Here is a 144,179-nt window from a genome sequence, read left to right as displayed (position 1 = left end):
GATCAGAGTCTGGCCTTGAGCGCCATAAAAATTTTGGTCTTGGCTTTTCAATTTTAAAGACTGCTAGCCACTTACTTTTTGATGAAGGCATTTGTGCAGTGTGTCACGCACATTGCTTCCCCTGTATGCTCCTCAGTAAGTCCATGTAACCTCCAGCTTGGTTCTGTCTGCCCTCCAGAAACCCCTTTCAAACCTATTAGGGCTATTCCAATGGCTGACCTCTCTCACAAGATGACTTTTTTCTTGTTGACTCTGCAAGGCGAGTCTCTGAAATACCTGCTTTGTACTGTAAAGGGCCTTCCTTAGTGTTGCAAAGGGATAAGGTTCTCTGGCATCCTAAGGCCTTCGTTCTTTCTAAGGTGGTCAAGGACACCTCTTGTGCTGCTCCAAAACATTCAGTGGAAATTTCTCAACTGTCTGGATGTGGTTCACAGTTTTCGTGTTTACCTCTCAGCTATTGCCGCCTTCTGGCAGTCAGATTGCCTCCTTGTCTTTCCCAAGGTATTATGCCGGGGGCTTCCTGTTTCTCATTCCATTCTTGCTAGTTGGATTTCATAGATTATGATGCTGGCATATAGTCTGAAGCATAAAGTTTATCTCTTTCCTGTAATAGCTCACTCCACTAGACCTGTTAGTGTTTAGTGGGCTTTTAAGCATCAGACATCTGTTTTCCAAATTTGCAAGGCCACCACCTTGTCATCTGTTTTACTTTGTTTTACCTCTGCTTATGCTAAGTCTGGGCATAAAGTACTTCAAGCTGCACTCTAAGCTCTGAGTTCCTTTTATTTACTGTTTTTTGGGCCCTGTTGTTTGCTATGTTGCTTACCCTTCAGTTGGACTGCATGGAGATGTCCCAGGGTCTAAGACCTAGAGAGCCTGTTGTTCTGTACTGTACGATTTAAGAAAATAGAATTTTTGGCTTGCTTGCAAAATCCTTCTCCTGGGTTACATTGCATGTCACAGTCCCCCTGCTCTCTCTTCTTATGATCTCACTACTGCTACAAAACCTGAGGCTTACTGGGAGAGGGAGGGGGTTATATGGGGCATGTCCCTGTAGCTTTTTCCTTTTTTGCCAGTGTTCCCTCAACTGAGGGTAGCATGTACCCAGGGCCTAAAATTTAAAGTCTGTATCATGTTTTGCACTCCGAGAATAAGCTTTTACAAATTTAAAAATCCTATTTTTCTTGTCCATTTGTAGGACACAGGATGTAGATGTTCCCTGACATATGGGACTTTCAGGCCTTGTTCACACCAAGCGCGTTCCAGGAGCAGAGCAGTTACAGACCGGAGCAAAACTGCGTCCAATGGTATTTTTAGCTCCAGTTCACATCGCAGCGTTCCATTCCAGAGCAGGTAAAAAAACTGCAGCAGGCCCTATTTTACCTGCTCTGGAACGCACTGAAAGCCCATTTTAAACTAAAAAAAAACGTCCGGGAATGCATCAAAAACGCGACACAACCCCCTGCACTGCGTGTGCAGAAACTCATGCAGATCTGGTCTGCATTTGGTGTGAACAAGGCCTCAAAAGCAGCCCTGAGGGATCAGCAAAAATAAGGTAGAGTAACTAGTCAGGAGTTGGCTTGGCTTAATGTTTTGTTTGCCAGTGTCCAATAATGTTTACAAATAGGAAATTACTCTTTTTATTATGATCTGTTCATTTAATAGACTCTTTAACAAGATCTACAGGTTCATAACCAATTTTAGGTCTCCTCCAGTCCTTCCATTGGTTGTTGTTCCATAAACATTTTTTTTAGACACTTTCTCTGCCATGGCCTTTTTTTTTTTGCACACCTGAGATAATCCACATTTTATGAAAAATTATACCTTGTAGAATACAATGGTGGCAGTTGCAAATGTTTATGTTGCACAATATTGACGTAACTCTTTATCAAACCCTGACATTTTGTGAAAAATACAAAGTTAATTTTAGTGCCCCAAAACACAATTAAAATACCCATTTTCTTTTCTAAAATATTAAAGATGAGGTTACAACAAATTGATACTTAACATGCCCAGGTTAAAAACTGCGTGCGCCTGTGAAATGGCGACTTAATTCAGTACCCCAAAATGTCCATAGACGCTTTAAGGCCCCGTTCACACTGAGCGATTTTATCGCGCGATTTTTGCAGCGATATCGCTCATATTTCCACGCGATTATCGCTCTATGTAGCTTCTCCAATCCATTTCAATGGAGCTGTTCACATCTCAGTATCGCTCAATATCGCTTGTAGCTCATCACTGGTAGCTTGTCGCTCCTACATGACCCTTTTTTCGAGCGATATTGCTCCTGATTGCATACAGCCCAATAGGAAAAAGTTGCGCGACAAGTCGCTGAATATCGCTCGTCGCGCAATATCGCTCAAAATCGCACGATTTTCATGTCGCTCGGTGTGAATGGGGCCTAAAAATACTTTTTACATTTTATTTATTTTTTAAAGCTTGTTTTCTTTTTTTTTTATTTTAATTGCTATTGCATAGGGGGCCTACAAGCCCCCCATATGATGGCATATTGGCAGTGACCGGTCCTCTTTAAGGTGATGCTGGGGGTCCAAAAGACCCCTAGTGTCAACGTTCCACTTTAAATAAGCTATTAAAGTGCAGATTGTACTTCAGTAGCTTATTGCTCAGCTTTAGTAGCCGAGCAATGACTGCTCAGGGACCGGAATTGATGCACTCCGTGTCGCTCCTGGTCCCATAGGAGGAGAAAGGCGATCGGCCTGTCCAAGATGGGCAGATCGTACGTTTTTTTTTTTTAAATTACCTTACAACCATCGCAAGACTAAAGTCTTGCGACGGTTGTAAGGTGTGTGCCCAGCATTACAAAGGTAAACAGTCTGTTTACAGGGCTCTGCTGCTACTGACATACTCGGTACATCCGTGGTCACGAAAGGGTTTATAAAACTGTTTATTCCACAGATATTACTGTTCATCTCAGTCTTTCATAGTATATAAAAGAACATTTGTTATCTTGTTACCATTGTCATGAGTTCCTTAATTTAATTTTCACTTTTTTTCCATTTTAGTCAGCATTTTAACCATCTTTACAGTAATTTACTGCCTAATATACCTAATAATAAAATTTGTGGTGCAGCTGGACTATATGGATAATGATATAATACAGTTCTAATTTGCCATCTTTCCTTGCAAAATAACGCCTTGACAATTCTATTGATTTAATACAATGTGCTGTGTTCTAGGTTTTCAGAGAACAGTTGCCATTGCAGATTCCAACTACAACTGGTTTTATGGTCCGGAGAGTCAGCTGGTATTTTTGGATACATTTGTTATGAGAAATGGAAGTGGGAATTGGTTGGCAGAACAAATCCAAGCCAACAGAGTGCAAGAAGGACCGGGGACACCAGCCAAAGGACAGCGTTGGTGCACTTTGCACACGGAGTTTCTTTGGTAAGCATATGGGTCACAGGAGCTTATACATTTTATTGAATAGGGCACTAAAAAAAATCCCAGGAGATGTGTATACTGTATGGATTTATATTATGCCCATGTACAGCTTAAAAGCACAGGGGGCTTGCGTTTACCTTTTTTTTTTTTTATTTTCTCCTCTGCTTTATTCATGAAGCTTTTAAAGCACTTGCTGTGTGCATGATCATGAGCTTACTTTCTAATAAAACAATCCTAGCTCTCACCTTTTTTCTTTTGCCTCTGCAGTGATATCTAAGCAACCGAATATTCGCTGAATGGTTATAGATGACGATTTAGCCCTCATTTACACTGAGCGTTTTGTAGCATTTTTTTTTTCCTGCTAAAAACAAATGCCCCCAAAAATTCCCATAAATTTCTGTGGCCATGTTCACATCTGAGTGTCGTGTTGCTTGTGGCAAAACACCCGTTACTTGAAAGTACATGAGCTCCTTTTTGGCAGATTCTGCACTTCTTGGCCCCATAGACTTCAATGAAAACTCTCAAAAACGTGAATTTTGCTGCAATCTGCTCATTAAAATGTGCAAGTTTTATGTATGCATGTAAAAATATGCAAAAACATGCTGAAAAAATGCATATGTCATGTCGCTCAGGTGTGAATGCAGGCTAAAGGTTTAGTTTTCATGAAAGACAACTTAAAGCAGAGCTCAGTTGTAATGTAGATCTGAAATATTAGATGCGTTTAGAAATTAACCTCTAAGAATATTTGTTCAAAACAAACCCAAAGGCCTCATGTTAATCAGTCAGCCGATATACATAATTGATCCATGAAGTCCTTCACACAGGGGTATCGGGAGATGAGGCTCCTCTCAGCAGGAATGTGTTGTATCCTACACCAGGACAAAGGTAGACTCCTCGTCACCAGCAGTTTGGCCTCGGGTATCTGATTTGCTAACACTCCTGGTACGCTAGAACAGCCTTGTGCTCAGAGTATTCAGAGTTTTTTTTTTTACTCCAGTTGGACTCGAGGCTGGAGGGCCTCATTGGAAAGAGACTAGAAGATTAGGACTGCTGGGACTGGAAATCCAGGACATCTAGTTCTGGATGTGTGTGTCCATAATTGGAAACTACTGGGACTTGCAGTGCCTTACTGGCTGTGAACTGTTGTCCAGACACCAAGCTCCCCATTTTTGCCCTGCTAGCTTGCCTGGTGGTCCTTGGCTGCGGCCAGGGCATGCAGGATCCTCAGACCCTCCGTTCCTGATTCTGCTCGAACACTGAAGAGGCTCCACAGACCAGCTCTACAGACCACCTCCTGCCTTACCATCCGTGTGGATCCCTCTTCTGTGGCGTGACCTGAGGCCTTAAAAGAGAGCTATGGGTAAGTGTTTTTTCTCCATAGTTCTCTTTAGGGTCACGGGAGGACATATACTAGCGTCCTCCCAAGACCCAAAGCTCAGTATATCGCGAGCTATTGCCCGCGATATACTGTGAGCGCTGCAGCAGGGACGAATCCCGACCATTACAGTCGCGATCCACCCAGCTGTGTGAGTGATGGCTGGCTCTGCCTATCTAGAGGCGCTGCCTATCTCCTCAGCGCTGGAGGATCGGGGGTGGGGGGAATCCCTGCGGGCAGTGGTGACTGACGGGTCACCGCTCACTGCAGGGAGATTATCGAGAAGTTTTTGCATGTTTCTGCTCACTTCCTGATCGATGTCACAGGTCCACTCTAACTATGAGGATGAATGGAAATCACTCGCCTAATAGTTCAACTTTTAGGTGTGAGCCATGAACCCCTTTTGTTGTACTATGCTTTTAACCCTTTGCTGTGCCCAGAGTTGCTGCCCTGTGTCCCTTGACTCTCCCTGTACTGTGCCCTGTTGCTGTTAACCCTTAGGTGTGCCTGGATTGCTGCCCTGTGTCCCGGGACTTTCCCTGTGCTGTGCCTTGTTGCCATTAACCTTGTGGTCGGATTCCTGTCCTGTGCCCCTGGACTCTGCCCGTTCTCTTCCTTACTGTTTTAGCCCTTTGTTTTGTCCAGATTGCTAGTACACTTGCCATATCCTAATGTTGAGCACCCCTTATAAAGAATCCCCTGGTAAAGCATCCTAAAAACCACTCTTGGTCTCTGTGTGTGCTCTGTGTCTCTGGTGAGTAACTTTTTTTTTTTCTTCTTTTTGTTTTTTTAGTCCTTGGACAGAAAAAAGCAGTTAACACCTGTAGTGTGGGGACTGTTTTGTTTTTGTGCATCTGAAGTGTTAGAAAGTACTGTGTACTGTGTCCACAATGGGGAAAATTCTCTAAACTTCCTTTCCTTAGAGACACAACATAAAGTGGAGATCTCCCAAAAATAAGGGGAGATTACACGAGTGTCTTCATTAGAAGATATCCCTTCTATTTTTGTTCCAATGACCATAACCTATTGGATTTTCCTTCACTTTATTTTTAAGTGACGGTGATGACTAGGGCAGACAACAGCATAAACACAGATTCTAACACCTCCATATGCTACCCAAATCTAGAAAAAAAAAAGTTCGGGATGAAGTTCCACTTTATATACTTTTTAGGTTTGATTCCTATTTTTATTTTAATGGTACTTTTAGCTGTTTGAGGGAATATTATTGAGTAATAAAAAAACCTTAAACCAGTAGCAACCAAAAGTGTAAAATATATAATGCAAATAATTGACTGATTTGGCCGCTAGTATTTAAATGTAGTAAAGTGTCTGTTCTTTTTATCTTCAGGTATGATGCATCCCTGCCACCTACACCCCCACCAGACTTTGGAACTCCAGGTTTGCATGTTTTTGAAGACTGGGGAGTAGTGACCTATGGGAGTTCTTTACCTGCAGAGATCAACAGGCCATTTCTGTCCTTCAAATCAGGAAAACTTGGAGGACGTGCAATATTTGACATTGTACATCAAAACAAATACCAAGAGTGGGTGAAAGGATGGAGGAATTTCAATGCTGGCCATGAGCATCCAGACCAGAATTCATTTACGTTTGCTCCTAATGGTTTTCCATTTATAACCGAGGCTTTATATGGACCAAAATATACTTTTTTCAATAACGTCCTTATGTTTTCACCATCGGTGTCGGAAAGCTGCTTTGCGCCATGGGAAGGACAGGTGACTGAGGACTGTACTTCAAAGTGGCTAAAATACAAGCAAGGGGAGGCAGCTGACTCTCATGGAAGGGTAGTGGCAGCAATGGAGAAAAATGGAGTTGTTTTTATCAGGGGTGAAGGTGTTTCAGCCTACAGCCCTAAACTGAAATTAAAAAGTGTTCAAAGAAATCTTGTTTTACTCCACCCACAGCTGTTGCTACTTGTTGACCATATACATCTGGATCATAGTAGCACAGTAGATGCAACAACTACTTTTTTCCACAATGTAGACTTGCCTTTTGAGGAAACCTCTATTGACGGTGTCCATGGGGCAATACTTAGGCACAGGGAAAATATTTATAAAATGTACTGGATGGATGACACCGGCTTGAGTGAGAAAGCTGTCATCTCATCAATAAACTACCCCCCGGGTTACCCATATAATGGAACAAATTATGTGAATGTCACAACCCATCTCAGGAAACCAATCACACGATCAATCTATCTTTTCATTGGACCTTCTATTGATGTTGAAAGCTTTAGTGTTCATGGAGATTATCAGCAAGTGGATGTGTTCCTTGCAACTAGTGACCATGCGTATGCTGTCTACCTCTTTACAGGTGAAACGCCAAGCCAGTCAGTCTATGCTAAAATAGTTGCAGACAGGCAAAAGATTGTATTTGATAAAACCTCAGCCATCAAAAGTTTTTCTCCCCCGGAGGTGAAGGATTATGTCACAGTCGTGGAGCAAAACCTTCAGCACTTCAAACCTGTTTTTCAACAAATGGAAAAAGAGATCTTGTCACATGTAAAAAATACTGCCAGTTTTAGGAAGACTGCTGAAAGAATACTTAGGTTTTCAGGTAAAAGGAATACAGAAGAGGCAATTGAAACGCTTTTTGACGTTTCTCAACAGCAGAAGCAACAGGGCAAGATCACAAGAACAAAAAAGGGAACCAAAAACTATAAATTTCTCAATGGTGTTCCAGATATATTTTCCCAAATTGAGGTAAATGAAAAACAGACTCGGCTAAAAGCTATGGCACTGGCTCAGAGTGAAATTCCAGTCAATGAGGATGAAGAAATGAAAGATCTTTTGGACTTTGTGGATAAACCATCAGTTAGACAAAAGTCTAGCCCGTACAGCAGATATGGTTCTCACCATATGTTGACTACACATAATGGGGCTGTAGCCATATCTGCTTCCTATACTAGATTATTTTTAATCTTAAACATTGCCATTTTTATAGTTCTGTTAGCATTACAGTTATCCCGATTTCTAAGGACTAAGAATATGCATAGAAAAAGATGTTTGTATGCCATACTCTCTATTGACTGTTGCATTTTAGTTTGGTTGTACTCCTCATGTTATCAATCACAGTGTTAAAGCCAGCCATACTCTGCGCAGTCCTTAACCTATGTCAATACTAAAGTTGTCTGCTGCCATGTGAAAATAGAATGTTCTGATCTACGTATGCCTAACTGGCTCATTTATTTTTGTATGTTTCATAAAGGGAAAAGCACTATTAATATAAAGACTTTGTACATTTATTACAATTTTGAGACTGGAAATAATTAACAGAGGAATAAAGGTTTTTTGTTTGAACTTGTCTTCATGTGCACATCTGCATTAGAATGACAGAAACTATGTAGTAACGCTGTGCCAATAATTTACAGGTTCACACTGTCATTGCCTTAGATCTACAGCATGACCAAAAACAGCCATGGTCAATCTTAATCTGTAAGGAGAGGGTGTTCATACACTGTATTTAAACAAATTAATGTAGACGTTTAGAGCCTGCCATTTTAAACTAGAAGTCAGCAGGTGCTTTTATGCAGCCAGGGAATATGTTTTTACATTGGTTGCCTGACTCGTGAGATATGAATATAACCTGTATCAGTTTTGTTTTAAAGTGACACTAAACTCAGGGTACTTGAATGCATTTTTAAGATATAAATCCTATTAACAAAAATGTATCTTATTTGTGTATTACTCGGCTATAGATCCGCAAATCATCTCTGAATTGGTGCTGATACTGTCCTTCCTTCTGGAGGGTGGCTACTTTTGTTCCCTATGGTCCCTGTGTGTGTTGTAAAGTAGCCATTAATCCCGTGATGGATTTCAATCTTACGTTTTTAGTTTACTAATTTGTATTGAAATTATAGTCTATCACGGGAGCATGGCATATTCTCTCTTTAATGCTATGCACTTCTATTTATTTTTCTGTAAGAAAAGGCCTTGTATTCTCAACAATATGTCTTTATGTCCACTATTGCACTAACTCAAATATTTTTGCTGCGTGTATGCAGATGCTTGCTCCAAACTAACAGTCTGGGCCAATATTAAAGAGTTTTCTTGGGCTGCTGGCCCTAAGCTGAGATCCTTCATCCAGACATTTATCAGAGTTGAACCTGTAGTCAATGACACATAATGGGACTTATATACATGCACCTCATTCAGGCCTGGGATAATAGCATCTGTCACAGGGATGTCTTCCAGAACCAATTTCCTGTGCTGTTCTGAGAATGAATGCCAAAAGCAAGTAAGGTACCTGACGCTGGAAGATGTGAAAAGGTGTCACAATAAATCATGTCCCATAAGAACTCTAACCTTGCCCTGTTTTTCCCTCATTTGCCCAATTTGTCCCGCATATGGTTGCATTTTCCTCATCCGTATAGGCCAGGTTCACACCATTTTCCAGACCAGATCCGGAATGTGGTGTATTGTGGTTATGTGTTTTTGACACGTTCCAGTTTTGTTTGGGTTTTTTTTTGGGGGGGGGCACTATGCTTATAATGCCCTGAGGTCAATTCCTTCTGTTTCTTAGCACTTCTTGCGTATGGAAAGGTACCAGAAAATTGGGAAATGTTTTCCAGTGAAGTCTTTTCAACGCTATAATGTTTTGTGTATATAGCACTCCATGCTTCTTGTGGTTGTTCTGGTGAAATGAAAGTGGCCGCTCCTGACTATTGTGTTTTTAATGTGCTTTCATCTTTTCAGCCCTTTCCCCAAGTGACCTTATGTTTTTGGTTTGTTTTTTGAGGGGTTTTTTAAGCTCCCTTAAGTTGTTGCTACCTGACCTTGAGCGTCTGATAAATTATATGGCCAACAATTTTTGCTAGGGATGCACAGATACCAAGTACCATACTTGTTGCAAGTACAACTACTGATTTCAGCTCCAAGACTAGAATAGTGATACATTTTTGTTTAGTGTCATGTGACTGTTTTAATACAGCCTAATGATTTCAGGTACAGTGGAGAAGCACCAGGGCCCAGTCGAACCTGCAACCCCTGCGCCTCTGGTAGTTCTCATGACAATGCCAAGTACCTGAACTGGTATCTGCATCAATAATTTTTGTGAGCAGAGTAACCTGTCGACTAATAACTCTACAGTCGCCATGCAATATTTGTCATGGTATTCTGGTAGCCAGAAAACACACAACCATAATCTCATATGTGGCTGCTTGGAAATGTTCAGCTGCTCACGGCGTGACACCATGAGCTAAAAGCTGCATGTAGATAACACAGTCATGCGTAATAGATCACTGTCCATAGACAGGCAATTTTACAAAGCAAATGTTTTGTCACCTGCAGTTAGAAGCGTATTGATGGTTTGGGTGCCAGTGGATGCATCTAAATATGGTATATTATATTGGAAGATTTCTTTGGGTTCCAATAAAATTATACCCATGAAATAAAGGCAAAGTGCAAAAAAATTTTTTAACTAATGACCCCCCGCCCTCCTTTTTATTGAGAACTATAAAAACCTTATAAACATATTCAGTAAACATTAACAGAATAAAAAAACCATGAAATACAAATGGAAATTTTACATATTATAATAGGACCCCTCCTGATGTGGTGTGGTAGAGTGGGCTCTCCCTCCACTCGGTAATTGTCGGAGGCCTCCGGCACTGATACCCCTTTACAACAATACCCATATCAGCCAAGCATTCTGCCTGCAGATTCTTGGGCACCTGCTCAATGATTGGCACCATAGCATTGGCCGTGGTGCGTGGATAACTTTTGAGTTCTGCAAATTTGCTCTTAAAAAAAGCACACTGCCTCCCAAAAGTTTGTCCAGGTTTTTGTTCCACCTTGGTGTGCTCCTTTGCTGTCTGGGAGCTGGTGATGGCCTTCCTGATTTTGGCCTGGAAGAGGACAGGCCGGGCTCCTCAACTGTGAGTAAGGCTTCCTCCAAACTGGTCCCCTGTGTGTCCCCGGGTTCCTCACATGCTACAGTTGGAATCTTCTGTCGTTCCCCTTCCTCCTGCTCACATGCAGTTGATCCAACACTTTCCTCCACCATATCAGTGGATGTGTCCTCCACCGCTGGACTGTCAGATGGGCCTGCATCTGGAGCCCCTGACACAGCCACCGGAAGCACACTTCTTGGTGGCCCCTGATTGTCCCAGTTACTGAATTGTTCTTTTCATTAGGAAAAGTATCATTAGCGGAAAAATTATGATAAAAGATGACCAATATCATGCCACCTTACTAGGCCAACTTCCGTAACTCGACAACAGGCCTCAGAAATGACAAGATGCCGAAGTGCGTGTGTTGCCTCCCTTGGCTCCCCGCTCCACTCCTCTGCTCCTTTTAGCTGACATTGCAATTCTTTCGGGTAACAGTCCTTTAGACTGCTCTGTATTATCTTTTTTAAATGTTCAACTGTAAAAAAAAAAAAAGCAAACATCAATGCATTTATCATCTATTTCTTGCAGGTTCCTGGCTACAGGTCATATGCATCCATGCATCTTGAATTTTGAGTTGGAAGATTGACCACCTATTACATTATACAGTCTGCATGTAAGGCAATTTTGATGTAACCTGCACCATGTGGTCATGCCAGCTCCAACAGAGGAAAGGTGGCTGGATATTGCTAAACTATTTTGGAAAAGATGTAATTTTCTAAACTGCATAAAAGTGCCCATACACTGCACGGTTCTCATATGAGAATCGCGGGAAATCCCGCGATCGTACGAGAATCGTGCAGTGTATGGAAGGCGTGTGACCATTTCTAATGTACGGTTGCATGACTTTTGTATATCGAGCACGTTGGAAAACCAGCCGAGAATCGTACGATGATCGAGAGATCACTGCCGTACGATGATCGAGAGATCACTGCCAAATGGGCCGGTGTATGGGCACCTTTTTATAATGCCCCCAATGAGCGGAAGTAAATATTTAAATTATAAAAAAATATTTCTCATTAGTCCTGCTGGCAGTGGCAGATGCGGATTATTGCTTCACTTGCGTGGACATTGGTTCACATGGAAGCAATAGTGATTCTGCCATGTTTAAGAATTCTATATTGGGTCAGCTATTACAGACCAACAGACTCAATCTTGGGATAGACCATGGGCATGAACCACTGACCCTGCCTATCCTTTTGTTTGTAGGTGACAAAGCTTTTGGGACAGGGAGACCTATAACGCGGCTCTACTCATGGCGGAGCCTAAACCACAACCCTTGCATGTTTACCTAGATTGTCACGTGCATGTAAAATGGTGGAGTGCACATTTGGGATACTGGCTAATAAATGGCGAGTATTGCACACAGTCATGCAGTTAACCCCCTGAAAATGCAACAAATATTAAGGCTACATGTGTTCTGCACAACTATGTCAGGGAGAGTGATGGGTACAACTTTGAGGACTCCTCACAACATTACCTAGAGCGGGCACAATGCAGTGTTGGTAAGGGAAGCATGAATGCTCTTAACATGAGAGATGACCTGGACGAATATTTTCTGACCCCCCTGCTGGTGAGAAGCACAGCTTAAAAAAATTATTTGCTTGTTCTTCTGCTTTTTCTTGTTTACATGATTGTAAAAAGTCAATCACATTTGATGTGGTAATGTAGTTAGCAAAATGTTCATATGCTAATTGTCGTTAGGGATTCATCTGCACATCAATACAGCGCTTGAACCAAACAAAATATCCGTTGGTGATCAATATGACGGCACGGATGGCATCGTGCAACAATCCAAGTAAAGATAGTAGTCGCCAGCACTCACTTGTACTGTGCAAAAAGGATAGCACTTTTATTGATACGTCACATACTTCTTGACGCATGTGATGTATCAATAAAAGTGCTTTCCTTTTTGCACATTACAAGTGATTGCTGGTGACTACTATCTTTATATGCTGATTGTCTCACATGCCAAATAAAAACCTGATTTTTTTTTTTTTTTTTGGCTCTGCATCCTTCATTTTATCTTTTGGTATGTTAATGAAAATGTCTACTTAAGGGGGTGGGGGAGGGAATTAACTAAAATAAATTTAGCATGTAGAGATGTAGTCATGAAAATAATCAACTCAATTGACAGAGCGAATAAGTTTATTATTGTGGCAAACTTCTCCACACTATGTAATCCTGTTTGGAAAAATATCCCTTCTCCCCCTCCTGCAGCTACAACAACCTGTTTTGTGTGCTCCATGTAGAACAGTGTGGTTGTGCACAGGCAAAAGCAGCACACTTAATTGGCAAATGGAGAGGGGGGAATTCTGCAATCTGAGAAGTACTGCATCCATATACAAGTGGCAGGGCAAAAAATAGCAGAATACACGCTGGACAAACTCAAAGTAATGTACAGATCTCATACACTCACCGGAGCCTGCCTGCTTTTCTGCACTGCTCATCATGGTATAATCTAGATGACCTGTGCAGCAATGCTTTCCATTTATTCATTTTGCGGCCATTATTTTTATATTGCCCATGTTTAGGGTCATAGAGTTCAGGGCGATGCTCTAGAAGCTCCACAAAATATTCAGTATCCACTTCATCCATCTTTATTCCTCTCTCGTGAATAATTTCCTCTCCACAACACAAGGAAGTCCAATGGTGATATCAAAGCAGGCCAAAGGTGTCTTTCTTTCCATTTGGTTGCGTTCTGGTGTGTTTTTGATGCATGTATGCATGTTCTGGTGCGTTTCAGACCAGAGAAAATGATACATGCAGTATTCTGGTCTGGTATAGACTGTGCTGGTGTGAACAAGAACAATCTGTTCTGGTCTGGACGTGGTGTAAACAAGCCATAATAACAAGAACAGTCTAGGGATGTACAAGACCAATTCTTTAGTGCCATAACCTGCACAAAACCTATTTTCTGGAAAAAGAACATTGGCTCTAATTATCTATTTTCTCTTATTGACATTGCAATTAATGTCACGATCACACAAAATGCTTTCATATCCAGATTTTGGCCTTTATTTGGTGGAGCTGCTACAAGAAGGACTCCTAGTAGGTTAATGATAGAGGTGAGCTGGATGGATTCCAGGCTTGAGTTCATCCAAACCCGGAAGGAAGCTGTTAGTGCAGGCCCAATCAACTGAAGCTGGCAAATTCCGTCCCTGCAATAAACAAAGGGGAAAGATGCTAGTGACATCATTGGCCTTATATTACTGTAACGCTATTGGTAACCAGCTTTGCCACAGATGGCCTCTCCGTTAGCCAACAGGTACATCACGAATGTCACAGACCCACTTGGTGATAAATGCTCCAGGCACAATCCTCAGGGTGAAGTTCTTTTCCCGTGGTGTTGAATAATGGGAGCCAAAAAGAACATAAACAGCGCTCTCGGATGGGGGAGGCTAACTGACAAACATGTGTGCAGCCCTGGAAACAGGAGGAGAACCTGTGGATGCAGATTGACAAAGGAACATGGAGGGTGCAACAGCAAACACAACAATAAAGCACTAGCTAGTTGGACTGCAATATATATAAAGAACAGGGGATCAATGTGATGGTAAAGAATCACTGGCGAAAAATCAATGTGATATCACTTACATGTGGATCCAGGGATCAGAAGATGGACGGCCTGTGTGGAGGATTGGGACCCTCGTGGTGTCTGTCTGGGTCTAATTAGTATGTTGACTGAGGAGGTTCATCCATCGAAAAGGAATGAGGTGAACGGAGAGAGGTGACTCTGTCCCTGATGCCGCTGAGAGGATGTGGGCTCTGGGCAGTGTGGGGGAGAACCAGGAGGGACAAAACGATATCGAGTGCAGCCCGGGCTGCTGTGACCGCAGCTGTGGATGTAGGTGCTCGGTCTTGGCCAGGTCAGCTGTGGGCAGTGTGCGGGAGACGGTACGCAACGGAAGCTGACAGGCGCCGGGTAGTCGGATCAGTGAGGGGATGGGGGTACTTTGGGTGAATGGAGGTGCATTGGGTAGAGAAGAGCGACGCGTTTTGAGGCATTCACCTCTTTTCAAGCTCAAAAGGAATGATCATTCCTTTTGAGCTTGAGAAAGAGGTGAATACCTCGAAACGCATCGCTCTTCTCTACCCAATGAACAAGATTTATTCACCTCTTTCTCAAGCTCAACAGGAATGATCATTCCTGTTGAGCTTGAGAAGAGGTGAATAGAGGTGAATGATCATTCCTGTGAATAGAGGTGAATGATCATTGCTTCCTTCACGGCCCAGTAGCACTCTACCTCAGCCAGCAGCTTAGGGACACTTCACATAACAGGAGATCCCCACATCTTCCCATACCCCTAGGCCTCCAGGCCTGGGGCTTAAATTGCATCCTCTCATGAAGCTGTCCCTTGCTTAGCGCACAATAAAATTTAATTAGCAACTAAATCCTAAGTTTACATTTTGCTGCCTGCCAGATCTCACTGTCTGCCGCAGAATGTAAACAATGGTGAGAAATAGCCAGCCTGCTATTTACTATTCAAATTGCAATAGCCAGTAGAATGCTGGCTATTGTGCTCGGCCTCTGAGCAGAGGAGCGGACCTGAGAGAGAACATTCTTTCTCAGGTCCACTCCTCTGCTCAGTAGGAGGGGTTTTAATAGCCAGCCTGCTATTACAATTTGAAATAGCAAATTGCAGGCTGGCTATTGAAACCACACCCACCAAGCAGAGAATCGGACCGGAGCAAGGTCTCTCTCTGGGCCGCTGCTCTGCTTAGTGGGTGGGGTTTCAATAGCCAGCCTGCAATTGGCTATTTCAAATTGCAATAGCAGGCTGGCTATTGTTCCCGCCCGCTGAGCAGAGGAGCAGACCTGAAAGAGAACTTTCTTTCTCAAGGCTGCTCCTCTGCTAGTGGGCAGGGCTTCACTAGCCAACCTGCTATTGCCATAGCAGGCTGGCTATTGCTCCAGGTTGCCTCTATTCACCGGTTGGCTTTGGAAGCTAGCCGGTAGATGAATTGGGCTGTGGAGTGCCGTGGGGATGGCTGCTTGAGAGTTACTATTAATTCTCAAGTAACCGGAAACTACAGTTATCCGGCACCCACCGATCCCCATGGGTGCTGGATAACTTGGAGTTTACTATATAAAATATATTAAGGTTTTATTAAACTGAATAAAACTGGGGTGGACAGCCCTAAAAAATGATTGTTTTGTGCATACATAGTTTTTTAAAAAGGTTTTGGATATGCTACAACCAATAGATTGTCTAGAACCCCATGTCTAAATCTATATATGCTTTTTGTAAAAAGAAATTGCTTCTGCAGGACTGACTTGAAGAACAGTTGTAGAAATTTAACTAAGCGGTGGACCGAAATTCAATCTAAAAAAAGACAGTTCTGAGTATAAAATCTATAAGAAATGTGTCCCAAAAACATTTTCATACCAATCATTTGATATTTATATTTCTAAAGATACTTAAAAGATATATACATAGTAACCCAGCATGTAAGGATATAGCAGGAAAATGAAAAAAAAAGAGAGGACCGTCCCCTCAGATGACAGCCGGTGGTAACTTCCTAGGTTAGGGCTAGACAGACCCATGGCAGGGGCAAGTAGAAGGACATAGTGACCAAAGGTCCAATACCTAAAGGGGCCACTATTACACAACAGGAGGCACCTCTACAGGGTTTGCTTTCTAATTGGAAGGGTTTCACTCAGGCAGCACCTATTGTACCTAAGAAATCACTAATAGGTCCTGCCTAAAAGCCTGGCTATTAACCCTGGCAAAAGTAGGGTTCAGGTGGGGGGGTGGGTATGGTTCAACAGCCTTCAGGTGGGGGGTGGAAAGAGGGAACTGGAGGAAGTAGCTCCTGCTCTCAGAGGGGATTGCTTCTAATTAACAAAGAGAGTGCAAGTACCATTTTCTCAGTTTAGAATAGTACATAAACTTGTACATGGAGTAGGGGGGTCAGAAATATGCCTTTTTTTTATGAAGAGGATTTGCCGAAGTACCTGTGGCAAACAGTATCGTGCCACAGGTACACCAATGATACTTTTATGGTCTGGTCAGGATCTTTGCATATTCTTGAGGACTATATATACAATTTGAATCTATTTAACTTACAATTTACTATGGTAAATCATATGAATGTTCTATCATTTTTGGATCTATCCGTTCTAAAGCAACAAAACTGTGATTGGAGCTAAATTGTACAGAAAACTCACAGCAGTTAACACTATGGTATATGCAGATCGTTCATATCCTAGACAATTTGTGGAATCTCAGCAAGTCAATATTTACGTATTGGACACAATTGCACAAATGTTAATGATTTTGAAAGGGAAGCTTTTGAAGTGGTTATTGAAACACATTTATAGTAGAAAACAAAATAGCTTAAGGGCCTGTACACACCAGGAAGCCATGCTAAACATGCAGCTGCTTGTGTGCACTGACAGACACAGTGCTGATATACGGATCCCTTTTTTTCCCTAGAACTTTATTGAAACATCATGAAAAATTCTATCTGCATAGTACAGTGTCATAAGGTTGTACCACATTGCACCATGCTTGGCTGCGTAAAAAAAAAAAAAAATGTACAATATTTTTCTTTCAAAGCACACCCACCATAATGTGGAGGTGTGAACTGTGCCCATTTAAGGCAAATTGCCTTGTCTGTGCTAAAAATAGCCCTAGCGACATATAGTGATGTGTTGCTTTATCAAGGAGACATCTCGCTATAGAGCCAAAATATTCATTTGATTACACAATACAATAATCAAGCAACAAAAATAAGGCAAACCCTACATAAACACTGACATATTCTTAAGGCCTGGTTCACACCTGGGCATTTTACAGCGCGTTCCTACACGCTGTTAAACGCTCAACATGTGAAAACCAATAATTGCATATGGGCATGGTTCACACCTGGGCGTTTTACAGCGCATAAGAGCGCGCTGAAAAACGCCCTATGCCCAGAACAGGAGAAGTACAGGAGCTTCTTTAGGGCGTTTTTCCGCGCGTTTCCATTGGTATTCCCGAGTCTAGATCGGGGTTAACAAAGCGGTAACCCCGAGCCACACTCGGGAATACAGCGTACAGGTCTTACCTTGTCCGCGATCCCCACTGTATCCTTCGGCGGCTGCCGACTTCCGTCCCTTGCGAGCGGCCGTGTCGCAGGGGGGCGGAACCGGCGGGATGTTTGAAAGTGAAAATATTTTTTTTTGTTAAATATAGAAAATAAGGAAAAAAACAACAACAAAAATCATACCGCCAGTGAAACGCGCGTTTCACTGAACGGAAAAACGTGCTAAAAAAACGCAAAAAAAAAAAACGAGCTGAAAAATAAGCAGAAAAAATACGCTCAGGTGTGAACCCAGCCTTAAGGTGATCAAATTATTCAACATTTTATTGATAACAATCCTAGTATAACTTTTAGAAGAAATACATCTTTATGGAACATGTTAGTTCTTAGTCATTTGAAGGCCACAAAAGAGGTAATCTGTGCATATTACGGCCTTATAACTTCAGAGTCCACAAACTTTTATTGTGAAAAACGATCTAAAAATATGAAGACAAAACGGTTTCAAACACCTGCAAAAAACCCTCTTCATCAGGGCTTAAACAAAAAAAAGTGGAGGTTCTTACTGGACTCCTGTCTACAAGCTCCTGAGAGATATTTTCAGTTCTCTACCCAGAGCAACTCAAAGCAAAAATGTATATGTTGTAAGGCTAATGTTGTCCACAGCTGTCTAAATGCCTGAACAGTGACTTCATCTGTATGGATGCAGTCGCTGTTTGGCTTACAATTTTCCACCCGGCTGCTGTGATTTTTTTTAAATCGAGGTTTGTTAAGCCGGGTGGTGCTAACAGGGCCACCCACAGTTCAAATTTTGACCCGTTTAGCAGAGATGCTCTACAATTTTAGCCTTCTATAGCCAGCTTTAGTCTGTTATGTCTATTTATGGCCCTTGTCCTTGTTGGTCTCGGCCATAATTATTTCTCCTGAGGCTAGATTTAGGGATTTCTGTTAATAGTTTTGTCTTTGTCTCTGTCTTTGTTGTATGGTAGTTTTAAGTTGGTCTTGTCCCCCTGTTTTAGATTTGTTTTATAAGGGGTTGCTCCCTTTTTTTGCAGCAGTGGGTGGAGGGCCTGTAGTATTTGCGCAGACATGTGCAGGTGAGGAGTGATTCCAGCAGCTTTTTGTCATATGCCAGCATGTGCACATGTGTTCCACGCTGAAGTTCTTGCATGGTTTTGGTGCGAAAAGCAGGTTCCGCCAGCTAGGGTTTTGTTTTTCTGATGGAGTGGATGCTGCAGGAAAGTTAAAGAGGGAGGGAAAATGGCAGGTGGACAGAACCCCCTGCTCAAGGAAGCAGCCAGACCAGTGGACCATCAGGCTGGGATATTTTGCCCTGTTGTATGGGCTCTCACACCAGTAGGACCCAAGGTTTCATATTCAAAAGGGGGGGGTTCTGGAATGCCCACTTTTAATGGCCCTCGGGCCAGTTTCTCTTAACCATCTGTCCTTTACGTCTCTCTCCTCTTTCACACACACGCCAGCCAGCCACCTGGTAGGTCCCTACTATTTATTTTAGATTTAAGTTGAGACCATTGCTTAGTTAAAGAGTAATTCCACTTTTGTTGAGAAAAATGTTCTACATTACAAAGATTTTAACAAGCTGTGTTGCAGTTTGTTACCTGTTTCTATTCTGAAGAAAAAGCAGTTTGTTCCAACGTGTCCTCTCCAAACTGATTCCTGAAGGGGAGGGTCTACATTTATTATAATCAGCTGGTGGGCTTCCTGTGTTGAATTGGGAAAGGTGGTGTCGGCATCCCTTTAGGAGTAATTAACCCATAGGGAATACCTCGCCAAAAATGAAATTTCTATTGCAAGGGATGCCAAAAAGTATACTTGTACCTTAGTGTAGACTTGTGGGAAAATCAGTCAGCCAATCACAGAAGCAGGAAGGGACATTTACTATATCCTCCTGTGACCCAAAACAGCATATAGTGGGCTACGGCTGCCAGAAATGATCACAACAATATTAGCAGGATCCACCCACCACCTGGTTCACAGCTGGTTCTGCCTCCCCTGTCTGTCCCTGCTGGAGGAACGGAGAGGGGAGGGGGAATCCCTGTGGGGAGCGATGACTGTCAGTCTCTACAGAGAGAAGATCAGGAACTGAGCGATCAGCGGTTCCTGATCTATAGAGCCGACGCCTGACAACTACCTCTCACACCTCTTGAACCATACCAGGCCATATGCCCTTAACATTGGAACAGCACTGGCAAAATCTCCCCTGCTTGCAAGGTTTCTTGTCCTGAGTCCAGCTTGTTCATCCTTCTTCCAAATTGCAGACAGTCAGGGGTAGGCAACCTTGGCAAATCTCATTGTGCTTCTGCCTCTGGGAGTCATGCCTGTGGCTTGCAATGCCTTATGGGATTTGTAGTTTCAGCACAGCTGGAGAGCCAAGGTTGCCTACCCCTGGTTTAGGTCAAACTAATGTTCAACCCAAACCTGAAGCTCTTCCCTACTGACAAACCTACACATTACAGTAACCCATATGACACACTAAAACAATCAATATTTAAACATTATAAATTGTATGTGACAGTTTAAAAAAATACCACCGACAAACAAGTAATGTTGGTGGCAGGGGAAACAATAAAACCTCATTATTAGTGTAATGTGCAAACCCCCTCCTTATATATATATAATATACAGTACATGTGGGTATGGAGAAGCATGTTACTTTCCTTCTCATGTCACAACCCTAGCACTGTCACAGGGCAGTAGGGAAACCTTAGCTTGGTGTAGGTTCTGGAGCTTACATAGCGATTATTTTACGAATTTCTGACAGTTGAATAGATCAGCAGGGGAGAGAAAGCAAGGTATTTAAAGACAACCATTACTGCTGCTTTGCTCTGCATGGGCAGAACACAGGTGCACTTAAAACAACTCTGGTGAGCCCTGAGTAGAGGAATTCTTTTTAGGAAGGAGTACCTCTTTACTAGGAAGAGAGATATCGTGTGTGTTGGAAACCTGGGTGGACAAACACTAGAAGCTACTGTTAAACCAGAAATAAGATGACAGTGTGAGACTGGAGCAAGCAGTTCCACTTTGGAGTCCTGGGCTAGGACAGAGTTTGTGGTGGATTGGGCCATTGGGTTTGAGTTAAATACTTGCTAATAATGTTTAACGATAAAACGGGGAAGGATAGGTATATGCACAATATCTCCAATATAATTAATGTAAATGGGGGTCCCCTAACTAATAGAAGTTTTTAGAAAAATAAGTTTTCCCCAGGGAGAGGGGATCCCACCATTCGTTACACAATCTACGTGACAATTAAATGGTGAAAAGGTATAAATATATTTATTCAATAAAAATCTATAATGTTAGACTCTACGTACACAGAAAATCAGAAAAATATATTAATCAGACAGACAGATAATTGTATATACACAACAGACAGATAAATATATGTACAAAAATTGATGACTGCATACCGCCTATGAACCGGTAAGTAAATGGGTGGGTTAATAAGAAAATTCTTTGTCAATTAGGAGACATGCCGCTTAGAAAGCCAGGTGTGTTCATATATTTTTTTATAAAAAAGACAAAACGCTGTCCATGAAGTAAATTCCAATATATGCGGGATTTCCCGATAATTGCCCTAGTTTGAACTAAAGGGCACAAAGGTATCGGGATTGTAGCCACGGAGGAAGCGTATCATGTGGACACAGCACCCATGGGAATCATGGAAATGGGATAACACAGTTAATATGAGAAAGGGTATTTTGATATATATATATATATAACTCACAGTCCCGGGATATCCTTGTTTTGATGTTTCCAAAGTAGGTTTCGAAGTCGGTTCATAGGCGGTATGCAGTCATCAATTTTTGTACATATATTTATCTGTCTGTTGTGTATATACAATTATCTGTCTGTCTGATTAATATATTTTTCTGATTTTCTGTGTACGTAGAGTCTAACATTATAGATTTTTATTGAATAAATATATTTATACCTTTTCACCATTTAATTGTCACGTAGATTGTGTAACGAATGGTGGGATCCCCTCTCCCTGGGGAAAACTTCTTTTTCTAAAAACTTGCTAATAATGAGTGTCCTATGGCATTGCTATTCACATCACTTTGCTTCCTTGTGTGGATTTGTTCTGTAATTGGCAGGCTTCCCTATCATTCCAAGCACTCCCCTGCTCTAGAATACAGGTTTCCCACCATCAGCAGCAAGTAAATTGGTGAAGTACATGGGCACTTCCATACAAAAATCTGATCATGAAGGAGTAGGCTTCCATTTCATGTGTAGTGAATTTGAATGAAGAGTAGTGGAGGCTGATATTAGGTAGAGACTTTCAAAGTTTAGCATCAGTTACAGAGTTCAAAGCCTATCTCCAGGAAAAAGTAAACTACCCTTCCAATGGGGCTACTCCTGCACTGCAAGATTTAACTGCTTGTGTATGTCAAGGGGTATCGTGCAAAGGACTTTTACTTACCTGATCCCCGTTCTCCCAGCAGTCGGTGCTCATTTCTCTCCCCTACACTTTGGCTTGTGGATTGTCCCTCCGCATCCTTATGTAAAATGGAGAGCTGTGGGCCCTGCATTAGACATGATGATGTAAAAAGGGCAGAGGGGGAAGAGACTGCAGCCACAGGCTTTGGAGCCTGCGGGAGCAGGGATTAGGTAAGGAAAAAGGCCTCACACTTTTCCCCTAGACATAAATGATCAGTTAACCTTTTGAATGCGGGAGTAGCCCCACTGCAAGGATCCAGAGTCTAGTCTCGGGGGTGTTTAGTGTTATCAGTGATTAATGGCCCTAAGTTTATTGCTCTCACTGCGACGTTTGCGGCGATATGTAACATGTGCGGCACAATAGGCGCAATCATCGTTTTCGCACGTTAGGCGCATCCGACGCATGTATGTGGGGGGCGGGGACCTAAAAAAATTGTTTTCTTCTTTAATTTTTTTTATGCTTTTTTTTTAATGATTCTTTAATTTTTTGTATAACTTTTTTTTTTTACACACAACTTTATTGCTATTACATGGGGGGCTAAGAAGCCCCCTATGTGATAGCCAATTTACATGACAGGTCCTCTTTATGGAGACATCAGGGGTCTCCAAGACCCCTAATGTCACCTAGGGACCCCCAGAGAAGCTGATGAAGCAGAGATCGGCTTCATCAGCTTCTGTAGCTGGAGAGTGACACTGAATGCAGGAAGTGATGTAATATACATCACTTTCTGCATTCGGGGACTGAGAAGATCAAAGGGAGACCGTATACTGATCTCCCTTTGATCTTCTGTCACAGAGCCGTGTCGGCAGTGACAGCGGCGGCTAATACAAGCAATCGGGCGTCTCTAGAGACGCCCGATCGCTTGAATGTAAAGCTCCCGACCGGCCGTGTAATTACAACGTCTGGCCGGGAAGCAGCTTGCCGGGATTTTTCAAGCCCTGCCTCTGATCCTCGCACACGGCCGGGACATACAGCTGTCAAGCCTTCACAGAGTTAACTGCGGTTCAGTGTAAAAAAACGGTATATTACTTGTAGTGTGCCGGTTTTTTACACTGAACCGCAGTTAACTCTGTGACAGCTTGATAGCTGTATGTCCCAAGCCCTTTCTATTATTTAAACAGAGAGTGACATTCTGAAGTCTCAGACTGCAATGTAGCATCCACTAAAGTGTAGGAATGTGGGGAAAGAACTGCAGTTTAACCTCCTGATGATTGATGATCTAATGACAGATGGAAGAATATTCAAGGAACAGCAGATGAGGGGCATGAAGCACAAATCCACAGAATGAATAAAAACAAAGGAAGGAGATCCTTGCACTGAAGGTCCTCAGGTTCAGCTCTCTCTCTAGCAAGGAAAAAAATCACCAAATCTCATGATACTAGCAGTCAAAGCTAGCAGTGCTTTGGATGATCTTACACTGCAGATCTGCAGATATACAGCTATGTAGGTCAAGACACAAGAAGTGCAATGCTATTTTTACAATAGAATAGACAATAGGTAAATCTTTAAGGGTACTGCTAAGGCACAATTAACATATTTACCGTACATGTTTCCTATAAGATAGCAAATCTTCATTTTTTTTCAGTTTAGGTAAATTAAAAGAGGTTAAAGAGAAATCTGCTACATATCACATGCCCCAATATCACAGGCTGTGACCCATATTCAGAGAAACACGCAACTACTGCAAATGTAAAAGAAGCAATCAAGGAATGGGTAACTTTTCAGATGTTATGGGTGCCATATCTAATACCACTAGCAAGATAAAGCATTGTAAACAGTCTTCATTTTGAGTGTTTTTAGTAGAACAGGAAATATCTTGTGGTTCATGAAAACACTGTCCCCCAGTTGTGTTTCCTCTCACTTCTCCATTTTAAGGTGGTTAGTATTTTTTTTTTTTTTTAAGTCTGCCGAAGCATAAGTTCCAGAAAGAAACTTAAAACTGATCATACGGGGTGAACATCTAAGGAAGGGTAGAGTAATGGAGAATTTTAAAACTGTTCTTTCTTTGGCTGTGAAATACCAATCTTTTCTAAGTTACAGTGCTCTAAGCTTTCTGGCAGCTGTAGGTGAAAGCATCTTTTCTAGCATATTGTACAAATGTCCATGCAATAGCTGGAGCTACAGTTATGGCTTGGTTTTCCTTTTGGTCCCATCACTCATATTTTTTCTGCTTGGTGTAATGCTTAATAGTCAGCTGTGGAAACAAACCACAGGATGTTGCACCTCTCTTGAAAATCACTATTGGTACCGAAGAAGGCTACATTGCCTGTGGACACTTTTACAAGTAATGTTTGTGTCCAGTTTGCCTCCGCTGACTTGGATTGCCCTGGCCCTCCTGAAAACCAACTATTATGAGTGCATTGTGTCAGGGCTTCCTTGGAACTACATGAAGAAACGGTTTTGTGGGAATAATGTTGTGTGTGCAAACGAGTTGCTGTTATTTCCTTGTGCCTCCACTATCAAACTTAACCTTTCCAAAATGGAGGTAGAAGAGGTACAGGGTAACATACGAGCCGAGTCACAGGTGAGTTCTCTTTACTAATAAATATTCCTATTTAAAGCTTACAGTGCTATTTATCATCCGCACTATGGATTTCTACCAATTTTTGCTATAAATGCATAAACAAACAAAGTGAAAAGTGCACTGCGCATCCCAAAGATAAAGTGAAAAATTCAAATATATACAATATAATACATCTGTGAAATGTATATACAAAAACTATATATGTGCTCAATTATAATAATGCATGTTTCATATATCATATAATATACAATCTTCACATAAAAAAGTGCTCACTCCTCCATCACAGTGATCACAAGTGTTACCCCCAATGTGATATACTCATCAGTGTCCAAAATAGCAGTCTAAATATATGTCTCTCTAATCTTCCACATATACACGTGTTCCTTATATTATATGTATTCAGGTGCTCCCAAATGCAAAACCCACACAATTTGTCCGCACTCACCAGAGTCCAAAAGAACTTGCCTCTGTCAAAAGATGATCATAGATAGCAAGTTTCAATAAACCTGTGATCCTTTAGTATGATCTGTCGCCTCTCCTCCGTTCACCACTTATAGCCTCTTAATCATCTCACCCGATCTCCTTCACCAGATCTTAGAATATCTCCCGTTCTCCATACAGGCTGGGAAAAAACTTCAGCAGAGCCTCATAGTGCAGTATGATGAAAACTTTTTATTAAAACTAAGGGGTTTTTGACGAAGAAGCCGAAGGATATAGCCAAAGCTTCAGCTAATTCTAAGCCCCACTTCGGCCGCTGGAACCTTTCGGTTCAGCCGAACCGAAGGGCTGCTGTACGGGCTATTCGCAATAGACCGTACAGGAGCCGAACAGCTCAGCTGAGCTTTTTTTTAAAGTCTAGTGTGTTTCTTTACTTCATTCTTTTATGAAAGGGGTTACCCCGATGCACATAAGCCCTCCTGCCCACAGATTACCAAAACCAATGAGTCAGGACTTTTGGGGAAGAGGCCCTTGTCCCCATCGGGGGGGGGACCCTGGAAAAGCACCCTCCCAATGTCGAGGTCATGTGGTCTGGCATGGCAGGGAGGGGGAGTGGGGGGGGCGGTCCCCCCCCCCCTACTTTACTGCCCTGCCAGGCCTGTGTTCAGATTAAGGGTCTGGTTGGGAATTTTTTGGGAACCCACATTTACCCCTCTTTAAATTCCTAATAGACGTGAAGGGCCTGGTATGACTTTTGGAGGGAACCCTACACACATTTTATTTTTAACTCGGGGGTCCCTCCTAATTTTCCTACCAGACCTAAAGGGTCTGGTATAAATCGGGAGGGGACCCCACGCTGTTTTTTTTTCTTTTGTTTTCTTTTTTCTTTTGCTTGCTATCTCAGAGGTAACGAGCAGAATAACCGAGCCGAATGCCGCTCGGCAGCATTCGGCTATTCACTCACTGCCGTTTGACCCCTATGACAATAGGGGCAAACAGCAGCCAGAAGTTCGGCTCAGCCGATTTCAGATGTCGGATCGGCTGAGTCGAACCAGTTCTTCACTGAGCATGTTTGGCGGAACCGAAGGGTGCCGAAGCAAGCTGACGTATGGCTGGAATCAGTCGTACAGGACTGAAGTGAATAGCTTTCAGCTCACTTCGGCTCGGTTATTCACTCGGCTGCCTTCGGCAGCTTGGTGAATAAAACCCACTCCATAAAAACACTCACATTTAATAAAAGGAGTAACGATCCTGAATAATCTCTGCCGTTCACAGTCAATCTTTCTCTAGTCTCCGCTCCTCTCAGTGCGTGATTACGTTAGCATGTGCCCGCCTGTCATCGCGTTTCGTCAACAGGACTTCCTCTGTGGACGGCACACATGCTGAGGTCTTATTACACTTGTTCTTTTATCCCATCCTCTCATATACAAACCACAAGGCGCAATATGAAAAATAGCCACAGGGGGTCTCCATAAGTCCACTTGCTACCTGCTATCAGACTGCTCATATCACAGACAGAGAGCTACAGCTTATAATACACAATATAGTATTAACCATTGTAATTTTCTTCATTATCACGGCTATTTGAACATTCATTAGACAATCTTTAAAATTAATATGAAGATAATGAGGTAATATATAAATAAAGTAGATCTATATAATAAATTTAAATAAGATATATACAAGTATAAAAACCTACTAAATATCAATACTAGGAACAAAAGATATTCAGATATTCCTATGTTACCCATTACTTTGGAAACCGTTTCAATCAAACTCAATATTGAGTCCCTTAGGTATCAATGTATCGTATAAATCCACTTTATGTGAAGATTGTATATTATATGATATATGAAATATGGATTATTACATTTGAGCACGGTATATCGTTTTTGTAAATAAATGTCACTTGTATTATATTGTATATAATTTTTTTTTTCACTTTATCCTTGGTAAACGCAGTGCACTTTTTATTTTGATTGTTTGTTACAGTGCTAGTTAGTCTAATAGCTGAAGGAATCCTGTGCTGAGAGACCTGTGGGGGCTGTCATTGCTGACCTAGTTGCTCGGGAGTTCTGTTTCTTCTCTGACCCTAAGCTACTGACCTGGAACATTCATGCAGAGACTCCTAACTCAGGATCAATGTATAGGAGAGTAAGCTACCAGCACACCAAGGGTCCACTTTATTGACCCATCTTTATTCAACGTCAGATAAACATGGCATTAAATACAAATGCAGCATTTCCAGATCGTATGTGGTCCCTTCACCATGCAAAAAAATAGACTCACACTCTGCGTAAATTATTGGCGCTATATAAATACCTGTAATACATAAATAAATAAATCTTTTGCCTGATGAAGGGATCACATAAGGTCTGGAAATGTTGCATTTGTATGTGATGCCATGTTAATCTTATGTCGAATAAAGACAGATTGATAAAGTGGACCCCTGGTGTGCTGGTGGCTTACTCTTCTATACATTGATTCATGCAGCGCCATCTGCTGGCCATTTCAGCACCCACCGAAATAGTCAAAGTGGGATTACATAGTTACATAGATTCTGGTCTGGAGTGCAATGGCACATCTGCCTATTTTTGTCACCACTGGGTCACTTTTACTCAAAAAACACCCTGTAAAAGATAAGCTTCTACATATACCTTTCCAGGCCGTATTTGTTGAGATGAGACTGCTTTGCTTCTCCCCGGATACAACTTTTATTCCACACATCTGGTTGCGTAGAATACCTGCTCTCCTGCTGCCCACTGTGGTTTATACGTCACTACAAGACAAACAAGCCAATGGGAATAACCACAATACATGGCAGGGTAACAGGTGCTTAATCAATCCAATCAAACTGGTCAAATACCTGTTTAGGTTGGGGGAGAAGCCAAGTGGCGGTGTTCTATCAAAGTACAGAGCCCTATCTATTACGTGTGTGATTTGAGCTTCAGCTTTTGGGCTCTTTTAGAAGCAGGCCTTTTTTTAGCAAATAAATCTAGACCACCACCTGCTGTCAAGTAATAGAAAATATTAAATATTTACCTGACGAAAAATTAAAAATGTATTTTTTAATTTTTTTTTTAGTCCTCAGCACAATGAATAAAGAATATATGTAATAACATGTGTGTTTATAATATGTATAGTTTACATTCCTTTCTTACATATTTATAGTTAACATACTATGAAACAACCACAAAGTGGGAAGCAGATTTCAGTAAAATATGTATGCTCTCCTTCTCCTATTGGTGTAGCTGCAATTGGGTCTTGTTAAATATTAAATATAGGCTGTTTTTATTCTGGAATCTTTTTATGTGACAAAAGTTGTCAAAAAGTGACTATGCTATTTTGTTTTTCCTCTCTAATATGTATTTTGTTTCTGCTTTTGTATTCTGTTATTCATAGGTTATAGGTTGGACTTTGATTGCAAGTGTCTTGCTGACAGCAGCACTTTTTATATACATAAGTCGATGCTGCTCATCAATCAGCTACCTTCAACTGATGTTCTGGAAAACATACATAGAAAACGAGCAGAAGTTTTTTGATGAAAGTGCAAAAGAACATGCTGCAAAGCTTGCTGAAAGGAATGTGAAAAACTTCTTCACTCAAACCACACCTGCACCATTTCAAACCCCAAGCAGCAAAACATGGAGTAAAATCTCAAGAGCAACCACCTGGAATTTACATAAGAAACAATATTATTCACCATTACACAAGTTTGTAGAATCTAACAATGATAGTATCAGATCATCAAATTATTGTTTACCTCCAGCTGAGATAAATGTCGCATCTGCAACATCAATTGTCTAGAGCAGAGGTTCTAAAACGTGTGTTATGACACCGTGGTGATGAAATATTTTTAACGTTCCATTGTCCCGAGACCCCAGCAGCAATGTAGATAAGCAAAAACCCCACAAAATGAAGGGTTTAAGAGTAGCTCCTCAGATTAATTATATGGGATCCACCAGTACCTGGGAGCTGAAAAGTCTCAACAACCCTTCCGTCACATGTAATAATAATGCTTGGATCATAAAATAGGGGATCACTTTAAGCTTCATTCACCTAAAACATTGTCTTTGTGTTGTCAGCACCTAATTTACTCCTAAGACACCTAAGTGTCACCTAATGGGACTCAATCTGCTTAAACTCCGACTCGGAGCACGCTGGGTGACACCCGGAGCGGTTACCGGTTGTCACCCTCGCGCGGCGATCTTCTGATACCTGCCGACACCATCTTGGTGATGGACGCCGGCAGAGAGAGAAGAGACAGTCACCAGGCGGGATAAGGTATGCAGCCGGGTCCCCTCCTCTCTCCTCATACTGTCGGGCGTTCTGTCCATGACCGAGCACCCGACTTTTCAGAGGGGGGTGACAGCAAAATGTCAGTCATTTTGGTGTCACCCGGGTGCGGACCACACCCCCCTTGTGACGCCACTGCTCGGAATAATCCTTGAGTCTGAGCTCTCCTTTCAGCACCACATCCAATCACTATCCAAATCTTGCCGACTCAATTTCCGTAACATTTGCATAATTCGTCCCTTCTTAACAAATGATACAGCAAAGATTCTAATTCACTCCCTTGTAATATCTCGCCTTGACTACTCCCTCCTTGTTGGCCTACCACTAAGCAGGCTATCCCCCTTCAGTCCATTATGAACGCTGCTGCCAGACTCATCCACTTTACAAACTGATGAGTGTCGTTCACCCCTCTCTGCCAATCGATCCACTGACTCCCACCTCCCCAACATATACAATTAAAAATACTAACAATAACCTACAAAGCCTTCTACAACTCCGCTGCAATCTAAATCACAAACCGCATCTCAAAATATCACCCAAACCACCCCCTTCGCTTTTCCCAAGACCTCCAGCTCTCTTGTCACTTACTCGCCTCCAGGATTTTTCCAGAGTGTCTCCCATCCTCTGGAATTCCCTACCCCAATCTGTCCGCCTATCTCCTACTATGTCCACCTTTAGGTGTTCCTTGAAAACTCATCTCTTCAGGGAGGCCTATTCCACCTCGATATAACAGTACTTTCAGTTCTTCCATTAAATCATCCCAAACAGTTATAAACTTTTGTATCACTTGCCCCTCCTACTAGATTGTAAGCTCTCACGAGCAGGACCCTCCTACCTTCTGTACAGTACTGAAATTGTATTGTTAATTGTATTGTCTCCCCCAGTTTTGTAAAATGCTGCACAAACTGTATATAAATATATAAATCATGTATAATAATAATAATAAATGGGATTTTATACTATGTGAGTTGTTCTTATATATGCAACTAAGCTTGAAACTGTGTATGACCATTTGGAGGTAGAGTAAACAAAAGGCAATTTAGGTTCCATAAGAGGTAAAGGGCAAGTGTCTTGGTAAAAAAAAAAACATGTTGCTTTATTTCTAACTTTTGTTTTTGTAAAAAAAGACAACTAAAATATAAAAGTAAACCTTCAGTGCTGATTCAATACCAGCACACAATCAGCACTTTTAACAGAACATCAAACACCTGTTAGCAATTTTCCTTTAACATTCAATGCCTAATTAAAGGAAAGCTAAATTGGCATTTAATATAACTAATATGTTCTTGCTTTTTTTTTAATATGAAATAACAAATGTGTGTAAATGTAGCAGAACATTGTCTCTATTAAACCTTAACAACTATGTATCTAGTACATTAAGAGAATAACAAGAAACAATCTCTTGCAAAAAAAAAAACACATAGCTGACACCTGCCCTAAGGAACTATGGTGCCAATGGATAAAAGTCTCTTAGACTTAAGTTAATGGCAATAAATGACACCTACTGTAGTGAAATAAATAGGAATATGTCATAATGTGAGGCTGTAAGGCTCTTTTGAGCTTGACACATATTATGAGTTTTAGGAGCTATAGTGACCTCTTGTGTTTGTTTTGTAGTTGACTGATAGAAGAGCACAATTTGAAACTTCTGTTTTTTCATTGCAATAACCAACAGACTAGTCAATTTCTTCTTGTCACATTACACTTGGTTAAGGCATATTTTCATATTGTAGCACTTATTTGCTCCTCTTAATTTTTTTTACTTCATTTTGGAGCTCATACTCAATTTTCTTTTCTCACTTCTTCACAAATATATATTTGAATAGGGAAATTAATAATATAGTCACAGTAAAGGAAAAGGGGAGGAACTCTCTCCCTTTTTCTCCCCCCTCTTTTTCTTTTTTTGTGGATTGTGTTATGTTTGTGTTAATATTGTGTTGATTGTGTTTATTCTTTTATGTAATATAATATATGAAATGAATAGATATGTTAATAAAAAGTTGTTATATAAACAACAAAAAAACAAATACAATTGGACTAGGTCGGAAATGGGAAATGTATGTGTAAGTATGTGTAATGCTGGTGTAATGATCCCGATGGGAAATATTAACAACATCACCATAATAACAACCAGTGTTATTATTCTCACACATCATACTCAGAAGCAGGTGGAACACAACATACTTTCAGCAGCGCTCCAAGTAAAAGGTTCGCATTTGAAATGTACTTAAGACATACCGGTATCTGAGATTTATTTATCATATACTTCAACTGCATTACCAATAACTTTTATAAAGGAATAAAATCAATGCATGGCAAAAGTCACATAAAATGTAAAATAACACATCCATAAAGATCAGAATTCAAACAATGCATTTCAAATCCTTATATATTATCCTCATAAAATGCTTCACAAATGCATATCAGATAAAATGTAAAGACCTGTGTATACTAATCCTAAAAGCAACACTGCCATTAAAACAAAACAACAAAAAAATAGTAAGACATACCTGTAAAAGCAGACTGTGAATGCTTAACTTTACCACTCCTCATGCAACAGGTTACTGTGTGGAAATGTGCTCATCAAAAAGGGCCACAATTAGCGTTACATCTTAGTTTGAGAAGTTGGTTAAAGGCTATATCCAAAACCAGCAGTGTAACATAAACTCTGCCAGTGCAGAGAGATCCTCGGATCAACATTTCTTTCTCAGAAAGTAAATGTATACACAGAAGCAAAGAGTTTTCTGTTCTTTTCCTGAAAAGTTAGCAATCCAGGGAATGCAGGCTGCCTTGGAGCTCAGTCTCGACCTTCTTGGAGGTCAGCATGGTCAAATATGCTGTTCTCTACCTCGTCTCTCTCCATGACAGATAAGGAAGGAGCAGTTTCTTCTATCTATACTTACCTTTGATTGAACTATTACATGCTAAGATAGCTTAATGTGTGCTGTTTGTACATATTATGAATTACATTTTTTGTCACTTGTTTGTATTCACATTATTTTTTGTATTATGTTTCCCTTTTTGTAGCGGCTCTGCTTGGCCCCCTCTTTTGATAGGCACTGCGCCTTCCGTTCTAGGACTCCAACATCTCAGCAATATGCCAATATGGTTGTTTATGCTTTTCATCTACTTCTTATTTTCCAATGGGTCTCCTGCCCCATGCACCTGCACCGATCTTCAATCTTGGGGATGGTAGCCTTTGAGCTTGAGCTGCCTTACCTTGTGTATGGCGCAGGCTAGGACTTCAGAAGATCAGAAGTGGCATGCCTTGACATCACTTGCCCTTGCATGATGACTTCCAGTTGCATGGCGCACCAAAGGGCTGGCCCTGTGATTTTTATGCCATAAATACTGCTGGTTGCATGCTTTTATATTTAAAGTAATACACTTTAGTACATTTTACACTTGTCACCGGAAGTAGACATTTGCCGAAATAGCCTCTGCAATAATTTCCATGTAACATTATATGGTTTCTTCCCGCTTTTTTGTCTGTTCAGCAATTGCTGTTTATACTAGCCCAAATACCCCAGAATCGTTGGACTGGATATTTGATGCCCAAATAGCTTTTCTTACTGACACAGATATGAGGATGCCACCCAGAAGTAGTTTTGCACCTTGGCATCACCTGCAGGTAGTGCAAGGAGCTATCAGTGGCCATTAGAGTCTGGAGCCGCTGCGATAGTTGTGGCAACATTTTATTGGATATGCTGCCCAACAAACATCCACCAAGCATTTTCAGTGTGGATTGGTAAACTAGCTATACCTGTGTGGAGACTCCAGTATTCGCCAGACCCACTGCAGACAGAAATAGGATGCAGGATACTTACACTGGACTTGCTGAAACTGGGATCGGATGCAATAGAGGAGCCTTGACTGGAAAGCTGAGAATGCCTGGACCTGTAAACTCTGCAGGATCCAGAGCTCTACAGGGAAGTGAGCTCTTGGGGTTGTTAGCTACCACAGAGATATCCTGCTCTGACCATTCCTGGGGGAAACAGTGGAAGGAGACATGAAGGGGACTGTTGAAAGCCTGTACCACGTATACAGTACAGGACTGCCCTATGTTCCTCCATTGTATGGACTGAACTTTGCTTAAGTTAGGTGGCAGTCAGATGTAGGTCAAACTCTTTGCAAACAAAGTTTCAGCCTCTGGATTTTTGCTCTGCAAAGAATCCACAGATGAGACCCTCTGTATGTGAACCAACAGCTGCATTTTCCCTATAGAGAAAATGTTACAGTTGGTTGTGTGATGGTTGTTATGTTTTGGTTACAGCTACAATTCTAAAGGAGAACTTAGTTACATAACAACATATGGTATGTTCTTTCAGCTCTGTTGTAGGTCTCAGTGTAAAAATAACAGCACTTCAGTAACTGTCATAAAATGTTTGGACTTTATATCTGGGGCGCTATTTACTTTTTGCCACTAAGTGGAGATAAAGTTCAATGCAGGCATGGACTGTAATGTTATTAGAGTTCCATTGCCATAAAATGTGATGCAAAGTAATTACATGATGTGTCATTCCTGAGGGAGTGAGACTTCAAAGTTTAGGAATTATCTGCTGCTTATTTTTGTTTATATTTTTTAGGCAGATGAAGCAACTGGAAAGAATCTGCACTTCCAGAAACAATGCATTGCACTAGTCTGTGTACCTTTGTTTAATTACTGCTTATACGGTAGTTAGTCAATGGTAGGAAAACAGTTCCGGATGTGATGTTGCTCCTATTGTAAGAGTCATGTCATGGCTGATTTTGCCTGGTGACAACCTTCATTGCACTATGTAACTACCAATGATTGTGACCCTTATATTTCATGTGCAATTTCACATGTGAGATAAGCTACTAGAGGTGGGTAGCAGGGGACTTCAGGGAGACATCCTGTGAGTTCTTCAGTCGCTTTCCTCTTCTTTAGTGCCTAGAGGACAGTGCAGGGAAGCTACAGTGGATTAAATCTGTTTCTTCTATCGGCCTAAGAGGACTGAAGAGAGCTGACTGCTACATTCTAAGTCCCTCATCGAAGTTGTGCTACAGTGGTTGTCTCTCAGATTTCTACAGTCACATTACTTTGCCGCAATAAGGAACTGCTATATCTGCAGATACATGTTTATCCTAACAGGAGAGTGTAAAAGACTATTGCATTTCCAAGGAAAGGCTGTTCAGCTACATACATACAGAAAATTACTTTGCAGTCATGTCTGTTGGATAAAGTAAACTGTCTTGGAAGATACTTTTTTCAAGGCAAATAATCATAAGGGACCGCACATCTATTTTCTTGCATTGTGTGGTAACTTAAAGAAGTGAAAACTCCAGGATTTTTTTGTATTAACCCATGCAGTGGAGCTACACACTGCAAGGGTTAAGTGTTCATTTTAAAAAAGTTACTCGCCCGAAGCTCTGAGCCGCCTTCTTCGTAGAGCGGTCCTTCCAATATCACTCCCCCTCCTCTGCAGCGGTCTAAGGTATCGTAAATCATCACGTCTATAGGATGCTGAAGAAGATCCCAATGCTGCAGGGAAGGGGAGACAGGCTGGAAGGGAGCGCCGTGACAAATGGCCAGCTCGGAGCTTCAGGTGAGTATCATTTTGTTATTTTAGCACCTAGACAAAATGAGCACTTAAAAGGAGAACCATGAGGTGAGTGCTTTTCACTCACCTCATAGTTCTAGCCGACGTGTGACAATGAGACTGTCACAGGTCGGCTCAGTAGATCGGGAGGTGAGCGAACACATACTGGCTCTCTGCCGTGACAGGGGAGGGGCTGGATTCCCCTCTCCCCGCTCTGATCCGCCAGCGCTGACTGGCGGAACGGACGGGGGAGGGGGCGGGTACAGCTGGCTCTGCCTCTAGATAGGCAGAGCCAGCTGTCAGTCACACAGCTGGGCGGATCCCAGCACAAATGGCGGGATCCACTTCAGCTGCAGCGTCTCAGTATACCGCGAGCTACAGCTCGCGGTATACTGAGCCTAGGGTGACGAGAGGATGCTAGTTTGGGTCCTCCCGTTACTCTAAGGAGAACTATGGAGAAAAGCCTAAACCCCATAGTTCTCCTTTAACCCTTGCAGTGCGGGGGGTAGACCCACTGCAAGTGTTAAGAAAAAAAAAATCCTGGAGTTCTTCTTTAAAGAGACGGTACATTGGTTACTTTGGCAAGGAATTTGTTTACTGCACATTTGTTCAGGGCCCCAACACGGACCCGTTAACCCACAGTTTGGGGTTAGCTATTTAGGGTAAAATAAACTGCCACATCACATTTGTCAATGTTCTAATGCTGAAATATGTATAATCCGCGCTTTATAGATCGATATGGATACCTCAATTAAACAAATAAAATATCAAGAATAAATGAATGAATGAATACCTCTATATTATAGCTGCTGTACTAGGGACACTAGGGTCAGATAGTATGTAACTGGATGTGCATCCTGAGCGCTGCACATCCAGTTACATACAATGTTCTAATGCTGACTCTGTGATTCCACTTTTACCTTGAACTTTGTTTGAAATAGCATGCAGTCAATACTGAATAAAGTTATTCATTTTATTTACTATTGTCTGTCCCACTGTGTCATGGGATTCCGAGGGTGTCACCAGATTCAGGTAGAAGGTGTACAAGCATACTTATCAAAGCCAACGCCTACCGGTGTGCTACACACAGTTGATTTACTAAGGGCAAAAAGCCTGTTTACTTTGCAAGGCAATTTGCACTTTGCAGGGGAAGTTTATGCTTTGTTTAGTGAATGTGGGGAAGCTCTGCTTACTTCCATCATCCAATCATGTGCAAGCAAAATTAGAAAAATATTTTTTTCTAAAATGTTCCTTGCACACGATTGGGTATTCTTTGCAAAGTGAAATTCCGCCCAATTCACCAAGCTAAGAGAAGCTTCCCCTGCAAAGTGCAAATTCCCGGATAATGTGAACAGACAATTCTCCTTTAGTAAATCAACCCCACAGCTTTAAAATGAATGGCCACGTGAGGAAATCACATACTGTTCATCAACAAATATATATTTTACTTTAATACATTTATTCATTAAACCAACACTAAGGCAATTCATGTTTAACACCTATACAGTACACCAACATATTTTAATGTGCGTCCTTTTTTCTTCTTTTCTATACTTTTACTGTTCAACCAATAGATACACTTTTCCCATATATATAAGAAGTGGTGTTTATTCTGCAGTGACCCACTGTATGTAGTTTGCTCATTTATTTCTTCTAGATTTCTTATCATCATTCTTTCTCAGGAATGTGATTCCTATTTCAGTGACATCATCTCCTTTAAGTCTGTCTTGAACAAAATTGACCTCCGCTGGTAAATTAATCTGCAAAGAAACAACATACATGGTACAATATCATATATCTATAGAATAACTGCATGACAAGGGGAAAAAGAAGTAAGAAATTGTTTCAATAATAAAATAACGATTTTTGATAAGATGGTAATAAAAGAATTATCCTATCCCAGTCCTAGGATAACCCAGTCTTACTCCCAACTTATTTCATAGGAACATTAAAGCCAACTCTAGTCAAATCCTTTTAATAGTTTCTGTCAGGTTTCAAACGCCTACAACAGAATAGTATACAGGTTTTTTTTTTAGATCAGCTGATTCGCTTGTCAGATGCACATTTCATTAGCTTTTTTATTTTCTGGTAACATATTTGCACACACATGCCTTAGTGCACTGTATCTGAACAGATACAGTGGGGGTTGGGTTTCCTCCTGACAAACCTGCACCCAATTTAATCTTCTGCCCCATGTGCTCCAAGATAGATACAATGATAGTTTAGAGTTATGACCGCACTATAAGAGGTGCCTTGGCGCGGCTGTGCGGCTTTCACATTTTCTGCAGAAGACGTGTATCCAACACCTCTGTTGTTAACTTTAGTGTGAGACAAGTTTTTTTACATGCTAGCTTGTGAGTGTGCCAGGAAAACATTTTGCTGTTTTACTGTTTAAAGCCCATTCCGTGTGCACCTTGCTGTAAAGCTGGTGACGAATTGATGAGTGCGTTTTTCATCTGTTTTGCTTGTCTGATTTGGTGCAGTGATGTATAGGGGGTCTCAGCTGCCATTGGGATGTGCGGGATCCCTTGTGCGTCTCTGTGCCTTTAAGGGGGTTTGGGCTTCCTCCTGACAAACCTGCACCCAATTTCATCTTCTGCCCCATGTGCTCCAAGATGGAGACTCTCATAGTTTAGAGTTAGGACTGCACTATAAGAGGTGCCGTGGCGCGGCTGCGCGGCATTCACATTTTCTGCAGAAGACGTGTATCCAAACCTCTGTTTTTAACCTTAGTGTGAGACAAGTTTTTTTTACATGCTAGCTTGTGAGTGTGCCAGGAAAACTTTTTGCTGTTTTACTGTATCTGAACAGAAGGCACAAAAGCATTATTATTTGGGACTTCAAAACTCTCACTTTGCTTCTTTGTCTAAAGCTCAACTCTGAGGCTTGGACTAAAAATAGCCTTCCTACACACACATTGGTTCTGCATTGTGTGTGATCATGTAGGCGAGGTGGTGAAGAGGAGCGACTTTGGTGGACTGGCTGTCCAGCATGGGGGAAGCCTGTGGGACCATGACGTTAGGGATGCACTATTTTAAGACTCCCCTAGCCTAAACAAGCAGCATATACTGTATATACTTGGAGGGGGGCTACCAACATTTTTTCCACTTTAAAGAATCTATAACTATAAAACAACAGTTTTATATTAAGACTTACAGGGTTATTCACAAAAGGGTAAAGAGTATGGAAAAGGCAGGAGAAGTGAACAATCTAGGACAGCATAATTGATTTGGAAAGTGTGATGAATTGGAGAATTTTTCCAAATCAGCTACTTTGGCCTAGATTGTTGACTTCTCCTGCCTTCTCCAAACTCTTCACCTTTTTGTGAATAACCCTGATAATATTTAAGACTTATAAACCTAAATCAAACAACTTTATAACATTGACCCCAAACTATTACAGTATCCATTTAAATCGCAATATACAAATATAGCACAGGAGGGACAACAAAGTAATATCCTGACCCTTGGGACACAGGAGATTTTGTGTGTGACCTACAGGGATTCCAGCATCAGCCTTGTATTATAAAAATAATAATAATAGCAACACAACCTACCATTTCCAGAGCTCCTCTTAATACTCCAGAGAGGAGGTTGCAGTAGCTGAGTGATGGTCTACCTGATGGAAGCTCTTCCACAAAGTCTACAAGTGGATTTTTATCCAGTATGAGGGAGAATTCGTTTCCACCATCATTGCCACCAATCGTAGAAGGGGTGATCCCAAGGTACATTTTAAAGGCCACCTATAATTAGAAAAATTGTCAGTCAATTGAGCTACCCAATAACTTTTGAAATGGCAACATTGGGGCACCAGTAGGAAGCCAGAAAAGAGAAGAATTCTACACATCTAGAAATGTCAAATTCTTCTATTTTTTTTGCCTATAACGTAGCAATTAATATATAAAATAATTGCCCAAAGGGGACATTAGTAATCATACATGTCTCTATATTAGATTAACATTTAAAATTACACTATTAGCTATGGTGACAGAGTCTCTTTAATAATATGGCCCCAATAATGTCTATGAGAGCTCACTGGGCATGCACTGCCACTGCTGAAAAAGCTTTTAGCCCAGAGGAGATAAAACATTGAGGGGGTAAGGACTGACATATTTAGGTAAGTAATCGCCTTTGGGGCTTAAACTCAGTAGTCATTGTGAAGACTTCCTAGTGATGTTTCGCCTTGCTTTTCAATGTTGGATATGAGTAAAAAAAGGATCAACCAAGTGTCCTCATCAGAAACTGTGATCTAGGTGGCTTGTACACCGGTGTAATTTGTTCAGGATGTGCTCCGCGAATCCTATAATGTTACCACTCTTATCCCCATGCCTGCAAAATATCCATAAGGAATTAAATGGCTTAATTAGTAATAGATGACAATACCATCAACAAAATGACGGACAATATGCACCCACTGAAGAGGCTTTTGATAGATGCTTTAAAAACAGCTTTATTAGAAAGTGACATCAGATCCTTATTGAGGGAAACTTGACAAACTGGTTTGTTCCTTGAAATTTTGATGGTAACTCCGGCATATATTTGTGTGAGAAGACTGACTTTTGTCTGACTACATTCACGCCTCTAACATCTCCAACATGGATGTCTTGCAGAAACTTTTAAAGATATGTGCAGAAAAGAAATCTGCTATCGGTTATGGCTTCCTGACACTTGTAACAGCGGGAGGACAGCAGTTGTTTTCCCTGGTTGTGTTCCAGTGTCCCTGCAACGAGCACAATATGATGTATGGCTTTGTTTTTATCTTAGCTCCGGCTATTGTACTCACAATCACAAGTTTCTTCTTGAGTAGCAGGACTTGGAAATTTTTTACAGGTTGCTGTTTAAATCCAGTGAAGATGTTCCCTAAAGAGAATCGATGTAAAGGTCTTTACGTCTTTGTACAGCTGATACTACATGCTCTTATAGTTCCTGTCATGTGGATTTCTATAGCCTTGCTGCACGGATCTTTCTATGCATGTGCCATGAGCGGCTGGCAGAATCCGGACTATATCCAGTATCTGTGTAAGTACAAATCTGAACGTTGTCAGAGTCAGCTTTTCAAGGTGACCTGTAACAGAACAGCAATGCCTGGCAATGAAACTCTAGAAGTTGTTCTACTTCTACAAGCTCAATCGCAGGTATGTACAAGAAAATGCTAGGCCTCTATTAAAGTTGTGTTTATTTCTATTACAATTTTTTATTAACTGTTAAAATATTGTCGCTTGTACCTTCCATATCAAACACTGACATCACATCTACATTCAAACACATTTATCAGATTACATGAACTTTCATGACAATGGCAATATAAAGGACAATTTTCCATGAATTCCATGGTGTAAACTCTTTACAAATTTAACCCATGGTGTTAAAAATAATTCAGTAAGTTGTGACTTGCAGTGGAATAACTTTACGAGTCTGAATAGGGTACTTTTGCCTTGTTGCTTAGAAACTAACTAGAATGCAGTCTATTACTCCTATTCGTTCCAATAAAATAGTTGTTACATTGTCTAAAAGTGAAAAGGAAGAGACCGTAATCATGTACTCATGTCTACCAGGTGGAGCTGTGTGTGATTGTGGACTAATAGTCCACAAATGGCACATGGGTTTTTTTGCGCATTTTGTGAACGTGCGCAAAATCTCAGGATTTTGTGAACATTCACATGCTAACAAGTTTAAATGGGGGTTTAGCGTTTCATTGACAGGTGCATTTGACTTGCAGTTGACCTCGTTCTGATCTGCTTCTTACCTCCATCTAAGCGGCAAGCTACTTTTGCACTCCCACCGACTTGACTAGTGCAAAATCCCATCGACACAGGCCCTAGTGTTATTGTGGCCAGTATGATGGCAGTGTCACAAGCATATCACTTTTTTTCTGCATTCAGATTCTTTCCTAGTCCTCTCCCTCCTTCAACTTGCAGTGCATTAAATTCCATTTGTATTAATTCATAGAAAATACGAAAAATATGGGCCAGCTTATTCAAATATACAGCATCCCAAAATGTAAATTTTTAAAACATATAATAGACAAATTAGTAATTTATAATGGGGGATGCAAACTTTAAGCAGTTACATGTAATTTACTAATGATTATGTCTGAGGTCTAGAATACAGTAGCTGCCCTTATCTTTCAATGGCCTAAGGTAAGAGGTTTTTGAAATGCCATAGCTATGACATAGTGTTTAGAGGTTATATTGCATTACAGTCTGCTTTAAAAACGTCACTCCATAAGAAAATAATTCCAGGCAAAGCAAGAAAACACCCCGCTATTTTCCATTGTAATGAATGAATACTAACTGTCTTTTTATCAAAATCTATTAAGTCAAATTGTGTTGGACTTCTAAAAATGGTACTTTTCAGCTTAGGCGTCAATGTTTCAAAATAATTTTGAGGGTTATTTAGCAGACACGTGGTGTATTAGTGTACCTAAGATAATTACAAACTAAGATTCATTGAACTAAAATTGCTTTGTTGAGGATCACCTTATCTGTCCCTGAGACCTATTTTGGGATGGAAAAATCCACCTCACTGTTCAAACTTTCCCATTCTTAACACTTCTAAACTGCCTCTATTTACTTCCCACACACATCACATCCAGTTTGAACCTCAACAAATACCTAGAAAGGTGTCCAGATCTAAAAAATGTAGGGAAATGTATGTTTTGAGGTTTCGCGGTGGGCACTGTAAGTGGTCAATAGCATACTGGGATAATACCTGTCACCCTAAGTATATTTTTCCTATGGGACACTTGGGGGTCTATTTATAAAATATTTGCATAACTATTTGTCCAGCAAAACTGCATATACATTCTTTCTATGCGAGTTAACAAGCTGTTGTGAGAATAGAGCAAAATCTAATATTCCTATGGTATACATACCCCAAGAACATTCGATTTTGCCCCATTCTCAAAACAGCTGATTAACTTGCACAGACCTAATGCACATTTAGTTATAATGGACAAATAGCTATACTATTTTTTTTCATATAAATAGACCATTTGAAGATGAGTGAGTGAGTATCTGAATGAGAAACCGACTCGCTCAGGCTGATTTTTACTCCCACTAGTCCATGAAACATGTCTTTGAATATAGTTTTCGAATAATCAGTAAATATTTTCAGAAAATGCTTTCATTGGGCACCTTACTAATGCATGGAGGATCATGCTAATATATATGTAGCCTCTGCTTTTTTTGGCGATACAGCGCACACTGCAGTGGCATATCAACTCCACCTTCATTCTCAATTTGTTTATTATTTTCACCTTTCGTTTTCAAGTATTTTCCACATCCAGTCCTCCACGTCATCATTATCACCTACTTTAGTAACTGTAGTATCAGCTGCACATTGCCCACCTTCACATCGGCATTACTGCCAATGGCAACAGTTTGAGTTGCTCTGCACCTTGACATCCATCTTCTAAGTTCTCTGCACATTGGAAACACTTGGCATTTTCATACAGTACAGATTTTCTTCCTCAGATCTTGAAAAAAACTTTGCGTGATCACCAATAGTGCACTTTTATTTGTCAGAGAAACATTGTGACCAAGGGCTGAGACTGAAATGCAGATACACTTCTTCTCAAAGGAAACCGTTAGTAAGAGATGAGGGGAAGTTTGTACCCAAGCTCAGTTACAGTTAGGGGAGTATCCACCGCAGGGCAAACAAGGCATTTGCCTTGGGCAGCACTTTGCAGGGGGCGGTGAAAAATGCCACCCCTAAATCAGTGAGGCAAGCCAGGTGCACGGAATCAGGCAGTCTCGCCTGCCTAATCAGGCAAATTAGGTGGCTGCTTGTGGGGCCTCTCGGTGGCCTAATTTGCCTGAGAGAGCTGACAGGTAAAAGAAGAGGCGGGGCCGGGGCCTTAGCTGGCGGAGGCTGCGGGCAGCTCGAGGCTGAAGGAAGAAGCTGTGGGTGGCTTGAGGCTGCCCATACACCACCATCTGACAGCACCATGTCCTGGAGGCAGGCTGGGAAGCTGCAGGTAAGAGGAGCAGCACATGTGTGTAGGGAAAGGGACCCCACACAGCCTCTGGTGGGGTCTGCAGGGATTCAGGTGGGCTGTGCAAGGTCTCAGATGGGCTGTACTGGTCTCAGTTGGCTGTGCGGGCTCTCAGGTGGGCTCTGCGCAGTCTATGGTTGGCTCTTTGGTGGGGTCTGCAAAGTCTTTGGTGGGCTGAGGGGTCTCATGTGGGCTGTGAAGGCTCTCAGATGAGCTGTGCAGGTGGGCTCCGCAGGGTCTATGGTGGGCTCTGCAGGGTGTATGGTAGGGTCTCAGGCTGAGACTCTGCAGAACCCACCAGAGATCCCTTACAGCCCACCTGAGACTCTGGCTTCCCTGTTACACTAATGCCGCAAGCTGTCAGAAGCTATATACAGAGTTTGCACTGTATCCAGCGACTGACAGGTTATGCAAAATGACTTCAAGAGAAAGGGGTGGGGCAAAAGTTAGATTGGGGGGGTGCCCAAGTATTGTTTTGCCTAGGGCAGCACAAAACCTATAATATACACTACTGGTTACAGTGTTGCGACTTTGATGACAAACAAGCTTCCCAGTTATTGATTTCAGTAGGAAAGGCTTCTCCTTTGTGAATCACACAACCTTTATAGTATACTATTGTCAGCTATACAATTGACTTGGCCCGTCCAATTACACTGCCAGCGTCCAGTTAGGACTTTGTCTTTTCAAGGCTGACTAATGGAAAACATACAAGCACATATAAACTGTTTCACCATGCCTCCTGTTAGCTGCCACTAGAAGTTAGCCTGTTCTCCCACAAGGTAGTTTTGCATAAAAATCCTAAACCCTGCATTGTCCCGACCACAGTGTGGAAATGTACCACTAGTGGTACACTACCTATACCTAGGGAAACACTGTCAAACCTTAATGTGACTCAGTTAGAAAACCTAAGATCAAATTCCACTTAACAACGTGGTTACAAAGTAAGGCGTTTTTCTTTTTGAACAAGTAATGACTAGGTGAGATGTTTCTCCTTACTTTCAAAAGTTAGGATATTAAGGGATTATCTTGAATAGCCTAATAAGTGTCATCAAGAGCTGCTAAGATCTACATATCATATACCGTACACATGACATTTTTTATTGACATTTTTCATGAATCCCATAACAGTGTTACCCTCACAGCAGCAAATGTTTCCCATAATTAATTACACAGCCTAATTAGAGTGATACGGTAATCTCCTTACTAATAAAAGACAGTGTATATTTTGTAAATAGGTTTTAATTGATTTTAAAATTGGCTTTACAAGAAAGTAACATCCAAGTAGCTTGACAAACTGGTTTCTGAATTGTTATAGTGACTCCAGCATCCATTTTTGCTAGAAGAGTGGCGTTTTCTTGAACGTAGCCCTTGTAACATTCATGCCTTGCAGATACAGCTCAAATGATGTGTAGAGATTTGCTTTTAGTTATGGTTTCCAAATACTCTTGATGTCAGGGTATGTCAGGGACCTCACCTAATGAGCACCTCGCATCGATATATCTATCAGCAGCAAGCACTAAGCAAAGTAATAAACACTAGTGATAAAAATATATAAATGTGCCACGGTATTTTACTGCTTGTCAAGAATATCTACATATTTGAAAGTCTGGCTACTTTAAATGCATAACAAATATTATTGTTAGCAATTCAAAATAGACATACTGAATCTCAAATTGTCATCCTAAAATCTGTTATCAAGATAAATACCTTGCTGATGGAGGCTGCCATTGTCTGGCTTTGCATACTAATTCCAGAGCAATGCAGTGCTGGGAGGAAAATTACTGTGTTAGTGCCTATTCACACCATCCATGATGTGGTAATTGCACAGGTTACAGCAAGAAGCATTAGCACACAGTAAACGTGTTATTGTGTTGGAGTACCTTTGAAAGGTACCCCAACACACTAAGGAACAATGTGCAGTGCACTGAAATGCATTTTACACACTACCATGTGTCATGGTGTTCTGAGTTACCAAAAATGCTGCAGGTCTGATTTTCAGTATGCTATGGGGTGTTATCTGCCCTAAAGTAGCACACATTAACATTAAAATACAATGGGCACTAACCTGCATGCATTAAACACACCACAGCAGACTGCAAAGGTGTGAACTGGCCCTAAGAACTACTATGCAGCTAAAAATGTATAAATCATACAATGACTGATGCCAGCAGACAGGAGCACTAAACACTTGGTAGCCATTATTGTATACACAAAAATAGGTTGAACCACCAAAGAATATTAGGACACCACACCCCTAAATGGAAATGATGAAACAAGAAAAGTCCCATGGTTTTTTCTTGTTTCATTATTTCAGCCATTATTGTAAGAATTGCTGTATTAGGCTTGTGGCAGGTTCAGGTTTATATTTAAGCTGAACTTATCTGAGCCAAAAAAGGCCTAGCTACGAGTATTACCTGAGTTTTTTTCTACAGCTTATCTTTCCCCATTACTGACTCACCATGCCTTGTTCAGCACTGTGTCTCTGTGTGGAGGCGGCCATCTTGATAGAGGGAGGACATTTGCTTCCTCATATCAGAACCTTCAGCAAGGAGAACAGTGAGCAACACAGTAGTGACATCACTAAATCTCACTCCAAATATACTGTGACTAGCAGTCAGGGGCAGCAGTGCTGTAGATCTTATAATGCAGATATACAGCTACAAAATGTAGACATAGTAGTACCTTGGCACACTCACACGCCAGGAAGTGCACTGCTATTTTTCAGGAGGAATTCCAGATGAAAGGTAATTTTTTTCAGAGTACTGCTTAGGTACAATTAACATTTATAACATTTCAATCCATATAAAATTCACTGAGTTCAGTTACACTTTAGGTAAACATGCAGGACAGTCCCACACAATCCTGGACTGTTAAGAGGTATGTAGAAGAGGTTGCAGGGGCCAGTATACAAAAGCAAGGGATTAGGAAAGTAAAATCCTTTTGTCTGGTACTCCAGGCATACCTTAGGGGCTTGTTTTTGTTTTCCCCGTTCAGCTTTAATGTTACTTTAACTGCAATGTCTAATCACAAGAGGGCACTGCAATCATTTTTCATAGTGATTAATGTAACATAATCATACAGCTTGAATTTTGTAATACTGTGCAGCTTATTATATGTATTTCTTAAAACAACTTTTAAAGTTGATTTTAGGCTAATCACCAAAATATTATACAACCTTTAATATGTTAATGTAATTATGAAAAATAGTTTAATATTTTTAAATCTCCAGCTTTCATTAAAATAATACTTGACAATCCTGCCATAAAGGTAATTGTTCAGGCTGTTCCTGTTAAAGAGTAACAATGCTCTGTCACTGTCTCCCAACTGTCTTCCTGTGCTGTCACCCTGTCTCATGGGCTTCTGATGTGGCTGTTCCTTCAGGAAATGATGTGTCATTCATTGCAGTCATAGCAGCTTTGATGTAAAATCCAGGATGTATATGCTGTTCAGCAATTTATTTTTCCAGTATTGCACTTGACTCTATTAGACTGGTAGTAGCTGCTGTCCGTGAAAATGCCCACCAGTCTAATTCTGTCCAAGCAGAAACCCTGAGGGGTCACCAAGTTGTCAGTACATAACACAGTGCCACCACACTCATTCTCCCTTGCCAGATTCATGTGAACAGGAGGCTGCCGTATGTGGCATTTTTGCAGGATCAGTTTTCATAAAAATAAAAAACTTACGGTGAAGGATTTTAAAAAACATTTTTAACACGTGCACATGCTACAGGGAGGGTTGTAAAAGTTAGGTTCCTTTTTATTCGACCCTGGAGCTCAGTAACTGTAGCAAACTGATCATACTGCTATTTATGTTTTAAACTATACTAACAAATAATTTTTCTTAGATGTAAAAGGACAGAGCTGAAAATTATGGTTCTAAGCTAGTAGTTCATAATCATCACAAAACATAGGGTCTGATTTATAATGCAATTTATGCTCCTTGGCTCCATCTAGTGACAGTAATGTGTTGAGATTGCATTATAAATCAGCCCCATATAGTCAGAGGAATAATCTGTACTTCTGTAAAGACCTTGGTTTTTATTAATTCTTCCCATTGTTCAATATATGTTTCATGTTTTACTGAAAGAGACTGTCACATATAAAATGTTTTTCTATGGTATTTGACTTTTTTTTGTACCCTTTGCATTTGCAGGTTATTGGATGGTGTTTTATAGCTATACTTGCTTCGCTAGCACTTCTATGTGCCTGTTGGTCTAGGTGTCGATCCAATGTAAGCTCTGTTCAGAAAGCATTCTGGAAAATGTATATTGACAAAGAAAAGGAGAAATTTGAGGAATTGGTTCAGGAATATGCCACCAAACTTGCTGAAAGGAATCTGAGAAGTTTCTTTGAAAACAAGGACCCAGATGACTTTAAGCTGCCAACTAGCAAAGCTTGGGAGAAGATTTCAGCATTGTATACTTTCAATCCAGATCAGCAGTACTATAGTACTCTTCATAGATTTGTTGAACATGGAGACAATGACAGCGTCAAAGACGTTATAATGGATTTTGTAGAAAGACAAATATAAATAAGCTATTTTTTACATGGAGAGTGAAAAATTGACAAATGGCTCTGTAAGTTCTATAAATTAACTGAGCAAAACCTTAAAAACTGAACATTGTATGCTACGGGAATCCATATATTAGATTATCAAGCAACTAACCCAGCTAGAGCCCGGATATTATTGACCTGATCTAAAACAAATTTGGCCATGTTTATGTAAACTCTGAAAGATATGGCCCAACTTTCACACCGAATAAACACAAAGGGAACAGACATACATAAATAAATTAGGGCTGGTACTGATTAAAATTTTCGTGTTCGTTATAATTAATCGATTAATTTCGATTAATTATAACGCACATACAGATCCAACTACATTGGCCTATACACATACAGCACAGCAATGAAGTAATAAAATGAACTAGGATCACACTAATCCAGCACGTTATTAATCTCACGTACCCCACTCAATATGGCCGCCGCTTGAGTGGGGCAACTCAGAATAATAACGTGCTGGATTAGTGTGATTCTAGTTCATTTTATTACTTCATTGCTGTGCTGTATGTGTATAGGCCAATGCCTTGGCTGGCACTCGTGCAGAACAAGTTTCTTGTGCAAACCTCTAGTTGTAACGAAACCGGAAGTCAGGCGGTCGCAGAACTCGATAAGTTCTGTGTCGACAGATCACCGGCCAAAGTGGCTCCGTCGGCTAACGAAGGGAAGGGGGGAGGAGTCCGGTGACTTCACGGACATCGACGTCACCGGACTCCTCCCCCTTTCCTTCGTTAGCCGACGGAGCCACTTGGGGAAGGGGGGAAGAGTCCGGTGACGTCGATGTCCGTGACGTCACCTGATCACCGATGGGACTCCCAGAAGACCCGGAAGCCGGCGGAGAGGTGAGTGTTTTCATTAATGATTAAAATAATTTTAATCGATCAAAAATGTTAACGATTAATCAGGTAATTAATCGTTAATTTCCACAGCCGTAAAATAAATATACACATTGTCCAGTTATATCCACCATTCTGCCTATTCAGTATCTGACTATATTGATCAGCTGCTGAATTTGTGCCTAATAGTCATGCAGTATATATATATACTGTATGTGTGTGTGTATAATATATTCTGCTATATAATAATTAGTAAATTCAATGTGTAAATAGTGGCAGTTATATTGCAACTGTGTTGTGCTATTCCAAATGCTGCGTGATCTATGAATCTGACCTTCAAGGTTGTCCTACTGTCTTTTCGGTAAGTAACCTGCACAATGTTGGCTTTGTAAGACAAGAAGCATAAATATTTTATATTGTCCTGATCTTCTTAGCTGAAAAAGTCATACATGTTACTTTTGGAACACTGCTAACTTCTACTTAGGTGATATTTGCCACTAATTGCATGTGGAAGAATGTTATCACTTCTGGGATGGAATGGGACACTACATTAGATTCCAAAATCAAACTTTGGGATATACAGCTTATGAGCTGATGAGTTGATGATAATACTATGTGGTTACAAAACACGTAGAGTCCTGGAACAATGACAAAGTAAGAATTCAGATACTAGCACAGTGTCACAATGAGTTTTGGGTTAATCACAGACAAGGTTGAGCAAGTTACTGCAGAGTACATCTATTATAATAGACCTTATACACATGCCAATCTGACCCTATCCAGAATGTAAATAAGTGCCATTTAATTCAGCAAATTATCCGTCCACAAGTGGTAAACTCATGGTTGAATTACAGAAACAAACGGTTGGTCAATTGGTAGTGATATATATGTGATACAGCAGTGCTAGATAGGTGATAAAGCTGAACCCCTGCCTTATCTTTAGTCTTGCACAGTTTCACAGGCTTCTCTCCTGTACTGAAATTGCTTACTCTGTTTTTAATGAACACTTTGAGCTTCTCTCAATGTGCATTAGAAGCTGCATCAAGTCAGATAAAACTTTCTTTTATAAAGATTTCCTTGCTGGAGGATGTCCAGCATCATTCAACCTTTCCTACTTAGCCCAACTGTCCCTGGCACACCCCTTTCTTTCACTGGATTTCAGTTCTTTCAATCATAGATGCTCAGCATCGCAAATGCAGTCTGCCCAGGTACACCCACTTCTCCAGACTGACACCCACCCATCAAGGCATTTTGATATTTGCATAACTAAGAGCCTGCCCACTGCTTTAATAAAGGCTGATGGTTCTTGAGAAATGTAAAAGTAGGGTGCTGTGACATTTTCAGGAATCTATGTACGGCACTCTGTCAACCCCTCCCACTACCAATAACCTGCCTGCATTGAATAGATAAGCACGGAGACCCATGGATGACATCACTGGGTCTAAGTTAGGGAATGTAATAAAAACAGAAACTAAGACGCCGCAGCTGAAGCGGATCCCGACAATTGTGCCGGGATCCGCCCAGCTGCGTGACTGACAGCTGGCTCTGCCTATCTAGAGGCAGAGCCAGCTGTACCCGCCCCCTCTCCGTCCGTTCCGCCAGTCAGGGCTGGCGGATCGGAGCGAGGGGGGGGGGAATCCAGCCCCTCCCCTGTCACGGCAGAGAGCCGTAACAGGATCGAGAGGTGAGCGAATGCCGGTATGTGTTCGCTCACCTCCCGATCTATTGAGCCGACCTGTGACAGTCTCATTGTCACAGGTCGGCTAGATCTGAAAAAGCACTCACCTCATAGTTCTCGTTTAAATGATTAAGGATACACAAAAGAACGCTGTTAGAAAATGATTATGACATAAACACACACACTGAGCAGACACCCCTGATGCTGGCCTAATTTCTTTCAGAGGAACAACAGTAATCATTTGGAAAAATCCAATTCGTACAATGGACTCTTACCCCAAAACTGGATGACGAAGGAGTAGATTTAGAGGACACTGGCTGCACACTAACATATGATCATATTCCAGTCTGACTTTAATAAATGGAGCAGGGCAAAAATCATCATATGAGTAGGTCTGTTTAGGTCTACCATGATTAATCTATGGGTACCCTAAATCTAACCTCAGTAAGGGCTATTGAAGAATCCATGTTAAAATAGCATATCCTTGTTTTACATATACAATTCTGTGCGCATGTCATTTGTCATGTGAAATATCCATTGTCTATAGTCATTTTAGCATCAAACACTAAGGTGTTCAGTTATCAAACAAATTATACTAATGACTCTGACTATGGGAGAGCAGCTTATAAAATATTTTACTATGTCAGTAATACTATTAAGCAAAAAACTAAATTGTACCAAATCAAAGGAAAATATCCCAGATTACTATTTAGATTAAAGAAACATATAGACAGGAAGAAACTGGTGGAGTGCAGTTTATAGGTTAGGTGTAACTGGAAGCAATGACGAACTGAAAACCATAATTATGCTGAGTACAAACACTGAGGCTCATTACGGATTTAAACTTTCAATTACAGTCATATTCACATTTGTTGAGTGAAAAGGGATGTACAAGCATGTGAATTCTTGAAACCAAAATTACTTTGTACCTTCTGTTTTACATTTAATACTTACAATTTATAAACAATTACAATAATATGATATCAATATTTCATGCAGAAACTAACATATCTTCTGAACCTGTAAATAATTAATATTTTTAGAACTTCAATTCAAACACAGCGATCACAAATCTAACACCAGGATTCTTATTTTCCAAAAATTGACAGGTATATATATATATAAAATACCTCAACACACAGCCATTAATGTCTAAACCACTGGCAACAAAAGTGAATACACCCCTAAGTGAAAATGTCCAAATTGTGCCCAATTTGCCATTTTTCCTCCCCATTGTCATGTGACTCATTAGTCTTACAAGGCCTCAGGTGTCAATGGGGAGCAGGTGTGTTAAATTTAGTGTTATCGCTGTCACTCTCTCATACCGGCCACTGGAAGTTCAACATGGCACCTCATGGCAAAGAACTCTCTGAGGATCTGAAAAAAAGAATTGTTGCTCTACATAAAGATGGCCTAGGCCATAAGAAGATTGCCAAGACCCTGAAACTGAGCTGCAGCACGGTGGCCAAGACCATACAGCGGTTTAACAGGACAGGTTCCACTCAGTACAGGCCTCGCCATGGACGACCAAAGAAGTTGAATGCACGTGCTCAGCGTCATATCCTGGACATTTGGAAATTTTCACTTAGGGGTGTACTCACTTTTGTTGTCAGCGGTTTAGACATTAATGTTGAGCTATTTTGAGGGGACAGCAAATGTACACTGATATACAAGCTGTACACTCACTACTTTACATTGTAGCAAAGTGTAATTTCTTCTGTGTCGTCACATGAAATGATATAATAAAATGTTTACAAAAATGTGAGGGGTGTATTCACTTTTGTGAGATACTGTATCCACTGTCATAATGTAATAATGTTATATTCTGTACTTACTTTTGTTACGTAAAACAAGAATACAGCCAGGGAAGTGATAGCCTATCACATAGTCTACATTCTTATTACATAACAGTGATTCCTTGAGGAATGTGTGTTATTTGTTATTTGTTTTTTCTCTTGCAGCACTTTTTTATATTTTCCTTTTAACAGGAAAATATGAAATCATTAACTTTAAATATTTGCTATTTACCACTTATAATTAGTAGAAAGTTTTCTTTAACTCTTAGCGCTAATGTCTGCCAGCTGAACAATCCAGTTGCTGTTGCACACTCAAAGTTTTCAACAGTTTATCACAGTTTTTCACACAGACTTGAGGGGCTGCTCATCCAGGAGCTCCCACCACGAACATAGAAAACAAAAGGGAACAGAGCGCCACCTCCGTGTGTACAATCGTTTATTATTACAATAAATAAAACAAGGGATAAAAGTACTCACAAACAAACGTTTTCATCAGGCTTTAACAACAAACGAGAGGCGACACTGTCTGTTAACCCAACATGGTATCCCCCCAACTATGTAACACGGTAGCCTCCGCTCACATCACTGTCCACCGGCCGCAGTCAGCCAAGATTGATGCCAAGATGAAGGGGCTTGCCCCTGAAACGCGTCAATCGTGGACGGTGATGTGACCGGAGGCTACCGTGTTACATAGTCAGGGGGCTACCATGTTGGGTTAACAGACAGTGCGGCCTCTCGTTTGTTGTTAAAGCCTGATGAAACTGTTTGTTTGTGAGTACTTTTATCCCTTGTTTTATTTATTGTAATAAACGATTTTACACACGGAGGTGGCGCTCTGTTCCCTTTTGTTTTCAACTTACAATTAGTTGCTAATCAGCTCCAAAGATGAGCACCAGCTTTCTGCTTCTCAGAAATGGTGTCAGTTAAGCTTGCCATAGACCTTGCAACCATTGCAAGACTTTTGTCTTGCAATGGTTGTAAGGTAATTAAAGAAACGTACGATCTGCCCATCTTGGACAGGCAGATCGTACTTGCGATCATCGCAAGCCCGCCCCCCTGAGGGGCGGGCTTCCGATGACTGCAATGCTGAACGGGCAGTGTGCGCTTGCGCACACGGGCCCATTCGGCATTTGTCTTACGAGCATGCCACAAACCCGCCGATAATCGTACGATGGTTAAGCTTCATAAAATATCAGAATCAGTTTATAGTACCTTTGCTATTATGTCCACCGTTTCACTGTAACTTCGACACTTCTTTATTCCAGAGTTGGCCAAAAAGTCTTCAATTAGTCTAACTCCAATGTTGTATCCCCTGCAAATGGGAAAATAAATGTAAAGAAATTAAAAATATTTTTAACTGTTGGATCTGTCGTATGGAATAATGGGACCTAGCCCTTTGTTATCTTTATTGCTAGGCGCACTTGGACCAATATCTTCTACAGCAAAGCAGCTCCAAGCTTACAAATTATAGTATGTTTTTTATGGTTTCTCTTTTCTTATCTGGCCACTGATGGGCCTCTGTAGATAATTTAGCAACATCATAGTTTTTCAGGCGCTATTAATGAAAAAGTGTCACAAAACCCTTGTACAGCCATTCTTGGTAAACTTTGTGGCTGAATAGTATCTCGGCATATGAAACAGACCTTACACTGCCTTAAATAGTGTACTTTGTAGTGTGAATCACAGGGCAGAATATTCTTTTGACAAATAATTAAAAGCTTACCAAACTCAATGAAGGATTTACTGTGTGAAATGTTTCATCTCTTTGATGCACATTGTCTTCTATTCTAGATTGTCTGTTTGGTAATATCTTAGCCTTCAGTCCATGTCTTTCATCATTCACGTAGGGGTGTGAGATGTTTAAAAACAGCCCTAGATGTGTGAATTTTGCAGCAGGGTCTGTGATTCTCCCTATGTTGAGGACTATATTTAAAACACTACAAATCAAAAAAAAGAATCTTGCCCACCAGGAAAGCATTTAGAGATCATGGTTACAGATATGGAATAAATGTTTGTTTTTGTCTAGGGTACCTTAAAGCGTATTTCCAGTCAAAGCTGTATTTTGCAGTCAAAATTGAGAAAACCACTCTATATGATTATGTCTATTAGACTGTAAATGCTCATAAGCAGGGCCCTCCTAACCCTCCTGTATTGAAATTGTATTGTAACTGTACTGTCTCCCTCCATTTTGTAAAGCGCTGTACAAACTGTTGGCGCTATATAAATCCTGTATTATAATATATTTAAAAAAAAATCTTAAGTCATGCTATGTGATTGGGAACATGTAGTAAATATTAAGTAGGTGTTATTCCAATTTGGCTGCAAAACTGGAAATACACTTTAAAATAGCACTTTTACTTATGTTATCCCTTGCTCCCCTGGCAGTCGGCGCTCTCCTCTTCTCTCCAACGCTCCAGGTTGTGGGTGGGCCCTCGTCATGCTCACTTACAAAGCTGGTTCTGAATCTTATGTGATAACAGCGTGGCCAACAGACGGAGCGCCGAAAAGAGGCAGCTTCGGGGGACCAGGCATATGGAGAGGAGCAGCTTGAGGGAGTGAGGGATGAGGTAAGTAAAACTGCTTTTTTAAGGCAACCTAGACATAAACAAGGATTTAAACCACACGGTGAGGGGGAAGCAAGGGTAGTTTTGTAATTTTCCCAGACTTTTTCTTTAATATATAGGATTTGTTCTTGAAAAAAGCAGGAAATAATTATGTTTTCGATCACATTTTTTAACATACATTTTGACATTTCAAATAGAAATTGTTGCAGAGGGCAAAATAATGATTGTGAAAAATAAACACTTACATTGTATCCAAGTATTTGTTAATTTCCTCATCGTTGTCATAATCTTTACACATCTGTGCCACTAGTGCACCGTATGTGAGAACAAAAAGATCTCTGCTCTGTAAATGGAAAAAAACAAAGATTTTACAATTTAGAGTCTTTTAATGTAGTGAAACAAATTTGAAGAATAAAGAATAGAAGAATTTGAAAGAAACTCTTTAAGGGCTTGTTTCCACCAGGCCGCACGTCTACCGCAATGTACCGTGCACAGAACGCAAGGGGTCGCATATATAAAGTCTCCTTGCGTTCTGGGGCGGGAGGAGGTGTGGCAGTGCCATGTCAATGGCACTGCAGCCACGCCCCCTACCCGCAGTACGATCAGCCGCACAGGAGCACGTGGTAATAAAATGCCCTGCATTCCAGTGCGTTTGGATTGCAAAAAATAGTGCATGCACGATTTTTGGAGATCCCACCGCATGGGAACACAGGGCATTTCATTACCACGTGTTCCTGTGCAGCCTATCGTACTGCGGGCGGGGGCATGTCTGCAGTGCCATTGACTTGAGTAGCACTGCCACGCCCCCTCCTGCCCAAGAATGCAAGGAGACTTTATATATGCGATCCCTTGTGGCAGGGGACATTGCGGTAGACGTGCGGGCTGGTATAAACAAGCCCTAAAAGGACTGAGCTCCCCAAAGTCAACTTTTGGCAACCTGCCACAGCTAATAGGACTTGTTATCTGATCCCACAAAAGAAAGATAAAAATACAACAGTGTAGTTGAAATTATAATCATACAAGCAGGAGAATACCACTAGTATACAGTATATTGTTTAATAATGTATTAACATCTACAGTATATATATATGAAAGATGTCTAATAAAACAAGTCCCCTTTTAATGGATTTTTTATTTATGTTATCCTGTCAGTCAAGTTGGTCAATCAATTCTTTCAAATATTTGCAAGACTACTGCAGAGGGTCAATTCTCTAAAGCACAACACTTGCAGTATCTTTATTGCTTTTACAGTCATAAAACAAAAATGTAATATTTGCTTCAGCATGCCATTTTACCATCTCCCACCCTGTACCTGTATTTCTATGGTTATTTATTCCTCATAAATACCTTAGAATAGATTCCCATACATTTTATGCATGCCTTAGTTTTTGTTTCATTCTGCCTTCCTGGGTTTAACCAAGAAATGAGTCTGCTGATCTTTCACGGGTCTCTCTCAGAGTATGTGACTATGGGCATTTTTCTGTCCACAAGTACAACCTTAAACTAGGAAATGTCCACAGTTTCAGACTCTGGTTATAGTACTAACAGGCAACTCTGAGGTTGCAGAGATGGTGAATGTCCCTGATGAGCTACATGTAAATGTGAATTTGGAGGTTTAGGTGTACATACGTAGAACTTCCTTAGGACAACATCACATCCTTGTTAATTGTGGAACTAGTAACTGCCACCCTAGCGATTCAGTAGCAACCAGGTATATTGCTAAGTTGTTTGATTTTGTGTGATTCATAAACTTGGTTCCTTAATGTCTTTAATCATGTAGGCGTTAATTCACAGCCATAGACAAAGTCAATTTAGGTCTTCAAGTGTTTCCTGTTTCTCACAGGTAAGCTTACATTTTTGTGAATCAAGCATTTATAATCGATTTTCAGATGCAAGTGCGAGTGTCAGGCTGTGCGAGAAGCGATTAATTTTTTATGCCTTTGCACTCATGCTGGCTCTAAGTACACCTGAAACTTTGCAGTATAATATTAAATACTGATTGGCTTTATTTACTTCATATGTTTTGGCTGTTAGCACTGTATTTACCATATGGAAACTCATAGTTGTTTTTACTGAGGATTTGCACTGGCCAGCTGCCAACATTGGAATACATGATCCCCACGCATGTGAAACATCAACATACAGATTAGTACTTGTGCAAAGGCTTTGGATGAAGTCTCCAGTGGCGTAACAATCGCCATAGCGACCCAGGCGGCCGCTATGGGGCCCGGGGGCACAGGGGAGCACAAGGGGGCTCGGCCAGATGCCCTGCGGGCCGCCTGGGTCGCTATGGCATCTTATGCTGGTGGCTTTCACTGGCAGCTGTGAGAAGAGTGCGCTGCTGTTCAGAACTGTGCCTTGCAGGTAGGCATGAGCTCAGGTTTGGACCCAACCTGACCCGACCCTAAGCTCCACCAAACCTGGAAGGAGCTCCTCCTGAACATGTAAAGAAGATCCTTCCATGCCACCCAATCAGCTGCTGGTAGGGAATTCTCCAGCCACAGCTTAATCAGTCAGCAAAGCGGTGGGATGCAGTGACATCATTGACCTTATATGGTTATATGCCTATATTTGGTAAATGGCATTTATATAATACGGCTATGTGGCCATATTAAGGAAATGATGTCAGTACAAGCATCCTGCCCCTTTTTTTAGATGCAGCAGCAGGGCAGCGAAAGCCTGTACCACAGTTGATTTGGTGGAAGTGTCCATGGCACTTCTTTATTCAGAAGAGCTCAATTTCAGTTCGGCTTCGCTCTGAACCTGAGCTCATCCCTACTTGCAGGTATTGAACTAGGAAGCTGCCCCTTACCTGCATTGGAATGATTTGTTATGCTATGGGATTCTTTCGTTTCAAATCCTCCGATTTTTAGACGATATCAGTTAATGTATGGCCATTGTGGATTTTTTTAACAGATGATACATAGTAAAATATGGACTTTATAACAAATGATACTTGATAAAATATACAGGGTTATTCACAAAAGGGGGAAGAGTTTGGAGAAGGCAGGAGAAGTGAACAATCTAGGCCAACGTAGCTGAACTGGAAAGTGAGCTGAATTGGAGAATTTTTCCAAATCAGTTATTTTGGCCTAGATTGTTCAATTCCCCTGCCTTCTCCAAACTCTTCACCCTTTTGTGAATAACCCTGATAGACTTTGTATTGTTTGTCAGGTGCTGATCACGTGTTTGATACTTACAATATGATGTGCTGAGGCAGAGGAGGAGACAGCTGGTAAATGCCAGTCCTGAAAGAATTAAAGGAATAGCACTTAGCAAAGAGACGCTAGCTTCATACAAATTATTGTGATCTCCATTATGTGCATTTGATGAGAGCTAACATAACACATTCTAACACTTGCTACTCTCATCAAGTGTCCATGTAGATTAGGTAAAGAAACATCCATCAATCAGACATTGCTCATAATGCAGTTTTTTGCTTTTTGTAAAGGGTCTTGAGTTACTCAATTTCAGTATTACATACATCTTTGGGAATTCATGCGTGTAAGTAACAACATAGAGCTCTCACATGACTGGTGTGAGACTTCTTTGGTATCAGTCTTTAACAATGCATACTTTGAAGACCATCATTAGGCTCAGAGTGAGGATGGTGGCCTATGTATTTAAGTTGTGAGTGTTCCTTTGTTTGGAATTAAGCATATCTAAATGGCTAAATTCTTACAAAACCATAAAAATGTTACAGAATGACCCCTATAGGGCCAGAGCAATATTTGTTTGACTGCACTTCTTCAAGCATTCTTAAACATTAAAGTGCATAGAACCCAAGAACAAAATATTACTATATTGCAGCTTACTAGTTCTTAGATTTGGTGGCTGCCTTTATTTTCACTTGGTGATCTTGTCAGTAACACACTTCCTGTCCTAGGGTGTTGATGCTCACCGACCATACTGTATCTATGTTGTCATGCCTACAGAGTACCTGGGTGGAAGGTGGTCTGTAGCTCACAGAGAGACCTGGGAACAATGCTATCTGATAACAGTACAGCACAGGGAGCGTGCACAGGAAGCTATCAGCTCATTGGAATTCTGGCTAGATGAACAGCTTTTTATTTTTCTTAACCTATTGAACAGATAAAAAAGAAGCTTTTAATAGCTTATTTAAAAGACATTGTCCGTTTTCTTGCAATGGCCTTTCCACAAACCACACTTCATAACAATCTAAAATCTCTGTCAGTGTTGAATATTTCTTTGTGCACAGAGAGCATGTGCTGAAAATGTATGCATATGCAAGGAATTAGGCCACATATTGTATGGTGAATGCACCAAAGGCTCTTTACAGGGTCTATTCTAACATAACAGAAGACTGAAGAGGACAAGTCCTTTAAAAAATGTCAAAGATGCCATTGTGTGTGCACATTACCCATAATGCACTTGCACTTTTATTAATGCTGCCTATGGGCACACAAAGGAAACATCAATATTTTGCAGTGTAAAACTAAAAGGGTTTGGATGTGACACAGCAATTTAATGGCAACATTATGGTTCTTTTAGCTTCGTAATTTGATTACAATCCAAACATAGCAGGGAATTAGTGACTCAATGTCCTTGTAAATATATATGATATTTTGGGGAAGCAACAACAGTTAGGGCTCTTCCACACGGGCGCGTATGGCCTGCACCTAAATACTGTGTTTCCCCGAAAATAAGACACTGTCTTATATTTTTTTTGGCTCAACAAAACACTCTAGGTCTTATTTTCGGGGTTGGTCTTATTTTTTATTTTAATGTACAACAATCCAAAATTAATGCAAATCCAAATTAAATAATCCAAAATGACAAAGTCAAGAATAGGGTGATCAGGGCAATCAGGGGTGCCGTACCTTTCCAAGAGCAATTTGGTAACCAATCGCTGGCCAGAATGAGTGAAGCGCACTTCACTCTATCGATTCCTCACAGGCAGAGTGCATTTGGTATGACTCCGCCTGTGACAGGAGTCGGCGCTGTAGAGGAAGCATTCGCTTATGCGGCTCTGCTCCCTCCGCTGCTGCCTCACTTCCTCTAGCGCTGGCTTCGTTGGCACCGCTGATTCTCTCCCGCCTCTTCCGCGGCTCTTCAAGTTCCCCCTTATGCCACCACCAGCCCTGGGAAAGGTCACAACTAGGTCTTATTTTTGGGGTAGGTCTTATATTTTAGCAATTCCCAAAAATAGTACTAGGTCTTATTATCGGGGTAGGTCTTATTTTCGGGGAAACAGGGTATTTACTCATTACAGTTATTCTTTACTATGTTTTAAACTGCTAGTAGTGTAAGTACCTCAAATTTCCCTTCATATTTCCAGGCACAGCAGGAGACCAGAATCAGCCAGTCAGGGCTCCATACTGCTTTTTACAGTGCTTTCACTCTAACAATGTGAACACACTTACAGAAGAGGAGAGCACAGAGATGACCTCATCAATATACTGCTGCTCTTTCATTGTCCCATTAGCAGTCTGAGGCAAGATCGATTATACTTTTGCATTCTTTAAGTGTTTTATGAATTGGTGTCACCCCACTAGGAGTGCAGTGTGGGTAGGGTATGTGAATCACTAAAGTGGCTAAATATTTTCTTAAGTAAAATGTCTCACATATCTGTATTTCAACTGTGTAGTAAACTGATTTGCTGTGAGTTCAGCCTTAAGCTTTATGCATTACAATTAAATTGTCTGGGCTCTTGTAGTCTTCCTGTATTCCAATGTACTACAGTCCCATGTGATCTTGTAGTAAACAGAATAACCAGTAGGCTCCCCAGGCCATTACAACCTATTAAAATCTTTATCTATAATGCAAAACATCAACTTTTGCCAGGGCCGCCATCAGAAATTTTAGGGCCCCTTTCACAGCTTTAGGCCTGCCCCCCCCCGCCCCCCGCTCCCCTACCACATCTGCACAGGCGTGTCCAATCGCTGTCCAATCGAGTCCGCCCAATGGCAGTTCCTCTGGGTCCTTCAGTGCACCCACTTTTATTTTAATACTATTGCAACTTAATATATGAAATTGAAATGTGTATTCTAATGCACAGGTAACACTGATTCTGCTGGGGTGGCAACGGACAGTTAACACTGACTCTGCTGGGGTGACAATGCACAGGTGACACTGACCCTGCTGGGATGACAACGCACAGGTGACACTGACTCTGCTGGTATGATAATGCACAGGTAACAGTGACTTTGCTGGGGTGACAACGCACAGGTAACATTGACCCTGCTGGGGTGATAACGCACAGGTTACACTGACTCTGCTGGGGTGACAATGCACACTTTACACTGACTCTGCTGGTATGATAATGCACGGGTAACAGTGACTTTGCTGGGGTGACAACGCACAGGTAACACTGTCTCTGCTGGGGTGACAACCCACAGGTAGCACTAACCCTGTTGGAGTGACAATGCACAGGTAACATTGATCTGCTGGTGTGACCACGCATAGGTTACACTGACTTTGCTGCAGTGACAATGCACAGGTAACTCTGATTTTGCTGCGGTGACAACACACAGGTAACACTGACTTTGCTGGGGTGACAACGCACAGGTAACACTGACAGTTCTAGGATAACACTGCATCCACCAAATCAGCATTTTAAAAGTTCTTACCTAATGCCTCCCCCTGCCCTCTGAGATCCCCCTCCCCCAAACGGCCCCAGTTCATCCACACTGGCCGTAAGTCTGTACCTGCTGGCTGCTACTGTCTTCTGCCAACCCAAATCCCTCACCCTAGAGTCGGGCCCCTGCATAGTGTCGGGCACTGGCTGCTGCTGTTCTCTGCCAACCTCCCCACCCCAGCGTTGGTCCCTACTCAGTGTCGGGCACTGGGTGCTGTCCTCTGCAAACGCTTGAGAGCCCCCCCCCCAGCGTCGGGCACCAGACGTCTGCTTACCTTACCACTCCAGCAGCTCTCTTCCACTCTTGCCTTGCTTTTCAGTGCAGCACGGTCAACAATAAGCTATATTTGTATTATTGAGGGGGGCCAGGGAATGGGGGGAGTGTATTATTGTGGATTTGTGTGTATGTGTATGAGATTGTATTCCTGTGTGTATGTATTTATCTATGTATGTGTGTAGGAATTCCTGCATCAGGAACTTGCATTTTCCTGCAGCAGGAATCCCTAATCTGGCGTTTACAAGCCACACAGACATTAACACTGGCACAATATTTAGTTACATTTTATTTTGAAGTATGACATTGTATTCAATTTGGCAAGCTGCCACTGTGGGAGAAGAAAATCTGTTCAGTGGCCTCCAAGTGAATTGAGTTTGAGACCCCTGCTCTAGAGGGTGCCGTTGAGTTAACTCTACCCAATCAAAGGGTCCAAGAGGTTTTCTGTAGTGTGTTACAGGGAGCATTTTATTATGCTGAGCAGATTCACCTTTAATGCCAACTATTTTGAACACATCTATATTTCATTCAGGCAAGGTTTCACAATCTAGGCTTTCTATTGCTCCCCATTGTTTACATTATCCTGCTGACCATGGAATCTAACCACTGGCAGACAGCAAGCTATAAACAAAGAATTATGTCAGCAATTAAATAGATTTAGTTGCTAACTAAATTTTTTAGTGTGCACCAAGCACACAACAGTTTTTTTAGTGTACATCAAGCCACCGGCAAAAAGAAAATCAAGGACATACAGTACTTATTTGCCGAAAATGTTATTCTGCACTAAACCCTTTCTCTTATCTTTTACTTATCCTGTTTGCTATTTCGAAAAGCAAGTATAAAGGAAAAGTAATGCTGAAAAAATAAGCAGTTGTAGGTTTAACCAATCATTTTTGGCATATAAATTCTTAATGACCCGCATGACTGGGGGTGTGGCAGGGGTGTGCCCATTTCTTACATACATTGTTCAAGAAGGTGTCCCTCTTTCTCATGTCAGAAAATTGGGAGATATTCTGTACATTGTTTTCCAGTTATAAGAAAGTACAATACATTTGTTTGGAGCTCCAGGAAGGTTGGTATCTCTGATCTGTGTACATTACGTATATCACACACAGCCCTCATTAGAAAATATGGCTGCACAGCTCACTGGGGACATGATGGTGTTTTGTGTTACATACCTTCTGCTTTATTTCTGTTCATGATAATATCATGTAATATACTCATCTACATAGGATGCACTTGCTGTCCTAAATCATACACCTCTAAGCTATACCAACATTCTGCTCTATTATCTGTACGTTATGTCTCCATTTAATCGTGTTGGATGTTTCATTAGCAACAAGTATGTGCTTGGTAATGAATCTGGTGAAGTATTTTTATGAAATGTATTAGGGATGCACCGTTGTAGGTGGTGGTCCTCAGGCCTTTGTTGTTTCCGTGCTGGGTGTAGAAATTCCTGATGTTCCCAGTGGATTGCGGCAGTTGTGGTCAGGACCTAGACTGGGGTTGTGGGTGACTGAAGCTGCAGTTGTGGTGGGTATCTTTGACCTCTTCTCCCGCTGATTGGCCGATTGGATGATGACAGGCTTCCTCACCAGTCACTCCTGAGGAGGTTGCGGCCATCTTGCTTCATTGAAGACGCGATGGAGGTCCTGTGTGCGGCGGATTCGGGTCCCTGAAGATGGCAGACGCAGCACAGGTACTCGTTTTATGTATCAGAGTATTTGCGCGAGTACGAGTACTCATGCAAATACTCGGTATTGCGGCCGATACCGATGCTTGTATCGGTATCGGTGCATCCCTAAAATGTATATAGCCCCTGTACTTGTATTACTTATAATATGTGTTTTTATATCTTCAGGAAGCCGTACAATTTTTTGTATCTTTTCCTGTCATCTATAAAACAATCTAAACACATTTATATCTTATGTTATGACTGCTAATGCTGGTAAACACTTCTCCAAAGAGTATTAATGAACCATAAAACCACAGAACTTTGCTTTTTCTCATAAACTGGTAAACTACATAGAAAGATGCCTAAATCCTTTATTACAAACATAATGGCCACACCTCAGCATCACTCACACATACATCAGTTAGAACAAGTTCATTTAACAAGGGTGAAAATATCTAGAAATGTAGAAAAGTGGTGAAATGTGGTATTGTCACTGCACACCAAACGCCAAACATAATCTGCAACCAGCAGTAATAACAATATGTACTGTATAATAAGTACAATATGTGCCTATTTCTATATACTGTTATGACTGCAAATATGTAGATGTGCATGCACCTCTTGGTTAAATGTTGTCCTGGGACTCCTGCAGTCCTAAAAACAAGAAACTGTATTTTAGATTTTAGTCCTTTAATTAAAGTAAACAGCACTTGTAAAGATACTTTTAGTACTTTAGCAACATTTAGCTCTACAGCTACAAATGATTTTGTTTACAAATTAAAAAAAAAAGTTATTGCATCTCCACCTCTTCCAATAGGAGAACCCCTTGCATTCACTAAACAAACAATACAAGGTGTCAAGCAAGCAACTCCCTGTGCTCAGTGTACAGAGGGGAAACCACTGGAGCCACTCCTGGAAGATCAGGACTATCACTCTATGTAGTGCAGACGACCACAGTGATTTTCAGCAGTCCCCCAGATATCAGTTATGGATACTTACATTAACCAAGCTGGACCAAAGTAAGTTTCCATAAAAGATCATTCCTGGAGTTCCGCTTCAAATGATTTGTTCAGTATTCAGTCAATACGGAATGTAGTTTGCCCTGTATTTTCTGGCTTGTCCTTTTCCCTCTCCTTCCCCTCAAGTATATTTCTGCTCTGAAATTCAAATAAATAGCTAGATTGCTATTGGCTAATTCAATTTGCAATAGCCAATAGCAGCTGGCTATTGCTCCTGCCCTTTGCTGCTGTCAATCAGCAGAGGTGGACCTGCAATTCTCCATCAAGTCCTCCTCTGCTGATTGACAGCAGCAGTGGGCGGGTTCAATAGCCTGCCTGCTATTGGCTATTGCAAATTGACATAGCCAATAGCAATCTAGCTATTCATTCCCATGCTGTCTGTTCTTTTTTTTTAATTCTGACAGCAGGAGCTGTCAGAATACAAACAAAACAAACAGCAGATAGCAAGGGAAGCATTAGCGCATCTGCTATCTGCCATCATTTCAGGGATGTGCTCTCTCCCCCATCCACCTGCCATGGATGGTGGGGGGGGGGCAGAAGAGGGTACCTCCCTGAAATGAGGGAGGATGGGGTAGAGGACACCTCCCTGAAATGAGAAGGGCACCTCCCTGAAATGTTTTTTTTCAGTTTGGGATGCCTGGCGTATCTGCTGTCATCACTTAACACATGCATGGTTGTGGCATGGCTGTCCAGTGGGGAGATACCCATAAACTCCTATTATCCCAGCTTGTGGGATGTTAGTGGGACTTTTTTTGTAAAGGTAGAACTCTGATGTGAAGGAGGGTGGACTGAGGACTGCTAATGTGAAAGGGTCTCCTGATGTGAAGAGGGGACTCTGATTTGAAAGGGGCTTCTGGTGTGAAAAGGGGAACTCTGATGTGAAGGTGGGACTTTGATGTCAAACAGGGGGTCTCTAATGTGAAGGGAGAACACAGATGTGAAGGAGGGACTGTCACAGGAAGGAGGGACTCTGATGTTAAGGGGGGAATTCTGATGTGAAGGGGGGACTCTGATGTTAAGGGGTGCTCTGATGTGAAGGGGGTGATTCTGATGCCAAGGGGGAAGCTCTGATGTGAAAAGGGGACTCTGATGTGAATGGAGGACTCTATTAAGAAGGGGGGCTTCAGATGTGATTCTGGGGACTCTAATGTGAATGGGGGGAGACCCTGAAGTGCCAAGGAGGGGGCAACATAATCATTCAGTGCAGAGGTCACTGTCCTATAGCTCATTAAATACAGTTCTACTAAGTCGCTATTAGCCCACCAACTTAATCTGTCCTCTGTCTCTTATTTTGGCAGAATAAAAGTAAGAACCCTTTTGTGAACCAGTGTGCTGCGCTTGGTATTGCAATACGTGCTATATTTATACCACAAACGAAACCAATATAAGTGATCAAATCCTACTTGCAACTAATCCATTTAGTATCCACATTGTATTTTCACTATATGGCACACATATGCATTATTCATTAACTTATTTAACTTATCATATTTAACCTATCAGTTTTATATTCGTACCTTCACCATATTTATATGACACGTGTATTTATTAACGTTCATGCACATATGCACTTTTGGATTGCATTTAGTTGCAAGTAGGATTTGATCACTTATATTGGTTTCGTTTGTGGTATAAATATAGCACGTATTGCAATACCAAGCGCAGCACACTGGTTCACAATTGATCACTTCGATAGATATTGCTGCAGCTGGATTATAATCTTTTGGATTACATTTTTTGATACTTTGATATTTTTATATTTTTGATACTATTATATCTTTTCCTATTTTTTCTGTATTTTGGTTTTTGATTTTTTCATATATCCTAGCGCAACTACCTTGGTCACCAGAAGTAAGAACCCTACTGGCAGAGAAAAAGCAGTAAGTTAATTACTCATCGTAGGGGTGGGGACCAAAGAAAGGAGCAGCTTAGTAAGGACATTTTAAAGAGTCAGAGCATTCTAATATACCTCTTAAATCAGGGGGCGTTATTGTTTTTATATCACCTATCAATCATAACAAATATATTGCACATCAATAGAGCACCGCCTCCTAAAATATTAATGAATGAAAGCAATATTTCCTTGTGCTGAATGAATGAATTATGCAAGTTTTTTTGCATTTATTCATTATCTTATTATTTTATTATCTTTATAATATTACTGGGTGGCTGACCAGACTATTTCAATATTTTTACTGCGGTTGCATATATATATCATATCTGCTGTGTTAGCTTAATTGTGCCCATACTATATGACCATACATTGGTCTGTTTCTGGGATGCCATTTTGATCTCTTTTTTAGGTTATTGTTGTATGTAATGTGGGTCATGTCACGTATTATGGCTTGCACAGCAAGTTATTGTCCGTGTGGTCACTAAAATGTGGTCACTTATACTTATGGTCACTTATACTTTAAAGTGTATTTCCACGTTAACAGCCAAATTGTGATAACACCTATTTTGTATTTGTTACATGTTCCCACTCACATAGCATGAGCTAAAACAAAATCAAAAATGCATCTTGTAATTTAAATAGCTTTTACTTGGGTTAGGCTTTAAAGGGTTAACATTTCTTTGTGCTTCTATTTTTTTTAAATGTTAGAAGGGGCTGTGATGGGTGAGGGGTCATATCCAATTAGAGGTGGCTAGCCCATTGTATGCTAATGAAGCTTGTCAGATAAACACGACCCTCAAATTTCAGTCCCAAGACTTTCTATTGGGGCAGACCACTGTAAAAAATCTGGAATCAGCCATTTTGCCTGATTTCACAAAACATCTACAAGGTAAGACATTTTTTTAAAAGTTATTTTTCAGTATACTGTGTGAATAGGAACACACAATGAACATATAGAGGGGTTTTCCTAAATTTTAATGCAAAAGTGGAAATACACTTTAAGTTAGTTAACATTACACTCCTAAAGGGTTGCACTCTTACATTGCTCTCCCTAAAAGTTTGCTTTCTCACACTCCTTTAACAAGGAAAGCGCTGTATTCAAGGTGATTATGCAGCAAAAGCTGTTTTTTCTTTTTACTGGTTTACTTTTCTCCTGGAGTTCTGCTTTAAGATAAAATTATACAGTATGTCCATCGATCAGCCTGAATAACTAGTGTTTGCATCAATTTACATCTATTAAAAAAATCAAGCAGTCTGTGATCTTTGTCAGCTGTCCCTTTTACGCATAATAAAGTAGCAGTTGCTGTTAGTAAGTTTCAGTGTGAAGAAGCAGTGTTCTTCTAAACTGAGGAGTTTAAATCTAAATATAAATGTACTTGAGGTCTGCCACTTAATAAATAATGCAGGACAACTGTACCTTGAAAAAACACATTATACAGCTATTTATTCTGTGACTCACATCTTCTAGGTTATATTACAAAGTCCAATTACACTGATGCAAAGTCTAAGTATTTTGGTAGAGTGCGCATGATAATCATTTTGCTCTTATATATATATTACATATTCATTGCACCAATTTTACATGTACGACCAACTTAGCCGATGGTTATATTGACAAGCATTTAATTACACATACATTATAAATTATGTTTGATGTTTATTTGAGTACACTGTACCAGGTTGGCCATTTTTTTTTTATATACATGGGGTCCCTCCTAAAAAATCCCTACCAGATCTACAGGGTCTGGTATGACTTTTGGGGGGAACTCTGTGCTTTTTAATTCTTAAAATGGGGTCCCTACTAACATACCTACCAGACCTAAAGGGTCTGGTATTGTTTGGGAGTGGGAACCGCACACTTTTTTTTTTTTCTTCTTAAATGTCATTTTTTTTCTTCATAAATGTCAGTTTTCCTGCAGCAGGTTTTATACATTGTACAGATGTGCCACTATACAGGCAGTTTATTTAAAGGAATTTTTCATTTTTATTGTTTCACTTTAAGTGATGTTAAAATCACTGCTCCTTTGAAAACTGTATTTTTAAAAACTTTTCATTGATACATGTCCCCCAGGGCAGTACCCGAATCCCCATACACTTTTGATGGACAATAAATTGCATATAAGGCTTCCAAATGGGGACATTTGATTTTCAAAGTTCCACCCCCACGGACTTGCATCGAGTTCGAGAAAGAATTTGAACTTTTCCCATGTTCTAAAGTTCGAATTTGAGCCGAACATGGGGGTTTTCGGCTCATCACTACTGACAACTAGACATGTGCGATTCATTTCGTTACGAATCGAAATTCGTACGAATTTTCCTGAAATTCCGAATTTCGGAGCATCCGAAATCCGAATGGCAGTTTCCGAATTATATCCGAAATACGAAATTCCGTTAACGAATTTCGGATCCGAATTTCTTTGAAACAGGAACTAATATTAGCCCTGTAAATGAGGTTGAACAACATGACAAGATTTTTTTTTAATCCGAGATACGGATCCGCTGCTGCTGATGCATTACAATACACAGTTACACACACAGGCAGGAAATACGAAATCCCGTTGACGTATTTTCGTTCCATTACGAACATTCGTTATATTAAAGTTAAGAAGCAAAGTACATTAATTTTATATTGGAGTTGATGGTATTTTTTTTTTAAATCCGAAATACGAAATTCGGATACGGAATCCGTTAACGGAATTTGTATTTCGTTTTGGTTGACCAATCAGAGGTTCTCTTCTGCTGCTGAGAGTTGCATTACAAATACAGGCAGGAAATACGAAATTCCGTTGACGTATTTTCGTTCCATTACGAACATTTGTTATATTGAAGGTAAAAAGCAAAGAACATTTATATTGGAGTTGATGGTAGTTTTTTTTAAAGTCCGAAATACGGAATTCTGAATACAGAATCCGTGAACGGAATTCGTATTTCGTTTTGGTTGACCAATCAGAGGTTCTCTTCTGCTGCTGAGAGTTGCATTACAATACAAGCAGGAAATACGAAATTCCGTTGACGTATTTTCATTCCGTTACGAACATTCGTTATATTGAAGTTAAAAAGCAAAATACCTTTGTTAATATATTGGAGTTGATTGATGGTAGTTTTTTTTTTATACGAAATACGAAATTCGGATCCGGAATCCGTTAACGGAATTCGTATTTCGGATAAAAAAAAACAACTACCACTCCAATATTAACAAAGGTATTTTGCTTTTTAACTTCATCATAACGAATGTTCGTAAAGTTACAGAAATATAACCGCCACTAACGAAAATTCGTATTTCGTACGAATCCGAATTGAGTTCAGTTACGAATTACGAAATATGAAATAACGGATATTCCGAAACGAAACGAAACAGAACAAATTTTTTGACGGCGCACAAGTCTACTGACAACATCCACAACTTTCTCCATAGTTTTTTGCCATTTATGATTATTGTTGTTTTCAATAAACTCCTTTCTTTGTTCCCTAACAACCATTCACTAGAAAGAGACTTGCCCCACTCCACTATGCACCTCAATGAACTTAGCACACCATAGCTTACACCTTCAGTATACTCAGCAGTCAGCATCATTCAGCACAATGCACTTAACATGCAGCACCGTGTTCTCCAAATACACTCAATGCACCAATTTATAACCCAAGTATGCTCTGCAGCATGCTTCCTGTTAAATCAATATTCTGCAGTATACAGCCTGTTACATTCAGCACTCTGCAGAATGCAACCAGATACACACCATATACCCCAGTGAACTCAGCAGACTGTAACATACACCCCAGTAAACTCAGCAGACTGTAACATACACCCCAGTAAACTCAGCAGACTGTAACATACACCCCAGTAAACTCAGCAGACTGCAACATACTGTACATCCCAGTAATCTCCACAGACCGCAACATACATCCCAGTAAACTCAGCCAACTGCAACATACATCCCAGTGAACTACCAAACTTAGGGTTGCCACCTTTTCTACAAGCAAAACCCAAACACTCTAGTGCTGCATGGCAATTTTTTTCTGGAGAATATACAGGAGACAGCGAGGAGAGACAGCCAGGAGAGAGAGCAAGGAGAGACAGACAGGAGAGAGGAGATACAGCTAGGAGAGAAAGAGGAGAGACAGCCAGGAGAGAGAGCAAGGAGAGACAGACAGGAGAGAGGAGATACAGCTAGGAGAGAGAGAAAGAGGAGAGACAGCCAGGAGAGTGACGAGAGATAGTGAGGAGTGACATCTTGTGTCCCTGATTAAGGGCCATACATTGCAGAACTTGGTAAATGGGCCAAAGCATAAAGTGTCTGAAAAAGTCACAAATTGTTCGCTGAGATCCATGTTTTTTTGCCATGAGGGACATAAAGGGTGTTATGAAAAAACTACACTCACACTTGTTTCTCCTGCACCCCCCACAATCCTGGCTCTGAGTGTATAAATCTAGCACTGCACACGCAGTAGATTGTATTGTATGTGTAAGATGGAGAGAGAGATTGGAAATGTTGTACGAACCATCAGAGCCCAGTGACAGTGGAGGTTCTACACCTGTAATGTGCACAAAGTGCCGCTGCAATTGAGCAGGAACATCAGGACCCCATGTCAGGTCCACCTGACATTGTCTCATCTTGTGTCCGGGTTTCAAGTAGCCTGAAACATGGACACAGCACATACAGAACTCAAAACACGAACTGTCTGGGTGAATACTGGATATGTGGCAACCCTAAGCAGACTGCAACAAGCACCTTGATACACTCAGCACTTCACAGCATGCTCCTTTAATAAATGAGGCACACCTCACCATTCATGCCAGTACACTCACCACACAGCTCACATACAATTCACCATCATTTACTAAGCATTTTCATTCACAACTACATTACACACTGAACACTGCGGCACAACATAAACTCCAACATACTCAGTACCAGTGGCGTAACAACCGAAAATGGCACTTTTGGCTAAATGCCGAAAGTGCCATTTTCCTGCCGTTTTGTCGACGCAGCCGTGATTTCTTTCCTCCCCGCTGGGCGCTGCTCTTTGTCCCAGCAGGGATGAGAGAAAGTGACAGCCAGCCGAGCGCTGCGGGAGGAGACCGCCGTGAGCGGCCGGTGTCTCTCCTCCCACACCACTCAGCCGCCTATCACAGTCCGACAGAGCGGTGTGGGAGCGGAGACAGCCCACGCTGTCACAGGAGGCTGGGCTCTCCTCCGTGCACTGCTCTCTCAGCCTCCTGTGACAGCGTGTCAGAGAGGAGAGCCAGGTATACACACTCAGCGATCAGTGAAGGCTGAGTGTTTGTAGATAATTGAGGATATGGTATGGTTACTATATCCTCAATTATGAATGAATGGGAGGTCTACATCACCTCCTGTTCATTCATAATTGTGGTTATAGTAAACATACTCTGTTCTCAATGAACAGGAACACTCATAAAGGATTCCTGTTCATTGATAACAGGGGATACAGAAAAAGAGATTGAGGACTTTGTGTTCTCAATCTCTTTTTCTATTTTAAAAGGGAAATATCAGGGGTCTGTTTTGAAATAAATAAAATAAAAACATGTGTGGGGGTACAGTTCCAGTGGATGTTTATATAATGGGAGGGAAAAAAATGTCTGCCCCGGGTGCCCATAACTCTGGTTACGCCACAGCTCAGTACACCATAACATGCAGCCTACTATTCTTAGCAAACTTTATTTACAACCAAAATACTGCATCACACACCTATTTACATCAGCACTTGGTACCAATTCCTGATACTCTGCAGCATTTATACTAATCACTGCACTGTGCAGAATGTAGAATTACACTTAGCACACCATAAACCTCCCTGCACTAAGCTTTTGTATGCTACAGAATGAATCCCATTAGTCTCTGTGGTATGCCAATACACTTAGTACTCTGTGCCATGGACCCCAAAACACTTTGTGTATACATCTATTATAACTCATACTTTTCTCAGAGGTTCTTATCCTTGTGTCTGGCTACTTACTTTGCAGAGCAGGGATAAATCCTTCTTAGCGTACTGGGACAATGTCGGAGAAAAAAAGTTCCTGTTGGTCCATGTAAACTAGGGTATTTTTTGAGTATTTTGAAGGCTACTCTGGTTACAGCTTCATTGCCATACCTCCCAACTTGATGACACGAGGAGGGACAACTTTTGGTATGAAGTACCCAAGAAAGGACACACTTCCTGCCATGAGCCAACTACCTGTACCATAAGGAATTAATATGTAAAAATGATTGCTTAAACCCACAAGTGCTCTTTTATTACTACTTTCCCTTTATACTGGCTTTTAAAAATAACAGGTTCAATCATTTAGATTTTGGATGAATGTGGGACAGTTGGAAGGTATGCATTGTGTCCTATTCTTCATTCAGCTGTTGGCTACCTTTACACTTACCTGTAATTTGGCATTGTTCTGACCAATACCAGCCCTTCTTTTTGCCTAAATGCTTAGACCTCTACCAGTTCATATACTATACTTTTGCTGGACCTTTTGGCCTCAGTGGGTTGTCTGTTCATTATTATCTGTGGTAAGTGAGGCACAGCAATTGTCAAGACCTTGGAATGTCATGACAAGATCTCCTCAACAGTACAGACCATACACTCCATTACCCTTGTACCTCAGGTATCACTTGCCAGCCACAGGTGATGCAGTGAGTCCACATAAACCTGTAACAATGATTATGGAAAGCTTCCTAAAACAATGTCTTTATGTGCTAAAATAGTTTAATGTTGAGATGTTGAGCATACTGTAGATAATATTATTTTTTCTTAATTCTGTGCTCCTTGCTGTTGCCTACCATAAGCAAAAATAAGCTTAAAAAATGTGAAAGTTCACATTTAAAGGGTGCACAGCCCTTCTTCAGGCTAGCAATAAAACAATCCACAGTCAATACCCATGGATGCAAAATAAACTTTCAATTAATAATTCCTACAGTTATGAGTCACCCCTTTAAAACAGCAGGCTTATTCACAAAAGGGTGAAGAGTTTGGAGAAGGCAGGAGAAGTGAACAATCTAGGACAACATAGCTGATTTGGAAACATTCTCCAATTCAGCTCACTTTCCAGCTCAGCTATGTTGTCCTAGATTGTTCACTTCTCCTGCCTTCTCCAAACTCTTCACCCTTTTTGTAGAACCCTGGAGGTTTTCTGCTTAACACACTGTGTGGTAATAATGACAAAAAATAAATAAGGTTCCTAAGCATTTTTACAAGTGTGATAGTAGAGTAGGAGCCTCATAAATTCATTCCTTCACCACACTTATATAAGGGCTCAGGTAACTCTATTATAGAGATGTCTGATGCTATGCTTAAAGGAGTTCTAAATCCCCAGCATAAACTATCCTGTCATGACATCAGCATTGTAATAGGAATACATACTAGAGTTGTTTCTGATAATACAATCAAAGCTTACTTTAAAAAAAAATCCTTTTATGTAGTGAGTGCTGCCTTCTGTCTGCCCATCTCTTTCAACAACTTCCTGGATTCCCAGAGTGCTTTGCATCTCTTTTCCTTCTGCTTGATGTGATGCAATCTGGATTTCTCAGGACTACATAGCCCATAATGTATTGCTTCCAGCAATCAATGTTAATGCTTCACTGTTCAGACATTGAGTTGCAATTCAAAAGGAGGGCTTTGTGAGAGCGGTGACACAAGGAAGTGTCAAACCAGCGCATTGTAGTCCACATACAAGATTTCTCTCACTAAGCCCAGATGAAGGAGGTGTTTTTGGACCCCAAAATGCATTTGCTATTTTACTTGATTGTCCATTAACCCTAGTGGAATCAGCGTGTCAGCGTGTACATCTACTGTGCATATTTACAGGGCTGAGTGAAATTGTGTCAGTGCATTGAGGAAGTGCATCCTATGGACATCTTCAATAAGTAAGTTTACAAACTTCTAGATCAATATGGTTATTAGGAGCAGGATAGAACATGTTTTATAAGGGTTTGCCTTCTTCTGGATCAACTGTCAGTATACAGTAGGAGTCTATACAGTAAAATACAGTAAAATACAGTCTCAGGCCGATTGCTTCTAAATATATATAACATAGTAAAAGCCATAATCATCAAATATACAAAATCCAAATGCATAACTGGCATGATAGTCCCGATAGTCATTATTGTTTGAAATTACATGATCCGATTGTATTAAAAAAAAAATATACATGATTGTCCCGATGATCCCAACGCGTTTTGCAAAATTAGCTTCTTCAGGGGACCGGTATTTAACATTCATGCATCAACAGTGCCTGAGTTCAATTTTCTAGTCATTGAACTCGATGGACTTGTGTCTATTTCAACTTGACTAACTACCGTATTTTTGGCTCCATTAGACGCACCTGACCATAAGACGAACCTAGGTTGCTGCCCATGTTGCCTGTGTTTAACTAGAGCTAGAACTCTTGTGACAGCTGAGAGGAAGGGCTGCGAGTGCAGCTCTCTCCTCACTGTCTACTCCATGCGGAGAGGATTTGCGGCTGTCCGGCGGTGTGAAAGGTAGCCGGCAGGGAGGGTTGCGGGGCAGATCGGGCGAGAACTTCTGGACGGGGACTGGGGACGGTAACTTACCTGACGCTCCTCTGCTCCCTGGCAAATTCAGCTCTGCATGCACGTATACCCCCACAAGCTCACACTGCTCAGAGAGGCGGCTCTGATCACACCTGACAGCGCTCACTCTCTCTCCTCCTGGCCGCTCTGACGCTGCAGCGGCCTGGAGGAGAGAGAGGGAGCGCTGACAGGTGTGATCGCCGCTGCGGCCATCTTAAAGGGGCCCCCTCCCAGTCACATCTTTCCGCCCCCCCCCCCAGCGCTGCCGTCAAGTAGCTGCTTGACCTGCCTATAGGGTAGCGCCGGCTCTGGGTGCAGGAGATTTGCGAGACCTGGGGGGAATATTCGCTCCATAAGACGCACAGACATTTTTGCCCGCCTTTTGGGGAAAAAAGTGCGTCTTGTGGAGCGAAAAATATGGTATGTTAATTGTGCCTAAGCAGTCAACCCTTTGTCTTGAGAGGAAACAAAAAGGAGGAAGAAGCGCGACGACCTAACGCAGATAAAAGATGGTAGAGCGGAGGGGTGAAGAATGTGTGATATGATTATACTCACATGTAAATCAGGTGGAATTGAATGGGAGGTAGGGGACCCTTTGGCTTGAGCTCAATCTGAAAAATAGCAGTGCACTTCCCAATTTGTGAGAGTATCTGTGAGGTAAGCCCTCCTGTACCTACAGCTTCATAGTTGTATATCTGTAATGTAAAATCTAAAGCACTGCTGCCTCACAGTTAACAGAACAGTTAGTAATTGTTTGAGATCCTACATTTTAACTTTACCAAAAGTTCTGTAAATTGTATAGAATTATAATAACAATATTACCAAAATGCAATTCTAGTTGTAAGACTGTACATTTCTGCACTTGTGAAATACGTTACTGGCTTATGTTAGAACAAAATATCAGCTTGTAATTAAGCTTTTACTGACATCATTAATACCCATAATATGCGCTTGCTGCTTAGTATGTAAAAAAGCATGGTACTATAAAGCCAAAACTCAATGGTTGTAAAGCAGAACATAAATTACTTCCTTTGTAAGAGGCTATTAAGGATTCTAACCATACATTTATTGTTCTCATGCTAGCTTGATAGCTTGATTTTGCAGGTACAGATGGAAGAGGTTTTACATTTACCTCCATTTAAAAGTCCATCAGTTCCCATATATACAGTAAATATATACATATACAGCCAAGGCCAAAAATATTAGCTCTCCTGCATTTCTGTCAGATAATGCACAACTTTGCGCAGACAATTGTTGCAATTACAAACGTTTGGGCATTCTCATGTTTATCTCTTTTTGTTTGTATTGGTATGACACAAAAAAAGTGGAGAAAAAAAAGCCAAGCCTGCAATTTGGAGAAGGTGCCAATAATTTTGTCCAGTTCATTTTTGTAGTTTTGCGTGGAACATGTCAGATTTGGCTTTTTTTGCTCAACTTAGGTGTATGTGAAATTCCCACTATGCAATAGCATGATTGTCACCTCAAGAAGACTTCCACTGTACTGCTGTCAGGATCCAGATCTGAACCCAGGGCCTCTGCTGTGTCTGACAGTGGCTCTACCTGCTAATCCTCAGGTAAACCTAGTTTCTGCTGAACTCTGAACTCCTTGCTCCTCCCTTGAACTTCCTATTTTAGCCATGCCTCTGCACTTCCCTTTTGCCAGATTATTGTGCTCCTGCCAATATCTTACTTCCTGCTCCTTCTGTGATACAGTCCGCTCATACTGCCCCCCTGTGTACCGACCTTTGGCTGCCGAATAACCGACTACTCTCATCATCTTCTGCTTCATACCTGATGTCTTTGGCTACTGACCTTGGCTTGTTCGCCGACTACGCTTCTGCCTGCTCCTATACTACTACCGTCTGCTTGTGTACTGAACTCAGCCTGTTATACCACGAATTGGCCTGCTGTTTCAGCTACTGAACTCTGAGCCTGATCCCAGATCGTGACAGAGATGAGAGTAGTCGGTGAATCAGCAGCCAAAGGTTGGTACATAAGTAGCAGTATGAGAAGATTGTATCACAGAAGGAGCAGGAAGCAAGATATTGGCAGGAGCACAATAATCTGGCAAACAGGAACTGCAGAGGGATGGCTAAAATAGGAAGTTCAAGGGAGGAGCAAGGAGTTCAGAGTTCAGCATAAACTAGGTTTACATGAGGATTACACATAAGAGTAGGCAAGGAGCTATCCAAGGTTTCAGAGTAGCTCAGCAGGTAGAGCCACCACCAAGCACAGTCGAAAAAAAAAATTCTGCCCCGGGCGCCCAGAACTCTGGTTACGCCACTGAGCAGAGGCCCTGGGTTCAGATCCAGATCCTTAGAACTGTATGGCCATCCCCCATAAACTACAGATGTGCTAGACCCCTGTTACATATATACACTAATGCAGGGTAGGGCTTGTTCGCTAGCTCAGTTAACTGGTTTAAAAAAAATCTGGATGCACAATATTCCCAAATGCACAGAATATTACTTGATATTGAGTTCTTTTTTTTGTGTTTAATATGTTTTTATTGCACTTCATTTTAACATAATCTATACAATACATTCTATACAACAAATATGAAGCACAAACCCCACAGATACCTCATACATCAACCACTCACATAAATTCTTGACAAATCTCCCTCCCCTTTTTTTTTTTCATTTAATCCAATCTTTCCATTTTTTCCATTCTTCTTCTTCTGGAGGGATGGGGGAAAGGCCACCTTTGTAATCCTCTTATATCTATTCCTCCCTCTTACCCCTCTATAAAAAAAATATATATCTCCCCATCTGCCTCTCTATGGAAGAAACTTCTTCAACTCCTCTTTAGTGTCTATTTACTGTGTGTTCTACTAAGATGTCTTATGGACAAATATATTGACTATTGTGTTATTCCCCTATTTCCTCTAATCTACTCTTCCCTCAATATTGTGGTCCTTTTCTTCGTGTAACCCCTTGAAAATCCTTCCTATCTTGATCCATTAACCTCTCTTATAGAAACCCCTATCTATATACAGTATGTGTTACCCTATCACCTTCCCCTAATACAAATTCCCCCATTTCCCTACCCTCCCTTTCTCCCATTCCTCCAGAAGACGTTCTTCCCTCCTCTCTATTTCTGCCATTCATACAGGTCAAGACTCTATGTTAGCACTATATACACTGTACATCCATCTATAGATCGTATTTTACCATTGCCCATATATTCATTACCCATCTCTAAGTTCGTAATGTCATCTTCTCTATACCCCTATATATTCCTCAGACTGTACATAGTTTACCCAATTTCTCCAGATCTTATTAAAACTGTCCTTTCTATCTGTAACCTTTGCACTTAATGTTTTCATATATCTTTTGTCTTCTATTGAACTAACCCAATTCTCTAAAGTTGGTGGTATTGTTGATTTCCATCTCCGCGAGATACAGACTCTGGCCGCAGCCAGCATAAATCTTAAGATATCACTTTTTTTCTGTTTTAGGGATCCAGGTAACAGTGATAATATGGCTATTAAGGGATCTTTTTCTACATTTTGTGTTTCTATGAAGTTATACATTTCAAATACAGATTCCCAGAACAGCTGCAGTCTGGGACAACTCCACCAGACATGCAAGTACGTCCCCTCCTCTAGGGTACATCTCCAACATCTATCAGATAGGTCTGGATTTATATGTTTTATACCTTCTGGGCACTTGTACCATCTAGATATAATTTTACAATTTTTTTCTTGATGGAATGTAGATATAACCGATTTGTGTGTCATATTGAATATTCTTCCCCACTCTTTATCTGATATTTCTCTCCGCATATCTTGTTCCCATCTCTTCATAAACTTAGTGTGTCCCTTTTCTTCCTCCTCCCTCAATATGCCATATACTACTGACAGGGCATGGGTAATAGGTATTTCTGATATGCACAATTTTTCAAATGGGGTGAATGGCCTATTAAGAGTATTATATGTCCGAAGATGTCTAATATACAGGTGAAACTCGAATAATTAGAATATCGTGGAAAAGTAATTGCAGTAAGTGCTGCAAAAGGGGCCCAAACCAAGTACTGAGTACATATGCATGCTTGTACTTTTCAGAGGTCCGATATTGTTCTATGTACAATCCTTGTTTTATTGATTGCATGTAATATTCTACTTTTTTGAGGTTGTGGATTTGGGGTTCTTGGGGTTTTCATGAGCTGTAAGCCATAATCATCACAATTATGACAAATCACAGCTTGAAATATCTTGCTTTGCATGTAATGAGTCTATCTCATATATTAGTTTCACCTTTTAAGTTGCATTAGTGAAATAAATGAACTTTGCACGATATTCTAATTATTCGAGTTTCACCTGTATGTTATCTATCCATTCCCCAAAGTTTATGGCATATAGCTAAGATATTAAGAGAAGTAGATCATCTGCATATAGTGCTATTTTTATGTTGTTGTGTTACAATGTTTATACCAGTAATCGAGGGGTTCTTCCTGATGGTTGCCGCTAATTGTTCCATTGCTATAATATATAGCAATGGTGATAAAGGGTATCCCTGTCTGGTACCATTAAGTATTGGGAAGGGGGCGGACAGTTCCCCATTAACTCTGACCCTTGCATTTGGATGTGTCAGTGCCATCACTTTGGAAATAAATGTTTCTTCCACTCCCATTTGTGCAAGGGACTCTCTAAGAAATGTCTAGTTTACTCTGTCAAATGCTTTTTCAGCATCGATTGACAGAATGGATTTTGAGTTCTTATAGGTATATTAAACACCAGAGATATCCGATTGCCTTATGGGGTCGGGAAGGATTATTTTCCCCTGTTGGAGCAAATTAAACCACGCTTTATAGGGTTGTTTTTTCCTTCCTCAGGATCAACAGTGGGTACCTGTGGGCATAGCGTTCTGTTTTAGGTTTTTTGTTTTTTTTTTCAACCTGACTAACTACCGTACTTTGCGGTCCATAAGATGCACCGGACCATTGGACGCAGGGAGGTCCGACGCGCCTTATGGAGCACTCGACAGACCGTAGCTTCTGTCACAGCTTCTATGACAGAAGCTGTGACAGAAGCTGCAGTTAGTGACCGCTGAGACAGGTGGCGCTGTGATTACAGCGCCACAGTCTCAGTGATCACACAGAGCAGACGAAGAAAGTCCGTTCTTCGTCTGCTCTATGGTGATCTCGATCGTCGCCGCTGCTCGGTTTTAATACGAGTGATCTCAATAGATCAATCGTATTAAATGAGCAGTGGCTCCTGCTACTGATCACGATCGGCGCCGCCGCTGCTCGTTTTTAATATGAGTGATCTCATTAGATCACTCGTATTAATTGCACAACACAGACAGAGATGTAAACTCACTCTATCACTGAGTGAGTCTGCAAGTTCAGGGTGGGCGAATACACACTGAGTGACTCACCTGTGGGTCACCAGGTCTAGGTCTGCCAGAGCCATCACACAGACCTAGCTGTAACATCATACAAGAGAAGCAAGAACCAGACAGTGATTACCCTAACCCGATACCCCATCTAAAGCAACTCTCTGTAGCAGCTATGTGGAAAACAAATGGCCAATTATAATACTGTATTAGTAAAAATACACCTGCATGGAAGGCCCAAAATATTGAAATAGTGCGCTTTAGGCCTCAGACCACACAAAAATGACATACAATTTTGGTAAATGCTAACAGTGTTTACATTTATCTCTCTGGGAAATCAGTATTGAGATCCCTGTGCTTGTCTTCCTAAGCCTGCACAACTCCCACAGCCATTAAAAGGGATTTGATTTTCCTTATTACCATATCTTTTTTTAAATTATCGAGATTGCAACAGGAGGAATGGACACCACCAAAATTGGTAGGATTAGCAGAAATTAGCAGGTAAGTGGTGAATGAACAATGTGTTAATAATGGTAGATATTTATAAAACAGACTCAAGATGAAGGTCAGGCAGTTTCTGTACGCTGCCAGTTTTAATATACTGTATATATATATATACAATATATATATACAGTATATTTATATATATATTTCAACCCACCTGCAATCTGCGGATTAAAGTTCCCCTAAAGCAGAGTATTGCAGGATCTTGCAATGCCTAATGAGATTTGTAGTTTCACCAAAGCTGGAGGGTCGGAGTTTGCCTATCCCTGCCCTAATGGATGATCATGCTGAAGGTGTGTTAATCTACGTTTCTATGTTTGACAGCTAGCAGCTGACACTGTGATGATAGTGGCCGCTAGCTACTTATAATAAGAAAACAATCAGAGTGGTTCCCAATGATGTGAGCTCTGACACAGTGATCACATAAAGTCTGAAGGCTTCACTCACAAAATAAAACTGCAGCCTACACATTTATGAGCATTTGTCAACCTACATTAAAAAAAGGAGCACCGTTTTTATTAAATCAGTGTACTAAATGAAAGATTTATATGTCCTATATCAAATTATTAAGATTTGAGATATACAAATTAGTCACAGAGATATAGTATAGTCTTGTTGACCCATATTTTTTTAACACTGTTAAACTTGCCCTGGCTAGATTGGTTTAATAGACCTCTGGTTATGAAAAGATTAGGGAAATCCTTCCTCAACTTCCCTTAAATGGATGAATTATACCTTTGATTACAACACATTACATTTTGTATCATCTGTACCATACATGTTTGTACTTAGGTATTAATTCAAAAATTGCTGGCTTTAACATTTATTGAGAACAATATGTTTTTTTCTGAACTCCCCTACTTGTTTGGTGCTTAGCATTTAAAAAGAGAAGTTCTACTCCTTCCCTACTCTATCTAAAACAAAACCCCAAAAAAGTCTGTAGATACACTTAAAACAGACCTTTAGGCTGGGTTCACACCTGGGCGTTCCAAATAGGCTCGTTTTATGCTCGTTTTTTAAGCCCGTTTTTAGCATGTTTTACGCACGTTTTTTTGTTCGCTCGCAAGGGACGGAACCCGGAAGACGGCAGCGCCCGGAGGACACAGCGGGGATCGCGGACAAGGTAAGACCTACGCTGTATTCCCGAGTGTGGCTCAGGGTTAGCGCTTTGTTACCCCGAGCCACACTCGGGAATACCAATGGATACGCGCTGAAATGCGCCCCAAAAAAGCTCCTGTACTATTTCTGGCGTGGGGCGTTTTTCAGCGCGACAAATCGCGCTGAAATAAGCCCAAGTGGGAACCATGCCCATAGGGATTCATAGGATTTCACTGCTTGAGCGTTTTTCAGCACTTTGATCAGCGCTGAAAAACGCTTAGGTGTGAACCCAGCCTTATCCCTTTCACTAATAATCACATCAGCATGCAGCACTGCATGCTGATTTAAATTCATCTTACAATTATTCGTTAAACAAACTTGTTTTTCATTTACTTACAAATGGAGTTCATCTACTTCCTGGTCCAGTTCTAGCACAAATGATGTGCCATAACATTGCATCCTGTGAAGGTTACATCAGCAGAGCATTGCTGAGAAATCTCATCCCAGGGAAGGCAATTTCCTCCCAAGATGATGTGCATGGTCACGTGTCCTAGTCACATGTGCCAGAGTTCCAGGAAGTAAAAGAGCTAGTATTCTGCCCTTAGTAAACATGGCAACTGTCCGAAGACTGGGAAAGAAAAGAGAAATAAGCTATGCAAAGAATACAAAGCCAGCAATTATCTAGAAGTATCTGTTTGTAGATTGTCATTACTAAACAATTGTGAAGGTGTGCTTGTTGTAATTTTAAAGATATGGGTAAAGGTCCGCTTTAAGTAGTGAGACAGTAAGGAAGCTGGCTTCAAATTTAATGAAAAGAAAACCATGTTAATAAAAAGTATATTAGTTAATATTTGTGACGGTTATTTGTAAATCCTACATTTTGAAGAAAAATGTCCTTTAGCATCTTCTCATCCAATGCAAGTGAATAGAATAGTATATCTTTTTTTATTTTAGACCCTAGACCAAACCAAGCACTTAACCCTTGCAGTGCAGGTGTAGCCCCACTGCAAGGTCTAATTTTTAATATGCCCAGAGTTCTTCTGTAAGGAACCATAAGAGAAACGGAATCACTGTGCCTTTTTGTGTCCTCGGTGTGACCATCCAATCTTCATTGTATTTGACCTGTTTCTTTTGCCTGTAGCCTGTTACATGGAGACACGGATTTAACTCTACTCCTAGTTGGAGTGTACACAGAGCTTTCTTCCCTCACTCCCAAAGGTTGCATAGGTCATTGGGGGAATGAAAGAAAAAAAAAAGGTGCCTTTGGGATACTGGGGAGGAAGTATTAAAGTGAATGGACACATGATTAGTTTAAGGCCTTCTTCAATAAAGAGCTCTAGTTCCTAAAGGGCCAATTCTTAAGCGTAGTAATACCAACCAACCACAATAAGAAGGTATCATTGCTTCAATTCTCTTTGGAAATGATAAAGTCATACAATAACAACCCAATGATACATTTAGAATAGATATTGGCATATATTATTATAATGATTATTGCCTTATTTCTATAAACCTGTTCTCCCAAAAGCAGGGCAACAGATTTCCAAAGAAAGGCAGTGTTTATACTTTACATAATGGGAAAAGTGTAAATTTTTCAGGTCACCCACTAAAGCCGTGCTAGGCCCCTTTCAGATAGATGCTGTCAGTTCCGATCAGCAGGGAATCTGTGAACGGAGGAAGGGGATCCCTGCTGATCGTAGCAGAACGGAACAGATATCACTCTTGTAACATCTGCGTCCGTTCAGAACTGTATAGATGTATGTGAAAATGTCTCCGTTTACATCAGATTATCGCAGATCTGTCACAATCGTGTCTGCGAAAACAGAACTCTGTTCCAATTGTTTTTCCAGACCAGGCGGAGTCAGGGGTAATCAGATGTCCCTTTAGATCGGGCTTCCGATCAGATCCATCTCAAAGGAGCCTTAATGTCAAACACCCAGTTATGTGCATGAGCAATTTTAAAAATAAGAAGGTCTAATGTCCGCTGATGACTTTATCAGTGATAGAATATAAAAACGTTCCCAGTACAGCTCTCAAAGGACAGCAAGACCAAGTAAAGGTTTATATTGGCTGACTTTTTTGAATCCTGATATAATCCTGATATAAATAAATGTAAAGTGTTTATCTTTAAAGCAAATTTTAATTTAATCCCATGTCAAATTTCTGTGCAATGGAGGTGATCTACTACCTTAATATATTACCTTTTCTGTGTATCATATTGGTGTGCATAAAAACACACATGGAGAAAACTGCACAAAGGGAACTTGGGATGCCAGAATACTGTAACCTTTGCTTTCAACTATCACTAAAACATTGAGAAATGAATGCTGTATATTAATAAAGACGGTAATTTTTGTAAAAAAAATCTTGTCATCTTCATGTGTAAATGTACATTATGTCTAAAAAAAAAATGAATGCATAGATCATGGCACATTTCTAAAAATGACATTCCACTGGATAAGAAGTCAAATAAATTATTACCAGGTACCTTAACTAATTGAAGCAATAAACCGGGCATCAAGACTACTGCTACTATTTATTAAAAATGAATTTATGGGCATTCAGTGAGTTTAAATTTAAATGTCATGCTCCATTTTATCAAGTAAACATCTCTACATAAACTTGTCATATATTCTTCTTATCAAAACAAATAGAGTCTTAGATAATAATACTGTTCTTCATATAATATACTGAATCATCATAACATCAAATGAATTGTATAGAACACATAGCTTATACCATTACAGCAAAATGTATGTGTCCATGTTTCATGATAGGAAAGCTGATTTATAAATAGCATGCCCTTGTTATTAGACATTAAGAGTAAAGGTATCCAAACGCACATCAGTGTTATGTTTGAAATGTATACAGTTAAAGCATACAGTATTAAAGCTCAGTAATAAATGGACTTACAATTTTGAAGATTTCTTGCTTTCGGTTTGATGACCTTGCCATCTCGGCGCTACTGGAATCTGCAAATAACTATTGATATCCCAGCTTGTCCCAGTGGTACTTTGTTTGTCTGTAGCCTTTGCTTGTTTGTTGTACATTGCATTGATCTAATGTTTCTGTCTCAAGTGATGTTTTACTCTTGGCTGCTCCTCCTACAATGTGCACGCATTTAGCAGCGGAAAGCAGATTGATTGCCAGCAGGACCGTTTGAGAGCACAATAACCTGACTCAGATTAAATAATGTGGCTTTTCCATTTACGCAAATGGAAGAAAAAGAACAGCTACATTACCTCAATGCGTCTTCATATTTCCTGTTGTTGTTTTCTGATACGTTATCGGAATCCCAAGGGCAGCTGCATAAATGCTGAAATAGAAGAAATGTATAATTTTTGGAAATATCTTTGTTAAAGATTAGTGATGGGCCGAATACTCCCGTGTTCGGTTTGAATTCGAACATGGAAAAAGTTCAAATGCAAACTCAAACTCAATGCAAGTCTATGGGGGTAGAACTTTGAAAATCAATTGTCCACTTTTTGAAGGCTTATATGCAAGTTATTGGCCATAAAAAGGGTAGTGGGGTACTTTCAAATATCGTGCCTGGGGGGTGAAACTGCCTGTAAAGTGGCACATCTGTACAATGTATAGAACCTGCTGCAGCAACAATTACATTTATAAAGAAGAAAAAAAAAGTGTGCGGTTCCCCCTCCCAAACAATACCAGACCCTTTAGGTCTGGTAGGAATGTTTGGAGGGACACCATTTTTTTTAAAAAGCAAAAAAAAAAGGACGCCCCCCCCCCCAAAAAAAAGTCATACCAGACCCTTTAGGTCTGGTAGGAATTTTAGGAGGGACCCCAAGTTACAATTTTTTTTTAAAAAGTGCGCGGGGTTCCTCCTCAAAGTCATACCAGGACCTTAAGGTCTGGTAGGGATTTTAAGGAGGAATCCCACCCCCAAAAATGGGGGGGAAAAGACACGGGGTCCCCCTAAAATTCCCAACCAGACCCTTGATCCGAGCATAGGCCTGGCAGGGCAGGAAAGGGGGAGGGACGATCGATCGCAGCGCCCCACCGCCATACCAGGCCACACGCCCTCGGAACAGGGAGGGTGCTTTTCCAGGGTCGCCTCTTCCCCACAAGCCCTGGGGTGTTGCTTTTGGGGGTTCGGGCAGGGGGCTTATTCACATCATGGTACCCCTTCAATATACTTGCACCCCTACCCATTCACTAAAGGGTTAAATTAAAGTTTTTAAAAAGAGCCAGACTTTCAAAAAAATCCTTTAATTGGAAAAAAAAGACAAAATACATGTTTTTGACAAGTCTTTTAATTAAAAAAAACAAAAAAAATGGATCCACCGACGTAATCCAGGGTCATGGCGTCCAGCGTTGTCCACGACGACTCTACGAAATAAAAAATAAAACAAGAAAATAGAAATAATAATAATATAAAAAAAAAAAAAACTGACGCCCACTGACCCATCTGCTTGTGATGAACTCCCGCCGCAGAATGGCATTCTGACAGATGCTGGCAAAATATAAGCAATTGGGCGGAGCTAGAGGTGACAGCTAGCTAGCTCCACCCAACTGTTTACAGTGGTATGGCATCTGACAGGTGAGCCATGATTTGGCAAAGTCATCATTACTTTGCCCGATCATGGCTCTTACAGAGTACTGTGCCCTGATTGGGCAAAGTTTTGCACCTGACCTGTGGTCAGGTGCAAGGCTTTAGCCAATCAGGGCTTACAAGGCACTGTAAGGTGGTCAGGGCCCTGTGGGATGCTCGGCGGACTAAAAGGACGCCAAACACCCTGGCAGTTCGTGTGTTTTGTCGAAACACACGAACTGCCGATGTTCGACTCAGACTCTTGCTCGACTCGAACATCAAGCCCTTCCCTATTAAAGATGGTATGCTCACTCTCGTTTGTAAATGGTCAGAACTACTGACCAGTTTCTGCAGCTCCTCTGGGTCTCCTTATCTGTTTAACCACTTGAGTTCCGTAGACCTTTCTCTCCCTAAATCCTCTCCCGCAGCATTTTTTATTTTCTTAATTTCGGTCATGTCTCAATTTCACACCTTTTAGTGTTTGTAGTCTACACTAATGTAATAGGGCTTTAATTTGATAGCAGGTTTGGAAAAATGTGAGGTGGAAATTGGAACAACCATTTTATTTATAACATTTTGGTTCAATCAAGTAGGGATGTCCCGATACCGATGCTAGTATCGGTATCGGGCCGATGCAGGGCATTTTCAGGAGTACTTGTACTCCTGAAAATGCCCGGATGCATAGAGCCGATACTGGCCCTTTAAATTTTTTTCAACTAGCTTTGGCCATTGACCCCCATAGCCCCTACCCCGGAATATCTCTCCACCAAACACAGGCCCCCTTTCCGCTCTGACCTCTCAGGAAGGAAGTGTGACAGCGTGGCGGGCGGTAAGTGTTCTGTGTGGACAGTCTCTTCTACCTGCTGGTGCTGGCCGCAGAGCTCTGTGTCCCTTTCACAGACCGCTGTAGCCAGCACGGGAAGGGAGAAGAGACCGTCGCTGTGAAATCCCTGCTGCCCCCTCCCCCCTTTACTTTAGCTGCTGCTCCTCCATCCTTCCGTGTCCCCTCCTTTTCAACTTGATGCAACTGTTTCCTTTGGGTGATATATCTCAGTGTGAGATGTCCGTGCTCCTTATGTGTAATGCATTTACCCGACTGTACAGGACACCGGGGCTGGGTCCTGGAAGGACGCTATATTTCCCCTCTGTTTGGACTGTGGTCCCTTTAAAGGATGAGACGGGGTTAACTCACCTGCTGGAGGAAGAGTGGGTTTAAAAGACAGGAAGTGGTAGCTAGCAGGTGAGGAGTAGTGTGGAGGAGGTTGGAGAGTGGGGATCTGTGTACTGCTGTGAGCTTGAATGTCATTAATCTTGCTTGAAATCTGTAGACTGGGAAAGTTACCCTGGAAGTCTGGGACTGTTTAAACTGCGATTGCAGCTCTGAAATCTTCATGTCGGTGAGACTGGTCTTTTGTGTTGTACTGAAGAGTTGCTGTTTGAGTTGGCCAGCTGGTCAGTGAAGATGACCTGAGTTGTTATGTTGCTGCTGTGAAGCTATTTAAGTTAATAAACTTTACTTTATTTGCAAAGCCTGTGTCCTGCGATCCTGCTGGATTCCCCTAACATTACACCGACGTACACAGCAGTTTTCACTCTCATTGAAAGAAGAGAATGTCCGTTCTGTGTGCTCACGGGGGAGGAGAGAAGATGTAAATCTTGCCTTCACACATAATGGACCTTGCCCTCTTTCATTGAGAGTGAAAACTTCTGTGTACGTCTGGTGAGGGCATTATTAAACACATAAGGAGCACGGACAGCTGACACTGAGATATATCACCAAAAGCAAACAGTTTCATCAAGTGGAAAAGGAATGGACACAATAGCCAGCCTGCTATTGGATATTTTAAATTGCAATAGCCAATAGCAGGCTGGCTATTGTACCCGCCCATTGCCTGCTGTCAATCAACAGAGAGGACCTGATGGAGAACTTTGTCTTCAGTTCCCTCCTTTGCTGATTTACAGCAGGCAGTGGGCGGGTACAATAGCCAGCATGCTATTGGCTATTGCAATTTAAAATATCCAATAGCAGGCTGGCTATTGCTCCCAGCCACTGCCTGCTGTATTTACATTCAGTGAATCCAGTGAAGTGGAAAGGTGACACTAGAGGTTTAAAAGACCCCTAACGTCACCTTAAAGAGAACCTGTCACCTCCAATGCACACAGCCCTGGCGAGAAACTGCCCTAAAATCATAAGTCTGTATTGTTTTAGAAAAAATGTCACCTGTCCCTTTAAGAAAAAGTATCGGTAATTGGTATCGGCAAGTACATGAGAGACAGTATTTGTAATTGGTCTTGAAAAAGTGGTATCGGGACATCCCTACAATCAAGTATTGCCTAACATCCTGCATTTAACTTATATGATAACCTCTTCAAAACTACAATGAGATTGGTTCCTGTGCACAGTAGCTATTCTTTTTAAAGAATCGTAAACAACACATGTTCGTCACCTCTTCAAATACCATCAGAAAGAAGATTTACACTTCAAAGGACATAGATAGCCAAAGGCATTAGGACCATAGCCAGGCAGAGCAATGAAGATTCCAATACTCTGTTTTGCTCTCCATGTAATGCATGTAAAATAAATACATTTTCCGTATTTTTATCTCCATAAGACGCACCCTTCCAAAAGGCGGGCAAAAATGTCTGTGCCAATGTGTGAGAGCTGAGGTGGCGGGGCTGACAGTGTACCCAGGGTTGTGGAATCCCTATCGCCCGACGCCCGGGACATGCAGTTTCGGGCGCCGGGCGAGTCGTTTTTTTGTACATTTAGCCCTGCTCTGGACAAACAGAGCTAAATGTATAGTGTGGAGCCGCCGCTCGTTTTCATACAAGTGATCTGATTAGATCACTTGTATGAAAGGAGCAGCGGCGATCCTGTCCCCCCGCCGCGGTTTTCGGGGTCCCCAGCTGCCCTGGGGGACCCATGACCACGGCATAGGAGCTCACCATAGAGCCCGTAGAGCAGACGAAGAACATCCGTTCTTCGTCTGCTCTGTGTGATCACTGAGACCGTGGGTTTTGTAATCACAGCGCCACCTGTCTCAGCAGTCAGGAACTACACAGAACCCTACCCTCCCTAGGTGCGTCTTATGGAGCGAAAAATACGGTACTTTTTAATTCGGCTTCAGCAGTCAACGTTATTGAAACTCCTGAGTTTGGGTTTCCATGACAAATGTATTTTAATTGCCTTGTAAAGTAAAACATTTACAAGGCAATTGTATCCTTGTATTTTTCCAAACACAACGTTTACATAAATGTATCCCATAATATGATCGAGAAAGTCTGCTGATTAAAATAATTTGAATCATTAATATGATATACAATGATATCACATTAGTGCCACTTTCATGTAACATCGCAGAATGGAAAAACCTAAAGTGTATGTATGTATTTTACGTCAAGAGAGCTTTTCTGCTTTCCATGATACATTGTAATGCACGCAAGGTAAAAAGAGTCAGTTTGTGTAAATTGGTGACATAACAGAAAGAGAAGATCAAATTGATTGGCGAGGGCTAAAAATCCAAATAACATTTAGTTCATTTTTGTGCTTGCAGTGTCATCCAGATCATCCGACATCATTGTTGGGACCTGAGGATTTATCTTGGGAGCTCTCCTCCAATCATAGAGCTCTCTTTACTGCATTAAAGTAGTAATGAACTCTCAATTTTTTTTTAAATAATGAATCCAGATCAAACAAATATACATTTCCAAGTACAGCATTTCTTTAAATTTTTTCCCCAAACACTAAAGGTGGCCATACACTTTACAACCATCGCAAGACCTTAGTCTTGCAATGGTTGTAAAGTACTTAAAAAAACGTATGCTCTGCCCATCTTGGACAGGCAGATCGTACTTGCGATCATTGCAAGCCCGCCCCCCTGAGGGGCAGGCTTGCGATGACTGCAATGAGGGGCGGGCTTGCAAGCACGGCAAACGGGCAGTGTGCGTGTGCGCACACCGGCCCGTTCGTCAGTTGTCGAACAAGCAGGCCACTAACTCGCCGAGAATCGTACGATTACCGGCGGTTTTCCAGCCTGCTTGTTCGATGGAAGACGTGCGACCGTACAGTAGAAACGGTCGCACGCCTTCCATACACTGTACGATTCTCGTACGATCGCGGGATTTCCCGCAATTCGCGTAAGAGAATCGTACAGTGTATGGGCACCTTTACAGTTACCATGTTTCCAAACAGCTGGCTCCAACTCTCTCAGCTCAGCTTCCCTGAACTTTCTGTCCTGTGCAAGATCACAAGGGACAGCACAGTCTCCAGCAACTGTTCATATGCTAGTTTATAGAAGAGAGGAGCAAGGAGTGGGGGAATGACTTGCCCTGCTGCATGTTGTGGAGACACACACAGCTTACCAGCACACACAAAGCTCCTGCAAGAAGGAGCCACCCTTAAAGTGACATTAAAGTCTACATTTTTTCCCCCTCCCCCTAAGTTACTGTCAGCACTTACCTTAAACTATGTTTCTTAATCCGATCTTGTTCTTTCCTGTCCTTTTCATCTGTCACTCCAGCGTTGCGGTGGGTGTCCGATCCAGCGCTGACTCCTCTGTCCTTGCTGGCACTTCCTGTCCCACGGTGTCTGCATACGGGAGCACGTGTCCATAGACTTACCTTGTGTCTCTCCTCGTCTCCCGGCCGAAAATCTGAACTGCGCATGAGCCCGCCCCAAGATGCTTTGCGGCCGCACAAGAATTTTCACATTTTTGGACGGGTACGCACGGCGAAGACGCAGGTAAGTTTTTTTTTAACACTTTTTGCATATATCTACTGCTTGCTAGCCATAGATATATAGATATATGCAAAAACACTGGAGGCTTTAATTATACTTTAAGATATCAGGTCCAGTGCTCAGAGGACCAGCTGATTCTGCAGGAAGCTAAAACTTTTAAACATAAAAGAGCAGCATCCAGTGTAAGTGATTTAATCAGCATTTGAAATAGCTTAAAGCTGAACTTCAGGAATTTCAAAAGAAAATCTTTGCAGTGGTGATGTTTTTTTTTCCCCACGCTGAAACGCATACAAATAAAAATCCTATGTATTCCTGTGGGGGGCGTTCACGCAAACACGCTGATCTGTGCATAACAATACTCCCGTTGTTTGAAATAGTCCCTGAGCTTCTTTTGTGGCACTTATCAGCTCGTTTTGCTCATAGGCTTCAATGGAAACGCGCCGATCAGTGCGTTTTTGCGTGGTTTTTTTTGTGCTGTTTTTGCAGCTGAGACTGCTTTTCATTGGACGACATATGAACAGAAAACACCTGTAAAACACGCATAGAAAATGCGCTACAAAAGTGCATAAAGCGCGCTGAAACTCTGTCGCCCTGGTGTGAAGTGGTGAACTAACTCACAACAACAACCTCCCCTCCTCACCGGTCCCCGCTGCACTTATCTGTAATGAAATAGTGACAACGATTCTAACCCTTCCCCACCTCATCAAGTAGAAGATTTTGGCAGGGGATATTCTATAGGAAGCGCCATCCCTATAATGAAGCAGCCTATGGTGGTTGCCTCAGGAGGCAGCTCATTGGGTCACACCTGCCATCCCCTTTACACCAAGATTGTCCCAGGTTGCTAAGAGCTTTTAGAAACCTGTGACGCTCTGGCTGGCGTCCCACCCAGCTTACTGATGTCACTGGATGACAGGGGGACGCTCTGGCTGGAGTCCTGCCCAGCTCATGGCAATCCGTGACATCAGTGAACTGGGACAGAGATACCATACACCAACCCCTCCTCCTGGTAACATGTGTCACCAACATCCCCTGCCACCCCATCAGCATGCCCCCCCCAGCGAAAATTGTAGGGATGCTTCTTACCAGGGCCATCCCTATAATGAGGCAGTCTGACGTGATCACCTCACGCAGCATCCCATTAGGGGCCGGGGGGCAGCTACAGCCCGCCAGGTTGCTAAGAGCTCTTAGCAACCTGTGATGCTCTTTCCGACTTCCCACCCAGCTCACAGATATAATCGGTTGCCAGGCAGCTGAGCGGGATGCTCTGGCTGGCATTCCACTGAGCTCCTGGCAACCAATGACGTCAGTGAGCTGGACGGGACCAGACAGAGAGCTGCACACAGCCACCCGTCCCACTAAAAGTGACGCTGCTCTGCAGGCCCCCCACTCCTGACCCAAAAGATCTATCAGCAGCAATCACCCACCACCCACCACCACCGCTCTATGGTCTCAGGTGGCATACAGGGTAGGGACGGCCCTGACTCTATAGAAGTACCATTTATCTTACTGACGGAGCCTTGTTCCTGCCATCTGTAGCTCTAGTTAAAAATTTCGAGTAGAAAGCCTTCCCACCTCCATGTATAGAGATAAACATGTGACAGTAACCTAGCTACAGAGAACAGGGAGGTTACGGTTTAAAAGCCGATACACACAGAAGAGGAAGATCTATGATTGACATATTTCCAGGAGTTGCTCTCACAATGGGTCCAGGAATGGGGCGTGGCTTAGAGGACACACCCAGAAAAATCACATAACATCAGGGACAGTGCTTGTGAATGAGGGAGACAAAGAAGGAGAGGGCAGGAATAAGCTATAAGCATGTCTTTAGCTGCACTCATCTCCTTCCTGAAAAGTAAAGAGTCCATCATCTTCAATGCCATAGTAGCATTGCTGACGGTCGGGGGGCAGCAGCTGTTCTCGTTTTTTGCCTTCAGCTGCCCGTGTAGCCCCACAGAGAACTTGAGGTATGGGCTGGCTTTCCTTGGAGTGCCTGCTCTGCTCCTGCTCATTGTGGGGATCGTGTTCAATGACAATACGTGGAGGCTGTTCACGGGGACGACGTACGATGTGTCCATCCAGGAGAGGAGCAGGCAGAGCCTCCTGATGAAGTATAAACTCCTCTGCTTCGTGCTGGGGAACGTCCTGGGCAGAGCGCTGGTCGCCCCGGTCACGTGGCTGTCGGTGACCCTGCTGAACGGCTCGTACTATGTGTGTGCGGCCAGCGAGTACGCCGGTGTACAGCACTATGACATCTTCACCAACATGAGTGTGGAGGTCAGGAGGAGAACCCTGGCTCAGTTCCCTTGTCCTCAACTAGTTCTCAGCAACTTCACCAGGATCAGAGAGGAAGTGCTGCTGGAGCTCAAGTATCAGTCTCAGGTATGTCCTTCTCACACCAGGGGGACCACATTCTAAAACGACAAGGGATGCTGTTGTCCATGACAACCAATGTCAACATTTTATTTATTTCTCGCTGTGTCCCATTTAAAGGTATATTCTGCTTTTTGCATACATGTCATGTGTCTGACTCGTTTAAAGGGGAATTGCACTATTTGCAACAAACTTCTAAGTGCAACTTCAAAAAAAAATGCATTTATTAATTTTTTGCATTGGAGCGTGCAAAGCGTTGCAACTGTGATCAGGGGTGCACTGCTCAGTCTCCTGCAGACTTTTCCTCCAGTCCTCAGTCATAGGACTGGAGGAAGTAATCAGTGGATGGCGGTTGCACTGCTCAGGCTCCTGCAGACTCTTCCTCCAGCCCCCCTTTAATTATGGAGCTGGAGGAAGTAAAAAGTGGATCATAAGTGCAATGCTGAGGCTCCTGCAGATTGTTTCTCTCATACTGAGGTATAGAGTTTCAGTTATGGGGCTAGGGGAAGTAATCGGTGGATCACGGGAACAATGCATAGCCTCCTGCAGACTTTTCCTCCAGCCCCAGGTACAGACCTTCGGTTATAGGACTGGAGGAAGTAATTAATGAATGGCGGGTGCAATGCTTAGGCTTCTGCAGACTCTTCCTCTAGCCCCAGGTCTGTACCAAGGTTTGGACCTTCAGTAATGAGCTTGGAGGAAATAATCAGAGCATTGCAGGTACAATGCTCAGGCTTATGTACACTGCTCCTCTCATACTGAGTTACGGACCATGGGTAATGGTGCTTGAGGAAGTAATCAGTGAATCGGAGGTGCAATGCTCAGGCTTATGTACACAGTTCCTCCCATACTGAGTTACAGGCCATTGGTAATGGAGCTTGAGGAAGTAATCAGTAATTCGGAGGTGCAATGCTCAGGCTTATGTACACAGTTCCTCCCATACTAAGTTACGGACCATGGGTAATGGAGCTGGATGAAGTAATCAGTGCAATGCTCAGGCACCTGCAAACTGTTCCTCCACCCCAGGTCCGTACCAAGGTACAGACTTTCGGTTATGGAGCTGAATAGTTACCAATGGATTACAAGTGTGGTCACTGCATTAGTAGTCCATTACTATCTTCCTCCAATTCCATAACTGAAGGTCTGTATCTCTATACGGATCAGGGGTTGAAGGAACAGTTTGAGAACTACAGCTTCCTATGCGGCAGTGGCAGACAGGACTTAATTAAATAAAAATTAATCAATTAATTTTATAAAAGTGTCTGAGACAATTTCTGTTTTTAACTGGCGTGGTTGTTCATAGCATTTCTTTTTTTTCACAAAGCTTAGAAAATAAAAATGTATAAGCCGATTGTCTGCACTCCATTTGAGATAAAAGTTTGTTTCATTGTTGCAAGCTCTCCTGAGGGACTACAGATCACCTCCCCCCATGACACAGAAGAAAGAGGAAGGTTTTCTGTACTTCCTGTCTTAGGGTGACAATACTGCTCCTCCATAGATGCTTTACAGTAAGACCCCTTTCAGATGAGCTGATCAGGAGGGCATTGATCCTCTCCTGATCAGAGCATTACCAATTTGATGTCGCTGCTGTGGCATCCGTGTCCGTCCAGTGTTTTTACTCCATCTTGCAATGAAGGAAAGAACTAAAACTGCTGGAGTATGGGGAGTTGGATGTAAACGGACATGTGTCCGTTTACATTAGATCACCCCCGATCCAGCATGATCAGGTCCAGTGACATGGAACTCCATTTAATTTTCCAGGCCTGGCCTGAGCACCCGTCCGTTTAGACCCATCTGCCCATAGACTAGCATTGGGCATCCAATTGGGTTCGCCTGAAAAACTGTCAAATGGACCTGATTTGACTGCCCCTGTGAAAGGAGCCTGAGTGAGCGTGGTCACCCTAGGACTGGAAATGTATTAAAGGGGTTCTAAAGCCTCCGTTTTTTTGCATATATGCAAAAAGTAAAAAAAAAAACGCTTTAACAGCGGTTTAAACTTACCCAGTCTTCACCATGCGCTCCCATCAGAAAATCTGAAACTGCTCGGGCGGCCGCAAAGCATCTTGGGGCGGGCGCATGCGCAGTTCAGATTTTCAGCCGGGAGACGAAGAGAGGCGCAAGGTAAGTCTATGGACGCGTGCTCCCGTATGCAGACACCGTGGGACAGGAAGTGCCAGCAAGGACAGAGGAGTCAGTGCTGTATCGGAGAGCCGCCGCGCCGCTGGAGGGACAGATGAAAACATCAGGAAAGAAGATGATCGGATTAAGAGACATCATTTAAGGTAAGTGCTAACATTAACATGGGGGGGAGGGAAACAAAAATTGACTTTAATGTCTGGATTTGCAGGTATAAATAAAAGGAAAAAAACCTGATAATAGACAACGAATGTAGCCTCCTAATCTATGGATTGACGAGCTTTCATATATGACATTTTTGTACATGGGAGCTAATGTGGAGGTCATATGTATTAGTCTGTAGAAACAGCTAACAAATCTTGGCATGTAGGTTGGGAATGATTGTGACAGCCAGAAGGTTTGATGAAGAAATTGTCTAGTTACATAACGCAGAAGTTACATATTGGGACATTAACAGACAACCGAACCACACGTGCCATGCTAGAGACAACCGCACTTTCCAGTGTCTAAGAAATAAAAAAAAAAGGAAAATCAAAGTTTTGCATCTGTATAGTCTTTTTGTAAATCTTTCCAAGCTCCCAGTTCCGCCCACTGTTTTTCAGGATTTTCTATTCTGATGAGATGCCTTTGCTGCAGCAGGAGGGGTAAAGCTTCAATGGCAAAGGGGGGCAGACCTGGAAACTCTATTTGGCCATACAGTGAGGGGAATTTATCAAAACTGGAGCTGACAAAATCTGGAGCAGCTGTGCATGGCAACCAATCAGTTTCTCTTTTACATTTTAAAATCTTAACTGAACAAACTGAAGAGAGAAGCTGATTGGTTGCCCTGGGCAACTGCTCCACATTTTGTCTGCTCCAGTTTTGATAAATTCCCCTCATCGAGTCCTGCTGATGTAGCCAACATATGAGCCGTGTCTGGCCACGTCAGCTCCCCTCCTTTCATTAAAAGTCAAATGTGCAATAAAAAAACTGAACAGTGACGGCAGCTAATGATAATAATGTATAATAATAATAATGTTTGTGTATTCTGACAGCGGCACACCCGCATCTGTCAGAATATAATAGCCCAGCTTCCAGTGTGGAAGATCCCCTCTTCCACACTGTTTAGAATAGATGTTTCGTGTTCAGCTTCTCACTGGATTTACCAACAAAACAAATAGAAGGCGGTGGAGAACCATGATTACAATTATAGGTGACGTTAGCCTTTCATTTACAGTGTATAAGATAAACAAGGCAGACTGTAAATATACAACCATACAATATATATAGGAAGGTTTTTAAAATACACTTTTGTAATTGCATATTAAACTTTAATGACATATAAATTGAATGTGCGGCTGCCATTTCTTGTACAACAGACGCTGGGTCGAGCAGTAAGAAGAGTGACTAATGCACACTCTATGTTCACGTCACAAAGAGCTGTTTTTCAGGTTTATAGTTCATGTCAAGACCTGATTGTGTGTAACCATAGCTGGGATGCTTGCCAATTTATCAAAATGAAATATATTTTATTAATCACATCTGGTTAGAGCTGTTTTCTTGTTAAAGAAGAACTCCAGGGAAAATGATTAACGCTTGCAGTGGTGCTACCCCCACACTGCAAGGGTTAACTGCTTGTTTCTGTCTAAGGCCTCATTCACACTGTAATCGGCCGGTACGTACAGCTCTGTGCTGCGTGCACGGCCGTATCGAGCAGCTCCCGGGAAGGACAGGTGCTGCGTGTGATTAGTACACAGCCCATTGTCCTTCTCTATGGGACTACGCGGCCGTACGCCCCCCTATGCTCACCCGCCCTGCACGTCCGTGCGTGTGAGCGTACTCGTACGCCGACGGCGCTGACAATTGATGCAGTGCTTATTCACATCACTCCTTGCCCTCAAGGAGCTTACAATCTAATGCCCCTATCTCACAGGACCAATTTAGACAGAAGCAAATTAATCTTCCAGCATGTCTTTGGAGTGTGGGAGAAAACCAGAGTACCCGGAGAAAACCCACGCAAGTACAGAAAAAACATGCAAACTCCTTGCAGATAATGTCCTGACTGGGATTTGTACTAGGGGCTCCCAGGGCTATCTACTAAGCCACTGTGCTGGCCATTTTTAATATAATTCATTTCTTGGCTTGCCACCCTCTTTCTCTCGGGCACTTTTGCATTGTGCAGGTGCACAGTATGCAGGGCTGCACCTCCCCTTCTGATGACATGGATATCCCATGATGCCTTGTACTCCCGGTGGACAAGCTGTGCTTGCTGACATGCTGTGCATCAGAGCGTCAGCTTGGAGACAACAGGGAGCACACATGCTAGGTGGAGAAATCTGCTTCTGTTTAGGAAGTCATTCAGGGAGTGTTGTTACCCTAAGACAGGAAGTGTAGAAACTGGAAGGATTACCAGACAAACTGAAGAAAAGAAATGACAGCACTGAAATGAGTGAAGGGTAGACATGCATTCCTGTAAGAGTTATCATGGGAAAAAGGTGTCTCCACTGAAGCTTCATCACCAATCCTTGTTTCCATGACAACCCAAAATGTTCAAAGTGAGGTGAAATCTTCTGAACAGGGGCACACGCAGCAAAACAAACTTTACAGGGGGTAAACCCTTCCCTATGCTATCCGAAACAAACAAACAAAAAAATTTGGGCTGGAGTTACACTAAAAAAATTACCTGCTCCAACTTACATACAAATTCAACTTAAGAACAAACCTAAAGAACAAGTCCCTATCTTGTTCGTAACCCGGGGACTGCCTGTATTTAGGAATTCATCCACCTTTTTTCTTTAAAGAAGTACCTGAGCTAGCTAGATCTAGCTCCTGGGGGAGTCTATTCCACTTTTTCACAGTTCTTACTGAAAAGAAGCCTTTCCATCTGCAAAGGTTAAACCTCTTTTCTTCCAGACGCAAAGAGTGCCCCCTTGTCCTTTGCAGTGGCCTTAAAGTGAATAATTTGGCACCACACTCACTATATAGACCATTTATGTATTTATATATGGTGATTATGTCCCCCCTTAATCGCATCTTCTCCAGAGAGAACAAATTCAGGTCAGTTAACTTCCCTGGCGGTATTCCCGGGGTTAATTTTCAGTATCAAGAGCGGTAACCCCGAGCCAGACTCGGGATTGCGCAAAAGTGTCACTTTCCTTGTCCCTGCGAGCCCGCGGTGTCCTCTGCTGTGTGCGCCCGGCTGATGCTGGCATTTGGCTTTTAATCCTCCATAATCAGACTGCCAGGGAGGTTAATCTTTCCTCGTAGCTGAGCTCCTCCATGCCTCTTATGAGTTTAGTTGCCCTTCTGTGAACTCTCTCCAGTTTTTCAACATTCTTTTGGTGAACTGGTGCCCAAAACTGAACTGCATATTCCAGATGAGGTCTTACTAATGCTTTGTACAGGGGCAGGATGATGTCTCTTTCTCTGGAGTCTAGACCACTTTTAATACAAGAAAGTATTTTGCTTGCTTTAGAAACTGCAGCTTGACATTGCATGCTATTATTAAAGCTGGCCATACATTGTGAATTTTGCACAGTGGTGCCGCTGTTGACACCCTTTCGGCCGCCTTCCCTCGATCAGCTGATCGAAGACGGCGGTCAGAAAACCGGCTTACAAGCCCCCCATGTGATAGCAGATGGTGGTGATAGGTACTCTTTAAGGTGATGCTGGGGGTCCAAAAGTCCCCCAGTGTCACCTTTACACTCTCAATAAGCTATTGAAGTGCAGATAGCAGTGGCTTTTGTCTGTTTAAACAGCCCCGATGCCAGTGGTCGTGAAGGGGTTAAAGTGTAAAATCACACCAGTGCCACCACCTTTCAGATAGCAGGGTGAATAGGATGTTGAGCCCTAAAAGTAGGAAGGTCAAATAGCTCATGTAAGTTTGGATATACATTAAAGTGACATTAAAGTAAATTATTTTCCCCCTCCCCCCAATGTTAATGTCAGCACTTACCTTAAATTATGTCTCTTAATCCGATCTTCTTCTTATTTCCTGTTCTTTTCATCTGTCCCTTCAGCGCTGCGGCAGCTTTCCGATCCGGCGCTGACTCCTCTGTCCTTGCTGGCACTTCATGTCCCACGGTGTCTGCATGGTGGTGCACGTGTCCATAGACTTACCTTGTGTCTCTCCTCGTCTCCCGGCCGAAAATGTGAACTGCGCATGCGCCAACCCCAAGATGCTTTGCAGCCACCCGAACATTTTCGGACGGGAGCGCGCAGGGGAAGACACATGTAAATATTAACCTTGTAAAGCGGGTTTTTTCTTTTACACTTTTTGCATATATCTACTGCTTGCCAGCAGTAGATATATGCAAAAAAACAGAGGGTTTAATAACCCTTTAGCAATATCAAGATTATAACAGCTCTCAATCATCATGCAAATGGCATCCTTATACTGCTTCCACAATGCGAATTATACAGCCTATAGAAGTGAAGGTAAGATCAAATCAAACTCAATTGTAAAATATTGTCAGGTTTATGAAGTAAATTAATAAGAGCTCAAAACTCGAATTTTTCTAGTGCACATTTAGCACTCTCTGACATATTTTTTTAGTCACTTTACTCTTATATGGTTGACTTAAGATTGGGCACATCAAAGGTTATATTTGAAAACCATTAATGCATTGTAATAATTTTTTCTCAGCTACATAAAAAAGTATATACTTAACTCATTCTCTATTATCGTTTCTTTCAGGTTAGCGGATGGCTTTTGGTGGCATTTGTAGCCATCTTATTCTTTGCAGTCCTGTGTGTAGCTAGGTGCTGTTCACCACTCACCTACCTTCATCTGAGGTACTGGACCAGCTACGTTAATAATGAGCAGACTCTGTTTGAACAAGCAGTGGATCAGCATTCAAGGATTTTTGCCCTGGAAAATATCAAAAAGTTTTTTGGGTTTGCGCCTGGCAGTAAAAAGGTCACTGAAATACGCATGCCGTCACGTTTGGATTGGAGAACTATTTCTGGACTTGATCTCCTTAAAGTAGTCGATCAGGACTATTGCCATTACAGTCTTCTTCAGGCATGGGCAGATGAAGATTTAGGAGATGGTAAAATTATTTCTATTGATGTAGAACAAACCGCGGTCGAGGCACCTCCGCCTCTAGTTCCACCTATATCTAAAACTGCATAAATCTGTAGTTTCATTATCTTCTGGCAGTAAAGTCAGTCCACCCAGGTCAGTCTACCCAGAATGCATATAAACCACCCAATGGTGAAAGGCAACAGGTGTGTTTTAATCCCTCCTTTCCACCAGCACAGACTCGCTTTCCTTTGCTGCCCTGCTACCCTGTTTTTCCACCAGTAGTGAAGAAGATACCTGGTACTTCCAGGTATGGTGTAGCATGTGACCCACTATATTTGACAATATGGCTGCTTGGTGATTGGCAGTGCTATCACGTCGAACAGAGAACGCCCTCAGCCCTGGGAAAGCTCTGCCTGAAGCTTATACAGGCCCATCTTTCTTCGCTGCTTTTGGCTGACTAAAGCGAGGGAGAGAAGGAAATGTAAATGTGCAGCTGGAAAGGGAAGGATTAAAGGAAATTCCTACATTGGCAAATCAGTTTTGAGAGTTGCACATCTGCCATGGCCACTACAAGGGGTTAAACTCTCCCTGTACATTTTTTAGCTTACATTATTGGGAAGGTAAATGAGAAGTAAAGTGAGCGCACCTACTACCCTAAGGTGGGTAACCACAGATCTCACAACTTGTGATCAAGCTCAGGGTCAATTCATTTCCAGAAAAAAAAAAATACATTTTGGGTAGACTGACTAAATACATTGCCTGGCCAAAAAAAAAAGTCATACACTCCTAATATTTAGTTGGACTCCCTTTAGCTTTGACTACGGCACGCATTCGCTGTGGCATTGTTTTGATACGCTTATGCAATGTCACAACATTTATTTAAATCCATAAATCTTAAATATGAATTCAAGAACCCTAACAAAAATGTATCTTTTTTGTAGATCACTCGGCTGTAGATCCTCAAATCATCTCTGGATTGGTGCTGACACCGTCCTTCCTCATGGATAGTGACTACTTTTCTTCTCCATGGTCTCTGTGTGTGTTGTGAAGTAGCCACTGGTCCTCAGTCACTCCTGTGATGCACATTAAAAATTTCACATCAGTGCCACAAGACCCGGCCGATTACACAGGCAAAGTTAGTGGAGGCAGCTGTTTATTGCTGTGACATATTAAAACCATTAATTGTTTTCACAAAAGTAGACCAATCACAGGGCCATCTCAACTTTCTCCTACAACAACAGCCATATTATCCAACGAGGGACTATAACGATCACGTAGGGATAATGACAGGCAATGGACTCGTGTCTCCAAACCCCACTGCTACATGCTACATATTTCTGGGGCCACACCTTCCTCAGAGCTAGCTGTGAGGATGTGGTCGTGGCCCCGGAAACGCATTAGCATTTTGAGAGAACAATTGATGGTTTTAATATATCACAGCAAAGGTTTTACACTGAGGAAGGCACCTTGTCTGGATTTTGTTTTCTTTGTGATGCACTACAATCTCAAACTAGTAAACTAAACATGAGATTGTAGTCCATCATGGGAGTGAGCTTGGAGCGGTGACTACTTTACAGCACACAGAGGCACCATGGGGAACAAAAGTAGCCACCCTCTAGAAGGAAGCATAGTGTCAGCATGAATTCAGAGAAGATTTGAGGATCTACAGCTGAGTGATACACAAATAAGGTACATTTGTGTTAATAGTTAAGGTACTTGAATGCATTTTAAGATTTAACTCCTGAGTTTAGTGTCACTTACATTTTTCACCAAGATCTTGTAGTGATGATGAGAAAGTCAGACCACTTTAGGGCTGCAACTAACAAATTATTTTCACAATCTATTAGTTGGACAATTATTTTTTCGATTACTCGACTAATCAGATAAAAGAAAAATAAATACAATTTTTTATTCAAAATACACAAGTGGGGTTTTACAAACAGTTTATTTCAGAATAAAACTGCATGCACAAATTATGGAATCGCACAACACTGGAACGCACGGCATTGCAGTTCCACGCATTCCAGTGTGGGCAATCAGTGTGTGTGATTGGTGTGCGTGCGTTGCAGGAGATTTTTAGGGGGGGGTATTTTTAATTTTTTATTAAACTTTATTTATTTTTTTACAAGCCCACAATGTAATAGCACATTGGAGGTGACAGGTTCTCTTTAAACTGACATTAGGGGTCTTTTAGACCCCTAGTGTCACCTATCCACTTCCTTGGGGAATGACAGCTGCCTACTGAGGCAGCTGAATGTAAATACAGTATGCAGTGGCTGGGAGCAATTGCCAGTCTGCTATTGGCTATTTCAAATTGCAATAGCAGGCTGGCTATTACACCCGCACACTGCCTACTGTCAATCAGCAGAGATGGGATCAAAGGAGAAAGTTCTCCTTCTGGCCTTCCTCTGCTGATTGACCGCAGGCTGTGGGCAGATGCAATTCAAAATAACCAATAGCAGGCTGACTATTTCTCCCAGCTGCTGGATGGGAGATTTGACGCTGATTTTCTACCGCCAGCAGAAGAGGGGGCACGGAGCAGCAGCGGAGCGACAGAGGCAGCGCAGGCACGGGGGGAGCGCAAGAGAGGCAGCGCGGGCAATGGGGAGCGACAGAGAGGCAGCTCAGGTATGGGAGCAATGGAGGTATGGGGAATGTAGAGGCACAGCGGCTGACAGGCGCTGATACAGGGAGGGAAGGGGCACACCGACCGCTTCATTCAGCGGCTCCTAGAGAGGAGGAGAGAACAGTAGAGCAGCAGCAACTAATCACAGAATCAACGAATCGATAATGAGAATCCTTGACATTTTCAAAGGGGTTAAAACTCTTTCACAATTTTAGCCCGATGAATCCAGGCGTTGTCATCTTGGTCATTCAGTATATTCAGGTAGGCAGCTGACCTCATTTTCTGAGGACATAACATTGATGCACCTATTCCTGACCAGCTGAAGCAACCCCAGTTCATAAAGCTTATCCAATGGAAGGCTCTGACCTATTTGTTAGCTATATCCATGTGGTGACTTTTTTTTTTTTTTGGCCAGGCAGTGAATATACTAAAGCTTGAAAAACAATTAAATGTCAGCTGTGCAATGTCTGCAGGCAAATTATATACCAAAGAATTGAAGAAATAAATTGTATATTTTTATTCCATTAACGAAATCTTAAAATGAAAATATTTTTGAAATATTTTGGTGCTACAGGTAGTTTTTAACCCCACCTTATGTCATTACTTTATACAGCAACATGTCAAAGTTAGTTTGCAAAGTTCTATTAGATTATAGAAAAAAATATAGATTTTATGAACTGTAAACAATGACACTATTGGAAAACACTGGTATAATAATAATAAAAAAAAAATTCTTACCTTTGTTGTCAATGTATTACTATTTCATTTTGTATGCATACATTTACTCAGTTTGCAGCAATTTAATTTTATGTCAATATTAACACCTTCAAAATGTAACCCACTTCTTTTCCAATTTTACTTTGCATTGGGCCTACAATCTTTTTCGCCCCGCCAGTATTGTTTTCTCTCTATATAACAGGTTGCCTGTTCTTGTTCTCCTTTTACAGGTGCTTTGGAAAATCTGGGACCGGAGTAGTGATGAGGCTGGGTTTGGTACGAACCCAATTCGCCTGTGTTCACCCGAGCCGGCTCAAAACTGACCACCCCCTCCTCCTGACCCAATCAGTTGTGGGGAGGCGCATTCCTCAACCAGCAGCTATACACAAAGGAGTAGGAAATGCCCCCACTGGAACCTTAGATACTGATTGGGATGGGAGGAGGGGGTGGTAGTCAGAGTTTTGAGCATGCTTAGGCGAACTCAGGCAAACTGGGTTCACACCAAGCCCAGCCTCATCTCTAGTTCTGAGCCTGCACATTTTTCTTACAACTCACTACAGGGGGATTGCTGCAGCAATTTTTTTGTTTATACTCTGTATCGGCTAGTCATTGTTTGCTTCGGTTGCCAAGGCTATGGGGTTGATTTACTAAAGGAGTAGACAGTGTTCACATAGGAAAGTGAATGTCCACTTAGCTTAGTAATGAAAATGAGGCCATATTCACCTTGAATACCCAACCATGGGCAAAAAATATTTTTAAAAAGACTAGAGTGTTGCCTTTCAGATGAGTGTAGTGAGCGCAGCTTGACCTAATTTGCCTTGACCTAAATTGTGTCATTCCACTTCAGTATGTGAATTAAATAAACACAAACAGGGCTATTCACAAAAGGGTGAAGAGTTTGGAGAAGACAGAAGTGAACAATCTTCCCCGGCTCAGTCACAGCATCTTAAGGTGCCCATACACTGCACGATTCTCGTACGAGAATCGCGGGAAATCCCGCGATCGTACGAGAATTGTGCAGTGTATGGAAGGCGTGCAACCGTTTCTACTGTACGGTCGCACGTCTTCCGTCGAACCAGCAGGCTAGAAAACCCGCCGGGGATCGTACGCTCACACAGCCCGTTTGCAGTCATCTTAAGCCCGCCCCTCATTGCAGTCATCGTAAGCCCGCCCCGCTTTCAATGATCGCAAGTACCATCTGCCTGTCCAAGATAGGCACATCGTGCGTTTTTTAAAGTACTTTACAACCCTCGCAAGACTAAAGTCTTGTGAGGGTTGTAAAGTGTATAGGCACCTTTAGAGGTGCCATGAATTGGCTGAGTATGTACACAAGTGCTATACAGTGTACACAAGAAATAATAGGCTATGCATGAACACAAGAAATAATAGACTTTGCATGTCTCTTCTGGCAAAAAATCCCTAGTTTCCAGCAGTTTTTTTTAAATATTTCCCTTTACTTCCATTTTATATTTCTGTAAAGGATATTTTGAGTTCATTATAGAGAGGTTCCAACCTTAATATTTTACACATTGAAGACAGTCAACCTTTTGCAGAAATGTAACAAATTTACTCAGATTAATATAAGAAATATGCTCAGAAATTGAGAAAAAAAGCGCAGGATTTTTGCTAGCACGTGGTTGATTGGTTGAAGAATTCACTTTGCAAAGTAAACATTCACTTTGCTGAGTGAACAGCCTCTACTCCTTTACTAAATCACCCCTTTTTAGTAACAGGCTCAGATCTCCTCCAGGAGTGATGGTTCTCAGGCCCTAGCGGCTGCAATAGTTGCTTTTAAGCCCTTGTTTCAGCTGTCACAGCAGGTGAGCAGCTATTTGAATCATCCATGGGCAGTGCCTGACTATCATGCTGTTTGGTTTCAATGCTTTCTAAATCACTGACCTTAGCAAGAAGCTCTGCCATAAAAAAAAATGAAGATGCTTATCAGGAACTAGCTGTAAGGTCACTAATATTGTCATCTATTATTTTTATTATTATGACACAGGATTTATATAGTGCCAACAGTGTTGGAGAGCAAATATTTCTTACATAATTCTTAATTTAAAATGTGACTATAATCACATGTGAATGTGCACTGTGTAAAGTGCTACATAAACTGTCGGTGCTATATAAATAACTGTAATAAATAATCAGTTTTAGTCATTGTATTGAGTGTTTACCTTTAAAGGAGAACTATGGGGTCAGTGTTTTTCCCCATAGTTCTCCTAAGGGTCACAGGAGGACACGAACTAGCGTCCTCCCGTCACCCAAAGCTCAGTATACCGCGAGCTACAGCTCGCGGTATACTGAGACGCCGCAGCCGGAGCGGATCCCGACATTACTGTCTAGGTCCACCCAGCTGCCTGATTGACAGCTAGCTCTGCCTATCTAGAGGCAGAGCCAGCTGTACCCACCCCCACCCCCTCCAAGTGAGCGAGCGACGGTATGTGTTTGCTCACTTCCCGATCTATTGAGCCGATGTGTGAGTTTCATTGTCACAAGTCGGCTCGAACTATGAGGTGAGTGATTTTCACTCACCTCATAGTTCTCCTTTAAGTATTTCCATTGCAAACCACTGCCTGCAATTATTCCTAGAAAAATCTGCATAAAGGTACAAGGCATATTTCTTTATCGTCCATGCAGGGACAGAGGAATAGTAGTATTAGTAGACATATTAAATATATGCAGCTGCCTTTAGGAGGTGGACACTGGTAAACAAAACATTGAAGGTCAGCCCCCTTATGACCGCACTTTTAGCCATGCTGCATCTATTTTTTTCTAGTGTCCTAGAAGGTTGAACTCTGCAGAGATAAACTTTTCTTGACTGACTTTTCTCTTCTATCAACATTCTTGATTTTAATGAATGGATTTTATTTCAAACAAGATATGTGTAAGCTGAGCTTGCTAAGAAGCACTTCTCATTGGGGAACGCAGTCAGGTGAGCACGCTGCTCAATGAGTGCTCACCATTTGCGAGTGAAATTGAATATACAGAAAGCAGAGTGTACATGCTTGTGTACGGAGATAGTACACTGGCATCGGCGGTACAGCAGGGGGGGAGAGGGGGTAATTTTTCTAAATTCGACTGGGAAAGTGGAATTACCCTTTTAAAAGTGCTAACTATTTTGACAAAAGTAACACAATCTACTCTTGGGAAAACTCCACCCTTGTGTATCCGAAAAGCTAAATCAATGCCCAAAATTCCTAAAAGAAAACTAAGACACCATTTTGAACTGTTAAAACAGTAAAACTTTATCATAGGGCAAAAATATAAAACTTTTTACAAAAAATAAATATATAAATAACAATAAAGCCAAAACAAATTAAAGAAACCGCAAACAAAGTGAGCGTTCTTCAACCCCCAGTCTTCGTTCCAGCTCGGAGAACGCCTCCTGGACCTCCAAATGAGACACTCCATCCAGCACTGTTTGGGGAAAATACCAACAAAGAAACAGATCAAACACATGCCAATATGTCGCCTAACAATAACAGAGCATTATTCCCACTTAGGCTAGTGTGATGACAGAATACTGATTAACGCTGTGCGTTTCACCAAATGGTCTAGTCTGGCTAACTGAGCTCACAAATTTACACCTAGTTTACTGATATAACTAGCAAATTATCTGGGATAAGTTAGTTCGCTGTACTTGTTAAAGAAAGGCCAAAGAAAATCTACAGTATCTCACAGAAGTGAGTACACCCCTCACATTTTTGTAAATATTTTATTATATCATTTCATGTGACGACACAGAAGAAATGACACTTTGCTACAATGTAAAGTAGTGAGTGTACAGCTTGTATAAATGGCTAATTGGGCCTAATTTGGACATTTTCACTTAGGGGTGTACTCACTTTTGTTACCAGCGGTTTAGACATTATTGGCTGGGTGTTGAGTTATTTTGAGGGGACAGCAAATGTACACTGATATACAAGCTGTACACTCACTACTTTACATTGTAGCAAAGTGTAATTTCTTCTGTGTCGTCACATGAAATGATATAATAAAATATTTACAAAAATGTGAGGGGTGTACTCACTTCTGTGAGATACTGCAGTGATTACTACTTTTACCTTTACTACTTTACTACTACAACCTTAATTTTTGTGAAACATAGTCGAAAAATGCGGGTGGGGCTTGGGCTAAAAGTGATAAAAACCAACTTTAATTTGGACGGTTCTTCGCCTAATTGTCAAAGATTTGAGCAGCCCTTTTCACACCTACACAGCTCCATCAAACTCAAATCTAATAATCTATTGTGGTGAGGATTTAAATCTGGTCCACTGACTGTGTCCCATCAGATACAGTCACTATTGTGATTTTCAAGCATAGTAGTAGCAGATGTCTACATATTCTTCCATTCTGCTAAGTTAGTCGTAATCAGCCTGCGGCCCAAGAAGAGAAACTCAAAACATATTGGACTATCTTAAAAATCCTAAACCTATCGAAAGGTGACAATTAAAAGCTACTAACCTGCAGAACCCAACACCTCCCAAATGATCAAAAAGGCAACATATATCTTTCTTGGCCAGCTTCCTCCTGGACATTCGGGGAGGGGGTTCTGGGCCAGATGCTAGATGTGGTAGCTACTTTATTTTCAATTTTTCAGGCTTTTAGGTCTTTATTTTTACCTGGTGATGCTGCCACTAACACATTTCCTATCCTAGGGTGAACCGTAACTATCAAGGAACAGTTTTGTTATCCTAGAACAGGAAGTGTGTTGGGACTACAGAACACTATTGCCTCTCATCTGTATAACAGAGTAGGAGGTGTTCTATAGTTCACAGATAACAATGCTAATGGATAATAGTCATCAGAGTGCACACAAAGTTATCAGCTCACTAGATTTCTGGCAGAATTAACAGGTATTCTTTTGCACTTATCGAACAAATATAACAAAAAACTTTCAACTGCATAACTGAAAGTGGAGCAAATTAGAAAAGTTCTGTTAGTGTTTATATACACTTTTAAGGAAACCTTTTCTTGCTTTACCCTGCCTGGGCTGTATATGCCTTCCAATTTTCTGAGTTGAGATATAGGGACACATTTTAATGAGACCAGAGGGGGTTATTCACGAAGGATCCAGCCTTAGCTTCGGTTGATCCTTCGGCTGCCGTAGCTGTTTGGTTCAGTCGAACCGAAGGGCTGCTGTAGGGGCCATTCATAATAGCCCGACTGAGCCGAAGTTACAGCCGAAGCGGGACGAACGGCCTGCCGAAGGCTGGCCGTTCGCCCCTCAAATGACAGCTGGGCGGGGCCAGCCATGATCTCACGGCTGGCTCAGCACAGTTGTTATTACAGATCAGCATCCCCAAATGACCTGGGGACGCTGATCTGTCATTAAACAATAACAACTGGGTGGAGGCTCTGTCCAGTTGTTATTCATTGGCTGGCACCTACTAGAAGACTCTAGCAGGTGCCGGCCAATAGGAATGATTTGGGGCGAACGGCAGCGAGTGAGCTGCCGGAGCTTCTGCTCAGCCGATCCAGATGTTGATCCAGAGTCGAAGTCCTTCTGCACTTCAGCTCAGCCGAACATTTTAAACCTCCAAACAGTTATATATTTTTTTTCCTTGTAGAATAAAAAAAAATGGAAGCTGCATTTTTTTATTTTATATATTTGCACAAATGTATATCAAACCAATTTTTTTAACAAAAAAAATACACCAAATGAACTTTACATACAAACACAATAAAATACCCACTTTTTGGTGAAATATAAAAGATGGGGTTGTCTCAAGTAAATAGGTACCAACATGTCAAGCCTTAAAATTGTGGTCCTAGAATTATTTTTTTCACTCCGACGTTCGATGCGATACCTAAGGTGTGGTGAAATTGCTGTCTACATACATGTGCATGCCTTACACATGTGTTTGCATTTGCATGTACTGTAGGGGATGGCTTTTAAATCGTTTTTATTATTATATGCAGTGGTTAGCGCTTCTGCCCACGGTTCGAATCCCAGCCAGGTCACTATCTGCAAGGATTTTCATGTTCTCCCTGTGCTTGTGTGGGTTCCCTCCCACACTCCAAAGACATGCTGGTAGATTAATTGGCTCCTCTCTAAGTTGGCCCTGTATGAATGCATGTGAGATAGGGACCGTAGATTGTAAGCTCCTTGAGGGTAGGGACTGATGTGAATGTGCAACTATGTAAAGTGCTGCATAAAATTGTCGGTACTATATAAATACCTGTAACAAATACATATTATTCTTTACTTTTTAACACTTCTTTTTCCATATAACTTTATCTATCACAGGGGGCTAACAAATTTATGATATTAGGTCTATTTGTGGAGACATCAGGGGGCTATTAGACTCATAATGTCTCCCCTGCAGCCGATCAAGCACAGGACGTCTGACAGCAGTGAAGCAGGAAGCGATGTGCTTTCAGATTTGGGAACGGATTTTCTCTCATCTGCTCCCACTCGCCAACCTGGACGAGTGGGAGAGCCTGTAAACCATGGGATGGGGACAGCGCCTTTAGAGGCCAGTACATGTGATCGAGTGGATCTACAGCCGCCCAAATCACCTGTACATAAAAGCCCTCTGCCTTCCGCAGCCATGATCATGGTATAACCACTTAAATTTCAGCACATACAGGTACATCCTTTGGTCCTTAAGTGGTAATGTTCAAACTTAGGTTATGATAAATGCTGTCTTGTCAAACGTTTTTTCTTGAAATGCTTCAGGCGACACCGAACCATAAATATTCACAGCCTGAAAATATCATGTTTGCTCAGGCAAGCTCTCCCTTTCCCTCATCCCTGAAAGTACTGCAAGCCCCAGTGAAACAAAGACATTCATTGTATATTAAGCACACCCCAAACTTGGCGCACACGGAGGAGGAATTTTCTTTCTTTTCTTTCATAAAATGGATGAATTGAGCGGTTGCCCCTGGAAACACAACTTTTTCCTTTCAACTGATGCACATAAATAAGTTACACAATCACATTAAGGAACAATAAATCATTTATTGTACACATAATCAAATGAATTTGCAGCACATTAAACCACAAGATAACAGTTCCCAACAAATATTGCCTACATAAATAAGACAAATACATTCAAATGGAGGGCAATTTATACATTAATGTAATCACTGCCATGATTACAATGACAATAGGGGACATGTATTAAGCAAATTAGTGACACAATTAGATGGAAATCAAGCTGCCTCTTGTTTTAGAAGGCCTATGCAACTCTTTTTTTTGGGGGGGGGGGATCTTTGTAAACAGACGCTCAATTAAGAAGTGGTCAGGTTCGGGGTTTATTCCGTCACAGTGCTACTTTAGAGCAGCTGAGGGAATTTATGATTCAATCTGCATCATTTAACTAAAGTCTCATTGCTCCTGCCTTGCTATGTAACAGAATGGTCCCCCAATAACATTCTCTTTCCAAGAGGACCTCGGTCCTATTGCAACTGTCCCTGAAATACCAGTGTTGCAATGAAACTGTACTTTGCTCATACAAGGCAAAGTAACAGGCTTCATTTATAGAAGCCATTTGTAGGAGCTCTGTCACTTTAAAATGGAAGTAAAGCTTCCCCTCCAAAAATTGCAGATGGTCAGGCTTTTTATGGCAGAAGGGACTGTGTAAGTCTCTTCTGCCATAAAAGCTTCTTTCTACCTGTCAGCAGTTTTTGTCTTTTTTACTGTACTCTGAGCTGCACATGCACAGCTCAGCGCATAGACCCAGCATGCCGAGATGAAGTAACTCCCATGCACATGCGTGTAGGGCTGCAACTAACAATTATTTTCATAATCGATTCGTTGGTCGATTAGTTTCTTCAACTAATGGGATAAAACAAAATGAAATACCATATTTAATTTAAAATAAAATACACAACTGGAGTGTTACAAACATAAATTATATACCGTATATACTCGAGTATAAGACGTCCCGAATATAAGCCGAGGTACCTAATTTTACCACAAAAAACTGGGAAAAAGTATTGACCCGAATATAAGCCGAGGGTGGGAAATGAGGCAGCTAATGGTAGATAGATACCAATAAAATTACATGAATATTTATTTAAAAGAAAAACAATAACCTAGCTCTGTAAGTGGAAAAGGGGGTACAGGGCTACATATTATGTACTACGGATCATTTAACCCATTCATATTAGCAGAGGATAATTGTAAATCTATTGTTCAGTGCATTCTATATGTAGTATATAGTACATGTACATATAGAGTGCCTGCAACAATACATTTACAATGATCCTCTGCTAACATGAATGGGTTAAATGATCCATAGTACAGGGCTACATACAGATCATTTAATACATTCATGTTAGTATAATTGTAAATGTATTGTCTGCACTGTATTAGCAGTATATACTCTATATGTAGTATATACTGCTAATACAGTGCAGACAATACATATATAATTGCTTAATAAATCTCTCCCTCCCCCCCATCTGCCCTCACTCACTGTGTCCGTGTGCCGGAGATAGCAGGGACGAGTCAGCGGCGCGCTGGTCCAGTGGGAGGAGCTCCAGGTGGGGTCCTAATTTAGCTGACTTAGAGGTGCCTGCCCGCTAAATTACAACCCCACCTGGAGCTCCTCTCGCCTGATCAGCGCGCCGCTGACTCATCCCTGCTCCCCTGCTTGACTGGCCGCTGCGGGGGGGTTTTTCTTCTTCTTACTTACCTCGCCGAGCGTCGCTGCTGCTCCGGTGTGCGGCGCTCCGAGCGGGGTCATCTGGCAGTCTCCGGCCACCTAAATTAGGACCCGGAGACTGCCAGATGACCCCGCTCGGAGCGCCGCCCACCGGAGCAGCAGTGACGCGACGCTCGGCGAGGTAAGTAAGAAGAAATGACGCTGACTCGAGTATAAGCCGAGGGGGGCACTTTTCAGCAAAAAAAATGGGCTGAAAATCTCGGCTTATACTCGAGTATATACGGTATATAAAATACTATAAATATAAAAGCCGGTCATCAGTTTAGTGTTAGCCATGAATATTGGACTTAGAATTATTGCTCTCATTTTGGTACACATGGCAATACTTGACATGTATAGCGCAATTGTCATTTTTGTATGTAGGTGCACCCGACTTGTGTTCCTGTTCGTATGCGCGTATTCGCAGGGGGACTTTTGTTTTGAAGGGGGAATTTTAAAATGTATTCTATTTACCTTCATCTCTTTTAACATTTTTTTTTGTTAACTTCATTGCTATCACATGGGGGACTCAAAAGCCCACTATGTGATAGCACATTGGAGATGGCAGGTTCTCTTTAAGGTGACATTCGGGGTCTAGGGTCACCTTTCCACTTCAAAAGAAGCAATTCAAGCATACATGGCTTGAATAGCTTCAGCCAGGGAATGAAAACATAGCAGGCAGTGGGTGTGTGCAATAGTCAGCCTGCTATTGGATATTGCAATTTGAAATTAACAGCTCCTCCTCTGGTGATTGACAGCAGGCAGTGGGAGGGTGTAATAGCTAGCCTGCTAATGGTTATTTCAAATTGCAATAGCAGACTGACTTTTGCACACACCCACTGCCTCCGAGCTTCTGCGACCTGTCAAGCAGCACCTCCCTTTCCTGAGCATACCCACCTCTCTGACCTTCCTGTCTCAGAGCGGTTCTAGCGCATGAAAGCCACTCAGTCTCCCTTCCAATGCCTGCTGCCTCTGCCAATACAGACGGGGGAGAGCAGTGGGATCAGAGATGACAGAGACTGCAGTGGGGAGGAAAGCGGCTGAGCAGAGTCCGGGTGGTGGTGGCAGCTGGGGGAGTAAGAAGCTGAGCAGAGTGGCAGCGTCTTGGGGGGGAGGAGGAGATAATAGACTTAGCAGAGTTGAGGCGGCAGCTGGGGGGGAGGGAGAAGCGGCTGAGCACTGGACAAAGTTGTGGCAGGCAGGCTGAACCAACTAATCGGACTCAACTAATCGATCGGATTTATTGACGATTCTCATTATCGGTTAGTTGTTGCAGCCCTACATACGTGGGAGTTACGTAATGGTAAACTTACCTTTACTTCTGCCTTAAGAAAACAAAATGTTATAAGATGGGATATAGGGACACTTTTCATGACACTATATGAGTGTCTTTGGCATTCAACACTGGTATCTTCCTCCAACCCCTATCCCACTACATGGAACCACTAGGTGACAGTGTGGCCATACACCGGGCCTGTTATGCGGGGGAACAGGAGAAACATGCATAGCCTAGTGTAAAAGTCAATACTCATACAAGAATCTCAGATCATGTGATCAATAAAGCAGGGATCAATAAAGTGAATCACCTGCTTTGCCTAGGTGCTCGGTGCAAACAAGATGATACCATAATAAAATGAGGTTTGGGGAATGCAACTATGCTTCATGTTACACCCTAGATATGGGAACATAGAGGTACTATTCCTTTAAGAAACTAATAGGGTTATTCACAAAAGGGTGAAGAGTTTGGAGAAGACAGGAGAAGTGAACAATCTAGACCAAAGTAGCTGATTTGGAAAAAAATCTCCAATTCAGCTCACTTTCCAGCTCAGCTATGTTGTCCTAGATTAGTGATGGCGAACCTTTTTGAGCCGGAGTGCCCAAACTCGATCACTAAACCAACTTTTGTATCTCAAAGTGCCAACCCTTCAATTAGACCTGAATACTCTCAGGGGGGCTCTGCAGTTCTGAGGTGATCTGTACGGGCTCTCAGGGGGCTGTGCGGCTCTCAAGTGGGCTTTCTGGTGGTCTGTATAGGCTCTCAGGGGAGCTGTGCAGCTCAGGCTTTCTATTCATTAATACAGGCTTTGAATACTTAATTGTCGGCTGCCGCAGCTCTCCGTGTTCCTCCGCGGCAGCCGAAAATGGTAAAATAGCCCCCTCTCTTCTGCTGTCAGTTCAGCGGGGGAGAGAGGGAACTACTGCATAACAAAATTAATTGGACTGGGGCCGCTATCGCTGCGTCCTTTGGTAATGCGGACCTGGGCTCGCATGCCAGCAGAGGGGGCCCCGCATGCCATAGGTTCGCCACCGCTGTCCTAGATTGTTCACTTGTCCTGCCTTCTCCAAACTCTTCACCCCTTTGTGAATAACCCCCTAAATCTGGACTGGCTGCAAGAGGAACCATCACATTTCCGTTACACTATCCGCTGATATCGGGCAATAAAGACCGATGTAAACGTTGTGCTATAGAAAGAACACACATTTCCTCTTTACGTACATCAGACCAGACCGAGCGGCAGATCATTCATACACACATACGTACCACACAAACGAAGAAAGCTTATTGATGACATCACACTCTGCGACAGTTCAGACTCAACCAATACAACCAAAATAGCTGACGGAAGGGAAACGTGCCCCGTTAGTATTTGCACTGTCATGTGGTATGGTCGGTGAACCCCTCTTATCGCTTGCACACAGGTATTTATGCCAATAGTGCAACGTAAACAGCAATTGCCAACTACAGTCTTGACGTTACTAACATCAGCTTTTCCACACTTGAAAGTTCTAGCTGTCGCCGGCACTTGAGGAGTTAAGAGGGCGGTGTGCTAGACTAGAGCAATCGATGCCAGAGTGAGCGATCATTCGCCGAGCGTGGCCGGCCGGGTGGCTGCAGCAAGCAGTAAACGGCTCCGGTGGAGATAGCTGCACGTCCTGTTATTTTCCTACTCACATCTCGGTCAATGGCCCGCTAACCATGACGGATTACAGCGAAGAACAGCGCAATGAGCTGGAGGCTCTGGAGTCCATCTATGCTGACTCCTTTACAGGTGAGCACTGCCAGGGCCCCCAGGACTGAAATTTCATAGACCAGGGTGACATGGAAGAACCCCTCCTGGGTGTACACCCCTCAGCCTGACACATTCCTAAATTCTGAGTCTGCTCTGTATTTAAAGTGACCCTGTCCCGAGACTTAAAATTCTCACCTGTCGCTGCCCTTGCAGCCAGTTGTCACTCATTTGAAGAGGAATCATCATCATCTGACACATCCGGGAGTGTCGGATGGCTGGTTCCCCGCTGTGCTCTGTGGTTCCTTCTTCCGGCCCATTGCCATTAAAAAGCTAATTAAAGGAGAACTATGGGGTTAAGGCTTTTCCCCATAGTTCTCCTTAGGGTAACGGGACGACACAAACTAGCGTCCTCCCGTCACCCTAGGCTCAGTATACCGCGAGCTGTAGCTTGCCGTATACTGAGACGCTGAAGCGGATCCCGACAATTATGTCTGGATCCGCCCAGCTGCGTGACTGACAGCTGGCTCTGCCTATCTAGAGGCAGAGCCAGCTGTACCCTCCCCCTGTCCATTCTGCCAGTCAGTGCTGGAGGATCGAAGCGGGGAGGGGGGAATAAAGCCCCCCCCTGTCATGGCAGAGAGCCGTGACAGGATCGAGAGGTGAGTGAACGCCGATATGTGTTCGCTCACCTCCCGATCTACTAAGCCGACCTGTGACAGTCTCATTGTCACAGGTCGGCTAGAACTATGAGGTGAGTGAAAAGCACTCACCTCATAGTTCTTCTTTAAATAGGGGGATACAAGGTTAAAAAAGTGGGAGGGGCCAATTCTTGGCTGTTCAACCTAATGGCTGAGGGTTGCCATCCTCATACTGGCTTTGCTATCTACTGAGTCATTGACCTGGAACATTCATGCAGAGTGAGAATTCAGACCTGAATGGCTTTTTCTGCATCAATAGTTCAGGAAAGGCTTAGTTCACTTTTCTGACTGCGATTTACTGTGTAATATGAAACATGGTCACATTCCCCAACACCCCAGTCTCAAACCAGCTCCCCCAAACAAAATTAATTTGCATGGTGCTTCTACCTACGCTGATGGGTTGTCCTTTAAATTTAATATAGCTGCACTCACACAGCTGGCTTATCCCTTCACAGATCCATTGAAAGGGATCTGTGAATGGAAAGACTGCTAGTATCATCTGCCACCATGGTAGATCTCAATGGAGCACAAGCTCCATCACTGCACTTGTAGTCCATTGATTACCATCCAGCCCCATAACTGTAGGTCAATACCTCCATACAGACCTGGGGCTGCAATGTAAACAAAGCTCTGCAAAAAATGAAAACATGTATGTTCCTTCTGTTATCAGTGTGGGTGCATGGATTCAATTGAAAAGGTGCAGTAGGGATGACCATTGTAAAGTACTGAAAAACAAGAATCAGAACTTGCATATGGGATTTCCCAATACACATTAAGATTTGCATATACTGTATATTGATAAGATTATCTTTAAGAATAGGACTCTTACTTGTATATCTAAACAATAGAAAACACTATGGGCTTGTTCCCACCACGTCCATTATCCAGCTGCATTATTCTGCACACCACAGCACATGTACGGTGTGAACAGAGCACATAGAGAACAATTGTTTTCTGTGTTACCTGTTCCCGCAATACATGTGCTGTGCTATGCAGAAAAACACAGCTCAATGGATGTGGTGCGAACAAGCCCTATATGTTCCCATTAATACTGATGGATCACTGTAATGAAGTCCATTATTACTCAAGCTGTACATTACAGCTTCTGCTGTTGCATGCTTTCTGCTGCTATGTTTTAACATGAGCACATTTCATTTTGTTACAGTCCTATCTAAATCTCCAGCAAGTTTCTCTATCACTGTGTCATCTGAAGCAGAAGAGGAAGAAGAAAGTAAGTTGACATGATGTAGAAAAGTATATTGGGTTTTTTTTTAAACACTGGTGGTTTTCTGCCTTTCTGCAGTCTGTGAGCAGGTAATAATGTAAGTAATTAAATAAGTTAGCAGTAGATTTGTGGCTAATGACTACAGCAAGGGTAGGCAGCCTTGTTCGTGAACTGAGGTACCACTGTATAGTGTAGTTTATTAAAAGTGTATGCATCGTTTTTACTGGAGTAGATATTCAGTCAACCTTAGGCCCCTTTTCACAAGGGATGTCTCATCGGGTTCGCCTCTTAGTTCTTCAGGCAGGCCTGATCGGATACCAAACGCTAAGTCTATGGATCGCCATGTCTAAACAGATGGGCATCTCCTTACCCCCAACTTCGGTCAGGTCCAGAAAAACAAATGGATCGGAGTTCCGTTTCAACCAACCTGATCATGCTGGATCGGGGGTAATCTGATGTAAAGGGACACCAGGTCTGTTTAAATCCAATCTCCCATAGACTGACATGGTCTGGACATTTCAGTTCTTTTCTCCATTCTGCAAGATGGAGGTAAAAAACTGGATGGACACAAATGTCACACAGGGGTCATCTGATCTGTACTGCTCCAATCAGGAGGGGATCTGTGATCCGCTCCTGATCAACCTGTATGAAAGGGGCCTTAGTCATCAAGTACCCCTAACGGGTCACTTTGTAAGTAATTACTCTCAGTGGCAGCATCTGTAATAAGTATTGAAATTCACTGGATAGTCCTGTGCCGTTATAAAACATAAACTAGCGTCCTCCTGTGACCCAAAGCTCAGTATACCGCGAGCTACAGCTCGCAGTATACTGAGACCGCCGCACCAGGGACGGATCCCGACGTTACTGTTGAGATCCACCCAGCTGCGTGATTGACAGCTGGCTCTGCCTATCTAGAGGCAGAGCCAGCTGTACCCTCCCCCGTTCATTCCTCCAGTCAGCGCTATCGGAGCGGGGAGGTGGGGGAATCCCTGCAGGGAGCCGTGAGTGACAGTCACGGCTCTCTGCAGGGACATGATCGAGAAGTGAGCAAGCGACGGTATGTGTTCGCTCACTTCCCGATCTATTGAGCCGACGTGTGACAGTCTCATCGTCACAGGTCGGCTAGAACTATGAGGCTGAGTGAAAATCACTCGCCTCATAGTTCTCCTTTTAATGATGGTGGTTTTTCTAATATGCTATATTTTATTTGTCTTTACAGATGTGGTGTTATCACTTAAATTTACATATGTAGAAAGGTATCCAGATGAAGCTCCTCTCTATGAAATCCTTTCCCAAGAAAATATTGAGGATAGAGATGCATCTGTTGTGCTGGGCTTATTACATGAACAGGTAATTCTTAGTTCTTCAGGCAGGCCTGATCGGATACCAAACGCTAAGTCTATGGATCGCCATGTCTAAACAGATGGGCATCTCCTTACCCCCAACTTCGGTCAGGTCCAGAAAAACAAATGGATCGGAGTTCCGTTTCAACCAACCTGATCATGCTGGATCGGGGGTAATCTGATGTAAAGGGACACCAGGTCTGTTTAAATCCAATCTCCCATAGACTGACATGGTCTGGACATTTCAGTTCTTTTCTCCATTCTGCAAGATGGAGGTAAAAAACTGGATGGACACAAATGTCACACAGGGGTCATCTGATCTGTACTGCTCCAATCAGGAGGGGATCTGTGATCCGCTCCTGATCAACCTGTATGAAAGGGGCCTTAGTCATCAAGTACCCCTAACGGGTCACTTTGTAAGTAATTACTCTCAGTGGCAGCATCTGTAATAAGTATTGAAATTCACTGGATAGTCCTGTGCCGTTATAAAACATAAACTAGCGTCCTCCTGTGACCCAAAGCTCAGTATACCGCGAGCTACAGCTCGCAGTATACTGAGACCGCCGCACCAGGGACGGATCCCGACGTTACTGTTGAGATCCACCCAGCTGCGTGATTGACAGCTGGCTCTGCCTATCTAGAGGCAGAGCCAGCTGTACCCTCCCCCGTTCATTCCTCCAGTCAGCGCTATCGGAGCGGGGAGGTGGGGGAATCCCTGCAGGGAGCCGTGAGTGACAGTCACGGCTCTCTGCAGGGACATGATCGAGAAGTGAGCAAGCGACGGTATGTGTTCGCTCACTTCCCGATCTATTGAGCCGACGTGTGACAGTCTCATCGTCACAGGTCGGCTAGAACTATGAGGCTGAGTGAAAATCACTCGCCTCATAGTTCTCCTTTTAATGATGGTGGTTTTTCTAATATGCTATATTTTATTTGTCTTTACAGATGTGGTGTTATCACTTAAATTTACATATGTAGAAAGGTATCCAGATGAAGCTCCTCTCTATGAAATCCTTTCCCAAGAAAATATTGAGGATAGAGATGCATCTGTTGTGCTGGGCTTATTACATGAACAGGTAAGTCTTGGATCTATAGACTTGTGTATTCTCAATATGAACCACTATGGGTATACATAAATCTTGTTATATGCACATGCTTTGAGATTTATTGTAAACATGGTTGAAGCAAAACACAATCCCTGAAATTCATAGGAATGTCATAGACACTCATTAGAAATCTGGCCACCTTCTTGGCAACAGATTGCACAGTTGGGGACAAATTCATGTAACTGTCAGTAAGATGTGTATGAATTTGTTGCAGAATTGCCTTAGACATAGTTTTGTCTTTGACACAATACTGACACATGAGATACAATTCACTCCTATATGGAAAAGTTTTTTTTTTTTTTTTTTTTTACCTCCACTTTTCTTATCACTAATATGGCGGTATTTCGTAATAAATTTGTCGCAGGCATATTGACGCAAATGTGAATCACCCCCAGTGTTTTGTAGGTTATGACACCATACCTGAGGAAGAGACCTAAGATGTCTCAGAAGCTTGTAGTTAGGGATGCACCGATACTGATACTAGTATCGGTCTTGGTGCCAATACCAAGTATTTGGGTGAGTACTCGGACTCTAATATATATTTTGCGCTGTGGTTTGTGATGAACATTAAAGGTGCTAAAAGCTGCTGTGCTGTGTGCATCTAAACACTCGTAAATCTAAAGTCCACTGTGCTATTCAATAGATAAATATAATGTGACCTACAAGACTCTGCTCTCTCATGGTTCTCCTCCTACCTAGATATGCGCTCCTTTTAGTGTCACCTACAATTCTAACTCATCCCCTCCTCTTTCTGTAGGGGTCCCCCAAGGCTCTGTCCTTGGACCCCTTCTCTTCTCTATCTACACCTCCTCCTTTAGTCAGTTAATAACCTCACATGGCTTCTGATACCATCTCTATGCCGATGACACTCAAATATATATTTCCACTCCACAACTCTCCCCCTCAGTGTCCTCTCGTGTCACTAATCTACCAACTGACATATCTGTCTGGATGTCGCAACACTTCTTAAAACTCAATCTTTCAAAAACCGAGCTATTGATATTGACTCCTGCCCGTGCACCTTCCCCAATTAAGTTGCTAACACAACTATCCACTCTCCACCCATGCCAAGGTGCTAGGTGTCATCCTTGACTCGGACCTCACCTTTCTTCCCCACATCCAATTGCTATCCAAATCCTGCCGCCTTCACCTTTGTAACATCTCCAAAATACGCCCCTTCCTCACCAATGACACCGCAAAACTACTCATACACTCACTTGTCATCCCTTGTCTTGACTATTGCAACTCCCTCCTCATTGGCCTTCCACTACACATGCTCCTCCCCCCTTCAGTCTATCATGAATGCAGCTGCCAGACTCATCCACCTGACCAACCGCTCAGTGTCTGCATCCCCCCTCTGCCAATCCCTACACTGGCTTCCACTCGCCCAGAGGATAAAATGTAAAATATTAACATTCACTTACAAAGCCATTCACAACTCTGCCCCCGGATATATCTCAAACCTTGTCTCAAAGTATCACCCTAACCGTCCCCTCTGCTCTTCCAAAGACTTAGTAATAAAAATAATGTGACTAATGTAATGACTTCTTAATTTACATCTGTTAAGTCAATATTAGGGATGCACTGATACCCGTTTTCCAGTATGGAGTACGAGTACCGATATTTTTTTTTCCGGTACTTACCGATACCGGAAGTCCCAATAATGACTCGCCACCCGGCTTCCCGATCAGCAGGTAAGCCGTCTCCATGCTCCCTCGTCACCAGGTGACGAAACATGGAGCCGACTTTCAAGTCGAGAAGCTGACCAATCAGGAAGCCGGGCAACACGTAATTACACGTCCCCTGGCTTTCTGATTGGCCGGGAAGCCAGCTCCATGCAAAACAATACTAATCTATCTTGCAACAATTAAAACTCTCTGCCAAATAGTGATAGTGTACTAAGCAGATAAAGTAATGTCCATCCTATTAAAATTGATAATAAACAGTGATATTCCTCCTTCTGTGATTACATACACTCCAAAACCGATCAAGATTACTCCAATATTTGCCGTGTGTATACGTGATTCTCCCTCATAGAACACTCACCAGATCCCCATGACGCACTGACAACAGAGAGTCATAAAGCGCTGAGTCCCCGCCTTCTTGGTCAAATCCAGCATATATAATCCACTGCTAGCAGTTCTCCTCCATTCCTCCTTCATCCACACTCCACAAATAATAATTTAATGAACCATCGCCACCATGTAGTTAGACAAACAGCTCATAGTGTAGCAAATCAAAACAAGTTTCTTTTTATTAAATTATCCACTTACAAAATTTTTTAAAAAGCCGGCAAGTATTCGGTATTTCTTTCGTCCCGCATGCGTAGTGACATCAGCAAACTCCTCCTTGATGCGTTTCGTCACACAGACGTTTTTAAAAGGCAGTGGCTTTGCTGAAGGCAGTGTGCATCCCTTTATATACAGTATAGACATCCATCTCCAATCAATATACATGCAATAATCCTCTTTAGCCTTTAGCTGTCTCCCTCCTGTATACCGTTATAGAGGAGGGAGACAGCTAGTGGCTAAAGAGGATTATTGCATGTATATTGATTGGAGATGGATGTCTATACTGTATATACTGTCATAGATTTAACAACATACAATATGCCTCCCATTATAATTTATACGGGTAAATCAATAAAATATTCCCATCCAATATTACATTATATTAATTTTTTTTTAAATAAAACCCTATTAAAATTATAGAAGTAGAAAATGTTGCAAAAGCAGAAAAGCCACTGCTCTTGCCCAAATACTCCCTAAGCTGGGCCGGCGAGCTGATTGGTACCTGACCGTGAGGAATGTTGGCTCACGTCACCGAAGGAATATGAGAAATGTCGACCCGTTGTTGCAAGCGGCCCTCGCGAATGCGCCTTTAGACTTTTGCGTCACAAAAAGTAACACGTCATAATCTCCAACGGAACACCGGCTCCATGCTCCCTCGTCACCAGGGAGCATGGAGCTGGCTTCATGGCAAACAGGAAGCCGGGGGGGTGGGTAATGACTCGACTGCCGCCCGGCTTCAAGATTGGCTGGGAAGCCGGCTCCATGCTCCCTCATCACCTTTGATGAGGGAGCATGGAGCCAGCTTTCTGGCCAATCAAGAAGCTGGTTGGCGTGTAATGACCCGCCCCCCGGTTTCCTGATTGGCCAGAAAGCCGGCTCCATGCTTCCTTGTCACCTGGTGACGAGGGAGCATGGAGACGGCTTCATGGCTAATTGGGAAGCCGGGCGGCAATTCATTACACACCTGGCTTCCTTAATGGGACTTTCGGCATCGGCGAGTACTGGAAAAGAAAATATCAGTACTCGATAACAAAAAACTGGTATCAGTGCATCACTACTTGCAGTTGTATTCTACTTAGCCAGTAAACTCCATCATTTAACCCGCTTTATTAGTTTAGTCCACCCAAAAACAGCTATTCATTTTAGGATGAAGTCTGAGTCATCTGATGGTTTCCTACATTTCTCGGGGATTCAACCTATAATTTAGGTGCAAACTTGCGGTTTCCTGCAGCAAGAATCCCAAATATGCTGTTTAGAAGCAGCCGTTGTCACCAGTTCAAGTTAATGATCGGGTGACAACTGCCGCATTTGAAAGTGGCTGTGCACTGGCATGTAATTGTATGTGATATTACATGCGGTTAGAAACCAATCACTATCCTCAGACACATGATTGATGCGTCCAGGGATAGTGATTGATTCCTAACCGCATGTTATTGAATCGCATACGATTACATGTGGTGTGCCAATGCACGGCAACTTTCAAAAGTGGCAGCTGCTACCCGATCATTAACTTGAATGGGGGACAGCTTCTGCTTCTGTTTGGGATTCCTGCTGCAGGAAATCGCATGTTCCTGCCTCAGGAATCTCTAAACACACCTAAGCTATAGATGTGAATGGAGCCTAATGACTTAATATCTGTCGAAAAAAAAGTGAATAGTCCAGTTGATGTCATAAATGTAATACAGACCAGTTGTTCTTTGATTTTATTCTCTGTCTAATCATAGGCTCAGGAGAATCTAGGAATGGTGATGATTTTCACCCTAGTGTCTGCAGTTCAAGACAAACTTAATGAAATAGTAGACCAAATAAAAACTAGAAGAGAAGAGGATAAAGTAAAGATGGAAAAAGAGGCGGAAGAAGCAGAGAAGGTAAGTGTTGATAAGGATGGCCATGCTGAAGTGTGAATGTACAGAAGCCCAGATCCTACATTTCCAGCCGTTTTAGGGCCTGTGTCGACAGTTTGTCAGTTTTACATGAGTTTAAGATGTTCTGAGATCAATCAGAATTCTTTGATGGGTTCATTTGCCCTGAAAATGAACTCCCACTGACCCGCTTTTTACCTACTTCAAGCAGATTTTGCATTCCCATAGACTTGTATGGAAATATAAAACCTGCTTAAAGGAGAATGGGGTTAAGGCTTTTCCCCATAGTTCTCCTTAGGGTAACGGGAGGACACAAACTAGCGTCCTCCCGTCACCCTAAGCTCAGTATACCGCGAGCTACAGCTCGCGGTATACTGAGACGCCACAGTATACCGCGAGCTACTGCTCGCGGTATACTGAGACGCTGAAGCGGATCCCGACAATTATGTCTGGATCCGCCCAGTTGCATGAGTGACAGCTGGGTCTGCCTATCTAGAGGCAAACCCAGCTGTACCCGCCCCTCCCCTGTCCGTTCCGCCAGTCAGCGCTGGCGGATCGGAGCGGGGAGGGGGGAATCCAGCCCCTCACCCTTTTCAGGTGAGTGAAAAGCACTCACCTCATAGTTCTCCTTTTAACGCGAACAAAAGCCTGTCAACACACATCCTTAGGCACACATTATTACAGCAATGTTCTGTTCTCTCAGCCTTGATTCTTCAGCAATTTCATGATTTATGTGAATAAGACATTATAGTGTAAGAAAGACCAGCTGCATTACTGTATATATTCAAAATGTGCCGCAAACATATAATATATTTTTTGAGTTATTCCTTCATTTGTTGGATCAGTGCTCGCTGCTTAGGTCACTTGCTTATGCCGCAAAGTTGTTTACAATTTTTATAAGTGCATTATTGTATGCCGCTAGAGTAACACTAAACTCAGGAGTTAAATCTTATTTGTGTATCACTCGGCTGTAGATCCTCAAATAATTTCTGAATTGGTGCTGACAATGTCCTTCCTTCTGGAGGGTGGCTACTTGTGTTCCCCATGGTCCCTGTGTGTGTTTTGTAAAGTAGTCACCTCTCCAACCTCACTCTTGTAATAGAATACAAACTCGCGTTTAGTTGACTAATTTGTACTGAAATTATAGTCTACCACGGGAGCAAGCTTGGAGTGGTGACCACTTTACAACACACACAGGGACCATGGGGAACAAAAGTAGCCACCCTCCAGAAGTAGGGACAGTGTCAGCACCAATACAGAGATGATTTGAGGACCTACAGCTGGGTGATACACAAATAAGATACATTTTTGTTAATAGTTAAAGGAGAACTATGGGGTTAATAGTTAAAGGAGAACTATGGGGTAAGTGTCACGGGAGGACATAAACTAGTATCCTCCTGTGACCCAACGCTCAGTATATAGCCAGCTACAGCTCGCGGTATACTGAGACCGCCTCAACCGGGACGGATCCAGACATTACTGTAGAGATCCACCCAGCTGCGTAATTGACAGCTAGTTCTGCCTATCTAGAGGCAGAGCCAGCTGTACCTGCCCCCTCCCCCGTCCGTTCTGCCAGTCAGCGCTGAAGGATCAGAGCGGGGAGGGGGATGCCTGCAGGGAGCCGTGAGTGACAGTCACTGCTCTCTGCAGGGAGATGATCGAGAAGTGAGCGAGCGACCGTATGTGTTCGTTCACTTCCCGATCTATTGAGCCGACGTCAGACAGTTTCATTGTCACACGTCGGCACGGACTATGAGGTTGAGTAAAAAATCACTCACCTCCATAGTTCTCCTAAAGGAACTTGAATGCAGTTTTAAGATTTACCTTCTGAGTTTAGTTTCACTTTAGGTATTGAAGGCTTCCCACGTGTCAGAAGAATTCTTGTGCCTTAAGGTGCCCTTACGATTATCGTAAGATTTTCGTATGCGATCGACTTTTCGGCTGATAATCGTATGTGTGCATTGCAGTGTCCGACCAACAGTACTGTACAATCGTACGACTTTTGACAGCCAAGCATGTTTGAAAACGTTGGTAGATCGTACGATTGTCGTAAGGCTGCTGCCGTTTCCGTCCGTCAAAAGTCGTACGATCTACACTGCGATTGCGCTAACGAAAATACGGCAAATCAATTACCGCATTTCGTCCAGGTGCTTTTCGTTAATTACGGCTAAATTAATCTTGCGATCATCGGGGCAGGATGGGGCTTCGTCCGATAATCGTAAGGTGTATGGGCACCTTTAGGCATTTCTAGGCCACAACATGTTCACCTTAATTCAGTCCTTGAAGACTGGTGAGGAAACTAGTTGTCAGGCTTTTGGGTGCTCAAAAGACCTTGTGCTGAAGTGGACGAAACCACTTTGTTAGATTTGGATTCAGAATGATGTGCTGTTGTATGTCATCTGAAATAAATGTGAACTGTATGGGAACTTTGCTATAGATCTATTTGGTGTGGTTTATAATTTCCACACTGCTGTAGCGCACCTATTTTACTAGAATTACATACATTTTTAGTCCGCTTTCAAACTCACCCACTTCTCTGAGGTCACTACAATGAATGTGCAGAGCATAGTACACGAAGACAAAATATTGCATACAGAATTTGCTCTGCTGATCTGCAGTTCTCTATTTACAGTTGTAGAATGGGGTCCTGGAGACATGTTGGATACTTACTTATTAATAGAAGTATATCCCTTTTCTCCAAAGGTTTCTAGTGTAAATTAGGCTTTACTAATTCTATGGAATGGTTTCAACTTTTGCTAACTGACATTTAAAATGCTCTCCAGACTCTCCACAGACCTTGCTGGAGACTGAAGGACATATTTTTAAAGCAATGAATGTGACATTCACCAAACATTCAGTGGCACAAACCTTTTTACTGTATATTTAAAAAACCACATTTACCTGCAGTGAATGTTTGGAGGCTGTCATTCACTTTTTTTTTAATGATACCTCTTATTTAGTCTACAATTTCACCACAGGGAAAAAGTACTATATTTCCCAAAGGACACAATGAACGCTTCAGTTGTCTCCATATGTACAAAGGGAATATTATTTCTTACACTAGATTTTAAAGGTCAGTTTTCTGCAACTAGACCCAGTAAAACTGCATCACATGGGAGCTTGTTTGTCAACATTTTAGTAAAAAATAAAGGGATAACATTTTCACATTTTGCTTTGTAATAGACGTTATATAATAATTGTATTTTTCTTTTTTTTTTCAAACACAATATATACCTTTTTTTTTAGGTGCGTTTCCATGGAACTCCTGTAACAATTGAAAACTTTCTTAGTTGGAAAGCCAAATTTGACGTTGAGTTAATAGAACTCAGGCGAAGAAAACAGAAGGAAGAAGAGCAATCGGGAAAAAGTAAATTAACTGGTAAGTTTTTTGTATCTAGGGCCAGTATAGTATTATTTTGTAGCGTGTGTTTATCCATTTTTCTAAATTATGCTATGAGAACATGTAACAAATATAAAATGGGTGTAGTCCCAATTTGGCTGCAAAAGTAGCAATACACTTTCACCTTAATGTTATGCAAACTATTTAGGCAAATACCGTATATACTCGAGTATAAGCCGTCCCGAATATAAGCCGAGGTACCTAATTTTAGCAAAAAAAACTGGGAAAAAGTATTGACCCGAATATAAGCCGAGGGTGGGAAATGAGGCAGCTACTGGTAGATAGATACCAATAAAATTACATTAATATTTATTTAAAAGAAAAATAACCTAGCTCTGTAAGTGGAAAAGGGGGTACAGGGCTACATATCATGTACTACGGATCATTTAACCCATTCATATTAGCAGAGGATAATTGTAAATCTATTGTTCAGTGCACTCTATATGTAGTATATAGTACATGTACATATAGAGTGCCTGCAACAATACATTTACAATGATCCTCTGCTAACATGAATGGGTTAAATGATCCATAGTACAGGGCTACATACAGATCATTTAATACATTCATGTTAGTATCATTGTAAATGTATTGTCTGCACTGTATTAGCAGTATATACTCTATATAGAGTATATACTGCTAATACAGTGCAGACAATACATTTACAATGATACTAACATGAATGTATTAAATGATCTGTATGTAGCCCTGTACTATGGATCATTTAACCCATTCATGTTAGCAGAGGATCATTGTAAATGTATTGTTGCAGGCACTCTATATGTACATGTACTATATACTACATATAGAGTGCACTGAACAATAGATTTACAATTATCCTCTGCTAATATGAATGGGTTAAATGATCCGTAGTACATGATATGTAGCCCTGTACCCCCTTTTCCACTTACAGAGCTAGGTTATTTTTCTTTTAAATAAATATTAATGTAATTTTATTGGTATCTATCTACCAGTAGCTGCCTCATTTCCCACCCTCGGCTTATATTCGGGTCAATACTTTTTCCCAGTTTTTTTTGCTAAAATTAGGTACCTCGGCTTATATTCGGGACGGCTTATACTCGAGTATATACGGTAGTTTTTTTCTTTTCTGTGTGTGCGTTGCATTGTAGTGTTGAAAAGGGGAATAAAGCTCTCTTAAAGTTACATAGGTAGTCAAGTAAAAAAGGCATAAGTCCATCAAGTTCAACCTATAGAAATAAAATAAAATAACCTGAACAGAACCCTATGCCCACAGTTGATGCAGAGGAAAGCAACAAAGGCTCCATTCACATATAGCGTTGCTTTTCCAGCATATTTTTCTGTGCGAAAGACCATTTGGCAACACAAACACTAAAATCTTTCATCCACATAGATTCTGCTTGTGCCGAATCCATTAAAAAAAAATCGCATTTGGACTATTTTGCAGGCCGCGTGGTTTCGTGCCGCACGGCCACCGCAAGTGCCTGAACACTGCACATTTAAAGTGCATTGTTTTTTCTCTTTTTAGAGTGGCTCCGCACATATTCGGCCGGCTGAATACGTGCAGACAACCATTCCAGTGTGAATGGAGCTTAAAGCATGGTTCCATCCACTCCAACTGGGGGGAAAAAAAAATTCCTGATCTCTTAAAGCAGTCGGATATTCCCTCTCTATAGTAAAACACATGCATTCACTTTGAGCTTTACCGTTCCACTGTTACATGAAAGTCACACTAATGTGATATTTTATTTTCATGAGGTGACTTTAATTATATTTTGTAATAAATTATTTATATGGTTGGGAAAAATTACCATGAAATGGTAATTTTTGTAATTGTTTGTTATTCCCAATCAAAATCAAGGAAATAAAAATACATGTAGTAGTATACGAACAGACCGCACTATCCAGAGAATTCCAATACTTCACACTTTATTGACATTCACAGCAAATTCGGTATAACAGTGAAAAAAAGTGTATAAAGCAACAAATACCCACACTGCACACCCACTACCATCTACAACCTCTCACATGTTTCATGTACTACCTCTATGAATAAGCCTACGGGTGAAACATGTGAGAGGTTGTAGCTGGTTGGGGGTGTGCAGTGCTGGTATTTGTTGCTTTGTACACTTTTATTCACTGTTATACTGGATTTGCTGTCAATTTCAATAAAGTGTGAAGTATTGGAATTCTCTGGATAGTGCGGTCTGTTCTTATACTACTACATTCCAAGATGGAGACACACCCATTAGACCAGCACCTGGGGAGTCCTAATGGTGGCTAAGGAATTTGAGCGGTGAGATTTCCTTTGGCTCTAAATAAAAATACATAGTTTCCAGGTTTGCTACCAAATTTAAACTCTGTGTTCCAAAAAATTATGGATGGGAGTAGACTGTAAAAGCTATAAAGCGCAGAACGGAGACATCGGCAAGATGGGGGAAAAAATGCTCGGGGAGTCGAGGGGATTTAGGGGGGAAAAGGTCTGGGGCCTCAAGTGGTTATCAAATTCCAACCTCTTTTTAGTTTGTTACTAGCACTTCACTGGGGAAGGAGAGCTTCTAACAAAACCACATGGCTTAACTACATAGACACATCTTAACACCATCCTGCCCCACTATGCTGTTTTAAAACATGCACTTATTTGTATTCACACATTACAGCCTATTTTGTACTGGATAATGCTTAATATAGATTTGATTTCATTTATGTGGTCATCTTATTGCTACAAAATTAAAGTGCAAGCTGTTTTTAAAAATCCTGTATATGTTTAATTCTGTTTTTAAAATTGGTGTTTTATGTCTGTAGTTTTCATTCACCAAATATAACATAAGCATTTTTATATTGGTTATGCAGGAAAGCAATTATTTGAAACAGACCATAACCTAGACACCTCTGACATCAAGTTCCTGGAAGAAGGTTTGTTCTCCTTTACTATTTTGTGGTTCTAGATTAGGGAGCAAAAAAAGGTCAGCTCTGTTTAATGCTTATGTTGACTTTATTTACATCTGGGATTTCAAAATGCACAAATGGCATAGTGGATTGCTGTTCCCTGAACCACTTGCCTTGGCATTCAGTGCAGAGGTTATAGATGCTTTCTGCTGGTTTAATCTTGATTTGTGGGAGAGATTGATGATTATAATTCTTTTTGTCACTAATTTACTATTGAGACCATGTGGCTGGAACTGTTGCCATTTGTATATACAAGTTTTTTTCTATAGCATACTATGCTATGAAACTAGACAATATAGCAGTCCTAATTTTTTTTAAAGGAGAACTATGAGGTGAGTGCTTTTCACTCACCTCATAGTTCTAGCTGACCTGTGACAATGAGACTGTCACAGGTCGGCTCAGTAGATCGGGAGGTGAGCGAACACATACCGGTGTTCGCTCACTTCTCGATCCTGTCACAGCTCTCTGCCGTGACAGGGGAGGGGCTGGATTCCCCCCTTCCCGCTCCGATCCGCCAGCGCTGACTGCGCGCTGCCTCTAGATAGGCAGAGCCAGCTGTCCCTCACGCAGCTGGGCGGATCTCGACATCGATGTCGGGATCCGCTTCAGCTGCGGCGTCTCAGTATACCGCGAGCTGCAGCTCGCAGTATACTGAGCTTAGGGTAACGGGAGGACGCTAGTTTGTGTCCTCCCGTTACCCTAAGGAGAACTATGGGGAAAAGCCCTGGCCCCATAGTTCTCATTTAATTGTCATAATTCATTTTTTTGGTCTCATTTTCTTCATGCATTGTACTACTGAATGATACAGCCACCAGGTGTCATCAGTCAGCCCTGCAGTAAATCAAAGATGGTGGATTTTATTTCTTCATTAACCACCTCCTGTCCATGGCCGTTTGTGAACAGCTGGACGGGAGTCTGCTAGGAGCGGGATGCAAACATGCATCGGGTGCGCCTATGTACGAAAACGACGATTGCACCCATTATGCTGCACATGTTACATATCGGCGCGAACGTCGGAGTGAGAGTAATAATTCTAGGGCCATCAATCACTGATAACACTAAACTGATGAGTGGTAAAAACTTTTAAAGCGCCGCCTACGACCAATTTTGGTTGCAATCGTTTTCTGCGATTTCGCGGGCGCGCGCAATTTTAAAGCTTGCCATGTTTAGTATCTATTTACCTGACGTGACCCCATCTTTTATATTGTGCCAAAAAATTGGGGTGATAACGTTTCATAACATTTTACAGGGAAACATGTTTTTGTTTCAAAATTTAGGGTACTTTTTTGTTATAGTAAAAAATAAAACCCCCAGCGGTGATTAAATACCACCAAAGGAAAGCTCTATCTGTCCCCAAAAAATGGTATGAAATTCGTATTAGTACAGCATTGCATGACGGAATAAACGTCAGTCAAAGTACTGCAGCGCTGAATACTAAAAAATGGCCTGGCCAGGAAGGGGGTGAAACACCGCGGTCTTCAAGTGGTTAAAGGGGGCTGTTTTTAGCCTTGGCCTTTGAGGTCCAGCATGTTCTGTTGGCCAAACAGAATTTCCACTACCATGGGTACCTACATTATTTATTTATTTTTTTTAATCAACCTTCGAAGTGGCAAATGACAAATTGTCTTCTTATTTACAGCAGGCAACAGCGTTGAGGTGGATGAATCCCTGTTCCAAGATTTGGATGATTTAGAATTGGATGATGAAGATGATCCAGATTTTAACCCACTTGATCTAGAGAGCGATTAAATAAATGTATTGCATCCTGCACTCCTTGGAAAAATAAGAAAGTCACAGTATCTGTGACTATAACAAGCATACATCCTTGGCTATTATTTTTTTAAGTCATATTTTAATTATTCGGAGACTATTCTTCTGATAACTTTCACAGTTGATGCTGATTAAACTGACTTAAAAATCAATTTACTGTGACGTGTTTCTTTTTATTGGTTGAATAGTAAGTTGTGGGAAACCTAGTTGGTTTTAGTTTGTGGCCTTCTATGTTAAACAGAACAAGGCAAACTGTCTGGGTGAGAAAGCTTTGATGTAAGTAACTATTTCCAGACCCATGTGCCACACACTATTTCTGGTGCAGTGAAGCTGAACCTATTCATTTAGTGACTGTGATGGAAATAGTATGTGGTCTGCTTTCTCGCACAAATATTTTGCTTCATAAAAATGTCCCTTTAACTAATTGTGACCAACTAAGGACTGTGATATGGGACATGGAATTGAGGATATGGATAAAAACTTGACTATGAGTATGCTGCTTGTGTTTGAACTTTATTTGCATTCTTCACACTTTAACGCATTAATGTAAGCCTATTTAATTAAAAAGCCTACTAAACTGACCCCAGCCCTGACGAGGCACCATGTGTCATTTCTGTGTGCCACAGGGTTCCCTGGCACCCCAGCCCCTATGTCCAATCTAAAACCGAAAGATCAGGTGAGGTTCCTGCCTTTTTGAGTTGGCTTCAGGAGCGCTTACTATGCCATATGCACACATTAAAGGAGAACTATGAGGTGAGTGATTTACACTCATCCTCATAGTTGGAGCCGACTTCTATACATCGGGAAGTGAGCGAATACATACTGTCGGCTCGCTCACATCCAGATCATATCCCCGCAGAGAGCGGTGACTATCGGGGAGGGGGCAGGGACAGCTGGCTCGGCCACTAGATAGGCAGAGCCCGCTGTCAATCAGCCAGCTGGGTGGATCTCGACTGTATTGTTGGGATCCATCCCGGCTGTGGCACTCTCAGGAAATGGCAAGCAATAGCCCGCTATATACTGAGCTTTGGGTCACAGGAGGATGTTAGTATACGTCCTCCCGTTACCCTGAAGAGAACTATGGGATAAAAAAGTTGCCCCATAGTTCTCTTTTAAAGTGATTTTATTATGAAAAATCTTTTTTTTAAAAATAACATTAATACTGCAACCCAAGTTGAAGCTCTGAAGCCATATATGGTTTATTAAGTTCTAAAGTTGTGACTCATTTTTACACATAAAGCCATGGGATTAACTGATGCTTAACAACATGCACCTGTCCACGCTAAGAGAGCATGTGTCTATTGATTGATATTATGTTTGCCTAGGTGATAACAACATATTACGGTGAATTTAGCTGCTCTGTAAGTGTTGAAGTATAGCTATGTTTTTAAAAACACTTTAGCCCTTAAAGCTGAAATTTCGGCTCCACAAATATTAGTTAAATACAAGAAGCATGTGTATTCTTACCTGAGTCTTAGAGGCTGAAGAACTTGACAATCTTCAATAAAAAGATTGTGTGGATATTCACTTCAATTTTCCAGTCATGTGAAAAGCAAATTCGTGATCATTTTGAATATCCAGTCACATTTGCATTTTACATGACTGTATTCATGAAGTGAGTATTTAAACATTTTTCAGTGAAGATTCTCAACTTCTTTAGTTAATCAGCCTCTTTGTGTCCTTTCTGTGCTTCTTCCAGATCTGTGTAGTAATCTAGCATGAAACAAAGCCTGCACTTCAGCTGTTTTCTGGACTAGAAGACTGGTTACTACTATTTTCTCTCCTTGTGTAGAGTGATTGGTCTTGTATCTGTCCCCCCTGCAAATATCTTCAGGCAGCCTGCAGTGGGTGAACCTGCTAGGTCCCACCCACCACTTTGCTCTCTCTATATGCTATGTGCAGAACAGTGATAATGACACTGCTACTTTCACAAGTTAGGCTTTGTTTAGATGAACTTTTCTGTATCTGCACTATAGGTGCATACAAGGAATGTGAATAAGGAAGTGCTGGTTCAATTCAATATCTTCATTGTCAGGAGCCATAAGTCATTATTTCTATGTGGAAATGCAATTATGCAATCATTGTAAATCACAAAATGCTAGGAGCAGACAGCCTCTGCATGGGTTTAGCTAAATTTGGCCTATCCCCCTATTGCATGTAATTCCAAGCAATCAATTGTAAGTGCTGGTTCACACCACAAACTGTGTGTTCCAGATCGGTCAGCCTCTGGAACGCACTGTATCGTAAACCAGGCTGGCTCCTTGTGTTCAGGGGCAGGAGGGGGCATGGCACTGCATTAAAGTCAATGGCACTGCAGCCACGCAGTGCGATCACACACATGGCAAATTAGTGCCTGCGTTCCAGTCCAGTGCGATCTGCAAAAATGCTGCAAGCACTTTGTGGTCTGAACCGGTCGTTAAAAGCAAACTACTACAAAGAGATTATGCTCACTTTGTTGTGGCCCTGATGTCGTCATTTCCTCTCTAAATTTTAGCTAAGCTTATAAAGGGGCTATCTATTTCTAGCACTTTGTGATCTCCAGTAATTGCATCAGTGGATTGCAGCATAAAAATCATTATGGCAAGAATAATGTACAGTATTAAAGGAGAACTATGAGGTGAGTGCTTTTCACTCATCCTCATAGTTCTAGCTGACCTGTGACAATGAGACTGTCACAGCGGCTCAATCCATCGGGAAGTGAGCGAACACATACCGGCATTCGCTCACTTCTCGATCTGGATTCCCCCCCTCCCAACTCCGATCCCCCAGCGCTGACTGGCGGAACGAAGGGGGGTACAGTACAGCTGGCTCTGCCTTCAGATCTATGATGTTAGAAAGCTGTTTGTTTCGCCCTAGGGGGCGGGCCTAGAGTTACGTCACAGTTCCAGTCTGAGGAGTCACGTTCTTGAGTGACTTGCCGGCTTTTACTACTTTTTTACATTTAGCGCTATTTTTGTTTTCCTTTGCTCAATAAATCTTTTTAATTTACCACACTATGAGCGGATTCCCCGTTTTTCCTTCATCATTATTTATGGAAGAATAATCTAGGATCCTAGGGAGGGTCGAGGACGGAGATCTCCCGGTTTATCCTGGTGAAGCAATCTGTGTTTTTGCTTTGGATGTCTGGATCCCAGCGACCGCCAGATACAAGAGGGGGTACAGCTCCATTGTCTATCTAGAGAAACAAACGGCTTTCTAACAATCGATCTGGTGAGTGCATATCCTTGAGGGGACCTCCTCCGATTTTCGTTGGGCAAATCACTACTCAGAAACGTACTTGATCTCACTATTGGGCTGATTTTTGGAAGAACAAATGCATCACATTAATATATACACATTTTTGTTTTTTTGTGATATATATTTTTTTGGTTTTCCATCCTTTTTATATATATTTTGTTATTTTATTTTTTGATCTGTATGCGGTTGAGAAAAGACTGAAATAATACGGACTTCCTTTCGGTGATTGTTATACGTTTCCTCTGCTTTATCTTAACAGAGGATCCACTTTTGTTTTATTCTGTTAATCAGGAGAAATTTAAAAGAAACACTTTCATCACTCTGTTTTTTCTATATTGTACATACTTTGTTGCTACATTTTGTTTATTATGTTGTTATTAGTTCACGTTAATTAATTTCTTCAGAGCACTTTGTAGCTACTTCAATATTTGTATTTGACACATTGTTGCTTCTATAGATGTTTCACATATTTTTCAGTACTAATTTAGTTTAGCACCCACTGGTTTTGTGCTGTTATTAGTTGGCACTTCACGTACTCATTTATTCACACAGATGTGAGTGATATTCCCTCTGCGAGTGCATTTTATGTATTACTGATACTACACCAACTATAGCCTTTTTTCTATTGTACCGAGAGGCTTCTAGCGCTGTACTTTACATTTTTTTATATTCGGCTTTAACATACACTAGGAGATATTTTCATACAACATGTTTCAAACTGCTGTCTAATTTCTGTAGCCAGTTTTTATGTACAAAACATTTATACTATATTTTCCATATGTTTAGAATAATTGTATTTATATTTTACTTTTTTTTTAAATCTTTTATATGGCAGTCATTTTTTGTTTTGAAGTGGTTATGTTGCTGCCCAGCCGTTTTTATGTACAATAGGCGGACAGCAGCCACATAAATGCGGATGGGCATTTATAAACGTCTTTCCTGCTCCCGCTTGCACGCCCACCCATGTGCGAGCAGGAAAGTTTGAAAATGACAGCCTTTGGTATGTACAAGTGTTCGTGTGGGAAGTGTGCGCCTCCACCGCCGCTGCCAACTATCCCGGACTCTGCTGTGCCCTGTGCGGGCTCAGGACCGGTCTCTGTGGCTGGATCAGAGGAAAGATCAGCACATTTCACTGACTTGTTAGCCCCCTATGTGATAATTAAAACAGAGATGTACAAATCCCGGGAGCTCCATGTGCTCCTTACAAATGACAGCTGCCTCCTAATTTTTGCATTTTTCTCTAGTGTAGTCTTGGAGCTCAAAAGTATTGGTACATGTACTCGTACTTGCACCGAGTACTGTACTTGGTATCTGTGCAACCCTAATGGTAGTGTTTGGTGATTTTGCAGATATACGCAATTTGAAGGCTTGACATGTTTGGTGTCTTTGCGACATGACCTCATCTTTTATATTTTACCAAATTAATTTCAGTATGATGTTGCATGAATAAATGTCAGTCAAAATACAGTGAGGAAAATAATTATTTATAACTTACAAAGAAATGAAAGATCTATAATTTTTATCATAGGTGTCTCTATCATAAATGATAGACACAGAATATCAACTAAAAACCCAGAAAAAACACATGATCCAAATGTTATAAATTGAGTTGCAGTTCAGTGAGTAAAATAAGTATTTGATCTCCAAGCAAAACTTGACTTAGTACTTGGTGGAGAAACCCTTGTTGGCAAGCACAGAGGTAAGACGTTTCTTGTAGTTCGTTACCAGGTTTGCACACATCTCAGGAGGGATTTTGGTCCACTCTTCTTTACAGATCTTCTCTAAATCCTTAAGGTTCCTTGGTTGTTGCTTGGCAACTTGAAGTTTCAGCTCCCTCCAGAAATTTTAGGTCTGGAGACTGGCTAGGCCACTCTATGACGTTTATGTGCTTCTTCTTGAGCCACTGCTTTGTTGCCTTGGCGGTATGTTTTGGGTCATTGTCATGCTGGAAGATCCATCCATGACCCATCTTCAGTGTTCTGGCTGAGGGAAGGAGGTTCTCATCCAAGATTTTACAATACATGGCCCCGTCTATTGGCCCCTCAATGCGGCAAAGTCAGCATGTACCTTTAGCAGAGAAACAGCCCCAAAGCATAATGTTTCCACCTCCGTGCTTGACTGTAGGGATGGTGTTCTTAGGGTCATAGTCACCATTTTTCTTCCTACTAACACAGCGAGTCGAGTTAATGCCAAAGAGTTCAATTTTGGTCTCATCTGACCGCAGCACTTTCTCCCAATCCTTCTCTGAATCATTTAGATGTTCATTGGCAAACTTCAGACAAGGCCTGTACATGTGCCTTCTTGAGGAGGGGGACCTTGCGGGCCCTGCAGGATCTCAATCCATGGCGGTGTATTGTGTTACCAATGGTTTGTTTGGTGACTGTGGTCCCAATTGCCTTGAGATCATTCACAAGCTCCTTCCGTGTAGTTCTGGGCTGATCCCTCACTTTTCTCATGATCATCCTTACCCCATGAGGCGAAATCTTGCATGGAGCTCCAGACCGAGGACGATTGATGGTTTTTTTGTATTCCTTCCATTTGCGAATAATAATAATAAATATGAATAATAAACAGTTGTTTCCTTCTCACCAAGCTTCTTGCTGATAGTCTTGTAGCCCATTCCAGCCTTGTGCAGGTCTACAATCCTGTCCCTAATGTCCTTTGACATCTCTTTGGTCTTGCCCATGGTGCTGAGGTTTGAATGGAAGAAAGATTCTGTGGACAGGTGTCTTTTATATACATAACGAGTTGTCGTTAGGAGCACCTTCTTGACAGGACTAATCTGTGTACCATATAGCCAGTCTGTGGGAGCCAAAATTATTGTTGGTTGGTAGGGGATCAAATACTGTATTTATTTTACTCTCTGAACTGCAACTCAATTTATAACATTTGTATCATGTGTTTTTCTGGATTTTTGGTTGATTTTTTTATTTCTATTATTTAAAATACACCTATGAAAAAAATTACAGACCTTTCCTTTATTTGTAAGTGGGCAAACTTACAAAATCTGCAGGGGATCAAATAATAATTTTCTTCACTGTACCTCAGTGCTGAATACTGAAAAATGGCCTGGACATGAAGGGGGTTTACCACCCCGGTCCACAAGTGGTTAAAAGTCCCCTCCCCAGTATCTGATTTTTATGCTCTTTTAACTTCTGTAGTTTTGGGCAGCACACAATGTCCTTTGAGATAATTATGGAATTTGAGCATCAGAAAAGATATTTAGACTTGTTGTATACAAGTTGTACTGGAAAAATATTTAGTATGCCAAATACTAAGAGGATGATGTGTAGATCCAAAAGCCTATTTACACCTCACATAATTATAATTAGAAGATGAAAAGGAGTGTTGGCTGTTGTATACATTATACTGGCAGCTACTTATTTTACTAAACAGGCCCCTGCCAGTATAAAGTATGCAACACACAAAAGCCCCTTTCATCTTCTAATAATGTGATGTGTAATTCAGCTTTTTAGGCCTTGTTCACACCAAATGCAGAGCAGATCTGGTCAGGTTTCTGCACACGCACGCTAGTCTCTTAGATGCGTTTTTGGCTAAAAAAAAACCCCATTTTTAAAAAAGCTTAAAATGGGCTATCAGTGCGTTCCAGGCATTTGCATGCGTTTTTGATGCGTTTGCAGATCCAGAGCAGGTAAAAGAGGGCCTGCTTCAGTTTTTTGTACCTGCTCTGGACCTGCTGTAGAACTGCACGCTGCGATGTGAACTGGAGCAAACAATACCATTGGAATACATTGGATGCAGTTTTGATCCGGTCTGCAACTGATCTGCTCTGCACCTGCTCTGCGCTTGGTGTGAACAAGGCCTTAGGTGTTAGGAAAATTACATACACCTATGTGCACTTATGTTTGTTGTCTTCATCTTAAATAAAAGGGTAGCTTTTAAGGTGGCCATACACTGTACAACCATCGCAAGATCTTAGTCTTGCGATGGTTGTAAAGTGATTAAAAAAAACGTACGATCTGCCCATCTTGGACAGGCAGATCGCACTCTCGATCATCGCAAGCCCGCCCCCCTGAGGGGCGGGCTTCCGATGACCGCAATGCTGAACGGGCAGTGTGCGCGTGCGCACATCCGGCCCGTTCAGCATTTGTCTCCCGAGCACCGTTCAAACCAGCCGAAAATCGTAAGATTCTCGGCTGGTTTTCTAACGTGCTCCTTAGACAACAGATGTGCGACCGTACAGTAGAAACGGTCGCACGTCTTCGTTCACACTGTGCGATTCTCGTACGATCGCGGGATTTCCCGCAATTCTCGTACGAGAATCGAGCAGTGTATGGGCACCTTTAAGTTGCACCAAACAAATTGATCTTGAGAAAATACAAGTATTTATACTTCCGTTAGATTTCTTCCTGTACGGTATATAGTATATGTCTACAGGAATCAAAAGGCATTAAATACAACACAGTACAAACTTCTAAACGTTACTAGTTGTGTCAGAAATCCTTTCTAGTATTAAGGATCCTTTTAGTAAACTAGAAGCTGCTAGCATCTGTGCAAAATTATCTTACCTTACCTTTTGTTTTGTTTTCACCCTTAAGGCCTCATTCACACGAGAAAAGGCCGGCACATACAGCTCCGTGCTGCGTGCACAGCGTATCGGGCAGCTCCCGGGAAGGACAAGTGCTGCGTGTGATTAGTACGCAGTCCCTGTCCTTCTCTATGGGAGTATGCGGCCGTACGCCGCCCTACGATTACCCGCCCTGCAAGTCTGTGCGGGTGTCCGTACTTGTACTCTGACGGGATGGATCCTGCCTGCGTCCGAGTCGGGACACCTGCACCCGTACGGACCTGCACTTGAGGTGAGCGTAGAGCGCTGTACGGCCGCTTACTCCCATAGAGAAGGACAGGGGCTGTATACTAATCACACACAGCACCTGTCCTTCCCGGGGGCTGCCTGATATGGCCGTGCACGCAGCACAGAGCTGTACGTGTCGGCCGATTACAGTGTGAATGAGGGCTTAAAGTTATACTAAAGTCAAAAGGTATTTAAGCTTTTTCAAATGCTGATTAAATAGTTTACAATGCATGGTGCTCCTTAATGCTAATTAGCTCCCTGCAGAATCAGCTGGCCAATGCTTTTCAATGGGAAAATCTTTTTTTTTTTTTTTTCCTATTCTGACATCGATCGTGTTAGAATAAAGAAAAAAAAAAGACACATCAGTGTTTCTCTCCTTGGCAGCCGGGAGTGGGAGGCTCCCATAGCGCCCAGAAGAGTTTTTTTTTTTTCCTTTTTTTTTTGACAGCAGCAGAGCCGCCGGACAATAGGAAACTATTGGGCGGAGCTAGTTGTCACTGCTAGCTCCGCACAATCGTTTGCTATTTACTTTTTTTACCTTTTTAAACTCTTTTTCTGTTCTGCTCGGTCCCTCTGAGGGAACAATGCAGAACAGCCGAGCCAAATGCCGCTATTCACTCACTGCTGTTCGGCATCTTTAAGAATAGCCGGAACAGCAGTGAGTAGCCTGCCGGAGGTTCGGCTCAGCCGATCCAGATGTTGGATCGGCTGAGTCGAACTCCTTCTGCACTTCGGGCCGACCCGAAGCCACACGAAGCAAGCCGATGTACGGCGGATTTCAGCTGATGTACGGCTGAAATCAGCCGTACCAGCCTGAAGTGAATTGCCGAACAGTGTTCGGCTCACTTCACTTCTGATCGGTCATTCACTCGGCAGCATAGTGAATAGACCCCTAAGTGTTTGAGCAAAAATGGAACGAAATACTTTGCTGAGCCATGTATATTTGTTTGATCTGGATTCATTATTGAAAAAAAATTTTGAAAGTTTAATAACACTTTAAAGAAAACCTGTACTGTGACAAATTTATTGGCTGTTTTTGGGCTCAGTAGCTTCTGAATTACTACCCTGGAACAGCTATGCAGCAGGAAAAGTTGGAGCTCTGATCTGCATACTTCTAGAAAAGTGACTCAGGCCGTTTCAATCATACATTGTTTCAATCAACCATTTCTTGCTTTTTGTATCCTTCGTGCAGCTGCTTATGTCAGTTTGCTATTTATAAATGATCCCCACTGAGAGCGGGAGAAATGGTTTCACGTTCCATCCAGTTTGCATATGCACCTTGTATTTAGCTGCTTCTGTCCACATTATGCAAACTATACAGGCATTTCATTTTAATATATTTATTCATATAAGCCCATAAGCTGTGCGGCTGCATGTTTATCATGCCGGCCCGTTAATTATTGAGCTATCTCCACTGTGACTAACATTCAAGGGTAATTGGTCATGTCGTTTTTTTAAAAACACTCTTTCTTCTGAGCCGATTCCTGTCAATAAGGTGGGATATCGCACCTACATTATGTCAATGCCATATAAGGCTGGGCACACACCTTACAACCATCGCAAGACCTTTGTCTTGCGATGGTTGTAAGGTACTTAAAAAAACGTACGATCTGCCCATCTTGCATAGGCAGATCGTACTTGCAATGATCGCAAGCCACGCCCCCTGAGGGGCGGGCTTCCAATGACCGCAATGCCGAACGGGCAGTGTGCGCTTGCGCACACCTGCCTGTCCGGCTTTGATCTCACGAACATGCTACACACCCACCGAACATCGTACGATGCTCGGCGGGTTTTAAAACATGTTCGTAAGTTTAAAGTCGTGCGACCTTACAGTAGTAGAGGTCGCACGGCTTCCACACACCTTACGATAATTGTATGATCGCGGGATTTCCCGCGATTATTGTACGATTATCGTAAGGTGTGTGGGGACCTTTAAGGTGCCCGTACACTGCTCGATTCTCGTACGAGAATCGTGGGAAATCCCGCGATCGTACGAGAATCGAGCAGTGTGAACGAAGACGTTTCTACTGTACGGTCGCACGTCTTTTGTCTAAGGAGCACGCTAGAAAACCAGTCGAAAATCGTACGATTTTCGGCTGGTTTGAATGGTGCTCGGGAGACAAATGCCGAACGGGCCGGTGTGCGCACACTGCCCGTTCAGCATTGCGGTCATCGGAAGCCCGCCCCTCGGGGGCGGGCTTGCGATGATCGAGAGTACGATCTGCCTGTCCAAGATGGGCAGATAGTACGTTTTTTTAATCACTTTACAACCATCGCAAGACTACCGTCTTGCGATGGTTGTACAGTGTATGGACACCTTTAGACATCACATCGGGAACTAGACTGAGCCGACTATTTATTAATTAAAATCCTCTCCTTTCAAGCAGTACATCTTCTAGCAAAGTCATTGGCATTTGACAGTTCTGAGAGTGTCGGAGCCTGCATCACCTGCTGCGTTCAGTGGTTCCTCTCACTAAGATATTATTCAAAAGTGACTTGGGGCCAGTGGGAGCGCCACACACACACACGTACACACACACACGTACACACACACACGTACACACACACGTACACACACGTACACACACACGTACGTCAGCCACAATGATACAGTGATGGTGACCACACAGACACTGCAAAGGTATCAGTGTTTCCCAATGATCCTAAATATTATGTTAAACTCATCAATGGACTCTTCGAAAAGTTTTAACATGTAAATGTAATTTTCAATATTTCTACATTTGCAGCTTTCTTTAAATAAAATAATACACGGTGTTCCTGCCATTGAAACATTTTTTCAGGCATTTGCTGTTATAAGGTGACAACACTCTGTCCCTATGTTGCAACTCTTGGATTGTCAAATAGTCTCCTAATAGAGACTACAAGAGGCTTTGCTGACACATTGCACACATGTCTTCCACCGTCGTCGCCATCAGGAAACCCTCACTTAGAAAATTGCTGGAATTAAGTGGCTGAAAATAGGCTACAGGCGATTAGCAGTCCGATATGTGGAAAAAAAGGTGAAACCAGCATCTAATTCAAAACAAAACATGGCAATTGTTTATGATACATAGGTGGGATTTATAAAAACTGGAGCAAACAGAATGTGGAGCAGTTGCACATGGCAACCAATCAGCATCTCTCTTCAGTTTGCTCAGGTAAGATTTGAAAATGAAAGATAGAATCTGATTGGCTGCAGTGCAAATCTGCTCCAGATTTTGTCTGCTCTAGTTTTGATAAATGCCCCCCTAGTGCTTTAGCAAACTAAATATCTTTTAGGGTTTACATCCACTTTAAGGGCCCATTCAAACCACCTCCAGACCAGACCAGATTGTTTCTGGATCTAAAATGCATCCCAATGTTTCCCTATACTCTTCTTCACACCTCGTGTCACACCATCGCAGTCAGTTCCAGACCAGACCAGAAAAATACTGTGTGTCACATTTTGTCTGGTCTGGAACGCACCGGAACGCACACAAACGCGTTAAGAATGCAATGGAACGCAACCCAATGGGAAAAAAATAAATTTTTTTTTTGGTTGGTTTGGATAATCTCATTACCCCTGGACTTCCTGCTTCTGTGGAGAGAGAGATTTGTGCAGATAGGAACCATGAAGGCTGAAGTGGACACTGAATTCTATGTAGAACTTCTAGAAGCCTGCCCAGAGCTGTATGATCTGAGGCATGGCCAATACAAGAACAATAATAGGAAGATGGACAAGTGGAGAGGCAATGCTGCCCAGGGTGTCCCTGGCTATGATCATTTGAGCAGCTCTGAAAAGAACAACTGGGGTAAGTTCATGCCTCCTATGTGCAAGCATTGTGCTGCTCTTCTCCTGGCTATCTGTAGGTCTTGCAGAGGTCCTCCAGCAAGACCTAAAATTGAATGTGTCATAAACGCATCAAAAACACGGCAAAATGCAACACAGTGCGTTCCAGATCTGGTCCAGAAAATGGTGTGAACCTGCCCACGGATGCCTCATCATTATGCGTGCCTGGTCTGGGAGATTAGCGAAAATGCATATAAACATACCAACCCATTTACTTATATTCATTATATTTGGCTTTCTGAACAGATCTGTCATAAAGCCTTTTTTTTTGTTTTTGTTTAAGAGCACAAGTTACTTTCATATGTGCTCAATGATTTTGTTTGTGGTGTATTTTCAGTACCATTAAATTATTTGAATATGTTTATTCTACAAAGTTACTTCCTGTTTACACAAAGTCTTCCTACTGGAGCTTCCTGTGCTGTATTTAACAAGAAAATATTAAAAGTCACCGGGAGTCTGTTTAAACAGCCCCGATGCTGGCGACGTACACTGTACGTCGTC

General features: G+C 41.9%; 5 protein-coding genes and 1 long non-coding RNA gene across 9 annotated transcripts in view; 4 read left to right on the top strand and 2 right to left on the bottom strand.

The window, feature by feature from the left end:
* DSE (dermatan sulfate epimerase) overlaps positions 1-8,067 on the top strand; it is a 46,441-nt gene extending 38,374 nt beyond the window's left edge. For all 3 annotated transcript variants that reach the window (XM_018563877.1, XM_018563873.1, XM_018563886.1), the window contains 2 exons: positions 3,198-3,405; positions 6,126-8,067. In XM_018563877.1, the coding sequence (XP_018419379.1) occupies positions 3,198-3,405; positions 6,126-7,875 (1,958 nt within the window). In that variant the 3' untranslated portion in view covers positions 7,876-8,067. The remainder of the gene's footprint in view (positions 1-3,197; positions 3,406-6,125) is intronic.
* Positions 8,068-36,629: 28,562 nt separating this feature from the next.
* On the bottom strand, positions 36,630-58,005 carry TRAPPC3L (trafficking protein particle complex 3 like). Its single transcript, XM_018563538.1, has 6 exons — positions 57,994-58,005; positions 57,618-57,665; positions 54,663-54,760; positions 53,066-53,165; positions 38,546-38,731; positions 36,630-36,749 (listed from the first exon to the last, which is right to left on the bottom strand). The coding sequence occupies exons 1-6, from the start codon at positions 58,003-58,005 to the stop codon at positions 36,630-36,632; spliced, it is 564 nt and encodes a 187-aa protein (XP_018419040.1).
* Positions 39,584-47,514, top strand: LOC108792638 (protein FAM26E-like). Its single transcript, XM_018563458.1, has 2 exons — positions 39,584-40,123; positions 47,137-47,514. The coding sequence occupies exons 1-2, from the start codon at positions 39,584-39,586 to the stop codon at positions 47,512-47,514; spliced, it is 918 nt and encodes a 305-aa protein (XP_018418960.1).
* A 34,426-nt stretch (positions 58,006-92,431) lies between the features above and the next one.
* FAM26D (family with sequence similarity 26 member D) lies at positions 92,432-100,271 on the top strand. Its single transcript, XM_018563755.1, has 2 exons — positions 92,432-93,030; positions 99,833-100,271. Exons 1-2 carry the CDS (start codon positions 92,470-92,472, stop codon positions 100,268-100,270), a joined length of 999 nt encoding a protein of 332 aa, XP_018419257.1. The 5' UTR covers positions 92,432-92,469; the 3' UTR covers position 100,271.
* On the bottom strand, positions 94,478-115,189 carry LOC108792907. The gene is made up of 4 exons (XR_001941606.1): positions 115,112-115,189; positions 113,069-113,076; positions 100,966-100,968; positions 94,478-94,490 (listed from the first exon to the last, which is right to left on the bottom strand). It is a non-coding gene; the product is annotated as an uncharacterized LOC108792907 (long non-coding RNA).
* RWDD1 (RWD domain containing 1) lies at positions 114,993-131,944 on the top strand. 2 transcript variants are annotated; one of them, XM_018563779.1, is made up of 7 exons: positions 114,993-115,212; positions 117,037-117,102; positions 118,316-118,446; positions 123,561-123,704; positions 126,945-127,077; positions 129,931-129,993; positions 131,666-131,944. In XM_018563779.1, the coding sequence occupies exons 1-7, from the start codon at positions 115,140-115,142 to the stop codon at positions 131,773-131,775; spliced, it is 720 nt and encodes a 239-aa protein (XP_018419281.1). In that variant the 5' UTR covers positions 114,993-115,139; the 3' UTR covers positions 131,776-131,944. The 2 variants fall into 2 exon arrangements, with proteins under 2 accessions (XP_018419281.1, XP_018419289.1); XM_018563787.1 differs by lacking the exons at positions 114,993-115,212; positions 117,037-117,102; positions 118,316-118,446 and adding an exon at positions 119,387-119,515.
* Positions 131,945-144,179: the final 12,235 nt, after the last annotated feature.

The sequence above is a fragment of the Nanorana parkeri genome, unplaced genomic scaffold, assembly GCF_000935625.1.
Source record: "Nanorana parkeri isolate BGI_ZX_2015 unplaced genomic scaffold, ASM93562v1 scaffold22, whole genome shotgun sequence".
NCBI lineage: Eukaryota > Metazoa > Chordata > Amphibia > Anura > Dicroglossidae > Nanorana > Nanorana parkeri.
Note: the sequence above shows the minus strand (reverse complement) of the source record. Positions and strands in the feature narration are given on the sequence as shown.

Coding starts and splice junctions, on each gene's coding strand:
- LOC108792638 (XM_018563458.1), top strand. CDS start 39,584: ATGGATGTCTTGCAGAAACTTTTAAAGATATGTGCAGAAAAGAAATCT. Junction 40,124..47,136: donor TTCTACAAGCTCAATCGCAG/GTATGTACAAGA, acceptor TTGCATTTGCAG/GTTATTGGATGGTGTTTTAT.
- RWDD1 (XM_018563779.1), top strand. CDS start 115,140: ATGACGGATTACAGCGAAGAACAGCGCAATGAGCTGGAGGCTCTGGAG. Junction 127,078..129,930: donor GGGAAAAAGTAAATTAACTG/GTAAGTTTTTTG, acceptor TTGGTTATGCAG/GAAAGCAATTATTTGAAACA. Junction 129,994..131,665: donor CATCAAGTTCCTGGAAGAAG/GTTTGTTCTCCT, acceptor TCTTATTTACAG/CAGGCAACAGCGTTGAGGTG.
- FAM26D (XM_018563755.1), top strand. CDS start 92,470: ATGTCTTTAGCTGCACTCATCTCCTTCCTGAAAAGTAAAGAGTCCATC. Junction 93,031..99,832: donor AGCTCAAGTATCAGTCTCAG/GTATGTCCTTCT, acceptor CGTTTCTTTCAG/GTTAGCGGATGGCTTTTGGT.
- TRAPPC3L (XM_018563538.1), bottom strand. Junction 53,166..54,662: donor AACAAATACTTGGATACAAT/GTAAGTGTTTAT, acceptor TCCCATTTGCAG/GGGATACAACATTGGAGTTA. Junction 38,732..53,065: donor CGGTGGACATAATAGCAAAG/GTACTATAAACT, acceptor TTCTAATTATAG/GTGGCCTTTAAAATGTACCT.